Source organism: Centrocercus urophasianus, unplaced genomic scaffold (genome assembly GCF_019232065.1).
Source record: "Centrocercus urophasianus isolate 14NV4802_14NV808 unplaced genomic scaffold, USGS_Curo_1.0 seq_17, whole genome shotgun sequence".
Classification (NCBI taxonomy): Eukaryota; Metazoa; Chordata; class Aves; order Galliformes; family Phasianidae; genus Centrocercus; species Centrocercus urophasianus.
The window spans coordinates 29,808,862-29,929,737 of record NW_024884722.1 but is presented as its reverse complement, the minus strand read 5'-3'; the positions used below and the strand labels follow the sequence as shown (position 1 = coordinate 29,929,737).

General features: G+C 42.5%; 4 protein-coding genes across 4 annotated transcripts; 2 read left to right on the top strand and 2 right to left on the bottom strand.

Moving 5' to 3' along the window:
* The first annotated feature begins 7,365 nt into the window (after positions 1-7,365).
* On the top strand, positions 7,366-40,485 carry CDHR1 (cadherin related family member 1). The gene is given in 17 exon segments (XM_042818679.1): positions 7,366-7,546; positions 8,264-8,359; positions 12,784-12,929; positions 13,753-13,803; positions 15,143-15,232; positions 15,650-15,736; positions 17,138-17,254; positions 18,764-18,922; positions 20,086-20,164; positions 22,835-22,935; positions 24,104-24,307; positions 27,392-27,544; positions 29,633-29,797; positions 31,442-31,509; positions 33,910-34,138; positions 35,019-35,273; positions 39,934-40,485. Coding segments are annotated over 17 exon segments (2,613 nt in total). The 5' UTR covers positions 7,366-7,485.
* A 4,762-nt stretch (positions 40,486-45,247) lies between these two features.
* LRIT2 (leucine rich repeat, Ig-like and transmembrane domains 2) lies at positions 45,248-49,268 on the bottom strand. Its single transcript, XM_042818903.1, has 3 exons — positions 49,234-49,268; positions 48,010-48,791; positions 45,248-46,065 (listed from the first exon to the last, which is right to left on the bottom strand). Exons 2-3 carry the CDS (start codon positions 48,776-48,778, stop codon positions 45,248-45,250), a joined length of 1,587 nt encoding a protein of 528 aa, XP_042674837.1. The 5' UTR covers positions 48,779-48,791; positions 49,234-49,268.
* Positions 49,269-55,936: 6,668 nt separating this feature from the next.
* LRIT1 (leucine rich repeat, Ig-like and transmembrane domains 1) lies at positions 55,937-66,668 on the bottom strand. The gene is made up of 4 exons (XM_042818817.1): positions 66,547-66,668; positions 63,653-64,119; positions 60,010-60,315; positions 55,937-56,919 (listed from the first exon to the last, which is right to left on the bottom strand). Exons 1-4 carry the CDS (start codon positions 66,666-66,668, stop codon positions 55,937-55,939), a joined length of 1,878 nt encoding a protein of 625 aa, XP_042674751.1.
* A 14,265-nt stretch (positions 66,669-80,933) lies between these two features.
* On the top strand, positions 80,934-95,289 carry RGR (retinal G protein coupled receptor). Its single transcript, XM_042818803.1, has 7 exons — positions 80,934-81,012; positions 83,880-84,036; positions 85,429-85,550; positions 92,551-92,704; positions 93,194-93,311; positions 94,079-94,192; positions 95,146-95,289. The coding sequence occupies exons 1-7, from the start codon at positions 80,934-80,936 to the stop codon at positions 95,287-95,289; spliced, it is 888 nt and encodes a 295-aa protein (XP_042674737.1).
* The last annotated feature ends 25,587 nt before the right edge of the window (positions 95,290-120,876 follow it).

Genomic DNA, 120,876 nt, shown 5'->3' with positions numbered 1-120,876 from the left:
CTTGGGGGATGGTGGTGAAGCACTGCAACAGGTTGCTCAGAGAAGCCACAGATGCCCCAGCCCTGGAGACATTCAAGGCAAAAAATAACAAAACACTTCAAAAAAAAAAAAAAAGTGCTGCATTGTTTTCACAGGTGAAAGTCATGTTTTGAACATCTACTTAAATCCCCAGGAGATCTACACATCATTTAAAAAAAAAAAAAAAAAAAATGCTTCAAACCCCAGTAGGTATTACCCCTTTCCCAAGAAATAAAATTCCTGCACCTTAGATACCATTTGTCACAGGATGTAACGAGCACAAGGCCAAACATTACACACACAGAAGTATTTATCAGACAGGTAAATTTATTTTAAAAAACAGTAATGGCTCAGAAGCACTCACAGTGCTGAAGCAGAATATCATTCATCATTAAAAAAAAGCAGGAAATTTAAGTGTTCCCCCCCCCTCCTTCTTCTGACTAGAATTTCAAAAGCAGATTTTAGCTTTGGGCTTTTGGGGCTGCGAGGGCACAGTGCTGGCTTAAGTCCAGCTTCCCAACCACCAGCACCCCAAAGTCCTTTTGGGCAGGGCTGTGCTCAATCCTTCCGTCCCCCAGCTTGTATCCATAGTGGGAATTGCTGAACCTTGGGGGCCCATGTGCAGGAACCTGAAATTGGATTTGTTGAGGTCCTACAGAGCCCACGGCTTGAGGTTGTCTAGGACTCTCTGGATTACATGCTGTCCTTCAAACCTGTTCACAGTATTAGACAGCGTGGTGCCATCTGCAAACTTGCTGAGGGCAAGAGTGATCCCACTCTTGATGATGCTGATGAACGTATTAGAGACCGTTAGTTCCAGTACTGACCACTGAGGGACGTCACTCATCACTGACCTGCTTCCAAACATTGACTCACTTTCCTCATTCATCAAATGATCCAGCCATCAAATCCTTATCTTAGGGATTTGGAGAGAAGGAGGCTGCAGAGGACCATGTAAAAAGCCTTACCAAAATTCAGATAGTTGACATCAGCAGCTCTTCCCTGGCCCATTTACTCCATCATAGGAAAAAAAAGCCAGTAGGTTGTTCAGACAGGATCTGCACTCACTGAAGCCATGCTAGTTGTCTCGTATCACCTTCCTCTCTTCCACATGCCCTAGCACAGATTGCAGGAGAATCTGTTCCAAACTCTCCTCCAGCACAGTGGTGAGGCTGACAGATCTCTGACAAGAGCATCATAAGTTTGTCAAGGCATACTGAAGCAGTAAGGCTTCATCAGCAGTAGAAGTAACAGCGCTTGACAGATAAACAGTTTTTTGCATTCTAAAAAAAAAAAAAAAAAAAAAAGTGAAGTGCTGAAGGAAGTTAACGTTCCTGCACACCTCTCAAAGGGGCTAAGATTTAAACAAATGTGATAGAAAAAATTTCAGAGTCAGTACTTGCATGTATTAACCATATTGCTGCATCTTAGATCATGACATTTGCTTAACACGTCAAAATTGCAGAACTGTACATAAACACTAAGGAGATCATCACCTTAGCATTAAAAAGAAATAGTGACATAGTTCCAACTGGTAGTGACTTCCAGCTGCTCAGAACACCTGGACACACAACAATGCTCCATGCTTGCAGGAACCCTGCAAAAAGCAATGGCTCCAACTGAATTTCAAAGACATTAATTTCACTCTTCTCCTCAGAAAGGGGCACTGGATGTGCTTGAAAAGGCCATCCCATTTTGAGCACTGTAAGGAGCACTTTGTACAACAAGGCTATGAAAGGCAGAAAATTCACTAACAGTTCCACACAATTAAGGACAAAATTAAAGAAAATCTTTCCAAGCTGGATGACAAAAAAGCCAATAAAAATGAATAAAAAACACACCATGAATCCACTACCAGAAGATCCAATTACATAGCTAGTTATTAACTGAAAGACCTTACTTTTTTTTTTTTTTTTAAATACCTCACCATCTCAAACACATTACTCCAAACTTTAACACGTGAAAGGTAATTCTATTACATATTATCATCACAAGTTGTGTGTGACATGAAAGTCTTTTAGGATATATTCTCCCTTTCCTAAAGAGATCTCTAAACCTTAGCAAAGAGATATTTCTCTTTCCGAGAGCAAATCAGAATATATGACAGAGGCTCAACAATGAGAAAGTTACAGTATTTTAAGAACCCAGAGACAACATAATTCATTACTGTCCTGTATGCCTTCAAAAGTTTTTTTTTTTTTTTTAAAACCCACATTTAGGCTTTTTACCACAAAGCTAGGCAAGTGTATCTCAACTATAATTATCATGGAGGTTACATTCACGCAGGAGTGACGTTTTATTCTACAGCAAGCTCTTTGTGAAGAGCTAAGGTAAGACTAACATACCTCGTACCTGTCCATATACACTACAGAAGGGGATACAATACATTTAAATTAAAAAAAAAAAATTTTTTTTTGCTTGGAAGATAATACTTCAGTGCTTTCATGTTCTGAAACATTTTCATGACACGGTGCTAGTGAAGTTAATAGCTGTTGTATTATAGCTGGATTTTGTTTGGTTTTTCAACAAGCATCATTACGCTGTCACTTTCACACATTTGCCTTGTAGAAGTTGCCTTGTAGAAGTTATACTGAAATTTGAAGTGTACCTAAGTGAGAATTAAGAAGAAAAATAAATGCCAGAAAATAGACTTCTGATGTTTATGGAATTACCCTAAGGACTTGCATGAATGAGATAACTTTCCATTGAGTGGAGAAAAAAAAAAAAAAAAAAAAGACACAGAAGCATTAGAAAACCTCTCCATTTTCACAAAATGGGTTCCATGCTAGTTTGTAAGTGTTTTGGCCCTGTGATTATTTCAATTTAAAAAAAAAATACATGACAAACACTTACTGGTTTGGTGAATGAGATCCTGAGCGCTTCAAATACTCACATCTGTATTTGTATTGATAATTGCTTTGGAGCTGTGAAGAACTGCAGTACCTTACCGTGTCTGCAAACAAGATAATGGAGAACACAGAATGAAATAGGATCTAATCACAGTTCATTCTAACACAAATATAATGTCCTTCTCTCTCTGGATAGTAAACATTATCTTCACACCAAGTACAGGAAAACAGTCAGGCTCAATGTTTCCAACACAAAGTTGAATGGATAGTGATATTAAAAATACTAGCAACTCCATGTCTTTTCCCTTCCCTTCCTCCCTGGAGCGGGAATTTGGAGGAGCATTTACTCCTCCATTAGAAGGACAATATAAAGCTATTTGTCTCTAAGATTCTGGTAGCCTAGAGGTGCTGGAAATGAGAGTGCATACTTCCAACACCACTTTTCTAGAATCTTCCGACTCATTATTTTCGTATCATTTTGACCTTATACTTTCATTTGAGTACATTTAACCATGACATAAATGAGGGTCAGCTTACCATTAAAATGCCAGATAGTTTGAGCTCAGAGAGGAAAAATTCTGGAGGACTCTAGAAGTCCAGAGAGCAATTTTGTCCCTCTCCTACAGACAATCAGTCAAGCAAAAGGAGCACGCGTGGCTCATTAACACCATTTCTCAGAGAAACAGCAAGTTTCTACAGACTTGTTTGCGCACAGTCAGTCTTCAGCAAGACTTCACAAACAAGACTTAAGATTCACAGAGGAACAAACTAAGCAAGCAAAATCGTACTGTCTTCACTGTGTTGGTTGAAATTGCACTACTACGAGTACCAACCTTTTCATGCACAGAAATATCTTGACAGAAGATTCTCAGCTGACCTGGATCTCTTCTAACCTCTCCAGCACCTTGAGAAGAGTTCAGGAAAATTTAGTGGACAATAGAAGAAGATTTTGTTAGTTATAGAGATAAACTTCTGTAAACGCACATCATGCCTCTTACACAAATAATTTACAATAACAAATAAGAACTATTCTCAAGGCAGGGTGTTAAAGAACATTTGAAGAAAATAAAGAAACTTGTTAAAGAACAATTATATAAAGGTATTCAAATGATGAATATTCATTTCAGTCACCAGCACAAATAGGACAGCTCCTGTTTTCAAAAAGGCCGCAGGGTAAAACTCTGGGATATATAGAAAAGCACGTGCAAAAGAATACATTTACTTTTTAAGTCCTAAGTTACAAGGCTAATACTTAGTCTGTATAAAAGAGGGAGGAGGGCAGCCTGACAGCACTTTCTGCTGTAAAGTATCCAGATAATCTCCCTTTACTGCAGGTAGCATTTGAAGATCTGTTTGCATCCATTTCTGTTAGAGAGAAAAACATGTTTAAAAGCATCAGAAAAAGGCAGACAACATCCTTCACTGCTTCTCTAGTACACAGCAGTTCAATCCACTTTTTTCCTCTCATAGCACACTGAGTTTTAATAAATTATCCAAATAGATAAAGATTCAAGCTCTGACTCTACAAACCAGAGAGAAACTTTTTCTTGACAGGAAAACAGAATATTCAAGCTCTTACTTCTTCAGTTTCTCTCTAGAGGAATTGGTTTTAACAAAGCATTTACCCATGTGGTATTTTTTAATGAGTTACTCAAAGCTTTCTGTGGAGGAGAAGTAGAACACAAATGCAATTTGTCTCAGTAACTCACATCAGCCTACTACAAACTGAAGTTTGGTACGCTTTGATATTTGTTCAGCCTTATCATTGCCTTACGGATGAAAATAAAGTAAGCTAAACTTACCTAAAACTTAACTCCAATTTTGAATGCAAACTTATAACACAATAGAAAGCACAGCAATGACAAGAGTAGCAAAGGTCTTAAACTACAGCGAGAGAGGGCTCATCCAAGCACCGCAGCTAGAGACACAGAAACAAAAGAATCTGCTTACCATCAGAAAACCACATAGGTACATAGGGATCTCCAGCAAGATACCTTCACCTCTACTTTCAACCCTTAAATGAGGGCTGGGAAGGGGTGGATCCTGGCTCCAGCCCTTCTCGTCACTCAGGTGTATTGCGTACACCTGAGCTCTGCTGGGTTGGCCCTGCCTTCCAGCCAGGTGCTCAATCACTGCTTCAGGCCATGAATTAGCATTTCCTCTACACTATTTAATTCCTGTTTTAAACAAAAATGTGGCATAAGAAGTATTTAATGCCTGAGTTCTTGTTGTATTCAGCTTAACTCTCCTTGAAATTAAAGTCTTTATGCCTTTAATCCATAGTACTGCAAATGGAAAATAAGTGTAGTTTTAGTAAGCGAGATGCATACCTGAAATTTTTTTTAGTTATTGCTTTATCTAATAATATAACCTTGCAATACTGTGTTTGCACTCATATGGGTTTTGTGGATTTCTCTTCCACTTCGTTGATGTGTTTAATCAACCTCAATAAATGTCCTAACGCTTCTTATCTTCTTCCTACCATAAACATTATAGAACTCAAAGCTGGTAGTTCAGTTTTTTACACTCTACAGCCCAATTATCTGAAATAGAACTCCCACGAGGAAGGAGTAAAAGATTTTCCTTTCTAGTTCTTGAACTACATTTATCCAGCTTAATCTCTTGATTCTTTGTATTTGTAGATTGTTTTCTGAAGTGTATGTTTTGTTTCTCCCCGTGCCCACGGTCTAGAGCAACACAACTATGTTTTGCAAATTTAATGGTCAGATTTGTTTCCCACACGCTTTAGGTTTTGCTACATACACGTGACAACTGAAGTATATTGAATGATGTAGGCAGGACTAATGAGGCAATTGGAATTAAAGCCCACACTACATCTCTAACTCAACTATATCAAACTTCATTTTGCACTGGAAAAGCATACAGAGCTACATGTACTCTTTAGAAATCTTCACGTCAGTAAGTTTTGGGAAGGGCAAGGCAGCTGTGATATCTATCACTTTTAATGTTCTGAAGTTCTCCAAGAGAATGGCACCATCTTCTCAATGGAAAAGGTGCCTGAATTCCAGCGGATTTGTGTTAGGATGACAGCGTATGAAAGATACGAGGATAGTCATTCTTGCTTATTTTCAGCCTTTCGTATGTATTTGGATCATTTCAGAAGAACCCTCCAGATTCATGCTACTGATGTGGGGAAACACACTGAATGAGAAAGTTGAGTTAAAAAGTGAGCAATGTACATGTTACTGAGAAGAAGGGAAAAACTGCTCAGAAAAATCATTATTGCTTTTTAAATACTATCTCTGCCAACTCAGACCACCCCTGGCATTACAACATTAAGAATTACTCTTAACATCCACTCATTTCTCAGCTTGTCTCAGTTTCTGAGTGGCCACTCCCAAGCAATTAAATGCAACAGCCGCGTGAATTATGCTGCAAGTGATGGGGAAAAAAAAACGAAACAAAACGAAAAAAAGGCTTGGAAATCTGAGTCTGAATTTCCAATACTCCTGATGCCCTCCACAAAATTCATTTATGCAAATAAATAGAACACAAACAGTAAACAGCATTAACAGGAACTCATCCTTCCGCTTTTATTCTTGTGAAAGCCTGTTCTTTTACTTCAAGTTCATGCTGGTATTTGTTTTTCTCACCACAACCCAGTATTCAAAACCACACAAAAAAGAGCACATTTCCTTTCAAAACAGGCTAGTGGGATAGTAAAACAGCTTTGCTTTGGTTATTTTTCCAATGAAAATGACAAAACAAATTAAAGATCTTAAATATTATACACTTGACAGCAGAGACACTGTAGTTCAGCCAGGTTATCTGATAGCTGCAGAAACCTTCACAAAGCAGAAGAATAAATCATTTGCCTCAGGTCACGTCCAAACAGCTAACCCTCTTTGTAAGCATCCCTGACTAAAGGCATCACCACCGAGGGAGTTTCTTCCAGCAGCCAACAACTTTGTCAACAGCTTCTCACACTGGCTGCTTTTTAGCTCTATAATTAACTGGATGATAAATATAGTTTAAACTAACACAGACAGGTTTCATGTGCAGAGCATTTAATAACGGTGCCAACTCACAATTAAAAAAAAAAAGCTTTTGATTTCTATATTTTTAGTGTGCAATTTCATGTATTGTCTGCCGTCATAAATGCAGTTGTTTCCTTTAAGCCAAAAACAACAGTGTTTACTCTTTGCTGCTTATGTTAGATTTTCTTCCTTTATAGTTTGTTGTAATTTCCAAACCTGAAACAAAAAGAAACCTCTTCCGGCTCTTAGAAGCAGAGGGCTGGCTTAGGGAATTAGAGACATCAGAAAGAAAGCAACCTTCAGATTCACCTTTTCTCTGACTTTCATGTTTGGACAGCACAGCCGAACCTCTAAGAGATGCACTGCTTCCTTCAAATCTTGCCTGAGAAACGAGTCCCACAGCTCCCTGCAAAGTAATTGGTCTAATTATGTGGTAGGAAGGAGCTTCTTTAAATTCCTTAGAAATTAAGACGTGTCATCCGCTTAACATCTTAGCATCTGTTACTGCCTCTTGCACATTTCTCCACTGCATCAGCCTGAAGGACGCTTTCCTGGACATTTCAGAGAAAAACAATCAAAATCCTTGAAACAGAGAAGAAATTGTCCCCTTCTGCAGTGGGATGAAGCATGTAAGGCATTTTGTCCCCTCCTTATTTCTCAGTTTGGTGCACGTTTGTCTGGGTGAGTACAATGATCCCTTTAAATAAGAATATAGCAGGGTACAGCATAACCTTAAATCCTGTGGTAATCCTTACTGATGTGGTAATGTTGTCCTGAAATATTTTCCCTGCCAACTGCTGACCCCTGTGCAATTGTTGCCCTCTGTGCTTACATAGATTTGTTTCTGATGGGCTGTTTAGAAGCTAATGGCATCAGTAGGCACACCACTAACCTATTCTTTGTTTTTTGTTTTCTTAAATTCTGCTGTTGTCTGGCAGGAAGTAAGTAACAATTTAATTCTGGCTAATTGCTCATGCAGTAGGCATAACGTTAGGGCAGAATGTGTTCAGAGCACTGGGAGAGGTGCTGAGGCACTGGGAGCTTCAGATCTGCGTGTGCAGCTCAGTGAGACGCGTGTGGGCATTGCCAGGAGGGTTAATGTTTTGCCCAGAGCTGACTGAGACTTCTTAGAGAGGTCCTGCTGCTTGCTTTGGTTCCCTCGATGTTTTTTTACATGCTCTTCTTCTTCGTTGGCTGCAGTGTGAACACAGAGTAGCAGGTAGAAGCAAGTGTATTGAAAGTGCCCGTGCAGATAGAACCCTGAAAGTGCACTGCAGCAATGGATATGTTGTGCCCTCGTAGTATTCCCAACGGAGCTCGTGTTTACTGAGAGTCGGGTAACAGCTACGTAACTGCCAGCAATGATGTGTTTTTCTGTGCCTTCTGTTTTAATTGCAGTTCAGGCAAATTATGCCCCCTATTTCTTCGATAATGGAGCCAGGAGCACAAATGGGAACATGGCACTCCTCAGCCTTTCCGAGGACACACCAGTTGGTCAGTATGCAGACACGTATGGTTAAAGTATGGAACTGAAGCCGGTTGGTCTTTTGCTTGGCAACACGCATTTTGTCATAGGTGGTGCTAAACACTGTGGGTTTTCTTCTCAAGTTTTTGATTTACAGCAGCACATTGGAATTGCAGCTGTAATTTAAAGTGTGACATTTTGCTCCCCTTTCCTCGGTCCGTGAGTCTGCTCATAGCATCAGAGTATGGACCTTTGGGATCTTCTCATTAGTGCTGTAAATGTTGATGAGAAGAAAGCACAAAATTATCGCTGATAACTTTGTCAGCCCTGTTAAGAACAAGCTGTACATTGCAAAGTGAGAGGTGTGGTTTTCTGTGAGGAGTTACCACGTTCCTCATGTACAGCACAAATGGTAGAGCACTTTTCTGCTTAGAGTAAGAATTGCTTGGTAACAACAACAGTTTCTTTTGAAACAAGTTCAGTTTCATTTTACTGAAAATTCAAAATTTTACTGAAAATTTTACTGATGCATTCTCCGACTCTGAACATTTTATGAATGGGTTTATACAGTTCTTTTTAAACTGAAATTGCATTTTAAAAAACAGAATAGAACAAATGGATGATTAATTATCAGAATTTCCCATGGGAAAAGGATAACTTCCTATCATTTAAAAATGTTACATATATTAAATCGCTGTGATGAAGACCTCCAGGCATAACACTGAGGTTTTCTTTAGGCTTTGCTCATTTGTCTGTAAAGAAAAGCACTCGGCTAATGTCAATGGATTACCAAAGCACCCATTTACTCTTGTGCACAGAGGAGGGAGATGGCTGCACCCCGTCCCCCCCCCCCCCCTTGACAGAGCTTAGACAGTGTTGGAGACAGGGCTGATGGCAGACTGAGGGCACAGGCTTCCTAGCCATGGCCGGACACTTAGTGCCTGGGGCTTGCTCAAAAATCTCAGTTTCTGGCCCGGAGATCTAGATGCCAGCCAAGATCTACACTGGGCGTGTTTGAAGTGAGGAGGAGATGTCTGGGAGGCAGCAGCTTCTGCTCTTGTTCTTCAACCAGAGAAGCAGAGGGGGAGAAAGCAGAGCAGAACATAGAAGTGACGCACCCAGCAGATGAACGGGCAATGAGCTTGCTTATGATGCACCAGGGCTTTGCTGTAAGCTCAGCCAGACTTAGGTGGAAGCCTCAGCTGAGGGCCTACAGCAGTGTAGCAGCACATGCAGACCAAGAAGCTTAGATTTGTGTTGTGCCTTTGCCCAGAGATGCCTGGAAACCACACTAACCCTCAGCAATCAGAACAACTCTGCTGGTCGCTGGAGCAAGGCTGACCAGTGGGATTGCTTCCCTGCTCATGTAGATAGTGCCTGTAATGTGAGGTGCTTACTGGAACAAAGTGACACCCAACCCATTCCATGTGAGTGATGGCTGCCAGCCCCCACTGCTCTGCAGGCAGCGCAGCTCCCTCAGTGCGACTGGACTCTGTCCCTGGCATGCTGCTGGCCTGCAGGCCCTTAAGGAGCACCAGCTGCTCCCTGCTGAGCATTCAGCCACCTCCATGGAGATGGAAGCTGAGGGTGGCACAGTCAGAGGTGTTCCCCCTGGCAGGGCTTCAGTCTGTTCCAGAGGCAGAATTCCCTGTAGCAGTGGTGCTCCAACACAGGGACAGATGCATCTGGCTGGAGCTGCAGGCAGGCAAAGGAAAGTGTGTGTGCCCAGACAGCCGTATGGCCATGAGGAGTCAAGGTTGTGTCAGCTGCCCCATCTACAGTGCTGCTATTGCTCATGACTGATGGCTTTGGCCAAATTGTGTCTACGTTAGCTGGTCTGTATTTGCTATTAGCTTTATAAATGACTTTTTAAAAGTCAAGAGAGAAGCAACTCCCAGCACAGCACATAGTGGGAAGGCCAGAGCCAGGCCACAGCTCAGTGCGAGGACCTCGCACTGCAGGGGAACCTGGAAGAGAGAGGATTCTGGTTTCCTGTGTCCGTGTGCTGTTCTGAACATCCATATGCAGCCATCTTAGAGTTTTGATCAGGATGATCAGTGACGAAACAGGGGCACTGAGGCTTGTGTATGGCTGATTCTGTGTAGCTTCACTCAGGCTTAGTGCTGCAGAAATGCAGAGGCGGGTTGGCATTAAGTCTTCTGTGCACTCACATAAAAGTGAGACTGTAGGGAGGATGCTTTATTTGGCTGGTCCCCAGACACAGCCAGCATCTGATGGGATCAACACCACAAGCAGCTGCTTTAATCTACCTCCAGAAATGCTTTGGCTCTGCTGAGGTTATGAGCTGTGTGTTAGTTACAGTCCCCAGCATGTGCAGGTGAGGGACATGTAGTATTTCAGAGCACTAAAATGAGGTGATGGTTTGTCCATGCTGCTGCAGGAAGAAGTGCTGTAGGTACAAGAATACTCCAAGTTCAACAAAAGCACATTATCATGCTCATGTCATCTTTTACCAGGCTTTCTTTTCCCTTGTGGTATTTTATCTGCTCATAGGTAGTTGTGGACTGTCAGTTATATACCTTATGATGTCAGTTACCACAAAGAAAACAATTGGTATTTTGTATGTGACAGCTTAGAATTGCCCGTGTAACTCCAGATTCTTTTGAGAGCTGCAGATCATGAGAGTCTTTGTTGTCAGATGGGCCAGAACAGCAGCCCCTTCCAGTGGCTGATGTAAGAACCATGGCAAAAGGAATGAGCTAAAGTGGCAGCTGCAGTTTGAGCAGTCACACAGTGGGGCAAGTAGGGATGTTTGGTGCTGAGCTTGTGGCAAAGAGTTGCCTGTGTACATACAAGATGTACGTGACCCTAATTAAGGTCTTACAGCGTGTGTGAGATGCTATTTCAGGTTGTTTGCTTCATCTTACCACATTAATCCTGTAAGCCCTTGTAGCAGAACGTTGAGAAGAGACGCAAAACAAGGGATCGAAGCACCCTCATAGGGGCCCGCTTCTGAAAATCCAGGCATTCTCAGTGCTTTGGAGATTTCTGCATGCCTCTCGTCTGCTTTTCTTCTTCCCTTTTTTCCCCGTTTGCTTTTCTTCTTCCCTTTTTTCCCCATGCTCCCACATATGTGCACCCTCCCACTGAAAGCAGTTTTCAGCTGCACTTCTTTGTGCTCACAGCCCCAACTCCTCACTGCCTGCCTTTGGCTGGCCGCTTCAGATCTTTCCATCCTTCAAGCTCCCCCCATGTCTCCTGCAGCTCCTTTGCTGTTTTCTGGCATGGCCAGCTCCCCTCCCAGGTCAGCCAGGCTGCAGGTGTGAAGCAGCAGCAACAGTAATGGTTGGTGAAGAGCAGGTTTGCCATTGTGGTTTATGGTCCATGTCCTCCAGCAGCTCCTCTTGCCCTGGAGTGAGCTTGCAATCCATAGCCACCTGCGCGCTTGGTGCTGATCGCTCGTTGCCTTTCATGGTGAGGCAGGTAGAGAGCGGGTGAAGGAGCCCAGGTGGGATGGCCTGTCCATGCGTGTCCCTCTCAGTTTGTGTTCTGTACCTCTTTAAGCTGGGTATCTCAGATAAAGCTCCTCAACCACAGCAGGCTGCTATGAGGTAGAAGAAATCTACAGAAATGTGTTTTATGTGTCAGGCTCAGTTATTGATAGTCGTGAAGTGCTTCCAGTTATTTGGATGAAGATATTAATGCACAGAAGAATAACAGACATCCAAGCTTAATAAAAAATGATACGAATAAACGCTCACCATCTTATGAAAGTGTGGGTGTCATAACTCCCCCAGAAATCATCACTTCTGATAAGCAAAGCCAGTTTACTGTGAAAACTGGCACTTAGTTCTCAGATGTGTAAAAATAGAAATGACAATCTTTCTTTCCCCAGCGTGTGGAGGAAATGTATGATGAATTGATGAATTTAGAGAATTTATTCATTGGTATGCGCACAAGTGGATGTGCTAAGCGGAGAGTTTAATGAGAGAGAAGTAATGATGGGAGATAAGCAGGAAGGAAGACTTTTGCTTGTAACTCTGACAGCAAAGAAGTCTGCAAATGTCCCTGTGTCTCCAAAGCCAGGGCCTTGCCTGGTGGAAGCACTGCCTTCAGCCCAGGCTGGTTTGCGTGAGGGCCTTTTGCTGCTGCTGCCAGCAATGTCTCCCAGTCTTACAGCAGCATCGCTTCAGACGCACCTGGGTTGATAGTCAGGAATTTGTTATCTGCGTAGACACCGTGGTGCAAACAGTACAGCTGCACAGGAAAGGCCCCTAACTGAGGGAAAATGGCACTGGTGAATTCAGTTTAACCATCAGGGTAAAAGCTGACAGTCGGAACCACTGAACTGCTTACGTGCCTGTACTTTGCAGTAGGTTCAATTCGCAGAAGCTTTGCCTCATGCAGGATGGCTAAGTTCCTAGGAAGCAGGCTGGTGAAATATTCACTGCTGATGTAACCACAGAGAAGTGCTCAGTGGCCGCTTTTTCAGGTACCCACGTTTATACTCTGAATGGAACTGATCCGGAAGGAGATCCTGTGACGTACGGCCTGACCTACGAGGCTGGATCCAGGCGCTACTTTTCTGTTGATGGGAACCTTGGAAATGTGACGCTGATTGAGGAACTTGACAGAGAGGTAGTGTGCAGTGAGATGCCCTCACTCTGCTTTCGTGAAATTTCCTTGACTTTCAGTTAATCAATGTCTTTGAGGGACAGTGCCAACTTGTTTGTACCTGAGATGTGTCATTTCTAACTTTGAGATGCTATAATTCACCCATCGGGTTGTTTTCCAGTTGACTGGAACCACTGCCACTACTATCACATTTTTTAGCAGCTGAGGGCTTTCTTTTCAGCTTTTGCCAGAACAGTTTATTTTTTATTCCTATCTGCCCCCACCTGCAAAGTATCGAGAACAGTCCTTTAACAGTCAGACACGACTGAATTTCTTCAGAACTCTCTGTCATAGGGGGAGGTAGAAATTTACATAAGCGCTGTCTGAGGACACGTTTCTGATTATGTCATGCTCCTTTAACCCTTAACCACATGGGTTCAAGATGTTCCCTGCAATAATGGACTGAAGGCAACTGTATTCTGGGAGCACAGACATCACCCATTGTGTAGCCCATGCAGTAAAGACAACACAATACTCAGTAAACCTTTCAAAATACTGCACACTAAGGCAGAGTAATTTTGAACTAATAATGGAAGTATTTCTCCAAAAAGATAACTGGTGTTCCACTAGCGCTTCATAATGCAATACGAATTCCCAGAGCAGCTATCTCCCGTCCGCATCTCCAGACAGCCCGTGGAGCACTTCAGCTGAAGGCTCTGAGGGGTCTCCTTAGCCTCTGCTCTGGTTTTCTTGTATCAGTTGCTGTTTTCTTGTACCTGCTGAGATGTGCAGTTCTTTCTCCAATTAAAGCAAAACCATCTAACAAATATACGTTGCTGTTTTACAGAAAGAAGATGAGATTGAAGTTATTGTCAGTATTTCAGATGGCCTGAGTACAGTAAGTACTAATTCTACTCTAACTTTTCAAACTGCTCACCCTGCAGTTGTGCCTCCTTTCATTATATTACCTTTCAGGGACTATCTCATTTGATCAGAAAACATAATCTCATTAGAGCCTTACCTCCTGCTTCAACAGCCAGCAGTCTTCCAGTAACTCAGGTCTCGCTCCAGCCCTGTGAGGGTAACTGCAGCGTCGTGTGAGCCAAAAGCTTGATTTAGTAGGCTATGAAATAACAGCAGCTACCCCTAAAGTTTCACTGTCAGCTCAGTGGGATGCGTAACTAAGAAAGAGCTGAAGTTTTTGTTTTTGTTTTTTTTGCAAGAAGTGTAACAGGACTGGAACCAGAATTGGACATGCAAAAGCTGACTGGCCTCCACCCCCGCAGTGTTTCTCTGGTGTGACATTAAGAAGATTTGCTGAGGCCAAGGTGGTTGTCTTGTCTGCTGCTGAACACAGCTTTGATCATGTATAATCATTAAGGGCTTATATGAGGCATGAGGCACAAGCACCCAGTCCTAGTTCTACAAATTTCCTTGGCATTTTCAGTTTAAGATAAATGTTCTTGTGGGCAGGATATTAGACTGCCAGTAAGAGGACCTGGGCTTCGTCTCTGGAGGTGTCACAAAAATGTGACCCTCTAACTACCCCCAAAACCAGACAACTCTAGAGATCTTCCTCATCTCAAACAAGGGGAGTGAGATCATCCTATGTTTGGGGTGCAACTACATCCTACAGAGACAATGGCTCTCACCATTTCTGTAAACAGCTACTAAAGGGATCGCATCCACGTGCCCACTCTGGAGAAATCTGGGAAGTTCTGCTGATCAAATATATTTTGGTTCCATATTTTTTAAAAAGGCAGATTGCTCAGGATAGTCTGTTAAATATTAAAAGGGTGTATTCATACATCCAAATTCTGCGTGCTGTTGACCCGGTTGGATGTTATTGAATAAGATATTAATTAATGCAGTTGGCTGTCAGGTGCCAACTTTTACACAGTCTTTGATGAATTCCCATAAAATGCATCATGGTAGTTTGAATGCCACAAAGAAGAAAAATGACTTTTGTAAGTTAGCTCCAATCTATAACCTATGAAGTGCTTTAAGACTCCTTTTCCACTTTAGAGATACCTGGGTGTTCTCCACGCGGCTAGTTATTCTGGCTTTTGTGATTTTCTGATTTTTTTTTTTTTCTTTTATATGCTTAGTTTTGTTAGTGCAAAGACATTGTATTACAATACATCTTTTCATTACCTTTGGCCACATGTTAGTAGGAAAATCAACAGGTTCACGTAAATCAGCTCCAGTCATAATGTGTTCTTCACATTCCAATCCAGGTTTCAGAGAAAGTGAGGATCCTTGTAACAGATGCTAATGATGAGAGCCCAGAGTTCATCAATACACCTTACATAGTCCAAGTCCCAGAGGTTGGTGAAGTTTCTTTGCATACTGTATTTCAGTAGAATGTAAAGAGGAGCGAGCTGGTGTGTTTCCAGTAAAGTCACAAGATGTGGAGGACGAACTCGCAGTCTTATGGGGTTTGGCCAAAGTCAGTTCAGACTTAAGGCACGCTACTTAGTGGGTAAGTTCCACAATGTGATTTTAGAATTGGTTTCAGTGGAAATAGGGTACTCTTTTAGCAGTTTTCCCTCCTGATTATTCCAGAAAGCTTTGCTTTGCTCCAGTTTCCTCCATTTTTAATCTCTTGCCTGTTTGATTCCCTCATTCATTTATATTCTTTCTACGAACACTCCTTCTGTCTCCTTACATGCTCCATTTTCACTTCTTGTAGTTCTGCTGGTTTGCCACTTCTGTCTCACTGTAGTATCTGTTTTTGGTCACAGAACTCTCCTTCTGGCAGCAGTATCTTTAAGATTGAGGCAGTTGACAGAGACACTGGTTCTGGAGGAAGTATCACCTACTTCTTGCAGGTAAAGTATTTTCTGTACTTTTAAGACTCACCTCTCATTTAAGATTCAGAGGATTGAGCTGCTACCAGTGTCTATAGGGCCAATTCTGTAGCATGCACAAGAAAATAAACTTTGGCAAACGGATACTGTCTGCCATGAAGCAGTCAAGCACAGCCTGGCAGGCAGGCGTTGGAGCTGGGGTCTCCACTGTCACTCTGGCACATCACAGCACAGCTCCTGTTGGCCCCTTCTTTGGCTGGTTGGGAGAGCAAGTCTAATTTGTAACCCTGTGTGCAGGTGGGATATCAAAAGCACGATATAGCTTCCTTCAGAAGGAAAAGTGCATGGAAACCCTGTCTGTACTTGGATGCAGCAGGCTGGTGCAAAATTGAAACCTGTATCGCAGTATAGAGTGCTACCTGTTCTTCTGATGAAGCCAGTGCCCACTGCAACCAGCCCTCCTGGTGTTGCCCTCTGGGGAAGAACAGAAAGCTTTCATATTTGAAGCTGGACAGACGTTTGTGTGCCAAAAGGGCAACTTTTTACACAGTGCCCTTCAAATCCACTATTTCTGTAAGCATTTTCCTCCAGATGAACGGTAGTTTCCCTTATTCAAAAGGCAGTGGAATAAAAAAAAAAAAACACAAACCAATTTGTTGCAGTATGTACCTTAGATACAGTATGGAAGCAAGTTGGAATGTATTTACACAGCATTAAAGGTAATCTGGTTAAGAGCTCGGGCACACTGAGAAAGAACACCTTGTTGAAATTTAGTTTTGATTTCACCAATTATGAGCCAATTAAAATGCAATATGGGCAGGATTCAGTTTTGCACGGGGCTTTTTCCAGAAAGCCAGGAGACTCTGAAGCCAGCGACAGCTATTTTGAGCTTCCAGGTCTAGCTAATATATTTGTGTAACAGAAAGGTTACTAAATAAGTTTATTTATTAAAAATATGCTGCTGCATCCTTTCACACAATTCTTGAGTTGCTCAGAAAGAGCACTCTTGTAAAGTCTGGTGTGGGCAGGTAATGATGTCACCAAAAGGACAAAGACTGTGACAGTGACCGTAGATACAGAAAACCAAAGGTGTGCAGTTAGGGACTCTCGCCGAAAGGGGAGGGAGACATTTTTAGGCCCTTTTGAAAGTCAGATGTCTTTTATGTGTCAATTCACTATGGAAAAGATTTTGAAAACCCACATTGAAGTAACTGATTTATTCTGAATAACGAAAGGCTCATGGCTGGTTCATGAATTTTTCATAAACACACAGAGGTGAAATTCATCAGATACAGTTTGGGTGAATGATGTATCATTATTCTAGTCTTTTCCTTTAGCAGATGAAATAAAAGATTAATCCCTACGGCAATCTTGTTTCCATACCTGTAATCTTCTGCCTTTTCTCCTTTCATTTTTCTCTAGAACATCCATGCTAATAAGTTTACAATAGACCGTCACAGCGGCGTCCTGCGCATCAAATCGGGGATCACCCTGGACTACGAGAAGTCAAGAACACATTTTGTTGTCGTGGTAGCCAAGGTACAAAGCTTTCTTCTGCAAGTGGAGGAGGTGAAGGATTGTATTTGAGTAAGGCAGCTTAGGTCAAACAGAAGCATGATTTAAAAGTTTGTTGAGATAGCAGAGTCACTCCCTCTGCCACGTCTGAAGGAATGGAGGGTACCATGGAGAGGTGAGGCGGAAAGCTGGCCAGTGCCTGCTGCTGAGCAACATCTGGAGGGGGCCAGAGGCGAATTCCTCACACTGAGCTCAGGCTCCAGTGCCAGGACAGTGAGCTCCTCTGCAGCAAGTCACCCTTACACGTTGAGATTCACTCAGAAGCAAACACTGGTGTATGCAGCCCCAGCTTTGGGACGCATCAGTCCCTTTGGACTCCCCGGTGCTGCTCGGTACACAGCCATGTTACAACAGGGGCAGAGCTCTGGAAGAGTCTGGATATTTCTTTTTTCCATGTCTCCACTGTGTTGTGGCAGGATCTCACACCAATCCCACAAATGCTGCTGCAATTCTTTCCTCCCCACTGTCACTCTCAGTAGTGCAGTGCCTGTGGCATGGCTGAGGATTCATAACAGGCATTAAAAATTCAGACTCTGAAGTAAAGTCTCCCAGGATCCTGCAGAGAGCTGTCAGGCTGGTGGCCGCATGTGTGGAAGGAGAATAATTTCACTGCTACTTACAGTGGCTTTACGTTTCTTGTTTTGTGAAAAATGTATGGACTTTGTTATTTATTTATTTAGCCAGGATTCATTTGAAGAGAAATAACAGAACTTGGGTTAAATGCTGCTTTTGGGCAGTAAAGAGCAAATCTCTTCCAAAATCCAGAACTTTAAGAACAGGCACAGCAGGTGCCCAGAACAATTCACAACAGTATGGCCACTGACCTCCAGCCAGTGCTCTGAGAGTAAGGGTGTTAAAAGCTTCCAAAACCGTGAGGCATTTCTGTAGTTGGCATTGCTGTATCACCAGCACAGTGCCAATGGTGGTAAAGTCCCCAGAGATTGTTTATATACTGTGGCTGTTGCACAGCTCCTGGGTGTGTGCTGCCATGCTGTTACTTATGCCACGTAAAATCCCCTGGGAGGCTTTGGTCAACTCACGTGTTTAATTTTCCCCTGAAAATGCCCTATTTTACTACAGTTGCCTTGGTTTCATGGCAGGGTTTTATGGCCTGATAATTTTTTCCGTCTGTTTCTAGCTTTCTCCTATTCCAAAAAACAAGAAGAGCCAACAGGATAAAAAAGCCCTGAATTGTCTGTTCTCTGTGTTGTTGATAAGCAATAACGCGTGACTGCATATATGAGCACAACTACTTTAACAGAAGAACTTGCTTCTGAGATTTCGTAAGGTGTCTGCCCACTCAGAGAGGAAATGGAACAGATGGAAAAGAGAAGGGAATAGGGCAGGAGAGCTGAGTGTGCGCTGAGAGACATTAGAGATTCCTGGAACCGTGTTTGTGAATGCATGCCTGATACGGTGCGCATGATGCCGTAAATGGATTTGCCTGCATACTTCAGCAGAGGGATCTGACAGTGACTTCTTTTCCAAGATGGCAGTGGGAAGCTGAGGGGAGACAACAAAGTGTTCTCAGCCACAACAACTGTCACCATCAACGTGGAGGATGTTCAGGACACTCCTCCCATGTTCATTGGGACTCCCTACTATGGATACGTCTATGAGGATACGCTTGCAGTAAGTGCTGGTTTTGACCTGTGGAAGTGCAGTCTTTCACGTTTCAGCCAAAATAAACATGTGCTTTGGGCTGCAGCACTATCCTCTCAATATCTCATTTGGGCCAAGGTGAACCTGACACGAGTAGCGCAGGGTACTTTCTGCTCAGCTAGGCAGGAGGAAGGGCCCAGGAAATCCTCCCAGGTCCAAATGCACCAGAATACTAAGAAAGGAGGGGCATACTGAGGAGAACCACGGACGAGTTGTCCTAAAACTGTGTTTGTTGCTATGCCTATTGCTGAGGATACACCTCCTTATATATCATGGACAGCCTAAGGAATACAGAGATCTCCTGGCTGTGCCACCATCTCAGAAAATCCTACTGTCAGATCTGCTCAAAAGAGAGCGTAGAGTTTATCCAGTCAGTGTATCATGGCACTTTAGCCATACAGTAGTCTTGATGCTGGTGATACTTCCAGACACATATCATTCCCAAAGCTGCAAATTCATCAGTTTTCTTTCTACCTAAGCAGAGGCACAGTACTGAATAGGGACCAACTTTCACCCTGATACATGTTTTAATTAAAATTTTCTTCATACATAGGATAAGAAATGGTATCTACTTATGAAATACCTAACCTTAGACTATTGTCAGTGTGTTAGCACCCCATTTGCCTCGTTCTCCTCCTCAGGGGCAAATGTGTGACAGTACACAGCAGCTCAGTTCATAGGCTGTTACATTTCTGCTGGGCAGAGTAACACTTGCGTTCTTTGCAGATGTTCGGAATGTATGGAACATAGACTTATTCTGAGAGTTACACATAGGTCTTGAAATAACTATCAGGTGCACACAAATTAGTATTTACCATGGAACCAGCAACTACCACATACCATCTTGGTAGCAAACTGAAGCGATCAGGTCTCAGATTTGTTACTCCAAATCTGAAGAGAGGGACAAGAGGTTGGGCACTAGGCAAACAGGCACAGTCTCTTCGCAGAAACATTTTTCTCACTGGAAATCAATGAACCTCAGGGGGTTCCCCATGCATCATGAGCAAAAGTACCACCATTCCCTCTAAGCCTTACTGCAGAAGGACTCTGAAATTCAGTTTATTAATGCACCATTGTAATTTCATTGCTTTTTGATCTCAACACACAAACCATAATTCCCTATTTCACCCCAGGGCTCTGAGGTCCTCACTGTTGTTGCACTTGATGGAGACAGAGGAAAGCCAAACAGTATTCATTACTCCATCGTGAACGGTGAGTAGACTTGGCTTATACGAAATCTGAAGGGAAGTCAAATCTAGATGTGACATGAAATTAGAGAGAGAAGAGCCTACAGGTTAATAATGCTGTGACAAACTCACATGGAATAGCACCAAATATCTCAAACAACTCCAGGGCCATGCCTACCAAAAAGCAAGGTAAGATTCACTGAGTTTCAGTATCTGCTTCGCAGCACTGTGCTTGGAGTTGTTAGTGTAGTTGATTTGTTAAACATCAGTAGCCTGCTTGTCGCTTAAGAAAACATGAAGGGAGATGCATTCAGTGCCACTGAACATCTCTATAATTTGATCAAGGAAATGAGAAAACGCATTGAGAAACCCAGACATAGCAATAAGAGGACTGTTCTTATTAACATTTTCATTGGGGTTCATAAACTGCCAAATCTCTGGTTTCTTGGAAGAAATGATATTTACTAGTGAAAAGAATCTGTCAACCGTACTGTAAGAAAGTAGATATTATCAAAGCAGTAATGCGTTTCATTAGGTCTACTGAGGGTGTCTGTAGCCTGTCTTTCAATGGCATAAATACAAACCTTACCTGAATTGACAACTCATTAGCAGATAAAGTCAACTGCTTAGCTCCAAGCTAAATCTTTAGTTTCATTTGGTTCTTTCTTCCTTCAAAACTTCCTTCAAAACAGGACTTCCACAATAACTGGGCACCCAGACTCCCAGGACCCCACAGTTTCATGCAAAAAATGCAAAGTTCAGTTGCAGAGCTATTCAGGAAATTCTTCAGTGTGTTACATTGTTTAAAATGCAATGTCTAGAGTGGATGGAGAGGGTTGAAGTTCGGATTTTATCTTGATGTGGGATGGGATCATGCTTAATAAGTACCTTCTCCCCTGATGCAAGAGAATAGGTAGAATAGGGGTTGCAGAATAGGAAAACAGATGAAAAATGAGGAAAGGTAAAAAGAAAGGTGGAGAATGAGGAATGAGAACATAGAAGTGCTACAGAAAGAAGCTAAACAAGGGGAAAAACATTTGAAGGAAAATATGTGAAGGCAGATGAACCAGGGAAGCTGTCAAAGATACGTGTATGGTGTATGGGGCACACTAAAAAGAGCTTAGCCATTGGGTCAAGGGAGGTGATCCTCCCTCTCTACTCTGCCATGTCTGAAGTACCATGTCCAGCTCTGGTGTCCCCAGTTAAAGACAGAATACTCCTAGAGAGATTCCACACAGGGCCACAAAGATGAGGGACCTGGAACACATCCCATATAAGTGAAGGCTGAGAAAATTGGGACTCTTCTACCTGGAGAGAGAAGGCTGGGGGGATGGGGGGGAATCAGCAAATAGGAAATCATTTATGCTAAGATGTTTTTTTAATCTAGAGTGTGTAGGATAACTTTAGAAAGTACTCTAACCTTCTAAAAATGCAAAATGGAGGAACATGTGCATTGCTACGTACCCTGAGTTATCAGTTTCTCTCCCTAAAAATAGACAATGTGGTATTGTGAATTGAAACTACTATTGACTTCAGCTCCTTCTCAGTCAGGATGTGCTTTCCAGGTCAACGTATGTTAATAATTGACCCCCTAGATGTGTCAATCTGTTCAATGTTGTGTCTAATATACTTTAAAGAAGTTGCAGTTACTACAGGTATTAGCAAAATGGGACTCTATCAGATGGTTTAAAAATAAGCGTTGGAATCAAGTTAGAGAGAAATAAAAATGACTGGGCTTTCAGATGACCATCCTCTTTTCTAAAAGCCTCAAGTTCCTTCATTTTAAGGGTTTTTTCCTCACATCCTTTCAGTTGTAGGCTCTGCAACAAAGCAGAACCTGCGGAGAATCCTATGGGTGAGACTGGGGCACATAGGGTAGGATGGGTTCCCAGCTGCCGGCCGTTCCCTCTCTGAGCAGGGCAAATTCACCAAGTGGAAAAGAATCAAAGCCCTGTAACTGGTTTTCTGTTCGGAAAGATGGAAGTTACACTGCATGGACCAAAGTCAGCCTGCAGCCTCGTCCTGCCTGTGGAGCTGTCTCAACCTCTGTGAAAAGAGCCTAGGCTTTACCCTAGATTCTCCTAAGACCCCTTTCATGCTGGCACCTTGCAAGAAAATGAGTGTTGTTTAACAGATTGGGTGTTTAAAGCCAGAAGATGCTTCTCCCAAGATGCTGTTCACAGAAAGAGTGACTGTGCTTCTTTAGGATAAATTGTCAGACTTCTCACCTTAGCTGATATTAGCAAGAGCAATGTTCTTGTTGCTCTGAAGCTTAATTATGTATGCATTTGCTAATTAAAATGAGTAGTGGTTTTTGTTTCTGTTTTTGTTTTTTATCTAAACCAACATGTAAAGGCAGCAGCATAACAGAAAGGAATACCAAATGTGCAGGCCCGGTTGCTGAGGCTCAAAGGGAACCTTGCCAGCATGGGAGAGAGAAAAGCAAGGGCAGCTGCCTGTGGGGTCAGAGCTCTGCCTAGCTGCTCCTAGAAGAGGAAACTCTTGTTGGCCCTCATCTGTGCTCTTATCACACTACAAGCAGGCATAGAAATGCTTCACTTTTTAAAAATAGCCACTGATAGGAGTGGATACACATACAGACAAATATACTAACTGCACACTTCATTAAGAATATCACGCTGGTTCAAGAAACAGGAAGAACGGCACTTAACTAGACTATCTTGGTTTATTGCAGGAAGTGAAGGTTCTTTTGAAATCAGCAACACCACCGGAGCCATTTCTGTTATAAAAAGTCCAAATCAGCTCAAGAAAGAAGTGTATGAACTAAGAGTTCAGGTATGTACTGAGGGACCTGGCTGCACTCAATTTACCCTGCTACCGCCCCTTCCTGGAGGAGCCCTAGTGGGGAAATCTCCCTCTAGTTGTTGGTGTGGCTCCTTATCTCGGTGTGACCAGAGGCATTGCAATCCATACAGTGATGCATATGGGAGTTGAGAAATAATTTACAATCCCCCCCCCTAATATCTAGTCAAAGTAATGCTGTACCTTGGCTACTGCTATCAGTTCTAACTGCATCTACATCAAGATGATTATATTTCTTTCCATCCTCAGAAAAAGACAACAATCTTTTAGGGAAATCCATCACATTTTTAAGTTGCAGAGCTGTAATGCCAAATGAGTGAACAGCCTAATATTTTAAGGGGAAGACAGCAAGGGTGGTATTTTTCAGAGGGGTTCAGCAGACCAGCAACTTTGTTTCTAAGCCATTTCAGCATAAACATGCCCATTAGGGATGTGTTTTTTCTTCCAACAGTTTCTGTCCTGACATGAAAAACACCTTAAATTGAAGGAGGTGAATTTGTCTGCATGTTGCAATTGTTTAATTTAAACAGATTTTGTCTTTCAGTTAATAAAAACAGCAGCTAGATTTGCTATACAACCTATACCCAGCTTAAATGAAGTCTATCCAGATGGCAAAGCAGAATTGCAAATCAGAGAACAGAACTGTCATTTTGCTCTTTCAAATTTCACGCAGCCTGAATACCTCAAGTACATCTTACCTCTCAGAGATCCAAAGCTGCTGCCCTTCCAGAACTCTGCCAGTTAAAGACCTATGGTACTCAGCAAATGTCAAGTTCATCTTCCTTTTCCATTTCATAAATACTTTGGGCAAGCAATTATCTTGTCTGTATCAAGTTATCTGTCTTTAGAGGACTGTTTTTACCTAGGGTGAAATACGAAGCTCAAGAACAAAACAAGAATTTTTTCCATCAGAGCTGGTTGAGACTGAATTATTACCACACTTTCTAATCGTCGTGAATTCCACTGCAAAGTGGACTGAGATTTCTACAGCAACATAAGACTGTGAATGCTTGTACAAAACTGCTGTTAGGTTGATTTTTGCATGCAAAACAAGACCCAAACATGGAACTGAGGAAGGAGCCAGCTGCAGCTAAGAAGGGAATATTCCTTCATCTCTTTTCTCTCTCTTAACTTTGTCCAGGCATCAGAAGTCAGCCCAGAAGGGGATGTCTCAGCATATGCCTTTGCCATGGTGACTATAAGGGTGGTCGACCTCAACAACCATCCGCCGACATTTTATGGAGAAAGCGGTCCCCAGAACAGATTTGAACTGACCATGTACGAGCATCCCCCAGAGGGTGAAATCTTGAGAGGGCTGAAGATTACTGTCAATGATTCAGATCAGGTACGTGGAAACTGTGAGTTTTCCTGCCCTGTTTTCACAAAGATAGAAATGGACATCAGAGTGGCAAGTGTCAGGCCTTCAGTTTTTTTTTTAGAATTGAATTGTTTCACGTGCATTCCCAGAAAGCTTAGGGCAAGCAAAATACTTGCCAAGACCATTGCCACAGAGAATTTGGACTCTAAGGCATATTTAGTTTGTCATACATCATTTAGTCTGACCATTATGTCAGAGAGAAGAGCGCCGGTCCCAAATCTGCAGCCCACCTCTCGAGGACCTCTGAAATTGAATAGTCTTCATGCATTTCCTTTGTCTGTTGGTTATGTTCAGTTGCTGTCAGCATATAGTCTGGGAACATATTCCCTTTAGATAACTACTGAAGCCCCAATTGCTTTAGCAACTTTAAGTGCTTTAAGTTTCCATCCATACCTTTCATAAGCCCTCTGGAAACAATTCTGTCTGTGCCCTTACATTGTATTTATGGCAGCGTATTATCCTTCTAGAGTTTATGTTACAACCAGAGTCTGTAATTCATGCTTTGAAATATCATTCCCATTGGAGTCATATTTTTAGGTCATCTTAAAAATTATGCCAGCACCAAACTAACTGATCAAAGAAAAAAAAAGACAACTCCATCCATCTCAGCCCAATATCTAGCTGACCCCTGACACTCACAGATACTATTGTGATGGTTGCTATAGGGATCCCTAAGCTGAATACTGCAGGAAGGGCATCCACCTGAGTTAGTCTCAGAGTAGGCAGTGACAAGAGAGATTAATGCATCTGACAACTGTTTTGTCATTGGAAAGAGTGCTCTTATTCAACTGTTCTCAGTATTGTGCTGTTTTGACTGTATTGTACTCTATCAAACCCACCAGCTTCTTCCACCTCCCTCCAACTGCACTGCAGCAAGCAGATAAATGACTGCTTTCAAAGCAGCGCTGCGTCTATCTCACTATTGTCACTGAGGACGTTGCTGCAGAAGAGAAGAAACAAAACCTATCTCTTTTATTTGGAGATCAAATACATACGTATCACCTAGACCGACAAAATACTCAGGGCTGCATGTTAGACTATAAACTAAGCAGAAAATACAGCTAATAGTTCAAATTTCTCAAGAAGCTTCCTAGTACAACACAAGACATCACTCTGTAGGGATAGGATTTTGTAATGCTATCATGGGACAGAAAGCGCCATGATAATAAAAGAGTTGCTTACCTTCAGAAGGCGTCAGGTAGGTAGGGATTCCCAGTGGCAAACACTATCATCTCCATTGCCAACCCTTCAATGAGGTCTGGGAAGGGATGGATCCTGGTTCCAGACCCTCTGGCCACTCAACTGCATTGCATGCACCTGTGCTGGTCCTGCCTTCCCACAAGGTGTTCCATCACTGGTTCAGTCCCTGATTTAGTATTTCCACTACAGACTGATACTGTTTCAAGACACAGAAAGCAATGTTTTCCCCCCTGTAAAGACTTATGTCTCTAACAGCCACTGTTGTCTCTGGTGGTCCAGGTGAGAAGGAAGCCACAATCACGGCCTGCCTCAGGCCTACAGTTTGATGGAAATGCCATCTTGCAAGAACATCACACAGAAATTTCTCACCCCACTCTCTTCAGCCAGCAGACACCACTAAAGGCCTGGTGTCACCGTCCCTTCCATTGCTCCTCTGTCCTGCGGCTGTCTGCTTTGCTATGTGCAGCAGGGCTTATTCCACACAGATCTGGACTGGGCGGATAACACTGTCAAAAATCACTGAGCCTTTGAAGGGAGACAGCACTCTCCCCCACAGCACCGCGGGTTCAAGTGCAGAGGATTTCTTGTGGTCAGACATCCACCTCTCCCCACCGGCACCATTCCCTGCAGTCCGGCAGCTCTGGCTTTGCTTTGCGTGCCATAACACCTGGCAGAAGGAAGCCTGTTGTCTCCTGTGTAGCAGCAGGGGTTTCTGTAACCGGCCAACTCAGACCACTATACTTAGATCCAGGATCACTCTTGTTTCCTTGGCATCTACCATGGAATACTTTTTGTCTTGACATGGGGCAGGGCTGCAGCAGGAACTGCTTGTAACGACTCTCAGGAATAGAAAAGCAAAGTTATCCTGTTCAAAAGTTGCTATTAGAAATTCTTCATCTCAAGGTTGATTGTGGGGGCAGAAAGCAGCATCAGCTAGGCAGGGAATGCAGCTTGTTGCCCCAGTGTACTCATTTTACTACTGGAAAAAACAGTGACGTTAGAAACGTAGTTCAGTGGGCTCCCTTGTAAGGCAGAGATGTAGGAATCCCACTTCATTTTTTCTTCTCCATGTTGTAGCAGATTTTAAAGTTTGTCTGGCACTCTGGCATGCCATCGCCATCTCACACACCAGTGCTGCTAACCTAGGTATCACCACTTCTCTTCTCCTCTATTGTCTAGAAGGTTTATCTATACGCTGGGATTTGGGCTTTCCCTTCACCTGGAGCTGTCAGACATGTATCACATTTCATTCTGCTCCCAAGTGCACCAACTTCCAAAAGGCTCAGAGGCCACAACTCAGGGCCAGTTTAACCCAGTCGGTGCAAAATGTCAGGTCCGACTTCTGTTTGGAAATTGCACAATTTCACAGCTCCGTGTCATTCTGCGATGTGAGCTCTTAAACTACAGGTTGGATTTTTTGACAGGTCCATCGTCCCGGCTTGGGCGGGTCAGTCATCTCCCCTCGGCAGGGACCAGGAGAAGGCAGAACTTCCACGCCCATACACAAGCGGTGCTGTCCCTCTCTCCTGCACTATCTTGCAGCACTAGGCAGAAAGTCAAAAACTTCTTACCAAAAGATTGCTTCTCCTAGCCAGACCCACCGCAGGGTTTTTCCATTATGACTGGAAGAATAACTGAGCTTGTCAATCTATTTACAGAAAAGTTACATGTCTCGTGACCAGGGCTGAAGGGATTATATAGCTAAGCTTCTTTCCCTGGGTATGGAGAACAGAGGGCTCTCAGCAGTAAGACTGATTCTAATTTCATACAGCTTGAAGAAACAGAGCCAGCTTAAGCTGTAAGAAATGCATCATTCACCAAAAGCAATGCAGTATCTGCTTTTCTTCACAGGGAGCCAATGCTAAATTCAACCTCCGTCTTGTCGGACCCGGTGGCATTTTTCGAGTCGTTCCCCAGACGGTCCTGAATGAGGCTCAGGTTACAATAATAGTGGAAAATTCTGCTGCTATTGACTATGAAAAATTCAAGGTCTTAACCTTTAAGGTACTTGTGCTTTCTGGACCCCCTCTGCTCATGTGTCTGATATGTGTATGATGGCTGACAAATCCGAAGGGATTTATCTCCCCCGTCCACCCGGAGCTATCTGATGATTTGCCATTGACTTTATATTCCATAGAAAGGAAAATCATTTCTCCCTGTGTTTCATCAACTTCCGAAAGGCTTAATAGATCCATCTATGGGATAATTTACTCCAGACAGTACAAGCTGTTGAGTATTAAGTATCAGTGGAAATTGTGTATAGTCCAAGTCATTCCAGACTAAGCTCCAAGGATGTTATTTCTACTTCTACAGTGCTAGGTTTACAGGGTGAAATTCTAATTTCCCTGGAGCCAGAAATTCACCTGTGTAGTCAGAAGTAATTCAATTCATTATCATACTTTGAATACTGGCTGGCCGAAAACCCCATCTGACCAGAAGATAATTTCCCAAAACTGCTCACTGCCTTTGCCAAAGCGTATCTCCCCTGTGTGGCCCTTTGCAGACTGATCTGGGGCCTTCTCACCTATGTTCCAAGCCAGCCACACAAGAGCCAGCAATCATCCGAATGCTGGAAACTTTTGTTTTATTATTTTTACAGAAGAAATATCGAATGATTTTGCCAAAAACTCAGAGCCTTTGTCTAAATTCCAAATGAAGAAGGTGCAGTGGGATGATATGGTAATGATACATTTGAGCAAATGCTTTATAAAGACTTCATGGCCTTCTCCATTTCCTTGAGAAGTCAAAATTGCTTTCTATCTCGTTATAGTTGCTAACCTAGTCTAGTCATTCTACATAGACTTTAGGGTGAAACAGGCTCTTATTTCTATTTAATATGTATCCCACAGCAGCTTTGAGAAACTATTCTTTTTTTTTTTTTTAATCTTTTTTCCTATAAGCAACAATTCAGTTTCTCTGGTTTGTTATTGAACAGCAAAATGCCAGAGAGATATTAAAGCAGACTCAACAGGGAGGCACACCAAAGCACCACCCAAGGCAAAGGCCACCAGAGAAAATACATCTTCCGTTCAGAGATGGCTTTTAGATTTTCTCAGCCGTCAGGACTCCCTTCATTTTTGGCTCAGAGCACATCCCTCCTTGAGGAGAGCCCGATCCCACCATCCTGTGTCTGCAGGCACTCACATCTCCTGCACACTGGGACCAGACACAGCTGCAACTATCCTCGGTTGCCAAAATAAAAGTCTATTTTAAAGAATCTCCTGCCACTTTTAAAGTTATATCTGTCTACTTTTCTGGCACTTGTATTAATTGCTGCTATGCAGTCCTGTGAAGTAACAGTTCTAGCTTTTTTTTTTTTCTCTCTCTGCTTGTAGCACTGCATAATACATTGCAGATCAGAAATCTGACAAAAATCCCATCCCATGGGAAGTATTTGCTGGTGCACTGACAGAGCCAGACTGTGGCTGCTGAATGGAGAGGGAATGAAAATGAACTTAAACAGAAAGTCAAAGCACTAAGCTGTCAGAAGGCACATTGGGATGGGCCAGTTCTATCACCAAAGATGATTTCACTGCAGATGCTATAATTTAGTTACAGCACCACATGCATCATAAGCAGTAAGATTTTATCCGTGTGCTGACCTAGGAGGTGATTGCTCACATGCAGATTTGGTGATGCCTGACTCTACTTTTAAAAATTTATTTTGCCAAAACCCTTTGAATCATCCAAGAACATGAGTTTGCAGAGACATGGCAACAAGATCTCCTTTGAGAACATATGTGCCCTGAGGTAATTCAAGCAATCCTTCAGGTTGTAAGCCTTCAGGAATCCTGTAGCTATTTATTCCTAACCACTACACCTGTTTACACAGTAGTGACAGTTCCAAAAGATGATGCTGGTGGTCTTCTCCCCACCTACTTCAAACTCTTGCTCCAAGCCCTGCCACCTATGGGCAATGCAGCCTTCCTCCAACGCACAGGGAAGAGGAGCTCCCACAGCCCTCAGCTCAGGAGCTGCACAAAAGTGGGCAAGAGCTCCGTGGCAGTAACCCTTCTGTGCAATCAAAAGCTCAAAGCTTTCACTAGGATATAACATGTGCTTTTTAGTCATTTTCTGTTTCTTTTTCTGTAGCTTCTTGCAATAGAGGTGAACACACCAGAGAAATTCAGCTCAACAGCTGATGTAGCGATACGCCTGCTGGATACCAATGACAATGTCCCAAAGTTCTCCTCTGATTACTACATTGCCAGGATCCCCGAGAACTCTCCAGGGGGCTCAAATGTAGTTGCTGTAACTGTAAGTTTTACTCACCTGTAAATAAATGTTCTCTTTTCTAGCTATTTGCGCAGGCAGCTCGAAGGCCTTAAAAATCATAAAATCATGGAATTGTTTGAGTTGGAAGGGATCCTAAAAGGCCAGCTTGCCACATTGCTTCTGGATTCAGCTCCAGTTCCTTTCCAGAATCAACACAATAATAATAATTTTTTAAAATACTGATAAATATTTTTCAGATAGATATCAGTATTTTTAAACTGTTTTTCAGAACAAGTTTTATTTATTTTTGTTTGAATTAAAGGCCATCTGCTTTTAAGAGAAATCACATGATCACTGAGTACTAGGAAGGCTGCAGTCAAATCCGTGTCCAATGGAAATATTTGGTTATGGCTAAGTGGAATTGCATTTACTGGATTTTCTTGCTTAAGTACAAGTAAAAAGAAAACAAGATGGCTGTTTAGTGGGTATTAGTCTCCTCTTCCTGGGAAGAGTCTGGCTGCTCCATGCCTAATTAGACAGTCATTAAGGGAAGACTACGACACTAAAATGCTTAGAGCTGGGAAAGAAAGATTCCTGTAAGCATCTCCTCACAGAGGGAATAATATGCCTATAAATTTTCTTGTATCTCACATTTTCATAAAAGCAGTGTTATATGGGTGCTGTGCTGGAGTTGTGGCTGGAAGCCATTAGATGCAAGCTGTACCTCTTCAATGCAGCTGCTGGGAAACACATCCCATGTCCCAGAGCTCCTGGCTGCACGGGGATTGGCAGACAAAACAAGTCACCTTGACTCCATGCACCACTGTATTTGCAGCAAGAAAAGTAGGCAATTCCACAAGGTACATAACAACAACAAAAAAATTATGAAAAGTTTCCCAAAGAAGCAAAACTAACCATTCTGAGCCCAGGTGAAAAGGACAGCATAGCTGAAGATTCCATGTGAAGTTTGTTTTCAAGTGGCACCAACTCAGTGCTTGATCTGTATTCATAAATATATTTCACAAAGCAAGATTCGCTGGATAAGGAGAATCCTGCACGTGCAGAATGTTATACAAGAGTCCAGAACAAAGACATCATCTGATGTAGTATCTGCATTTTTAAAAGTGATTATTAAGTATAACTTGAAATAACTTGAAAGTTTTGTTATGCATTACTTTAAACTGAATCAATTAAATAAGCAGATTAAAAAAAAAAAAATCCTCTGGATAAAGTAAATTATTATGACCAGAGAATGTGCATTAATATTTAAATGATAATTGGGAAGGCTTGATAGCAGGCAATTTGTTTGTGTCATTGAGATCGACTTCGTTGCTCGTAAAGGAAGGATGCGTTAAATGTCAACAAATAGAGCCACCTAGCGTCTTGCCTCCGGCACCAGCCTGGCCAGGAGTCCGACGGCATCTTCTCTGCCTTCCTGGGAATATTTCTTTGGCATTTCTTTGTGTCAGCGGAGAACTTTTCCCTGTGTTAAAAAATAATCATCATCACCATAATTTATAAATGTCAGTTTTCGAAGAGCACAACTGTTAATGCGACTTCCCCCTAAAAATGTTCTGGGATAAGGAGGGAAAAGTCTTTTCATTGTTAAGTGACTTGTTTTTAAAGGAAAAATGAATACATTTCTTTTTGCAATTTAAGAATATGGCTGTCTCTTCTACTTTTAAGGCTACAGATCCAGACTCTGGGCTTTGGGGAGAAGTCAAGTACTCTATCTATGGAACGGGAGCAGATCTGTAAGTAAAAAAGGAAAATTAAGTGATATACAACCAGACTTAAGGCACATGTGCAAGAGAAATGAGAGATGTTGGTCTAGTTGTGAAAAGCTCACTATAGGGGGAAAAAATTCCATGCTCTCTATCCTCCCTTTCTGTGTAGCTGTACAAATAGTTGAGTTCCAACTCCTGTCAAAATGAATCAAAGAAGTCAATACTTTCAAAGATGTAAACCTGAACTTTGAAGGCCAGCTGTATTGAATGTTCAAGGCATCTTATATATTTAAACCTTATAGCCCTACATCAGGGAACAATGGAATTTGATCCTTATTTGGTGGTGTAATTATCTCTAGTTCCCTTTCCCTGCCTTTGGGAAGTAGGGGTAAGAGCATCCCAATACACTGGTTTTGCCCACACTGTTCCCATCCCAGTGATTGCTCTGGTCTGTTGGCTGGGGCTCCTAGCCTTGTCTAGCATCACCAGTCTGTCACAGATATCATTGCTGGAAGTTGCATCTCCTGAACACAGAACGTGGAAAAGAACGAACTGCTGAGGCACTCATCCCCGCAATCCATTTTTCTCCAGGCTTTATCCCCTGGAGTTAGAGCTGAACTCCTCTTGTTAGGGTAAAAGCCATTTAGAAGACATTGTCAAAATCCAAAATCCAAGATGCTAAGGGTGAACCTCTTCTGTAGCCAGAGAGGTACACATATGGGAGCACTTCCAGGACGGATTATTTTGATCCACTCAGTAAGTCCTTAAGCTAGCTGCATAAAGGCAAGCAGGCCGAGGTCATGTCATAGAGGCAGACTTCTCTGGTTTAAAATGTAACAGCTGGTGCAACAAAGCTTGTTAAGGTTTCTGACAAAGGATTTAGAAAAAGGTGTAGGTAATACTTTCTTCTGATTGGAGTTGCAGGGATGTTCAGACTCTGTTCTTACACCATCAAATGAGCACATTAGGATATCAACACTTTGTCTGTTCTTAAATATATTTTGGGTGGGTTTTTTTGTTTTGTTGTTGTTGTTTGGTTTTTTTTTGTTTGTTTGTTTTGCTTGTGCCAGGCTGGCATGGCTCTCCAAGGCTGGACTGATTTCGAGTTTTGGACCTCCAGAATCACTGAATGCACAGATTTGAGATTTTCAATTAGGAACATGTTTTTTTTTGTTGTTTTTTGTTGTTGTTGTTGTTGTTGTTTGTTTTTTGTTGTTTTTTTTTTTACAGCAGCATAAATGCAGTTATGCTGGCAGAAAAGTGATTTTTTCTTGAGTAAGAGGAATGTTGATAGCCCTTGAAGACATAATCATTACATCAGTGCTATTCCCTCCAAACTGACTTTGGTAGTGGGGCACATTGCTGCAATATCTTCACTTCTCTGTGTTTCTTTCTTCCATTAAGATGGGGATGGTGAGAGTCTCTCTACAAGGTTTCATTGGGCTGGGCATTAAGAAGGCACTCAGCACAGGCACTGACTGCTACCAAGAGTATGCACAACTCTTTCCACCACTGGGTCTAGTGTTTGTATTTAACAGATAAGTGGAAAGAATTGATGAATCCCATTTATTAAGTACTTGTTTTATAATCACTCTCAATCATACTCACATCTGTAGTACAGAAAATGTTTTGTCATTCTTTACTTTAATTAAAGGGTATGTAAAACCTTCTATTTGTTAAAAACCCTGCTGTTTGGAGCCTACATTGGCAGTCCATTTACAAATGATAGTGTGTTAGTATCTTCTCTATAAATCCAAGCTTTTGCTTGTCACTTTTGACAGTGTATCAGTAATTACAATTGTATAGAATTGAACTTGCTACAGATAAATCTGAACACCCACTTCATCCCAGTGGCAGTCTGTGGAAAAGTGATTATTTTTGGAAGAAATAATTTGGCCTGCAGTTTTGGGACTTTGAGAACAGTTATTTTTCTTACCTATTCTAAGAAGAAAAGAGCTTAAAAATGATATGCAGCAAACTTCCATTAGCTATCAAGGATACATCAATCAATCTCAATTTATTTAGAACATGATCTAATACACTGCACTTCTTATAAACTGAAGGAATAGGCAATTCCTCAATGTTTTAATGCAAAGAAATGGGGGAAGGCCAACATGGTGAGCATTTATTCAGGACAAAGTCTATAACAGAAAATGCAGCTGAAATGATGTGAGCAGTGAATAGAAAAACACCAAACACTGGTTGTTTTGTGACTTCCAGACCTAAAGACAAGCAGAATGAATGATTCAGAAACATTACTCTGGCATGAGGCTGGTGAATTATATTAATCTTTGGGGCACAGCGTGCCCCAAGTTTTTCAGTGTTTAGAACCCACCTTAACCCTAGAAGACAAATGCATACTAAGCAACCAAATAGAAAACAAACAAACAAAAAAACCCCATAAGTCTCTCAATGCTTCTTTTCCAGGTTCCTAATCCACCCATCGACGGGTATAATCTACACCCAACCCTGGGCTGTATTAGATGCTGAAGTGAACTCAAAGTATAATTTCTACGTGAAAGCAGAGGACACAGATGGGAAATACAGCTTGGCTGAAGTGTTTATCACTGTGCTAGATGTCAATGACCACTCTCCAGAATTCAATGAAAACATCCAGGAAAAGACGATGATCATCGGGTCACCAGTGAAGATAGAGGTGAGAAAGAACATAGTGTGTCACAAAACAGAGTGCTTTGGAAAAGCCCCAGCTATGCAGTTTATTGCTCAGGGATCATCATGACTAATGCCTGAAGGTTGCCTTTTCCTGAGGCTTTACTCTTCACACCCATCTGTGTGTAACAAATGCATTACAGCATGGAAAAATAGTATTTACAGACTGCTGAAAAGGAGAAATAAAATTATACAGGTAAAAGATATAGTTCTATTACAGCATTTGAACTGTTAGCTGGTGGAGAATCTTGAATTATACAGTGATCATAAGAAACCCAACTTGCTTAACATTCCTGTGATGCCACTGTGCTCTTTCCCTTCGTTTTGCAGGACTGTACATAACGATCCAGTGCAGAACAGGGGTTAAAAATAGTTGCAGTAGCAGTTCACAGGCGAAGGAGCAGAACATCCTATGTTACACCTATTTGAACTTATACAGTCAAGCCTGAATGTGCAACACCTAGCATGAGTAGAATAAAACTACAGCACAAACCTTAAGGCATCTATAAAGTGCATGGAGCTAATCCAGTTGTTCTCTATTCACTTCAACTTTTGTCCACAACACTGTGTGAGATAGTCCCTAGCAATGGACCATGTGCATTCTACAGTTTTTCCTCTTTTTTCCTCTAATCTGAAATAGATGTCATTTACAGAATGCTACATTGCTAGCACTGATGTTTTTCTCAAGTAAATATAGCGCAGCTGATGTCAGGAAAGGATAATTTGTTTCCAAGGCCAAACTTAAACAGATCAGTAATTTTACTGCATGGATATTATCAGAATTTAATGCTCAGAAACTTCCAAAGTTTTGTCGTTGGGCAAAGACACAAGCACTGTCATCTTTTTCTCTTCACTTTCCTTACCAGGCTATAGATCAAGATGCAGAAGAACCAAACAACATTGTGGATTATTCCATCATGCAAGCAGATCCAGCCAATGTGTTTGATATAGACCAAAGCACGGGGGAAATCAAGCTGAAGTCCTATATCCGTTCCCTGGACATCATCCACAACATTACAAAGAACAAAGACTGCATATGGTCATTGGTGGTGCAGGCCAAAGACCGAGGCTCCCCATCCTTCAGTACCACAGCAGTTCTGAAGATTGATATCACGGAGGAGGTAAGAAAACATTTTAGAAAAATTCTTAGGTGGGATGACTCTTGAGAGGCACCAAAGTGTAGCTATTGCTTGTTTCATTTCCAAGACATCTTTAAAAACAGTTCAGGAATTGAAATTGTCAGGAAAAAATGTTGCCTGCCACTGCTTCTTTCTTTGGTAGCTCTGTAGCACAGAACATTCCACAGACACAAATGTAGAAGGTATTTTGGTCAGAAAAACTGCGAAGGTACAAAGGTAGGAGCATAACATGATTGGGAGCTAGAATAGAATAGTTTCAGTTGAAATGGACCACAAAGATCATTGAGTCCAACTGTCTGCCATAGAACTTTGAGACTGACCCAAGCATTAAAGCATTATCAGAATGCCTCCTAAACACACAGGAAGCCTGTTTCAGTGTCTAACTACCATCTTGGCAAAGAAGTTCTTCCTAATGTCCAATTTGAGCCTCCCCCAATGCAGCTCAGAGCCATTCACATGTATCCCACACCATTAGGTAGCTGGGAGGAAATAACTCCTCCCACTCCACTTTCTCTCCTCAGAAAAAAAGTTGCAGAGAGCATTACATTCACCTGTTAACCTCCCCTTCTTCAAGTTTAACAATCCAGTGTTGCCAATTCTTATTATATGACATGCCTTCCAGTCCTCCAATTATGAGTTTCTTGCATTTGATTGTTAGGGACAGGTGAAAATTAAGGACTATAGATTCCTGAGAGTAAAAATAAATGCTGACTGCCAAATCTCTGACCTTTTGTTCACGCTCAAAAAAGGAAAATATTTTTCTCTCACAAAAAGTGACTGAAAAGTGGCTGGGGACGGAGTGAGATATGTCAGAACATTTTTGCAAATCAAAATTAGTGGTGCAGGAATAGCGAGGAGACTTTATAGATTTTTGTTAAGTATATAGAAATTTGAATATGAGTTTTGTAATTTCAGTATTATTAGCAAAGGAGTTGACTCTACAAGATAGAACACATAGGTTGACTTTCTCATTAGTCCAACTTTATCATCTACCAAGGAGCAGGCAGCGATTTATGGTGAGCAGTGCATGCTTCTGCGGTTATTATTTATTGTTACTTGCCGTGTCTTTAAGTAGGCACCAGCAAAGAGGAAATGGGCTTTAATATGGATGAGATCCACATCATTAGCCACTGGACGAGGCACAGACTGGGTAAACATACAAATCTCTTCCTACACACACCACCTTCTCTTTTTTTTTTTGGCTCAAGATGCAACCAGGTGATTTTTTTCTGTTTTCTCTGCCTCCTTTTTTTCCACTGATACTCTTTATCAGGTGGATTTATATTACACTCCTTGATTATGCTTCAGAGCTTGCTGGAAGTTAAGTTTCAGCAGAGAGCACTTCTGCTCATCAACAAGGTAAACTCTGAGTACCAAATGCGCAGGAGGAGCTCCCCATCCCTGCTCTTGGCATCAACCCACCAGGGCTGCAGCCCCAGTGTCTGTAGGGGCTGAGGTACAGGGCTGAGGGGTGTTGACGGGAGTGAGAGAGACCTACACCTCCTCTGCTGGGGGGAGATGATATATATCTGAGCTGTTTCCAGCATCTACACTTGTGGATGAAGGATATCTGGAAGAAAAGAAGGAGTATCTAGCGCTTTGGGATTAACAGTTCCTTGGATTTCTTTCTAATGTGTGAAGCAACATAAACACCTGATGTAAAGAAGGTGTCTCCTACAACAGCCCGTCTCTGCTTCCTTTCAATCCAGGCATACATATCTGGCACAAAGTGAGGGATTTGGAGATCTGGAGTACTAATCTGATGTAACATCTGTCCTCTGAAACTTCTGTACATTTCTCCACTACTTCTTTCACTGCTTGTAGTGATTTGACAAAGCACTCACAAATTTCATCTTCCACTTGAGTGATGTATTACGGCAGTGTAGAAGGCTCCTGCTCACTCCCTGTGCCCCAGACACTTCACGATTACTGCTAGCACTTGGTGAAGGAAGCTTTAGGGACACCATGTATTCTCTCTCTCTCTGACTGTTATGAATGTCCATTTCCTCCTTCTGTGCACCAGTTGAAAAAGGGTTCTTTTAGTTAGCTGTCTGGAGGTCATTTAAGTATTACTGATTTTGGATAAGAAAGATATTTTTGAGTGTATTCTCTAAGGGATTTCTTGCAGTGTTAATCACACCAAGCAATTAAACAGGCATATTTTCTGGTTAACATTTACCACTGCAATTAACACAAGGCTGCGCCCTTCAAGATAGATGCCTTGTGGTTAAGTTCAGCAGTATTGCACATCAAATTTTGCTCTTGGAACAATACAGCGATGAAAAACTCCAGAAGTCTTTTAATTTAACTGAGTTTCATTTTAGGGAAATTGGTGTTGAATAGCATCTGTTAGCCTCCTATCCTTTTTCAACAGAGTAAGAAGCACATGCTGAAAAAGCTATGCTTTTTTCACCCTTACATCACAGTAAGAGATATTCCTGCTGCCCAAGATTTTCACTGGTAGTAGCTGATCCTAAGAATGGCCTGATGGTGGATCCCACTGCCTCCTTTTTGCAGCCCTGCAAGGATATGAGGGTGTTTATTTACAGCTCTCTGGGGACTGAAGCTTAAGTCCACATTTAGACAGCTTAATCTGTGATACCTTTGGTTCTTAATAGCCTTGGCCGCTGGTTTAGACTTCTAAACATAGCTGGTGAGTCTTAGTTTTAGATGCCCCTGATTGAAAGTTTCAACAAATACCGTCTTTGAATTAATTTCCTCCTCTCCCGTACTCCGTGACCATCCCTAAAACAAGGCTAGATTTAATCTGAGGAAGAACTCAAGGGATGCTGAAAAGGTGTGAGTGAACTCCTGAGAACCAGCTGGTTGGTTTTACATACCCACCTGCTCAAGTTGACACAACCAGCTTGGGCTCTTAACAGCTTTGCCCGCTTACTTAAGCTTCTAAATATAGCCAATAAGCTGCAGTGGCTCTCATGGCTGAAAGCTAAACCACATGCTCCTCCTCTTGGGTCCTGCTTCTGGATGTGCTGCCCACTCAATCTGCTCTCAGCAACCCACGCACTATGACAGGCTTTTGAGATGCTGCCAGGTGTGTGCACACTGTGATGTCCGCCTGCTGCAAACTGCTGTGGCAGAAAAGTGAAAACCAAAGGAAAAAAGTCACAAGTTCAGTAACAGAAAGAGGCATGGACATCCTGTTTGGTTAATTCAGGTTTTGAATTGTAATCTTGTCCCAGGAGCAGAATTCTGGTTTCTCAAAACTGATATACAGCTAATTCCAGACTCCTATCCCAGTACTGTACCTGCCCACTTGTTCCCAGCTCTTTTCTGGGCTGGTTCTCATTATAGCCATCTGATGGAATTCATGTACACTGTAGCCATCTAATACAGAATGGTGAAGCCCTGACAGTCATGGGCTGCTCTGCTTTTGTATTCTAGTTAAGCTCTGTTGCTGATTAAATAATGGAAACACTCTTTGCATAGCAAAGAGTGAATGAAAGTTTCTCCCTACCTTTAAAATAAGACTGCCCATGACTTTCAATAGCATTTCCTTGCCCATTTCTCTTTAGCAATCAGAAATATTTAGGATATGGGAACAGTGGTCTCAGAGGTAGTTTATGAAAATACAGAAGTGAAGCAAAGACACGTATCTTTCTTTATTTTCCATGTTCCGTACACATTTTACCCTACTTCCCTAGTTGTATTTATAATAGGTGCTCACCTCTTTCAAGCATAACTGCATTTGGGTTGACCGTTTCTCTTATTTTTGACGTTTCCAGATCAAGTCCAGGGTAAAAACCTATATTTTAGGCCTCAAGAAGCGTCCATGGACGATATTTGGAATTTGCATGAGTGGCGTCCTTTCCACCATTTCTGTAACAATGGTGATCTCTACCATCATGTACTGGAAAAGTGTGAAAAGATCCAAGCTCCACCCGCAGGGCAAAATCCGCAAAATTATACGGGGACCGCCAAGACGCACATTGTGCTAAGCTGCAAAGTGAACTGGTCATTCATTTGTCCTTAATATGCCATATGTAGCTTATGTTTTTGCTTATTTCTTTTAAAAACAAAGCTCTTTAGTACTACTCACGTCCCCTACCTCGAAGAGTTTTGTTGTGTCTGTAAAAGAGTACTTGAAAACGGAATGCAGCACATATCTGCTTATTACTCATTTATATACTGTAATTTCATAAAACAAAGTTTTCTCGTAATCTTTTTAATGCCATATTCAGTGATAGTCCTGTAAAGTGCATCACTGTATCACCTGTGGCTGCTCTTGAAAGACCATTTTCTAATAATAAACCTATATCTGGTTTAGCACTATTATTCCTAGGAAATTAATTCTGCAGTACAGTGCAACAATACTGCTGCAGTTCCCAGAGCCAATTATTGTCTTGCTCAGTTCTTGCAAGTTAAGCAAATGCTAAGTGATACACAGGAGCCTACCCTAATCTGGCACATACTCGTGTTTGGTGGCCATCCATTTCACAGTACTGCAGCATTTGCCCAGGCTTTAAATTACCCAAAGCTGGATTGGCTCTTTGGCTCTCCCTTTTCATTAGAGACAACTTCCAATAGTGATCCCTGCTCAATACATATTTTGGACAAATGAAATTTCTAGGTTACTGTCTGTCCCACAGAGTAAGTCATGTGTTTCCTTTGTACTCTTTTACAGACTCTTCACAAAGGGCCTATGGCCGCCTTTTTGATGCAAACTAAAGATAACCCCATGAAAGCCTTAGGAGTGCTAGCTGGTGTCATGGGCATAATGGTGCTGATAACTATCATGATCTCTACTGCCATGTTCTGGCGCAATAAGCGGTCCAACAAAATCATGCCGGTAAGAAGGATCATAAAAAAGAGACAGACCCAGCCGTCCCGCACGGTGAGGATGGAGTGGCTGAAGTTCAAGAGGCCTAGTAATGCTGCGGAGAAGTTTGTCGTTGAGGACGATGCCAAGAGCCTGCAGAACGAGAACAGCAACAACAACGTCCAGGCAGCCCCCGTGCCCCCAGCCGCTCCCTTGCCCCCGCCGCCCCCCAACCTGGCCGCCAGTGGGAACACCGCAGTGTGGCGGGTGCCAACTGTGTCTGGCTCCCTCACTCCCAAGTTCATCAACAAGCAGCTGAAGAAGAGAGGTCATAGCAGTGCACACAACGCCCTGGTGTCAGAGCTCAAAATGAAGTTTGAGAAGAGAAATGCAGCTATGGGTGAGCCACACATCTAGGCCACGTCTAGGTGCTCTTGGCAGCCCTGGAGACTGTGGGTTGCGGCTGCACATGGGTATGTTACATGCTGTGGTCTTCCCCGTCTGTCAATACCCGTGAACTGAGAGCAGCTTCTCACTGTGATAGCCATCCCTCACCTTCCAGAAATATTATGTGCTGTGGAGTTGCCCCACCTGTATCAAATGTTGTGATCTGTTCCCAGTTAGGACTGCAGTTCCTTCATCCCATATCCCAGAGCTTGTTCCACCCTGCAGCTGTCTAACCAGGGTGCTCCGTATGCTCTTGCACCAACCAGAGCCTCCCAAAGTGAGCAGGTCTTTGGGCTGCCCCTGTTCCAGAGACCATTAGTCAGCACTCTGCAGATGTCACTTCTGATCAGGTCTGGTAGGTGGAGCTGAGGCATTTAAAAACCCTTCACTTCAAAACCCATAACCAGTTCAGAAGGCATTGTTCTGGCTATGGCAGCAGGGGGCAGCGTGCAGGTCTCCTTCCGCACCAGCTCACAGAACGCTGAGAGCAAGTTGTGTGCAGGTGAGACCTGTCTTCAGGCATGATGTGCAGTGCAGCAGCTGGTGGAATAATGTGCTAATGGCGACAGCACCCTTCATCCTGAGTGCAGGCTTGGAAAAGTTCTTTGTTTTCCTGCAGATTATGCTGCGTTTTGCCAGAGCACATTGGCATGATCCCTCTGCCCCAAGATTGTCAGCTAACCTGAGGATGGGAGGACAGCTGGGGCAGGATACAAGCACAAGAATTCAGTAGTAGTGCTCACCTGATACAGCCTCCTTCTGATCACATACCCAAATGAGAGGCAAGCCGGCAGGAGAAGGATGTGATTAAGGCAGTGGGGAAAATAAGGTAAAACCAAAAGAAAAATTATATCGGAAAAATAGAAACAAAGTGCTGGAAAGTCATACGTATCAGTCAGGGAAAGATAATTTGGTTCTGTATAATGCTAGCAGGGGGCTTGGAGAACAGATTTCATCATCCCTACCAGCTTGCTCCAGGGACTGGAGAGTGTAACAGGAGGTTCCATAAAACATTCTGGTTTGTACTCCCAGCATTTTGCCAGAATAATGCAACAGATAACTGGAAAGACTTTTTTTTTTTCCAGTTATGTATATATATATGTATATACATATATATGTACATATATGTATATGAAGGGCACTGGAGGCAGAGCAGATTTTTACTGGGTCTACCCTAGTTTCTATGTCACGCTTGTCTCTGAGGAGATGTTTTAAGCTGGACCTGGGAAGAAGGCAGCATGCACTGGTCTGGCCGGGGAGAAGCACCCTGTGCCCACACTCCTGCCCCTTAAGGCAGCAGCGCCAGCTGCCTTAAGCTGGCTGTCGTGGATGGACACCATGAACATTGAGATGGGGAGCAAACCCTAAGTGACAGAACACTGTATTAATCCAAGGGGGCTGTGAGGCTTCTCAAACAACTGGTTTTTTGAGTCCTTTCAGCTGGACCAGCAGCCTGGCCCGTCTGGGGCTTCTCTTCCCTCACTCCATTAGTTGATCTACTCCTTTCATTTGCACCAGGACTTCATCACCTGAGGAGCTAGCATGTTGAACAAGAAATTACCCACTTACCAGAAACAATCCCATGTTTTTTAACTTCTGTTCACTCCAGTTCGTCATACCATGTTCTTGCCACCAGTGGACTGATCCAGGAGCAGCAGAGAGGAGCCATGGTGCCCAGTGCTGCTCAGCCAGTAGGCCCAAGCTTATGAGGAGAGTACAGGGCTGGGCTTCAGGTTGTTCCTCTGCATCAGGCTCTAGAAGCACTGGGACTGCTATGCAGCGGACCTAGCTCCCAGATTGTGCTGGGGAGGCACAGCTGCTCAGGCCCCATGTAGATCAGGGACTGAAAACTGCAGAACATTAAGGAACAGCAGTTTACCTGGTTTTGTGGGGGAGCACAAAATAATATACATTCACTCATGAACGCACTTCTCTGTATCAGTCCCTGGTCTTGGGGCTGCACGAGGAGCTGTGTGAGGAACCATGTGGCTGTAAATCTCTCTAAGGAGCGCTCTAAGGACACTTTAATCTGAGTGCAATGCCTGGAGCCAGACAAAGCCACAGACCCTCAGTGGAGAGATGGATGCTCAGCAGGGAGGAGCAGCCCTTGTGGGTATCACACTACCTTTCCCACTGTGCCCTTCATCACTCCTGTGTTATCTATCCAACTTTCCCTCAGGGCCCGCTGCCCATCCCTTCTCTTGGCTTCAGGTCCTTGCATCCTGCACTATGTCTACATCCTCTGGCCATGGCCATTTGAGAAAGGGGAGACGCAGCCCCATCACAATTGCTCAGCCCTGGTCCTACGGCCACAGCCCCACATGTGCTCCTTTCTCTGGCTTGTGTCTCCTCCTGGCTCTGCAACGCTTCATGGGGCACCAAAACCTTGTGATGTATCCTGTGTTCCACTTTTTTCCCAATGTTGTGTTGAAGCCAGTATTCAACGTTCATTCTCCATGAGGAAAGCCTATAACAACCACTCAATTAAGTGAGATATAATTAAGAGAGATATAGCAGGAATTATAGGCTTATAGTCTTAGAGATTATATTTAAGAAGGAATAAAGATGTTTTATTACAATGTTGTGAGACTTTTCCAGTTACTCTGTATTTCAACTTCAGAAAATTTTTTAATAAATAACAAAAAATATCTATATTGAAAACTTCTCACAGTATGTTTCTTCTCATGGCGTGTTTTCACTGACAGAGATGCCTTCTTGTTTGTATGCTGAATGACTGGGATGACTTCCCAGGCCAGCCCCCATGGCCCCTGCTGGGCAGTTTCTGTGGGACAGCAGTGCCCCTCCTTTGGGGCACATTGGTAGAGGGGCCTGGATCTGCTGCTGAGCCAGCACTGCCCTTCCCAGCAAAGCCAGGTCAGGAGGTCCAGCCCTGCCCCTCGCTGCTCAGCACTCTGGTTTCTTTGTGATTTGTAATGACAAAAGAGCAGAAATAAAGCAGAGAACACTGCACATTCTGAAAACCAGTCATGTTTATTACATTAACTCTAAGACAAGACTAAGAAGCCCCTTCAGGTATGACAACAAAAGTCAGCATTGACAGAGCAATTCTGTGTTTAGGAGCCATGCAGGTGGAGGTGCTGCAGAGGGAAATGGGGCCTGAGTTTGAACAGCACAGAACATACACAGGGAAGCCTAGCTTTGGTCACCCAAACACAACTAGAAGCCAAATTGCCACACGCTAAAGCTCACATTAGTTTTTTGTCCCTCCAACTATAGCCAACGTCTCTATTCTGATTTGGTTTTGGCTTTTTGGTTGTTTTTTTTGTTGTTGTTGTTGTTTTCATTTTTTTGTTTGGTTGGTTGGTTTTGTTTTGTTTATTTTTGTGACAAAGTCTACAATAACCTATAGAACAAGGGCTGTGGGTCTGCCAGCCACATAATTTGTTTGTGCTGGAAATCACAAGGTCAAAAAAAAGAAGATGAGTCATGTGTCCTCAGACCCTCTCAAAAAATGCAGCTGCTCTGCAAGCCTGAGCCAGTTGCTCCCACATGCGTATTTGGGTGTTCGGGTTTTTTTGCCTCCAGCAAGAAGGCAAGTGCGGGTTGTGAAGCAGCAGGAGAGACTGGTGGTGCATCCTTGTCTGGGGTGAGGGCCTGGCTGCTGCTCAGACACTCAACAGCAGCCAAAGCCCTACAGTCATGGCCATACCCATACAGTGTTGGCAGCCAATGTCCCAATGGCAAGGGTCACTCCAAGTATCCCCATCACCTTCCCACATCACCTCCAAAGCCACTGCCACAAGCCTTCCTGGGGAAGCTGAGAGAAGTGGTGGTAAGAATTGAAAGGGAAACAGTGGTTGAGTACTTGTCCACAAAAACCAAGATGTTCATTCACCAGCTCTTGTTCTTAGTATTAAAAAATAAATAAATTCACACAACACTTGTGTAACAAAAGGCATTAGATATGCAAGTTTTTGTTATGCAAAAGCGTGGCTATGCAGGAAACTAAACTGCTCGTCTAAGACACGTTTTAGACACAAGTAAATATTCCTTCCCTCTGTATTACATACAGCATTCCCATCAGAAAACAAGTAAAACCCTGCACTGCTATCACATTACGCTGGTTCACAGGAGTAAGAAAACAACAAAGGAGAATTCAAAACAAACAAAAAAGCACTCCAAACCACACCCTCACCTTCTTACTTTTCCACTTGGCAGCCAACAGAAGTCCACACCTGGCACAGGGAGGAGCTGAAACCAACCTCCATGCCTACCACCTCCTGGGTGGGAAAAATAAAGAAATAATAATAAAAATACTTAAAAAAAAAAAATAATAATAATAAAAAAAAAAGATGTTTATGTGAAAAAGAGCAGGCAGCTCTAGCCTGTCACTGCACGTGCTTCTACTGAGCTGTAGGGTCTGTGATTTTGTTAATGTTTGTTTCTTTGCATGCCAGATTGAAGCAGTCACACCATGGCTTTAAAACATTTCTTAAGAAGCGACTGCAAAATATTTTTGCTATGTTGTTTGTTAGGTTGATTGAGTGCATCTCAGTGCATGTGTGTGTGCCAATGCATGTTGCTCTGTGGCAGTGCTGGCAGCCTGGGGTGCTGGGGTGCACGCCCCACAGTCCTGGGGCACCGAGCTCTCTGGAGATCCTGGCCGTACACCCCACCATGCTCCATGTCTGTGCCACATGGGGAAAGCCAGCAAGATAGAGGCCATTCACCAGGCCGTGCAGCCACAGATATGTTTGGGGAGGGGGCTGTGCTAATAGAGGTCAGCGCTGTTCCTGTGGGGCAACCGGGCCTTGCCGGGGCGCTCAGGCTCCTCGCGTGCTGGGGGCCGCCGGGCACCGCGGCCACCATCAGGACGGCAGAGTCCATCCTGACTGCCGCCAGGCAGGCTGTCCAGTGTGCTCTCCTTGCTGCCAGCACCTGGCTGCTTGTCCCCACGGCGGCGGCGGGGCCAGGCAGCAGGACAGCGGGCCAGGCAGCCGGGACGGGCCTCGGCGGTGCAGGCATACATGCCTGCGGGCACAGCCAATACCATGGCGCAGACGATGACAACAATGTGGATGAGCTTCTCGCGCTGCTCCAGCTGGCTGATGTCGCTGCCTGTTACAAAGACAACACACTGGCCCTTGCGGGGCGCTTGGTTGCGAACAGCCACGCAGACTTCATACTTGGTGGCGGGCAGCAGGTCGGTCACCGAATAGGTGTTGACACCGGGGCCGATATAGATGGCGTCCTTCTGCGCGGTGTCGTAGCGACCCACCAACAGCGTGTACCAGATCTCTCCCGGCTCTGCCACTGCCGCCGCTGCAAACCACTCCAGGGTGATGCCATAGACCGTCTGCTTGGCAATACGCACCTCCACATGGGCGCCTGGCTCAACTGGGGAGGCAGCGGCCCAGCCCGGCTGCGTGGCAAAGGCTGGTGAGGTACCCACATGGAGCATGATGGCCGCCGAGGCGTTGCCCAAGAAGTTGGCGGCTGTGCAGGTGTAGTTGCCTGAGTCTGCAGGCCGTACAGCTGGGATCAGCAGGTCAGAACGGACAGTCTCCTCGCTGATGGGCTGAGTGGAAACTGCAGGGCAGAAAGAAGCCAAGTCAGTGTCTTGAGTAGTGATACTGTAGCCCTGAGACCATCTCAGAACAGAGTATGGATTAGGGAGCCAAGCAGCTCCAGCCTATCCTGGGGAGAAGGGAACAGGAGTGTGGCCCTGGCAGCCAAAAGAGCCAACCAACCCAGTCCTGGGGCCGTTGGACACAGCACAGCTAGCTGGCTGAAAGAAGTGACTGGCCCGCTGCACTCAGCATTGGTGCAGCTCACCTCCAAGTACTACCTGCAGCTTAGGGCACTACAGTGCAAGAAAGATGTAATAGCATTATGTTGTGTCCAAAGTAAGGCAACGGATACTGGAAGGACTGAAATGCATGACTTCTGTGGAGCAGCTGAGGTTCTTTAGCTCGCTCAGTGTAAAGAAGAGTGTAAGGACCCTCACTGGCCTCACAAGAGGAGCAGAGAGGCACGTACTGCCCTCAGCTCTTTGGTAACAACAGGATGCGAAGTAAGGGCTTACAGCTGCATCAGAGGAGGGTCAGAGGATAGGAAAAGGCTCTCCACTGAGAAGTTGGTCAAGCACTGGAACACTCTTGAGGCAGCGGTCTCAGCGTCAAGCATTCTGGAGCTCAACAACTGTTGGGTCAAACTCTTACGTGGTTTAACTTTTAGGTGGCCCTGTGTGGAGTGACAAGATGGACTTAGTGATCTTTGTGGGTGCTTTCCAGCTCAGGATATTCAGTGAACCTACCCTGAGAGGGACATTTCACTGAGCAGACCCTAAATGTCTCATGGCGCTCTGCCCTCCATGTGTCCAGGCTGCAAGAAAGCAGGGAAGGCTCTCTAGTTCAAACATGTGCTGCGTTCCACTAGACTGGAAATTGAAAAACTCTATTCCCAAGAGGCTCTGGCCCAAAAAAGAGGCACGTGAGGCCAAGGAAGGGCAAACCTGGATGCAAAATGCAATTTTAGTAACTCTATGAACTAGCACATTATCTACACAAAAATGGGTACATTGGTAAGAAGAACCTGTGTGTTATTAATCCAGCATGTGCTCACAGAAAGATTCACAAGTGCTGCTAAAATGCTGAAATAAATCAAACATCAGACCAAGATTAAGGGTAAATGCTGCCTTACTTAGATAGCAGGATTGTTAAGGCTACACATAACCTGCACAGTGGCTGTGTGTCTTTTTAGCTTTGAACGTATGAAAATAGCAACTTGCCCTGTTGAAGGCTGGAACCAAAAATAGCTGTGAGGGAGGGCTTGTATGAGGCCAGCTGGACAGAGAGGAAGGGAAAAGGTCTCCTAGTATGAAGTCCTCAGCAAAGCAGATAAATTAGCGGGGTTTATGCAGAACAACAGCATTCATTTTGGTTATAAAGTGAGAGTGGACAGTGTCTAGTGATGTGGCTTCAAGGGTTTGTGGATTGCAGGGATATTTCCTGAGAAAATATATGGGAATAGTCTACAAGTATGTACGTGTTCACACATGTAAACACATACTTAAATATATAATTATATACAGAGAGTTATATGTATAGAGAATGTGTGTATGGAGACTATATACATACATAGACATATCTAGTCACACACACCTATATACTTATATAACTGTATATTATGCAGTATATATTATATATTTATATGCATGCCTAGATAACTGCATATTTTATACATATGCATGGCTGAGGTATTATTTATAGTTCTTATATCATTTGCCATGATGGAAAGGCTACTAATAAAAATCCACGTCATAAAATAATTGTGGAACTTGTTCCTTTCATCTTTAGCCAATTTCTCACATAAAGTGTGATAATTAAGATTGCGTGGATTCTTTTGCAACCACAATGACAGTGATGCACCGAAGAGGCAGAGAACTGGTGTGGTGACTAGATGGCCTGAAGAACTATGTCAGCAGAGTAGCAGAACATAAATAAATTAAAAAAAAATCTTTTCTCTGCTTACCATTAAATGCCCGTAGAAGTTTGAATGCGTAAGTCCACCAGACGGCCGGGGCAGGACTGGCTTGCACAAAGCAGGTCAGGGTGATGTTCAGCCCCACTGGGACTGTCAGATTGGTGTCAAGGGCTGAAGTTTGTGGCTTCATGCAGCTGTTGAGCTCCACTTCATGAAAAAACTTCCCTGCCCTGAATTTCGGGCTTGAACAAGTTAAGTAGGAATTCATCAGAATAAGAGGAGGACCAACTGACTTGATAAACTGGACAAATCCTCTCAGGCGGCAGTCACAGATCCATGGGTTGTCATGGAGGGCCAGGACAACGTTGGAAATAGCTTCGCCCTGCCCTGCCGCCCTCTGGCTTCTCTGATAGATAGGCCAGCTGTAGAAGACATCCCTGGATATGACAGTAAGCTGATTTGAGGATAGATCTAAATAGGTCAGGTTGGGCAGATAGCGGAGCGCGTGTTCTGGAAGGACATCCAGCCGGTTGTGCTTCAGGTCCAGAATTTTCAGAGCTGGGGTGTCTTGAAATGCTGTCCATGGCACCGAACTTAATTTGTTCCCTTGCAAGCGCAGCTCCTTCAGAACCGGCAGGTACTCCAGGCTCTTCATGTGCATCACCGTGATGTTGTTGAAATTGAGCCAGAGATACTCCAAGGCACTAATGTTCGCAAATGACCCACGAGGCAATTCTGTTAGGTGAGAGTTTTCTATTCTAATTTTTCTAATGTCTTGAGGAATGTTTTCAGGAATCTTCCTCAGCAGTGCAGACATGCAGAGTAAACTCCTGAGGAGGAAACAAGAAAATTCTCTAGGTCATATGCTACTTTCATGGGTAACAAATCATTTCCTTACATAGATCTGCAAGCACACGAAGAATTAACAAGTGTTGCTTCCATGGCGTGCAGAAGCAGTGTATCCATCCTTCAGTTCAGTTTTACACCATCTTTCCCACTAAGAATACTATTAAAATAATTTTTAAAAAGCATTTAAAAAAAAAAGTTACATGTGTTCATATCTACATATGACTATGTATCTCAAGGAAATAAAAGAGATCTCATAATTATATCTTCAAGATGGTAATGTGTAGTATTAGTTATAGCAAAGGCATACCATGAGGCCACTTGGTTTTGGTCCTCATCACAACAACAAATATGTATAGGAATATATATATAGAAATCTCTGAGCTTCTACAATGATGCTACAGCTAAGGTAACTAGTTCTCTTACCTTCCAAAACTGTCTTGAGAACAAGAGCATCCTGTGACACAAGATGAAAAAGAAGGGTTTATCTTGTGGAAGGCCACAAGAAGAAGAAAAATGTGATGAATAGTAGGGTCCATATTCTCCTTTAAGACAGCACTGTGCAGGGTGTTCACCAAACATGCCAACAGCCTCCAAGAAGCAAATCCTATTATCTGTAATCTTCCTTGACGCAGAAATAAATCCTGCTGGGGACCCAGGCCTAAAGAACACATGTAGTATGGTTCACAGCCCATGTCGAAGGGCTAAAAATCACCCCTGGGCTCACTCCTGGCCGCCTCTTACACAGCCATGGGGATGACAGATTTGCTTGGATGGTTATATAAAGCTCAACAGGCTCCTGAAGCTGAAAACTCTTCTGATCCCAAGTAGTTAACCAGGCCTATTTATGTTTGTTTGTTTGCTTGTTTGTTTGTTTTAAAATGAGTCTGCTTCAGTCTCCTGTATTTGAATGGCATTCATCAAGGCCAAAAACCACAATAAGGACCAGACCTCCCAGCTGTGATTTGGCAGCACGTAGTGCTGATTGTGCAAACCATCAGGCTCCAAAACCTCCTCACAGCTCATCGCAGGGTGCAATATTACACATGGTGGGCAAGAAAGCTACTCAGCTATTCTGTCACTGAAACTGAACACTAGTTCTCCAGTGAGACAACCACCTAAAAATATATATATTTTTTCCCCTCTCATTGTCTCCATTCTTACACAACGGCAATGAAAACAGCAACACAGGTATAGCCAGTCCATGGACTTCCCTGAGAAAAGACTGGTTTTAACATTCATCTACATTGTACCAAATATAAAATTTCAGTGCTATTTTAAGTTCTCGGGCTTCCCACATAAGACGTGTACCAATTGCTCTTTGGTCCCCTTGAAAAACTCAGTCTAAATAATATCATTAGAATATATATATATATTTATTTTAAAATCCAAAGCCAGCAGTTTTCAGTTCTGATTTCCAAGCAGCATTGTGTTCTCTTGGGGCCATCTAGTGTGCTTGGACTTCATTACAGCCTGCTGGATGCAGCAGCCGTCGGAAAAGAGCTTAACCTCAGTACCAATACATGTGAAGCTGGGTCACAAATCAAGATTAGCCTGAACCTACTTAACCTCCAACCTGCGGACCAGGATAGAAAAATATTTATAGCACAAAAGCTTAGAACCATACATATCTTCTGGGGCACGTGCGCTAGTGTAGCTGCTGTAAGCCTCCAGAAGACGTGGGGCTGATTCTGTAGATTTAAAATCAGCAGGCTCTTTGATTTTAAGGCTAATCAGAAAAACAAACTGATGGAGAACGTTAAGGACTGCTGCTGGGTTTTGTGACTGCTTCCAGCTCACAAGGGGCAGGCTGCAATTAGTGGGTCCATTGGGCTGCCACTGCTGTCTATGCCTGGCAGCTAACCACAGCCATATGGGCATGATATTTTTAGCAAAAATGCACATTACCTATCATGATGTCGTACTTGATGGTATTTCAACAAGTGCCCTCCAATCTAATATGTCATTAGCAAAACACAACATGAAAGAGAAAGGTGTTGGTCTAGTAGTGCAGCAGGGACAGCAGCTACTAGCTCCCACCTGACAGTGGTGGCTGCAGGGATGTCACTGAGGAGTTCTTAAAATGCAGACCTTGTAAGCCAACACAGATGCTCTTTATCCCCTATTAATATGGCTTAAGTGGCAAAGTGGTCACCAGTCATTGGGGCTTGCTGGCTGAACCAGGAGGGCTGAAGGATTCACACTGGTAGCAGCGATAAAAAGTTGTGTCACACAGTGGTCTTGGCCATGGGAACTGAAGCCTCAAAACTCCATGGGCCTACTTTGTGTAGGCATGAGCATCTAAGAAAGTGAACACAACAGGCACTTTGTGCTTGAAGTCCTGTCCTGTAGTCTGCCATGGAATTAACTCCTAATGGAACAATGTTATTATAATGCTATAGTAATAATTTTGTAATTTTACAATTTATTATAGCTGCTGATAATATTACATGGTAATAATAGTAGTAACATACCAAAAAAGAGTTGGGCATCAGGAACAAGCCTATGTGCACTGCAGAAGCAAGTAGGGAAACACTTTCAGATGAGGCAAAAAAAAAAACCACCAAAAAAACAACAAAAAACAATGTCTTAATGGCACTCATTGAGAAAAATGCTCTAGGAAATGCTCATTTCATGAGTCATCAAAGTTCAACCTCTAATACAGCTGGGTTGGGGACTGTTGATGAGAAGCTGCGGTTGTTTTCTTGGTTCCACTTCTCCCAGTCCCACCTATTTCCTATGAGGCTGAGAAGCGGCCTTTCAAGCAGAGCTGTCTGCCAGTACCACGGGCCAATGCACTGGCTGTTTTAAAGTTGATGTTTATTTGCTATTTGAGAGGCCATTTAAATATTCCCAAATAATTTCCAAAATTCCCAAGTGTGCTCAGAAGGTTCAGTATTAACCTGAGGAACTACAGAGGAATTATATATCAAAATAAGATGAATTGATGGGTAGAGAGTAACCACACTACAGGGTAGAGACTGGGAGAGGAGGAAAGAGTGTACATCCTCCAAACAGTGTTAGCCACAGCCTTTATGCTTATGCTCCCTACTGGAGTGAGATTTTGTCGCATCTTCAATTCAGCCGAGTTTATGCCTGCCTGTAAATTTAATGGCCACTTTTGTGGCAGCAGATGTCCACTCAGTTCAGCTGTTCTTTACCGTCATGTGGCATCACGATTGAAGCCAAAATGCAGAACAAACTGTCTAAAACCCAAGCTGTCAAAATAAATTTCAATAGAGATATTGTATGCTAATCCATGGGAAATAGAGTTTAAGAGATCATGCTCATTTCCAAAGCAAATGCTGAAGGGAAGCCCCTCGCATGCCTCCAGCAACAGAAAGGGATCCAAACAGTTGTCTTGAAATGATGGGCACGTGCATCTGTAAGAAATCAAGTTAAGGCCAATGCTTTACAATTAGAGGCCCTTTACCAGGGTTATCACAGCTAGAAATCCCTGCTAGGGAGGGCAAATGAGGTGAAGGCTGCAGTTAGTTATTTCAGACATGGTGCGTCTAACACCAAATGGCACAGGGCTGGAAAAGCAGCTTTTGAAAAGAGGACAGTGATGTGAAAAAGAAGAGGTAAATTCTTTCATGAATCTTCAACAGCAGCTGTACAAACCTGCAAAACTTTCCCCATTTTCTCAGTAACCCAACAACACTGACAGCATCCCTCTGGGATTCCTGACACATCACTGACCCTAGCAGGTCTCACAGTGGGCAGGCAAGGAGGCCACCAGCCCTCCAATACATTTAAATCACTGTATGGAAATGACGTGGTTATCAGCCAGGACATTATTCTGCACCTGTGGAATTTTTATGCATATGTTCCATTGAAAACATTTGCAGAGACTTTGTAGTTCAGAGCACATACTATTCTTCTTCTGGGTCTGCTCATCAGACAACCTGGGCACTTTCTGAACATGTTTGCAAAACCGTTTTTCAAAGCCTTAATCTACTTTTTTACCTTTCTTCCAATGTACTTCAACTACTTGCAGTACTCCTTTTTAATCACTTTTGTCATATTACTTCCTTTATATTCTGCTTACTTCTTTCATTCTGATAGCTGCTCTTCTCAAGAGTCTTTTGATTAAAACCAGTTTTTTCAGTGCAATTCAGAGCTATTTGGATCCATTTTTAAAACACTATCATGTTCTTTTTGACACCTTATCTTAATATTTCACTTTTGCACCAAGAAAACCAAAACATTAAAGTGAGGATAGGAGGGGGGGAGGAAGGGGAGAGCACGGAAACGGTCCTTACAGCACTTCTGTCCAAGGACTGACCCTAACCAAGTAAGAAGCTGTTCCCAGGGATGAGCTCTGAGCCATCTCTGTTTGGTGTGCAGTGACCAGAGAACATCACACACCTACACCTGATCCTGCTGAAAGAGGAAAGAGGTCCCTAACACCCATGGGTTAAAGAAACAGAAAAGTGCGATGAGGTTTTTATTTGCATTTTCACTTGCCTCATACAACTGCAGATCCCATTCACAGTTTTGAAATCTGCCAGCCATCCATTCTGCAGAAAATCAGTTTACCTGTAACAGTTTGAAATTCCACATACAGTTTAGCAAAGTATGACACCGCAGAACACAGGGCTTACACATGTTTCAATCTATTGCCTACCTTGTGTGAATAACCAGTCTGGTACAGATACTCTGGTTTTGGAGCAGCAGCTGAGCTGCTAAAGCATTTTGCATCACTTACAGGACAGTGAGAATCACCATAGGAAATAGAAATGAAAAATCACATTTATTCTACTTGGGATTGCTATTTATTCCAAGTGCAAAAATATCCAGTAGAGTCTAAAGCTTAACACATCCACAAGGAAGGCCATGGGATGACCTGTCCTTCCCATCCCCACGGGTAAGGACTGATGGGACTAACTCAACCAGTGCCTTTATCACTGTGGTTGCCCTGGAGTGGATAAGGGCTGTTCTTAGCCAGGACTAGGTGTGGCAAATTACCCTGCTCCTGCCTTCAGGCAGCTGAAAGGTAAATACATCTCACTCCCAGACGGCTGCAAACCTCACTTGTGGGAAAGCCCTTGGGCAGCAGGGCCACTCCATTCACCGCAGGAGAGCTTCAGGACAGCCTTGATTTTTCAATACTAAAAATTAGCCACCCGTGCTAGGCTGGGCTCCTTGCTGATTTCTGCACAGCCCGAAGCAACACCACTACAGATGAGGGCAGGAATTGGGTTGAGAAAAACAACAATCCTTTCAACCCATACAAAAAACTGCTACTGGAACAACATTTTTAATCCACCTTGAAGAATGACACTTGAAATCAATCCTGGGAAATATAAATGTATAAATAAATAATAGATCTATTAGGTACTACCTATTTCATCAATTGATCTATCGTGTTAAAATACATTTTGAAAAAGGTTATTTGTAAACATAAAAATCTATGCAGCAGCATGAATTGCTATATAGAGGGACTGAAAAATTCTCCCAGTGCAAGAGAAGTTCCTTCTCATGAATGTAAGGAGGACAGGGAGCCATATTAGAAACCATTGTAACGTGCTCTCTGTTACTAGCATTTATGCTGAGATCAAATGACTTGGGTTTTTTTCTGTCAGGTCAAGTAGTCTGACATCACAGAAATCCTTCAGGACAGGAAGGGCTTGCAAAATACAGAGCATTATTCCAAGTACTGAATTTTGCAAATCCACATTGTATGTACACATCCAGAATGTGAGTGGAGATCTTTCCAGGACATTTACAAGCATACGTTTCAAATCGATTCCAAAAGACTGAGGCTTCACCAGTTATCATTTCAGCTTGGTTAGTTCCCTCCCATTCAACATTTGGCAGATCCTGCAGTATTTTCTTTATATTTATTATGTACAGAAAGCCATTATATACAGTATTACAACCTAAAGGACAGGAGTGAAAAATTACACAGCTAAGTGCTTTGTGATAAGTATTCAGATCCAAATTCCTGCAGAATTGCAGGACTTAAGTAACAAATAACTGATCAGCAAACCGTGGTTAGTAGAATACGTTTAGACAAATATTAGCCTTTTTTCTTCTTTTGTTCTCAAACTTGCAAAATGTTTGAAACCCAAATACCAGCATGGAGCCTTTGCCACCATTGCTGCCACAGCAGAAGTACTGCAGCAGTGTGCCCAGTCAGCAGTACACACCTCTGCTCTACACAGAGCAAGGCTGAACCACAAGCGCTCAGCTAAGCCTTCTGATCTTCACTACCAGTTTTACCATTACAGCCAGGAGCAATGACAGGGCTGCTCTGGGAGATTTTTACAGAACTATCTAACGTAGGTTTTGCAGTACAAAACATAACAATGCCACACATAATTTGCAGAAGAGGCTACTGTATGATTTTTAAGTAGCATAGCTAATACAAATCATACTGTACTAATTACAGCACTGCTAGAAAATAACAGCTAGGTCTGATACTGAAAGGTCTGCATGGTAGTGTTTTTCAATTGTGTGATAAGAAGAACAGTGGTTAGGGTCAAAATGCCATTCTCAAACTTACTCTCTTACGTGTTCTTAGGAGTCGATTGTTTTTGTCTCAAGTCATATCTCTTTGCACATTTCTTTGAACTGAGAATATAAAACTATTGTTAGATGTACTACAAACAGTCGTATTTAGCTATCTGTTAAGTATGAATTTGCCTGTTTCACGCAAATATGTGGTGCATAAAAGGTAAGACTCTATCTTCACATTCACAGGTATTTGTACTAAAATTATCAAGTACTCCCCAATTTGTAAACCAAAGAACCATAAAAGAGCTGCAAATAAAACACTTAGCATATTTCAGAGCAGGTACTAAACAGCACTGAGCAGAGCATGCTCAAAAGTGTTGCTTAATGTCCTCACACTCAGTGTGCATGCATCATTTTATGAAAATAAGAATGGTCCAAGAGAATGAGACCGTTAGCACAGAAGATTTTGATTGAGTACAAAACATCAAACCCCAGCTGGTCAAACAACACATTCCTATAAAGTCTGGGCATCTTCTACTTTCTTGCATCCTCCTCCAGAATACGTCTGAGACACATGCATTGACACAATGGCATGCAGTGTTGGAGCACAGTCATATATACAGCCACACGCTTTCCATCTAACAAGCAATGACCAGCCTAGTAACCATCAGCAAAAGTATTCGTTTGGTTGCCCCTCTATCTTTGGTATTGCTTCGGAGTCCACACTGGATCGGGCAGAGAGGAGCCTGTTAGACTCATCGGGGGTATGTCTAGTTAAGTATTCTCCTTCCACTCCTTTCACCTTGGCCCCAGGAGAAAGACTTTCGAAGGTGACATAGGACTCCTGAATTTCCTTGGGTTTCCTCACAAAGCACTTTTTGCAGCGTCTCTTCAGTGCTCCGCAGCAGACAACCAGCGTCAGAGGAACGGCAATGACACAAGCCACACTGATGACAACCACGTTGATGAGTTTCTGGGTCCCTCCTGCACTAGCAACTTCATCTGTGGAAAATATGATGCACTGCTCCTTCCTAGGGATCAGCCCTTTCACACAGACGCACACTATGTATTTGGTCTTTGGTAGCAGCCCATAAATGCTGACCTTGGTCTTCCCTGGTTCCACATTGATCCGACGCATGTCTCTCTCTCCAAAGACAGCATAGAGGACACTGAACACTGTCGTGTTCTTCGCCAGAGGTGCCTTCCAGGCCAGGGTGACACTCTGGTCAGTATCTCCTATCACCCTGACAGATCTCACAATTCGCTCTGGCTCCTGCTGACCAGTAGGTGGGCTCACCAGTAGGTTTTGGTTGCTATCTTGTGCTCCAGCTGGGATGAGGAGATCCTCTCCTGCTCCTGCTCCAGCCCCTAGGGTAGGCATGGTGGAGGTGGTGATAACATACCTTGCCACTAACTTGTCATTGTAGGCAGCTGCCTCCATCCCGCTTGCCTTCCCACTCCACGTGCCTTTGGCGCTGGAGTTGGGGTCATCCGTGCTTTCTGAGTCCATGATGATTAGGGATATGAATGCTTCTGTTGCCCCCAGGAAATTCTTTGCTTTACAAATGTACTCTCCAGAGTCAAGGTAAGAGACTACAGGAAGGCCCAGGATAGACCAGCTCATCCCATCACTAGAGATCTCTTGGTGCACTGCAAAGAAGGAAGAATGTAGAACAGACAATTGTCACTAGAATTAATAGTGTGTTTTGTGAACTATTAGGTCTCAACAGAATATCTGCCAGAGACAGCAAAATTGTTTATTTTTGCCACCAAGTACGTTACAACATTAAAGTAATTTCAAGAAAATGACATTAACACTACAATAAAGTTACATTAGGATTCAGTCTGCTCAGAACAAATGGATGTGAAGCATTTCATGCTATTTCCCTCCATTTGACACACAACTTGCAAACTAAACAGGGAATTTTCCTCCATTAAAAAAAAAAAATTCACATATGCAGGTACAATATTTAAAGCAGCAGCAGGAGTGAGCTGTAACACAACCTAGTTGAGCACCGAATGCACTTCTCAGAGACACAGAAAATAAAAACGGTGGAGATTTTCTTCAACAATAACACATGGATTAGTCTAGAATATATGGAGCAAAGCCGAAAAACGATTTTCCTACTACTGTGAAATTAGGGCAGGTTTTTACATCAAGTCAAACATAGGGAAGTCTGATCACTTATCAAAGCAGACAGCTCCACTAAGCAACATGTATGTAGCTGAGTGCTGACTTTCTCGTTTCTTTTGCCAAGAGGCTAAACACCAGCATTTTTAAAATTTTTCTATTTAGGCAGAAAAAAAGGGAATGGGGGTAAAGCACCTTCTCCATCATTTAACCAGCCTCCTTAGGATGAGCATGTAATGCCTCTCCATTTGAAGGTAAACAAAGAAGATATTTGAAAGGCAAAGGTAAGACAGGATGAAAATTTCTCCAGCCCACATGGGTCAGGATCCAGCCTTGGCAACCAAGGCACATTTCAACAGCAATGAAATGGAATAGCAGCAAAACATACCTTTTCCATTTAATTTTTTACTGAATTGAAATACTAGGAAACAAAGCTACCAGTCTTTCTATGGCCTTTCCCATTCATGTAGACACTGAGCTATTTCTCACCCTTATGTACTCAGAACACCACTATTTCAGTGATATAACAACAACTAGGGCTGCCACTGTTGAGAAATAATGCATGTTTTCAGCCAACTTTTTACTAAAAGATGCTCAAGTCTGCTTTGACGGGGCACAAAATCCATCATTCTCAGTTGTAACTCAATGTAAACTCAACATACATTTTCAGGAAAGCATCCTCTGTTTTATTTTTTGTTGTGACTCTCTTTCAAATGTATGAGAAGTGTTCACAGCACTAGGATAGACATCATTATAAGGAGAGGCTCTGCTACAACCTGTACATCATGCACAGCAGAGGAATAGCTTGTGAAGGTCCCCCCAAAAGTTTACTTATCACAAGTGGTTCCACTGCTGAGAAGAGAAATGCTCGTTCCTCTGTATGCACTGCTATAGTAACCTTTTGTAGTTGAGACCCCACACTTTCCAATCAGGCCCAGGAGACAGTACCACCTGGGAGGGGGGTTAGAAAAAAAAATGAAGGTTCAGGTTCTGAGCTAAAACCCTAAAAAACTCAGAGCAACTGCCCTGCATATAGCAATGGTTTCTTTCGTAAATTCCCCGCACATTGAAGGACCAACTCACATTGCAATTCTGCATCCAGTCAGTCAGAATGGAAATGAAAATATGATTGTTCACAAAGGCAGAAGCTATTCAAAGACTCCCTCCCTAAGCAGGCTATGCACAGGAGAGGAAGTTGGTCACTATATCACCTAAAGAGCATTTTTCTAAGAGACCTCATCAGTCCTTCATAAGTGAACCATAGGGAGCACGGCATTTTTACTGGAGTGTTGTATTCCTCAGTGTTTCAGTGCTTTTTAAAAATTATTATTTTTAATCTATCCATGCCTTAATGTTGCATGTTTGCAATCTTCCTTCTTTACCACAGAAGATCTGAATTCCAGCTGACATCTCTCTTCCAGAGATGTTCCCTAATTATTAATAGTAGCTCACACTTACTCTTAAAGGCCCATAAAAAAGTCAGTGAGAATCCTTTTCAGTGACTGAGTAGCTAACTAAATTAACACAGTCTCTTGCTACAGCTGGACATATCTCATTTCTTCAGCTCCAACAGATTTGGAGAAAACCCTTCAAGTCACCTCACCACCAGCACAATTGTGAAACAAACCAAAAAATGATAGCATGTATTTATCTGATGATATTTACATCAACGATTTTACAGCCTACAGAAAATTTCAGTGCTATAGTGAATTACACACACTACTGTACTCCTTAAGAGCATCTCTGCCAAGAAGGACCTGGGGGTCCTGGTAGATGAAAAACATGGCAGGAGCCAGCAGTGTACGCTGGCAGCCTGGAAGGCCAACAGCATCCTGGGCTGCATCAGAAGAGGGGTGGCAGCAGGGACATGGATGTGATTGTCCCACTCTGCTCTGCCCTCACGAGGCCCCTTCTGGTATACTGTGTCTCCCAGCACAGAAAAGACAGCATTTGGATCAGGTCCAGAAAAGAGCCGTGAAGATGCTCAGAGGGCTGCAGCATCTCTGCTGTGAAGACAGGCTGAGGGAGCTGTACTTTTCCAGCCTGGCAAAGAGAAGGCTCCAGGAAGACTTCACTGTGGCCTTCCAGTACTTAAAGACAGCTTACAGACAGGAGATAAACTGACTTTGTTCATGGGTAGATAGTGATAAGGCAAGGGGCAATGGTTGTAAACTAAAAGAGAGAAGATCTAGATTAGATATCAGGAAGGAATTTTTCACTGAGAGGCTGAAAAAATGAGGCTCTGGCACAGGCTGCCCAGAGAGATTGTAGATGCCTCAGCCATGGAGGCGTTCAAGGCCAGACTGGATGATGCAACTCTGGGAGAGCTGATCTATTGCCTGAGTTAGTGGCTGGCAACTCCGCCATTGTAGAGGAGCTGGAACTAGGTGATCTCTGAGGTCCTTTCCAATGAAACCATTCTATGATTCTATAATGAGTTACAGTGAATCCTGATGTTGCACTCATTTCTTTTTTTGGGTCTTTTGTCGGTCGGAAGTTGCTACTTCCATATAAGCTTCCATATGCTTTGCAGCCCACAGAAAATAATGGTATAGGACTCACTCACCCAGTCCACACTGGGGAAAAAAAAAGCTTAAGTTTAAATGTACCTGTGCCATTTAGTGGAGCACCGTCAGCCCTTCTCCAGCTGAGCTCAGGAATGGGCACCCCCGTTGTCCCACATCGCAGTAGCACAGTGCTGCCCAGAATGGTCTTTACTTTGGCTACAGACGTATGTACAACAGGGCTTTGACACTTCCTTAGCTCAACTTGGCTGAAGAAGACTCCTGCAAGGCTGCGAGGGGTGAAGCATTTCAGCCTGGGCTCAATGAATGCTATGTTGGGAGACTGGAAATTCAGGAAATGGACCATTTCATACAGACTGCAGTCACACGCCCAAGGATTGTCTTGCAAACCTGTCAAAAGAAACCAGAGCACTCAGTCACTCCGATGGTATTTTTGTTTCTGCCAATTTTGTTTCCTGTTTTTCAGCAGAACAAACTGATTCCCAGTCTGCCCCTCAAAAAGGATATGCATGGGGATCATAGCTCTGCTGCTGTTGGCTGAGGTTGAAGTGTCTCACAATACTGGTGAGTAGCAGGAAGAAAATCGGGTTTGCTCATGTATCTCAAAACCTGGACATTAAATCACACTCATGAAGTTCAATGCAAGGTAATTTGTGCCAAGAACACGTCACTATTTATGCGTATAATCAAGCAAAACAAATAGTTTGTTATATACTTTAGAAAAAATAGTTATGGGAGTGAGTTGGTTATTTGTTTTCATTTTCCTAATAAGACATAGGCTACGAAATTCTTCTTGCCAGTGATCTTTAAAATTATTAGCCAGCTATAGGCTAACAATCAGGCCTACAGTAGGCCACACACATCCATTAGACAGCACCTGTATGAAGAATATGCACATAGGAAGAGAGATATTAAAGAAAACACTCCTGCTTCACTGTCCCAGAACATTTCTCTTTTTCTGCTTTTCTGCTCTGTCAGTGTTGCATACTGAACTCGAATTCTGAAAAAAGAAAAGATATTACCCATTAAAAATAGATTTGTGAAGATGGTACTGAAAAAGCAAAATCAGATCTGGAGCAATGCACAGGCACGAATAGAAGCTGCTGCTAAATCTGTATGTCATCTCACTCAAAAATATTCACATTTGCCTGTCCTACAAACAGTTTCTGGTCTTTAATGGCTTTAGCTAGCAGCACAGCCACTGGGGATTTTAAACTAAATCCAAGTATGCGGTTGAAGACTAAGACAGGAGCTCAGTGTACCAGACTTGTCTGCGAAGGGGCTTCACCCTCTCTTTTCAGCAGGGAGCCCAAGGACAGGGCTCAGGGCTTGGCAGCAGCCTGAAAGCAAGGAGCACCACTATCCCCTGATTCCCAGCAAGCAGAAACATCTGCCCACACAGCAGTGCTGCTACTGCTGGCCCCTGGAGCACAGCAGCAACAGTCACGCAAGCTGCGGCTTTTCAGCAAGAGCCAACACTTGGCACAAGCACAGTGTGTGCAGCACGAGGCTCCATGAGCATCAAGGGACTGCTTGAATAATTTGCTAGAGTCAGCTGGAACACAGAGCGCATCAAAAGACCCTGATGCCCCAAATGAACTGTTTTAAAAATATGGCTGAAAAAGTATCTCACTGAGACCACTGCACACCATCCTCCATAGGCTTGAAAGGGAGTCTTGGCAGGAGTGCACCACTTATTAATTAAAATATAAAAAAGGAGAATAAAGAAAGAATGAAAATTAAGATCTCAGCTGTGTTATTTTATGGCATTTTTGCTATCTTCTTACTTCTGACTTCATGTACTAGATTACAATTTATTCTAGATATTCTGGCAAAAAAAAAAACAGCTTTAACTTTTTGCATTGCCGCTTTAGTTCCTGCACAGACTCATCATAGATTAAATAATCAATAGAGCCATCCTTCATGACACTTTACATTACTAACTCTGAGATCTGCTTTTTCTCTTTCACAGGCAGGTCACATGGGCAATCTTCACACTCAGAATCTTGCAGTCTTGACACAGACTATCAGCCAGGAAGCTATTGCTGAAACCACTTTTTCTTGAAGCAACGAACAAGCAATCCCTGAAGAGGATTCACAATGATGCAGTGTAGACAAAGGAAGGGACTGAGCTAATTCTTTGCCATTCTTGGATTTTTCTGTGCTTCCACATGAAACAGTGACATGAAACATACGAAACAGCAGAACAAAATAGAGACATGCAGCTGTCTACTCTCATTTTGCTTCTGCAAAGAGTTTCTCCGTGGATGTCAGCAGAATAGGAGCTAGGAGGTGGCATGCCTGTACACCATATGAATGCTAGCACTATACTCATTTGCTCACATGAATTTTTCAGAATCTCAGAACAGGCAACCTGTGTGCAGCTGCTTATGCAAACACTCAAGTTGGCTATGAGCAGAAAAATAACCTCTTCCTGACAATACATGCAATTCCATATTGAACAGAAGAATGCTTTTACAGGCAACTTTCTTCTGAAAAATAAATAAAGAAAAGAAAACGATCTCAGCAGTGTCTCATCTTGCCACAAACAAAATGGGCAATCCCAAACACTGGGCTTGAAGAACTTGATGTCACACCTGCCAAAACAGGATGGGGAAACACGTACTCCTCGTACTCCTTTCCTAATCAAACCTTAACACCTGCTAAGAACACTAGAAGTTATTTATGTGGCAATTGGATTCTTTTTAAAGTTCAGTGTCTCTTTCCACTGACAGCTGGTTTTAAAAATTGTATCTCCCCTAAATTTATCCAGAGAACAAGAGCAGATTTTGCCAAACACTTCCCAGAGTGAGAGAAAATATTTCCGATTAGATTACCATCAAGTGCCTGAATTCACACCCGTGGTTGTAGACACAATACCTGGAGATGCACACATCCCAAAGAGCAAAGAGCCAGTGGAGCTATGTCAGTTCATAACAAATAAAGACAGCAGATGGCAACAACTCTGAAACATCATCAACCTGCTGAGGATTTGAACCAGCGTACTATGGCTAAAAGGCTAAGCAGTAATCCCATGATAAGTGTACTCAGAACCTTCTCTGAGTATATCACAATTTGGAGTAATTAAGACAGTGGTCTGTAATATATTCTCTGACACAAAAATGTACTATTGACCTGGACCATACTTCTGAGGAGCATAGAAATGCCACCAAGAAGTGGATTCTCACCCTTGGAGGCAGTGTTATATTAATGGCTCTTTGGAAACGAAGGTTTTAATTCTATGTGGAGAGATAAATGAGACTCATAAGAGGCACATACTAGGACAAACTGGCTGTTCTGACCCAGATTTTATACTCAGCAGCAGGTTTACTCCTTTTTAACTTGGACATAAGAAGAATCCATCTTTTTATTTAATGCTGCTTAAAACTCATCAACTCCATGCCAGCTGTTAGTAGGAAACACTTGAAAGATGTGGAGCTCTAAACATGCTTATATGTTCAACAAAAGTGGCAGTGCTCATATATAAAAAGCTCCTGAAGAGGAGTAACTGTTTTCCGTAAGAAAGACTCAAATCTGATAAAGGTCAGAGTGTAATAAGCTGGGTATGGAAAGGCAAGTTGGTTAAGGTGTAAGTTAATGTGCACACTTCATACAGGGCATGAAATGAGCACTGCGCAGGTCAGAGTGACCACAGCAAGTGAAAATGCTACAATGAGATCAGGATCTCTTGTCATTTTGTCTACTGCAAAATCACAGTCACTCTTACCTAGGATGATCTTGGAGTTATCATTGGGAAAGTAAGGGACTGCTTGCAGGTTGGCCCAGGTAGAAATAAGAGCCTGAGGAAGAGTCATCAGTTTGTTGCTAGAAAGGTCCAGGTACGTGATATTCTTGATGTAACGAGCAGCATCTGGAGGGATTGAGGTAAGTTCATTGTTGTGTAAATCCAGAAGCCTTAACTGTGGCATGTCAGACAAGGTTTCCCAGGGAAATGATATTAAGTCATTTCCATCTAGCCTCAGCTCCAGCAAACGACGGAGGCCCTTGAACGTGATCCCGCTGAGGCTGGCCAGGGAGTTATAAGGTAACCAGAGGTACTCCAGGTTGTGAAGTGCGTGGAAAGCTTCCCCTGGCACCCTGCGGATGGCTGTCTTCTCTATTCGAAGCTTGAATGTATCTACAGGGATGTTCACGGGGGTGAGGGTCATCTCTGGGTCATTACACAGCACCGTCCTGGTGAGAAAGAAACACAGATGCAATGCCCTTATATTTTTGAAGATATATACTTGAGACATTTTGAGAATTTTAGTACAATATTTTATCTGCCTTTCTTTTTTCAAAAGCTTCATTCTTGTCATTTCTTTCTTGCTGCTGATTTCCACATCACCTTAAGTACATTTGGCTTGCACTAATTCACACATACATACATTTATTGACAGCAGAGATTGCACTTTCCTGGAGTGGTATGAATCTGAGTCTGGCACATATTGTGTTCCTGCTTTTTTCTCTTTAGGTTCTCATGTTCCTTACGACAGACAGCAGAAGATGCTAATGCACTTTAAAATAAAAGGATCAATAAGGCAAACATTAAAGGTCGTGTAAAAAGAAGCCTTAATTGTTTGATGAAAGTTGGGGTGGGATAAAGTAATACAGACCAAATACAGCACAGGATCTCTGCTCATGAAGGAAGGAGAAGAAGGTCAACTCACTAGTAATATTCTATAGCAAGCTCTGCTTCACTTTGAAACTGGAAGGTCTGTAGGGATGCAATGGGCACTTCACCACAGAGATATACCATTTATGAGAGCAAAAGTACAGAACTAACACTTTAGAAAATGTTTTACTGAAAGCAAGGCAGATTCATGTGTCTAAATCACTCCTTTCTATTTCTAATTCCTGGAGTTCAAATCTGAAAACCCCATGCAGCGTTTTGCAGTCTTTGTATTAAAAAAAAAAAAAAAAAAAAAAAACAAAAAAAAAAAAAAAAACTGTAACTTTGTCTTTGCCAAGAGGAGAAAAAAAGGCAAGTTCTTAATAAAGTGCAAAGCCACCTCAGAAAACAGAGCACATTACATTGGCATGTCCCACTCCACATGCTAAACCAAATAACTCAAGTAATGTAATGTGATCAGTCAAGTACCATTTTCTTATCATACTGCCTGATTGATAAATAGGAAATTACAAAGCTGCCAAAACCAGACTGACATTGGCTGAAAGCAACTATTCCTCTACTGTCTGCAACAATAAATAACACGGCTGAACTGCTCAAGTAGTTTTCCTGAAGTTAAATATTATTAGAGCCTCCAATTAATTTATAACAAAAAAAAAAAAAAAAAACCCTATATATTTCTGTCATCCAGCACTTCTATGCTGGCATTAAGTCCTGGGTTGAGATTTTGTGGAAGAAAAGAAATATGTCAAATAACAAAAATTCAGAGATCATCTCTCAATAAAACATTTGGTTTTGTGTAAACATGACACAAAATATTCGCTAGCAGAGATATTATCACAGCAAAACTGTACTCTGATGCTTCTCATAGTGTCCCTAAACTATGTTGCTAAGCACTAAACAGTAAATCTACAGGATAATCTCCCTTCTACTAGTGAAAAATACAAATCTTAGTGCAGAAAAATGTGACATCATGCTCATTAAGAGAATAACGAGCATTGCTTTATTATGCATCTTACCAAAACACACTGCAGCTTTTTCCAGTCTCTATAAGGAAATTCTACCAGGAATTATGACACTTACAGAGCAATTATAGGCTCTCCTGCTATTGTGCTGCCTTTAAAAAATTCTACACTATTTGTGGCTCTGCCACCTTTCTCATTGGGACAGTTTCTGGTTTTAAAACAATGCCGCCATAAAAGAGATGAAGCAGATGCACTTGATGGTGATCCAAACACAGAGGACAGCCTTTCAGTGCTGTACCGTCATCTTGTCTAGAAAAAACACTTCTTCTAAAGGAGTTATTCAGATACTCTCTGCCAGAAACCTCCTCTACTGTGAATCAGATCTGATAAAAATGTAGTCTGTATTTCATTAGGTCAGATCGTTAATTTCTGATAACCCTTCAGAACGACTTTGTTTCTTATTGTGGTACTCCAGTGAGATCTCTGTATAATGGTGCTGCTTCCCACAGTGGATAACCTTACAGCGTTACCTGCCTTTCCAACTGAAAGTTGCCAGCCTGAGAATTGTCTTATTTTATTTTTATTGTTTACTTTTTTTATTTATCGTTATCCAGAGTCTATTACTTCGCCTAAAATCTCCAACCCAAGGATTGTTTAAGCAAGCAGAATGGATTGAAAGCTTTGATACCACAAAATAAATCAGTTTACACTTCAGAAACAGACCAACAGGACAGAATAAAACCGGTATATTCAGCATGAAGGCAAAAAGAAAAAAACATTTTAATTGTATTCCTTTTGCCATTGCCCCAGCAGTAATTATGTTGCTGTTCTCACAGAGAAGATGCCCAAACGCTTTCTCTGAAATCAGCTTACTGTGTTTTCAGAAGCTAATCCTCTGCAAATAAAGCCGGAGAGCAGAGCAACTGGAAAAATAAAAGACATGAAGCCTAGACACAACGTTTTCTTCTGAAAGCATCCTTAGAGAGAAGAAAGAAAACCCCCAGCCCCACGCAAGTATCGGCATACCTGGCTTTCGTCCCTTCGTTGAGGCTGTGGAAGGCACAGCTGCACTGCGAGGGGCACGAGGTGCCTGCCCACGGCAGCCCCCCGAGCACCAAGCAGCAGAGCAAACTCACGGTGATCCACATGGCTACCTGTGCATGGAAGGACACCTGGGCAGGAGGCAACGTGCAAGGTCTCGCCTATTGTTTTAGCCATTGACTGGTCACATCTTGTTAACTCCCTTTCGTTTTCAGCCACGCTGTGATCTTCCAGCCCTCACTGAGTCCATCAGATAAAAAGGATAGGCAGGGATTAAGGATGGGGACTTGAGTTATTTTCATGTAGGTGCTTATTGCTTCCTGGAACCGTACAGACAGCATCGCTTCACTCTGGGAGCCCCAAATCCACTCCTCAGGAAATATGTGGCTCTCGTGTGAGAAAAAAACAAACATATTTTGGGGGGACGTGCATAACTCTTATCTGACCAGGAATTAGTAATAGAGTGCTTTCTCAGAGACTTTGGAAATGCTTTTAGGAGGAAGTTTTTCACCCAGAGGGTGGTGAGGCACTGGAACAGGTTGCCCAAGGAGGCTGTGGATGCCCATCCCTGGAGGCATTCAAGGCCAGGCTGGATGTGGCTCTGGGCAGCCTGGTCTGCTGGTTGGCGACCCTGCAAAGAGCAGAGGGTTGGAACCAGATGATCATTGTGGTCCTTTTCAACCCAGGATATTCTATGACTCTATGATATGATAAAAATAGTATCTTATGCTACTGGAATGTAAGCCTCCTGCAGAATATTGAAAATACATACTGATACTGTTAAAAGCTGTTTTTTGGGTTTGGTTTGGTTTTGTTTTTTTAACTCTTAGGTGGCTTTCTCTTCAACATTTACGGAGCTCTTGGAATCACTCCTGATATTAACAAGCACTAAATAACCCAGTAAATGCACACAAGTTTCTTGTAGGCCTGCAGAACCAAGCGCTGTGCTGACACAACACAGCCTGGATAAGGTACCATCTGGGAGAGCACCACCTGAAGCAGAGCCATGACAAAGCTTCAGAAACACTGAGAAAAACTACTTTTGTTCACTCCCCTTGAAGACAATAGTTTCTCATCCATTCAAAAGGGCAGCCGTAACTGCAAAGCTGATTTGAAACAACGCATGTTTTCAGCACTCCAAAGAACTCAAATATATGAGAGAAAAGTGGAGACTATATAAGCACAAAGTAAAGCTTAAGCAGTTGCTCTTTGAGATAGGAGCAAAATTTAATTCATACAAACCAGGACATCTCATTCTTACAAGGGCTACTATTTTCTGGTGAGTGTGAAAGTATGCATACCAAATACACCCCAAATGTGAAACATTCCTTTAAAAGCAAAAATCTTTGTTGGAATTTGTAGGTGATTACATTCAGCCTCATTTGATTGTTACTCGCACACTCACCAGTACGGTTGCCTGCTTCATAATAGCTTTGGCATACCTGTGTCTTACAGAAAACATAAAGCACAGGTTAAAAAATGTTAACAGAAGTGAGGAGTGATGGAACAGAGCTGAAAAGCTAGCAATAGAGCATTAACCAGGCACAACTCATTTTTAGATGCTTTAGGAAAACGTTTTTCACGCTTCTGGAGTTCAGGATAGCCAACGTATCCAGTATTTTTATCCAGGGGAGAGTCCCAGATGCCTCACTTCAGCACAAAACAAAAGAAATTCTACCAAAATCCCAGACTTCATTAACTCAATTGGAACTCTACAGTCAGATTCTCCCAATGACATTGGGGTGTAGGATCAAATGTAGCTGGCTGAGGCAGAAATCACCTGGCATCCTACTGGCTTTTCAGCACCAGTCACTTCCCAGCTTCACTGTTCTTTAGCTAAGGTTGGAGGCAAAGAAATTACAAGCACAAAAAAGCTCCCTAAAAATTAGGCTTTGTTGGATTAATTATAGTCACATTGTACAGAAAAAAAATGCCCAAGACAGATTCTTCCATCCCCCTCTTATACCTAAATTCATATTTCTCAGGGAGAGAACTGCAGCTCTGCACCTTTTTAAAAGCACAGTTGTACCTACAACTGCCCTTCTGCAGAGTATATAAGTGTCACATCACATGAACTGTCATGATGCCAAGGAGGAAATAGGAACAATCTCATCCAAAAGACATTTTGGAGTTTTAAAGAAAAATTAAAATTCAAATTAAAACAACAACAACAAAAAAAAAAAAAAAAAAAATAGGTATTTCATCATGTAATGCTTCTGCCTGAGAGCGCTATGAGAGACAGATGTATTTTGAAGAGCTGATGTGGGCGTTATTTTTCAAAACTCCAAACTGTTTCATGCTTTCCTGCAGATAGAAAAAGCATGAAAAGCCAAAGCCAGCCATGCAGATCTCTATAGATCCTTTCTAGTCTTCAAATCTTTACAATCCCATGGAAGGAAAGCATTCATCCAATCCAATCTTGCGCAGCCAGCTCAGATCCATAACTAGACTAATCCTTGGTAGTTTTCAAGATGGCCAGGGTCTTCTAGAGCAAGTGTAACATGGATAGCCAGTTGCTGAAGCTGGTCTCTGCTCCCATTGGAAACAGGAAATATAGGTAGCATAGCTCCTCAGGTAAGCTGGGTGCAAAAGGCTACGTGGTGCAACTGCCCTTGTGTCTCCACTGCAACCTCATTGCCACCTTGCTCTCCCACTTGTTGTGGATGTGTGGATCCAGTTTTTTACTTTCTAGTATAAAGACAGAAAAGTGAAGCAACAGCATATCTGTTCTTACATGAAACTACCTGAAAGTTAGGAAGTATATTATAGCAGCAGAACAAGACACTGATCTTAAATAAGATTGCTAACTAGTTTTGGTGTATATTTGTTTTCATGCAGTGTTATTCTGACAGCGTGTTCCCCTTCACTTCTAGCTCAAAACTGCAGTCCATATGCAATACGGCTATGAGTCAGTTATCTTGCTCCACAAATAGTAAACAGCCCAAGAGACTTGTAAACTCTTCCTGCATGGAAGTGAGATGCGCAATAGGACCTCCTCTTGAGAGATGCTCAGAAAGGTGGGTCTACCAAGTAAGAAATCTCTTGCTATAAAAGATCTTTGGCAGGTGATTAATACCTAGCTTCTTGACAATTTGCAAGTAATTTGCTAATGATGTTTTAGTGGGAAAACCTAGCTAAGCAAAGCACTGACCAAGGCTGGGGAAAATTTGAGACTGAGGGTGGATTTGGCTGCATCCAGCGTCCTCTGTGGAGGGATCTGGAAAAAGCAGGGGGTTCATTCTTAAGTCCAGGAATGGAACAGGATTCAGTAGCTTCTAGACTCCCCAGAGTCCAGAAGGCAAAAGGAACTCCATTCCAAACCCTTGAGACTCAACAGGAGACTATTCTCAGTATAATGTCATCAGTTCCAAAGGCTGTCCTTGGTGTAATGCTGTCTGAATGGGTTTTCTTTCTACTTTTGTATAGTACATAATGTCTTCTATGTTATGCTCTTTATGTAATTTATAATTAAATGTTCCTTGATGCTTTAGTAAATAAACAGGTGCACCCTGCTATCTCAAATCTTATTAAACTTGTCTTGTTTATAATAAAGTTTTGTTAAATCACCATATTATATCAATAAATATATTGCTATTTCTCTCTTAAGGGTAAAGGGTATAATTCCATCTGCAACCTCTTCAGAAAAATGAAATTATGCTGGCAATTTTTTAATACGTCTCAGAGTTTCAAGATAATCTAGATGCATTTTGGGGCTAACTATCAAACAGACATTTTATGGTGCCATAGTTTTGCATAAGCTTGTTCCACAAGTAACTCTGGTAATTAATTAAGGCTTGTAGAAATCACTTACCGAGAGGATGGACAAAGGATTATTTTTCCCTATGCTATTTTCATATACTATTTCCTGTTCCTCAAAAAGAAATTCAAATATTTCATTTCTTATTTCTGAAGAGATGGAAATGTGATGCAGTGCTCGTTAAACATCCACAGTTGTTTTCTCATCAACTTCCATTAGGTCCCATTTTTAGATTTAATGATTTCTCAATTCCCTTAATAATCTCCAAGCCAAGATCAAGCTCATTTGCTTTTTTAGTGCACTCATTGGTCAACATGCCTTCCTTCCCAGATACTCCCTCACATCAATATTAGCAACATCGGCTGAAACACCTCTCTTCCCACTGAAGTTAAATTCTACTCGAAAAGGCAATCCAACATAATTAACCTCCTGTCTCTAATGTCTTCAGTGCATCAGACAAAGTGGTTTCCTTTCACTGGAGCTCTGTAATAATAACCTTGTAGATAGTAGCCAGTAACTGTATGGTAAGATTTGTTTTCACCATGCTCAATTTTGCCTCATGGCTGAAACATCTTAAATTACAACTAAATACCATGAGCAATAGAATTAAAATTAATTTATAATAAAAAAGAGAAAGAAACAAAGCATGCATTAGCAGATGCTAATGTTACGTACTTCACCAGTTTAGTTAACACAATTGACTTGCTTGTAAACAAGAGAAAGACTTCATATATACATCTCCAGTGCAAATGATGGGTTAAGTTTCAAGCCATAAATACAATCATGTTAGGCTTCACCTGATTGGTAAAAAGAGTACAATAGGCATCACCATGAGGAGTCTCCAGAAATTCATCAGGAGTTGAAGAGACTAGTGTGAGCAAGTTCTGGACACAAGGAGCTGAAAACAACCTTGGTGCCTGGAGAGCAGATTTTCCCTGGTGAATGGGATTCATAGCTGCAACAGAAGGAAGCAGGTGGTGAAGAAAGGAGAGGTGTTAGAGGAAAAAAGGAATTAAATGATCTAGTCTAACCATCAGCCCATCCCAACCGTGCTCACTAAACCAAGAAGCTCTTCCTGCTTGCATCCATGCTCCCTCTCAGAAAGATGGCAGAGTTAAAATCAAAAGTAAAATCTCACAGTGGCATTGAAATGACCCTGCCATTGTCTATTCACTTTTTCCACACAGTCCTTGTTTGTTTCAATGACCTGTATGCAGTGCAGCAGCTTTCTAGATTTTCATGGCATTTTTAAGTCTAAATTGCGTTATCTACTCCAGCTACTGTAGAGATATTCACAAATAATACTACAAAATTTAAAATTAGCATTCATTAGCTAATTCCTTTGTGGTTGCAGATGATATTATTTATATGAAACTTTTTAAAATCAATATGATATCTTTCCAATACCAAGAGTATACATTTAAAATAATAACATTTTTTTCATGGTGGACAATTATATTCCATAATGAAGATAATGAAAAATAGACCCTTCAATTTCATGGACAAAATTCTGCATTCCAAATGGTAAAAGACATTCTCTTTGCTGTTACACAGGAAGATTTTTTCACAGCTTTGAGCTAAAAAAATAACCTGGAGAATAAAACATTCTATGAAGCAGCAGGTGTCATTCAGTAGATGTGTAAGAATTCGTTTTGCATTCTCTGAGAATAGCCAGATCCCCTTCTTATGCTTGTGGTGCAAGTAAATGCAGAGCAAATGGGGTCAAAGTCTACTGTCAGTCAGTGAAGTTCAGCACAATGTAATCTTTCCTGCCTTTCAAAAATATATGGGTTTTCATTTATAAAATTTTTTTTTTTGGTTCCTAATAAGATTAACTTCTTGATATTATAGTCTCCACCTTTTTCCCTATGTAGATTTTCTGAGCACAGACATGTCTTATCAGTTGATTTAACTCAAAAGCTCAAAAGCGACACTCAAGTGACCATGCTCTTCTGAATCTTTCTTTTTTAATATGGTCACTGGACAGAATTTATTCATTTTCCTCATACGCTTAGAGAAAGATGGCATAAAGCAAATAAAACAGCATCCTTTGTCATAAAAGAAAGCTACAAGATATTTTATTATCATGATTTTGACTGAAAGGTTTTATTAGCAGGCAATATGGGCCAGACACTAAATCAATTTCATTAAGTAAATGCACCTCCAAGAAGCTTCTGGCAAGGCATATCTTGTAAAGTGGAAAATCCTTCCCACTGATGCAAGCCGGAGCACAGTAATGCATTACGTCATTCTAAATTGGATCTTGCACTTAATGCCAATGAAGACAGCTCCTCCATAGGAGGAGGAGTGAAGTCATTAATAGACCTCTGGGCTTGCTTGCTGAAGAAATAAAAGGAACATAAACAATTTTTGGCACTGGGCAATAAAACTCTACCAGTGGTATTTCTTTTATGTACGTTTGTCTTGATTGCTATAGTCAGTGCAGAACAGCAGAAAAGAGCACAGACCTAAGGGGGAACATAACTTCATACACCTTCCTCACAAACACAGCACTTGACCCATTTCTTTCTGCTCAACAGAAGCCACTTCTCAAAGCCATGTGACAGCCAGCAGTGCTTATCAAAATGAACTCTAGCAGAAAATGGAGGTGTACACTAAGCCGCTTCGCTTTCCCTCTTCACTTTGGGCTCGTGCACCCAGGCAGGTCTCACGATGACCTTCAATCTCTCAGCCCCCAGCAAGACAAGCCTGGCCCCAGGGTGGAAGAGGTGCCAGCAACTCCTGCCCCACAACCTGAAGAGAGGAGAGGGCCAGCCACCATAGCCACAGCTCCCCTACTTCTCCAAAGACTCCACAGCAGCAGGCAGATGCTTCTGGCATCAGGCATACACAACTCCAGAGCAAAATTCTCTTGGACAGACTCAAAGAGCTCCTCCACTGAGGGAAACCTCCAGATTAACCAGGCATTTCTTTCTTAAAAGCCCTTGCTGTCTTCAAAGCTATCAGTCTTGAGAACTGATGAGAAAGTAAACACATTGCATTGCCCACTAGATTGGAATTTTTTCTCCCTCAGAAGAAAATTACTATTCTCCTTTGAAGTATCACAAACATATATCACTCCACATGAGTCCACTTTGAGACTGAACATACCGTAATCATATCTGACAGACGCATTTAAAATGACTAAAATTGTGTTAAGTCTCTCCTGGTCCCTCTTCCCTAGCTTGTACCTTCATTCGTGATCACTGGTCAGGTTTCTGCAGTGTAACAAAATCCACTAACTTTGGGCTTAGTAGCCTTAACTACATGACAGACGAGGCCGTACAATAATGTTGCTGACTGTAACAATCTTTTCTAATTTGGATGTTAATAGCATTAGTCTAAGCCCTGCAGAGTCACCTCTGCTTAGGAAACGGTGCCTGTTTTATTTTGATTCTTCAGGCGTGCAAAAAGAATTAAACTTCCTGCACTGTTTATGCGGCCCCTAAATGCAGATGGAGCATAATATGTTTTACACAGCCACCCTCTGCCCTCTTTCCAGACTGATAATTGCCGGTTTTCCTACTCTGCTTGCCTTCAGCCTCAGGAATTCACAGGCTGAGTACATGCCCTTGTGGCAGCTGCAGTAAACTTGAAGCTACAAGTCTTACAAACAAGGATCAAGAAAAACAGAAAGAAGAAAAGACAAGAAGGGGAAAAAGGGAAGGAGGAAAGGGAAAAGAAAAGCTTCTGCCCTGGTGTATCTATTTTCTTAACATTATTTTTCTCAAAACGCTTCTCTCGATATAGTCAGAGATGCAGTGTACTTGCAGTGTACTTACATACATATGTATATATGCATATGCATTTGGTGGGGGTCATAACATGAGAATTAAATGGCTCTTGCAATTAAACTATCCTGATTCTTCTTGGACTAAATGCTTCATTATATACCTTTTTTTTTTCTTTCCCTAAAGATGATCACTTTACAGCTTACAATAGCAGTGTGAAATGAGAGGTGCAGCCTTCAGTGGTAACAGTAAAAAATCAGGGCATGCCTCAGGTAGCCCCTCATAGCCACAGCTGTCCTACTGACCCACAAAGGGAGAGACCATCCCAGAAGGGAATGTGCCATGCTTCAGTTCTTCTGATTTGTGTTACAATCCATCCTTCATTTGTTCAGCCCTTCAATATACATAATTGGCCCAATTTTGATGGCTTATCAAAGGAAGGGTAAGAAAGAAAGGTGAGAAGATGGAAGATGCCTAAACTGATCGGGAGCTTCCTCTAAGTTTTGACTTTCTCACCTGATACTGTCCACAGAGGCAGAAACATTAAATCTATGCATACTCATCTTCAGAAGAAATCAGTTTACTCTCAAGGATCTTTGCTTGGGCAAATGTGGCCCTACATTCCCACACAGGCCAGAAGAGACATGTGGAAGACTGATGCTCCAAGTGCAGCAGCAGGAAGTAGCACTAAGTGTGGCAGCCTGCAAGAAATGATACACAGAATAATAGAATGGCTTGGGTTGGAAGGGACCTCAAAGATCATGAATCTCCAACCCCCCCTGCCACATGCAAGGCTACCAACCTCCATATCTAATACCAGACCAGGCTGCCCAGGGCCCCATCCAATCTGGCCTTGAACACCTCCAGGAATGGGACATCCACAGCCTTTCTGAGCAGCTCTTTCAGCACCTGACCACTCTCATAGTAAAGAACTTCCCCCTGACATCCAACCTAAATCTTCCCTCACTCAACTTAAAACCATTTCCCCTTGTCCTGCCATTATCTACCCTTGCAAAGAGTTGACTCCCGTCCTGTTTGTAGGCTCCCTACAAATCATCCTTCATTGCCATCTTGATTGTTTACTCCTCAGTGCCTGTATTTTAACCTCAGTGATTCCAGGCAATTCTACAATACTAAGTAAACACATCCATTAAAGTATTAAAATTGCCATTACTTAAAGCACTAAAACAAATATAGAAGTCTTTGGCAGGTTATTGCTTACGCTGGAGGCATAAAGAAAAATAATTTGTTCCCTTTTTCTCTTGCTCCAGCTTGGTAGATTACCTGTAAAACATCCATGTAATCATGTATGGTTCTTACTTTTTCTCTATGAAAAGCAGTTTCACAGTCAAGGATTCCCCTTCACAGAGGGATACTGTTTACCAAAATGCTATTCAGAAATTGTGTTCTTCTGAAAAAAAATACCATTATCAACAGTAAAGAAAATCTAAATACGAGGGCTGGAACTATCATTCATAAATGACGTATTTTGAAAATTCCTCCCTTTTTACACTAGCTAAAAATAATAATAATTCAGCAATGTTTTCATATTAGAGATGAGAAGAAGAGCACAACTGATCCTGCAAAGATTTTGTCTTCATCATGATTAATTCAGTTCTATGAGATAGCAATAGAGTTTTTACAGGTCTCATCGCACCGTATTATAAAAGGCAAGAGCTTTGAGAAATTGCTTATTACATTGACCTTGAAGAACTGAATAACAGAAAATGAAAAAAAATGTGTTGTTTTTCCTTTAATATTTGTTTTACAGAAAAAGGAGAAGGTAACAGGTGTGATTTATAAGTATTTCTATTGATTGTCTCTAAGGTACACTAAAAAGCGCTCTCGGATAACACAAAAGGTCTTGATACCTCCACTGTAAATAATGCATATTCAGTTAGGTTTCTATAGGTGCCTTTCAGGAGAAAAAAAACAGACCTGAAGAAGGCAGGAGCTGGCAATGGCTGAACCTCACACTTCATAAGAAACAGAAAGTCCCAACATTTTTGTGATCTGGTAGAAATGATTCTCCTTAATATATATGCTGCAAGGTAGGCACTAATCCAAACTAGTGCCTGGGCTCCCTCAACAGTCTCAGAAGAGGAAGAAATGTATCCAGAGCACATTATGTCCTGCCCTGAGACAGGTGATTCCCTCTGGTAACAGCAGACTAAGTAATGATGAATCCCATGGTGTAGATACATGTCCCATACAGAAGTCAAGGAAAGCTACGCAGAATTCAGTTTTAATTTATGAGGGAATTATCAGCAGAACATCTGGAGACATTCCTACAGAGTCATTGCGGTAGAAGATTAAAACAAGCGAGATATACAAAGTTACTGTGACAGGAAAAATGAAGTGGCTTTGTCACAAATGGCCATACTGCCATACCTGGTCAGAGGCATAAACTCAGCGAGGAACAGTCCAGACAGATATGTCTTTTGTTGACACAACCAATAGTAAACAGGAGAGCTGGTGCACAAATCCTCTCTTAATACAATTAAAGCCCCTTCTGAAAGCAGAATTCCTTCTGAGAACTGGGCACTGGTCTTTGAACTATAATTCCTGAAAGAGTTATTATTCTATGTCCTGCAAGAAGGCCTGAGCTCTGCAGGGCAAGCTAAACAAATAGTATTAGGTACATCCCATACTCTGCAGAACTGCTTTCTCGTCTAAAATTCTGAAGCATACCACCATTAAGTAGGGAGTGATAGCATATTTCATTAATTTTTGAATCTATTTCAATGACCCTGCAATCGGTGCGCCAGCCTGAAGCAAAGCATTATTTATCGATGTCTAAAATGCATTTTGAAAGACGGATAAAGGGGACAAGGCAACAATTACACACGTTTTATAGCAATCATGATTGCTGTATCCAATGATTAATAAAGATATTGAAAATGATAGTGACAAAAATAATGATTAATATTCTAGTAACATTATTAATTTTCTAGTCCACATGACTATACATACATTCATCAAATATGTATTCAGTTCACTATGAATTAAGCTACCTGTCTCAAGCGGGACAATACAAACAACTGAAAAGAAAGGTGATGCTTCCCAACTCTTCAGTGATTGCCATTCCTCTAACAGCTGCCTTGCAGTGATATGCAGGGCAGCAGGCTCCAGTCATAGCCTGGCTCCAGGTAGCAGCACGGTGCAGAGACCAGGCCACAGCAATGGTGCCCATCCCCAGTGAGCATGGCCACTGGCTCGTGTTCCCCCACAACCTCCTTGGCTATTGGCTTTCACCACCATTTCTCCAGACAGCACTGCAGGGAAATTGAGTTGCAGAACATGTTCAATTGCTGGGCTGCATCAAGGAAGAAGATTGCTATGTTGCAGCAGGCGTGTCTAAGGGGCTGTCCTGTGGGCTGATCCCCTGTACTGTTTCTCCTGTGGCCCATTTACAGTCTAGGTCATTTTCCCATTCACTGCTTCCTGACCAAAACAAATGCCCTCAACTTCAACTGGAGGCCTCCAGACCATGTGTTTTTTGTTGCCCTTCCCTCAATGAGGAATATTTCCAATGAGAACAAGTTCCCACACACTTCTGTGATGTTGAGTTGGAGTCCTGTGGGGTGATACTCCTGGCCTGCTTCTGCCAGAACACTGCAGTTTTTCCATCTAAAGGTGTTTTTTAGTATAAAAACTCAAGTTTAGCATGTGGCTAAACTTGAATCAGAAGAAAGGATTAGGAAGGCAAAGGAATAATTGTACATTAATTCAGTGAAGTTCTTGCTGTGAATATAAAAAAGTATGTCAGTAATCTGCATTGATTACTCAGAGAAAATTTAATATGTGAGTGCTGCATTATCTCTGCTCTGCACCTTTTTTGTTGTGCTTGTACCAACGCATACTTTGCAAAGATTAATATGCTCCCATCAAATCCACAGAGTTTTATGAAATCCATGGAAACGTCTGGCAAGTACATATCAGATCTTTTTTCTGTGTGTTCCTAGCAAAAAGGTTAGCAGCCAGTGAACTACTCTTAAATGAGAGGGTGAAATGAAATGGATGTTTTATTGATGGAGCAAGGAGATTGCCAGGGATTCAAAATGTGAGGTTGTAAGATAACTTCAGATTGAGTGAAATATCTTCTCCCCTGACTTTTGAAACAGCAAGTAGGTATTGAAAGAGTTCGTAAGGTAGAAAAGGATTGCTAAACAACTTCATAGTTTAAGAAGCGAATAAATGCCTTTAATAAACCTGGAATCCTTTGCATGTTTTCACTGACTTTACAGCATAATGATATGAGGCTTCATCTTACATAAAAAAGAGGGAAAGATGATTAACACAGCGTCTTTTGATTCTATCAAAATCTTTAATTAATTCCCCTCCTCTTTCCTTGAACTAATTGAACTTAGCAGTCATATTGGACCATACAACATCCTATCCTATCCTATCCTAGTGAATTATTAGAAAGTGAGCTTAACTCAGCATCAAAATACCTATTGAGAGCCTGATCCATACAGTTTCTTTTGATACCAACTGCACTTGAATCAGATGCTGAGCCAGCCACAACTGGAAAGTTTGCCAGTGAGTGACTAGCATTATTTGACTAAGCATTTATTGCCAGTGAGCGACTGGCATTATTTGACTGATGAAAATAGCAAGGTTTAGATACAGAAAATATTTAAGATACTTGAAGAAAAGCAGCTGATAGTTTCCCAGTATTCACTCTACTAAAGATCTGCTAATTGCAAAATGGGTTGAGGCAGTAACCCACTTTGCTGGGAAAAAAATGTTCGGAATGAGCAAAGTCTGTATCACAGACTTCAGTACACAGCACAAAAAATACTAGAGGTATAAGACACTTGGGAGGTTTACTTGGCAATGACGGTGAGGTAACTGACAGCCCTCATGAAGGCAATTCACAGAATACCCATGTCTTTCATCCCTATTCTGGAAGAGCTGCACAGCTTCATGCTGACAAGCATTACAATGAGCCATCTATCTTCAAAACCATCACACGAAGAAGATTTACAGCACATTCACAAAATCTAGCACTAATTTTTTGCAAGAATGTACAATGGATGACTGTTAAAGAACAGGCCTTGATCAGTCATTTGCCATACTAGGAGGCGAGGTTATCTTCCAACAAGACACCTAGATGAATGAAAGATAAACATAATATTGGATTTATGTGGTGAAACACAATTTTGTTCTGTTTAAATCAACTAGCTTGACAAATACCTTGCCCTCCTGAATCCTGCTTCAAAATCCAAGAGCACATCCAACAAGGCAATTATCAACATCAAAAACAGTGAAGTCACAAAACACAGCCAAATGTTTTCATAAGTCTTGAAGCTCTGATTACTACGCCTGCACATCACCACTTGTATGTAAGCACAGGTTTCAGGAAAACTGTAAAACATCATTTTACCACAGGCTTCAACCAAGACCTGTGACTGTGAATGCACCTCCACAGTGTAGCCAGAAGAGTCATATATAAGCCCTAGCCATACCTGGGTCAGAAGCTCTCTGCCTGGAGTCTCAGTCAACCAGAAGCCAGGCCAGCACAGTGCAGGACAGAAGCTGGGGTAAGTCAACGTCCTTTGTGGTTCAGATTCCTTTTTGCTCCCATTTCAGAGAGGGATTATGCAGATAAAGAATATTATTCATCAAAATGGAAACTACCATGGTAGTGACACCTTGTTAATCGAGGGGAGGGTAAGTAGGTAGAAAAGAAACAGATATTCTGAGCCAGGAAAGAGTGAAGAAAAATTAAGCAAGTGAACCTAGAAAGTAAAGTAAAAAAAGTAAAGTGCCCTTAAAAAGAAAACACCTCATTTAATAGTGGTTGTAGTTATTGCTGCTCTAAATGTAGATTAAAAATGGAGAACTATGGACAAGTTGTTCGCTTTTAATGAACAGGCACTGAAAACAACTCAACAGTTGGATAGGAAAAATTTTCTAGTCTCTCAGACTCTGAAAGTTGTTAGCTTCCATTCTCCCATATCCAAGAAAATTCCCAGGATTACTTCATTGGTAGTAAAAGAAACAGAAGGAAAATAGTTGACCCAGCTGGTATGTGGTAAAGACTTGCACTCATCTCAGAAAAACTGTGTGATTTGCTCCTAAGGGCTGGCAGATAAGATTCTGGTAAAGGAGCACGATGCACATAGTCCAAAGCCTGACTACATCAGGACCCCAAGCCTCAAATAACTCAGAAAGCAAAATAAGGTCATTTATTTGAGCATTCACCACTGGACAACTTATATACATCTTTGTATGCCTTGGACCTCAGTGCAATAATTAGCACGTTTTCCTTTATTCAAACTGTGCCAGTTTGCACCTTAATCTAAGCCTCATTTACTAAAGGGAGAGATGTTAATGTGCATAACAGTCACTGCCAGAAAAACAGACTGCCCATTTTCTAAAAAAGGTGTGAGAAGATGATCTATATGTTGAAAAATTTCTCAGTTCCTGCTTTTTCCCTAATTACCAACTCAATGAGTGCCCCTTTGTTTTTCAGGTCACTTTCCAATTATATATTACATGTTTCTTTCGTTCCACAACCTTTAATTCTTTTTCAGTGTTGCAGAATTAACTGGACAGGGTTCTTAATCTTGTCTCTACAATGAACTTGTTGTAATTGCAATGAATGCTTTCATTTTGCTGGCGTCTGAAATACGATTTGCAGGAGAAGGAGGGGTGCGGGTTGATGCTAGTCCCATCGTTAACAACATTCTTGCAGGGATTGTAGTGGTGGGAGTAAAAACCCCAAAGCTTTTATATAATAATGAGCATGTGTCTGCACGTGGACTACTCCTTTAAGAAGCCTTGGGCTGGTGGATGAAAGGGGACGCAGGGAAAAGGCAGCCCCACAGACATAGCAGAGGGCAGAGGTTAAATCTGTTGGCATTTTTATCACAAGAATGGTCACTTCACATCCTCTCCCTGAAGGCTTCACTGAAATAGAGGTGTTTGCCATCGGCACAGCCCTACTGGTAGAAGGTAAGCTCAGTTTGGGAACTCAGCAACAAATAATTAAGATTTTTGCCTCTGTTATTCCTGGAGTGGTGGATGGGAACTGAAGCAAATAGCAGCACTTGCAATGCACTGGCCCAGACCTGTGCTGGTTACTGTGTTTGCATTATCAGTGCTTCTGGTGGGCTGCCAGTTGTTTGCAGTGAAGACCTGCTCTGCATGCACAGCCTTACTGTGGTAGGGAAGTACTTTCCACTTAGATTTCTTATCAAGAATCTGGGATGCGAGAATATGCTGTTGACTTTTAAAGGCAATTTCATCTTCCTCAGGGGAAGGATGTTGAAATGACTGATGATCCCTCAATAAAATCGGGCTGCTTGTTTTGTTGGCTATATTTGTGATAGCTATTTTATAATCAAAAATGATAAATCCAAAATAGCCTGTAAACTGCTGCGTATATCCAAATTGCACTAGTGTCGTGGAAATTAATGGTTGCTGGGTAAAAGTAACAAACAGAAATGAATGAGCATGAGGTTCAAAAACTTTCATGGCATTAAGAAGTAAAATCTGAAGTAGGAGGGACTATACTCATTTAACGAAGCCAGTATGGGCTTTTCTTAAGATGTTCCACCTAGATAAGAGATGAACAGAACTGTCAGTTTGCATGTACCTGGCAGATAGAGAAGGACAATATGGCAGCTGGGAACACATCAGTGTGAGTCACTGGCCTCTGTTCGTAGCTGAATCCAGTCAGGGCCTGGGCCCCACTCCTGCATTTTGCTGCCCAGCCAGGAATACGGGGATCCTGGGGTCAAGCAACAGAGGAGAAGACATACAGATGAGCAGAATGGGACAAATGGTCATCAGCACACTCAATGCATGTGCAGCATGGCAGAGGGAAGGATGCTCACCTTCTATTTGCAGGCAAGCTGAGCCGGAATGCAGCATCACATCTGCCTGCAAAGGAAAGCTGGAAGAGCTGTGCCAGAAATTCTTCCTTGGAAAAAGAGAGAAGGAAAAGCTTCTGCTACTGACCCAGGAGTCAGTTGCTGATTAAACACAGAATTAAGAGCCATACCCGGCCAACAGCAATCAGGGCCTGATAGTTCCATGCATAAATTTGCCCTTCATTCCTGAGGAATGAGAAGCAACAGGAGAACAAGGATGCTGATGTGTGCTGGCACAGGCTGACAGACAGGCTCTTGTTAGGGTCTGGTCCCGGCAGCCCTGCCAGCCCCTACCTGGCACCCACAGGACAGGGACCTGCAGTTGCTCAAGCCCAAGCACAATACTCACTGGCAACCTGCACTTACAGCTAGGAACAGTCTGGCACATTTACGTTTCACTAAAGACAAATGGCCATATGACTGCTTAATATTTTCTACAGGGTTTTAGGGTGAACATGCCCAGTGGGTTCACAGTAACACTTTATCTTTGCCATCTGACTATGAAGACTGAATAATTAAACATGAATTTACCTTCCCAGAGACTTTGAGAGAAAAGTGATGAAGATTTTTTTGCTGCACCTTGTATGTGCCATTTGCAAAATGGGCAAATAGTGCCGAGAAACAGGAAAACTTTGCATTCACTTTTACTAATTGGACAGATCATCTGCTTTAAGAATAAAAACTCAAAGGTATGTGATGCTGGCCTTTAAGAAAGCAGCGCGAGGTGAAGCCTAAAACGTCCATAAAAAGAGGGGAAAAGACAAAGCTGATATAGTAATAGCTCTTCAGCACTAGTGTAAATATGATCCCAAAAAACCTCCCATAAAGGCTTGAGCACACTTGGGAGGGTTGGCAGCAGTGCTACCCTGCAGGTGGGAGGTAAGCTGGCAGGGAAGAAATAAAACCTCACATGGCTCCAAATATTTCTCCTGGAAATATTGCGTTATCTGTTGTGTAATGAAAGACTCTCATCAGCTGTTACTATGGTTATGCCATCAGCCATTAATGTAATTAAAGCAGGAGCAGGATTTCTGACTACACAAAATTATCCATCTTATGTAACTGCAGAATTAAGACAATGAGCACAAGTAATAACGCTACTTTAGAGAATTAAGGGATATGGATTTTTTTCTGCGCTACATTATTTCTCCTTCCAAGAAGAACACAAATTAGAAAGACATACTGCCTCTCGTCTAACTGAGCCTTAGAGAAGAGATGTTGAGTCAGAGACTCATCAGAGCTAAAATAATTCAGGCCATCTTGAAAAGGACATCAAAGGACAAAGTTTGAGTTTAAAGCAGTGAAGGATGGGGTTCAGGGCAGCACAGCCAAGTGAGTAGCTGGGGTTTCTTAAGAGCTCCTCTCTGACAACAAACATTAACTTATTTTTTTAAATCTATCAGTGACTGCTTTTTATAATAAGATTATTCCTTTCCATGTATAGTCTATTGATGAAGGGCAGTAATAAGATTGAGCTGGTGTGATTCAAGCACCCTCTAGGTTAACCCTAGGCAGAATCCCAAAGGCTGACAAGGGACTTCTGTGCTGAAACACAAAAGCGTGTAACAATCTACATTAAACATGACCCATTTCCCTGCCACAGCCAGGTCTGGAGATGCGTGTGCCAGCAGTGTGTGCTGGCTGAGGGTCCCTGTGCAGCTGCCTCCTCTGCAGCTCCCTCCCTCTGACCCATGTATTCCTGGATGGAGCCTGACAATCAGGTTTCTCCATTAAAGCAAAGCATGGAATTGCAAATAAAATTGAAGCATTTCTTCTCCGCATGAGCAGACACATCTCCAATGAGGATTGAAGCAGTAGCTTCAGCTGTCACCTGTGACTGAACGTCCATAACTTGCAAGCAAATTGCAAGCCCTTTGGATATATTTACTGTCCTCGTAGACATTTTCCATTTCCAGTTGAGTCACATCAAACTGTTCTGGTTTTCAGCCCTGCTTGGTTTCTGTCTGAATGGCTTGACCATTATTTCATTCCGAAAAATCAAAGAACTCCGAACACCCAGCAACCTGCTGGTTCTCAGCATCGCACTGGCTGACTGCGGGATATGCATCAATGCATTCATTGCTGCCTTTTCCAGCTTCCTCAGGTATGTGCTCCCTACTTCTACCAGGCAAGTAAAAAAGCAGACTTTACCACAGCCTTGTTAAAGAAACCATTTAACCAGAGAACTTTACCGGTAGTTATAACAGAAACTAACTGAACAGTGAAATAGTCTTACATTTGACTGAACATCCAGACGGACCTCAAATTTATCTGCAAGTCTCTCCACTGTTTATAATGAACTTTTTGACTAAATTTCTTCTGGAAATCTGTGGAAAATGAAAATACAGAACAGTTCACAGGGAGCTCAAATCAGTTATGAAATTTGATTTTCCACATTCTCATGTCAATCATTCAGTCACGACAGAAACTATATCAAGCATTTTTGTCAGTAATTGCAACCAACAAATCATAAGCGCACCTTACTAACGAAAGAATAGACCCCATAAAGCAGCTGATTAATAATTCCACTTAACAAGTGTATTTTTAAACTGTGGAAATAGTAGAGAACACAAAAGCATTTCAAGCTGGAGTGTGACAATCTGATTTCCTTCTAGTAGAAATAAAAATATTTTTTCCAATTAACAAGTCAACAATAAGCTCTAGCAAGGAGCTGCTTTGCCTTGTGTATAGATTATTCTTGTCTGGGACAATTAAGTGGCACCGAAGTCAATAGAGATGCCTTTTCTGAACTGAAACTGAAAAGCTAAGGTTAATATATCTAAATGTGCTTGGTTTTAATCCTTGCAGAAGTTTCCTAGTCTCTGAAGAGCTTGGCTGTCTCTTTCCAAAAGGACTTGCAGGAGCCTTCTGCTGAATTACACTGGTGTACAAATTGTATGAGAAAAGAGATTTCTGAAGATTTCTACCTTGCAGGCATCTCTATAAGCCTAAGAGTCAGGTTAGATTAAAGCAGAAAGAAAAAAAAGCCATGAATGATCAGAACACTCATGCCAGAAGGTGACATTTACATGAGACCATTTCATGTTTCTTCATATTCTGTCTGCAAAAAATGTTTGGAAGCCTCAGCCTAACTGGAGTGTTTATAGTTATTGTGAGCTTCTGCTCTGCGTTGAACAGAGAGTTGACCTTCACAAGTTGACCAGTTTCTACGCCCACTGAGTGCAAAATGTTGCACTTATGGATAACTGGATGAAATGTAAATTTCAAACTAAAACAAATACCTTTCCAACACGTAAATGCAGGGTTATATTTTCTTCTCTATATTCAGGGTAAAAATAACTGCTGTAGTACACCAGAAACCACAGAAAGGCAAATACAGATAAACACCTACAAGAGACCACAGTCAACTCCTCCACGGCATTTCTCAGACTTGAAAATGGGAGGAGATCATTTTCTCCCCTCCAATAATGCAACTTCTAAACGTGTCTTCACTTGTTCCAATAATTTTCTTAACACCCTGGTTGTTTGTTGACAGGTACTGGCCCTATGGCTCCGAGGGCTGTCAGATTCATGGATTCCAAGGTTTCTTGACAGCACTAGCCAGCATTAGCTCCAGCGCAGCAGTTGCCTGGGACCGGTATCATCACTACTGTACAAGTAAGGCTCTAACTAAACTACCAGTTTTACCTGTATCATGTTAAAAACCAGCTTGTTTAGATTTCAGAGAAGCCAAGCAGGCACATACTTATTCTTCTGTGTATCTTTTATGTATAAAGGAATTCTGTCTACAAGGGACACCTTTCCACTAACCAACCACTAACCAGACACTTTCAGGAACATTTCGCTCTTCCAGGTCACATCTAAATACCAACTCTCTTGTCATGCTTTCACTTCCTCCGTAACTAACCATCAGGGTCCCAAACAAAATCCAGCACCTCAGAGAGAAATCTATGCACCTTGGGCTTCCATCCAACACCCTGTTTTGTACCAAACAGAGCTTCATGCCCATGCAGAGTTTACTAATTACAGAAAGTCAGTGTAGCTACAGAGCTGGCTCTGAACAAACAGCAACTGGCACAAAGCCCACAGCAAAGGCACGATGGGGCAAACAGCACAGCAACCCAATTGCACAGTGCACAGGAACTATGGGGCATGAGCTTCTTCTGGGTTTGTGCTGCATTCCAGACCCCTTTACAAAGGCTGAAATGCACTGCATTTGTCACCAAGCAAAGAATAAATAATCTGCAAATTTTGGTAAAAGCAAAGTCAAGTCATTCAGGAGGAATGTTATTTTCCTTCTCTTAGTGAAGGATGTTTTTTGTTTTTCTTAACAATGTAGTTGTTAACTATCTCTGACACTCTAGAGCTGGAGTTTATGGAAATCTAATATTAGACAGGGAGGCTGACACAGGAAAATAAATTTGCCTTTTTTGCACACTTATGAAAGCATCATTTTGAGTTAGATGAAAAATGAGGCTTTACAGGAATGTCAGATGTATGGATTTACAGAGATAGGCACAGTCTTTTGTCACTGAACTATCTCCCAAACATTGGTGGTGTTGGATTTGTGAGAGAAAAATTCTGCTGAATAATGGTGCTGAGATGGTTCGGTGTCCACAGAGACCATTGAATTTGTGCTAGCACACCAGCTGTGCTCCAGCCATGACTGCAGTTAGGGAGAACTGGGAAATTAGCGTATGTTCTTAGCATGGAAGTCAGGAAACACAAGTATGTGCATTATCGTCTGCTGTAAAGCAAACCAGAGCAATCTTGTGAGCACTGGCACCAACAAATCTTGCTTTCTTATGCATATAGCACTCAGGGATGATGCTCGCCTTTGTCCACTAAGATAGACTTGTGGTGGCTGCTCCAGGGGCCTCACCTCCCCCAGACACCAACCATCACAGTAAATGCATCAGCTTGGTACCTGCTAGTCTGCACTCTCTCATTTTGTTCTAGTCAGTCAGTATTTCAGAAGTTAGTAAGAAAAGGCAGAGACGAAGCAGAGGGTGTGCAATGTTTTCATCTGGAAAAGGGAAAGAAATGTGACATTAAACACAAACTTCTTCTGAAAGCAAATTCTAACACTCTGTAATGCCAGGAACGCCCCAGCCCCTGCTATTTGGCCACTCCAGCAGTGGTGTGGGAGCTCTGCCAGCTGGGAGAAATGACAGAGAGCCTCCATGCAGGCCTGCAGCTTCCCTCTCTCCTACTGCAGCTGGGTGCCTTCCAGACAAATGAGGAGCCTGGAGTACCCCCACATAAGCACACCATTCCCAAAAACACTGTGTCCTCTTGTCAGCACTAATAGAAAATGGCAGCCCTCCTTTCCTTGTGCTAAAGCACAGGATGTCCAGATCACTCCATATAAAATGTCCTAAATCAAAGTTTAAAAGCTGGCCAGGGAAGAGACTGCTGAGTTGTAGCACTTCAATGCCACCTTTAACATTCATACAGCCATTCCGGCACAGCCTCTATATGATCAGAACAGAGAGTGTTAAAACAAACCCAGAGCACATAGTGAACATGGCTGACTGGGTGATATGATTGAGGGCACAAAGGTTGCCAAATTTTTGTTCTGAAACTTTTGTCAAGAACTCATCTCAGGCAAAGAAATGGCATTTTTTCACATCCAGACAAAGGCCCCCAATAATGTAGGCTGCAAGCTGCATCCATACCAACACCCCCTGGACAATAAAATGCATTTGGAGCGAGAAGAGTGGCATCTGTACATTATGAGAGAGAAAAACAAGCGTATCTTTGGGAAGATATTTTACTCTCTGCAACATTGACTTTAATGCTTTAGTGCCGTGCACTCCTCCAGCCAAGAGCACTGTACATTAAGGGCACAGACAGATATACCCTAAGGGCACAAACTTCTTCACTTTGCTCAAATAGTTATGTACTGATGACCAAACAGCTGCTGTTACTGGGCATTTTGAACCAAAAAAAGCAAAACAAGAACAGGTGTTCTTAAGAGCTCATTCTCTTTGGCTGTTCCAGTAAAACCAGCCAGTTCCCAGTTTCATCTATCACATGCTGAGCATGAGAATGATTAAATCTTATTTCATAGGCCTGACATACCAAGCCTACAGGCTATGCTGTGTTCTCAATCCATATATTAAACCCCTGTTGACACTCACGCGGGTTGCATGCCTGTACAGAAGGTACAAAGCACCTTTGGCTAAAAAATAATGCTATCAACCTTTTATCTTCATCTTGGGAACTAATACTCTTCCCAGATTCACTTACACCATCCTTCATGTTTTTATGTCCTAAGAGTTTCCAAGAACACTTCTATTACAGCATTCCTCAAGCAGACACTCAATTATCAAGAATCAATTTTTTTGAGGAAGAACATACTGATGAGAACATGAGAGCTTACGATGATGAGGAGGAAAAATAAACAGACCTTCCATCCATTCTGGATGCTAATAACACGAATCAAAACATCCTGATGATTTCACACTAGCGTTTAAGAATTAGGGGGAAAAGGAAAGTCTGAAGTGATTTGTCAGTGCTTTTCTCAGTAATACAACAGAAAAGAACAAAATCAGTGGGGATTTCACAGCAACATTCAATTAGAACAAGTAGGGCTGCAGAGTTTGTATCTAATCCTTAATGTACAAAGAAATCTGGGTTGTGATATCAGTTTGGGAAGATTAGTAAACTACCATTTGCTCCAATTGCAGCTGTCAGCTCAGCCAGATTAGGGGCAAGTCCTCACCTCCTGTTACATTGCGGCAGCCACCCTGTCACACGCTCTCCATCTAGTCATGCTCCTCCATCCGTTTGCAAGATGAAACACCAGTCTTTATACAGCTCTTGCATTTTTACTGAAGCAGGATGTAATTACCAAGATGGCTTTATGGTCATAGAAGACTGCAGGAAAAAAAAAAAAGGAATAAAAATATCCCATTTCTTAGGTTATTTTAAAGAGCATTTTTTCCTAATGGCTTTTTTTTTTTTTTTTTTTTTTTTTTTTTCTATGCACAACAGAAGCCATTACATAGTGCAGTTTTCTTATCCCTACAAAAATATGGATATTGTGTTCTCCAGTCTCTGCTACTTTTCCCACTGCACCGGTGCCTATTTTATTTCGGACTGATATACATCATTCTCAACAAGACAATTCCAGATATTATTTGTCTTTGACAAACTTTACCAATTTTAATTGATATGTGCCATTCGTAAGCCTGGGATGAGCTGGACTGTTCTGGAATATTTCAGCTATTATAACACTTTGTCCCTTCCACTTTAGAAAATCCTGTTGACCTTTAGTTTGACAAATTCCTTTTGAATATCAGCCTGAAATCCAGTTGAAAGGTAGCCACTGTGTCAGAGATATATTTTTTGCTCTTTCTGTGAAAATCAGCTTAATATTTAGCCAATTTATAAATCTTCCAGAGATCTAAATTCATAAACGTTTCCACAGATAACAGTTTACAATTGCACCACTAAAGACTAGCTAGCATTATTAGAAGTGTTAAGATTCCATGCTCTATCTAGTGCTTTCTAAAATAAAAGCTTCAGACATTATAATTTTAGTACTCTTTTAACAATTTAGTTTTGTTTGTGATCATGAACTCATTCTATTCCAAAGTAATCTTACAGAAGACCTATAAAATTCCCCATGTTCACGTCTCTCTGTTTGAAAAGGAGAAGTTTCCCTCTTTCTCTTTGAGGGGCCAGAGCACAGGAGTGATTAGGCTTAATGAGACCAGACTGCCAGCACTGGGCTCTAATTAAGAAGAATTTCTTTGAGCGTATGCTGAACTCCATATATACACATCTAACTGAATTAGGACCTACATGGCTATTATGCTAAGTTACACCAGTCCACAGAAGGCATTTAAGGTGAAGCAATAGCCTGCTCGGTATGACAGCAACTGAACTGCTTTCAGCTTGTTGATGCACTTTCGCCTCTGAGAGGACGTTATGGCCATGTGCATTGAGGGCTGTTCTTTCAGCAATCTTGCTTTTTTTCCTGAGTTTCCAGCAAAGCATACTACCAAAAACTGAAACAATTTGTTTAACATCCCTTGGGGCCAGAGGAAAGACATGCAACTGGCACCAGGACTGGCAGCCGACGTAGCAGCAGCTGGCAGGCGAGAGCTTCCCCTGCTGTTCTGTGCACAATGACAGCACGTGCAACTTGCAGCACCCCACACATCCGTGCATGCAGCTGGATCACTCACCCCCATCAGTGCAGATACTCATGAGCTGCCTTCAGTATTTTACCAATACTGCTCAAGTGGCAAATTTCATCCATGCAAAGATCTTTTTCTTACATGCAGAGATCTGTGATCCATCCATCTTCATATCGTAGTAGTCTGCAAAATTAAAGGATGGAGAGCAAAGAAAGCAAAGTTTCTGCTGCAAGATATCATGAAAAACAATTGCTATCAACTACTTTATAGGAAAAATGAACAAACAAAAAAGAACAAGCAACGTTTAGTTTGTGTGATGTTTTGTTTGCTTGTTTGGTTCTTTTTCCAGATTATCAGGAGAACTTACCATTTACAAAACTATATTCCCAAAACAATAATGCTACTTTTGTCATGAGTGTGGTGTAAAAGAAATACAATTTAGATCTAGGTTTCACTGCAGCTGCTCTTGGTAATGCCTTTTTAAAACATGCTAGAATGTATAAAAGACAAAGCAAACCTGACAGCTTGTGTAATAAGCTGCGTCCTGATTGAATTTCGAGTTACAATTGCTTAAAGCCAAGCTACAAGAAGGATGAATCTGTAGAACACAAATGGAAATGGAAGCTCTGGATCAGTAACAACACTAACATGCTTTCTTGAACATATACCTGGGAAGGATGCAGCTCTGAACAGATATAATATATGCTACATTGCTGCTTTGAATTGGAAGGTTAAGAATAATTACAGTAATTTCTAACAAGCTTGGCTCAAATTTCTAGTCCTTAAATCACAAGGTATTCCTTTTTTTTTCTCCCCCATTGATGTAATCTATAGCTATATTAATGTCAGTATAACTATAAATGATTTGAGCCTTTGTAGCTGAAGTACATTGTCTTTGTGGGAATCATACAAAAGACAGGTATTAATCATTATTAATCATCAATAATAATTATAACAAAGAATGTCTAAAATGACTAAAAACATCAATGGATTTTTTGCTACCTACCATATTAAAACAAAGTATTTAATAAAAATGATTTATTTTTCCCTTAGTATTTGAATTGCAACGTGTACCCCTTTGTTTCCCAGAACTCATTTTTGAACATTTGCAGCAAACAATTTCTTCAAGCCATTCAAACTCTTCCCTCAAGAACTACTGAAAGATGAGAATCATAGAATCGCCATTCCTATGAATTGGGAATTTCACTGACACACCTTACTACTATCCTTCCTTAAACCAAAGGAGGGCAGCACAATCCAAAATAGCTACTGTGGAGTTTGTGGTCCTTCCTGAGGCATCAATCCTTATGGTATTCAGCAGCCTTCAGCAGGCAACCCTGGCAGGCCCTTCACCCATAAGTCTGCCCTGTACACCTGGTAGGAGGGCTCACCTGCTCACGTCCCACCTCCAGTCCCTCACCTTCTCAATAAAGGTCAGAGTTGCCCTGAATCCTGCTGACCTGCTGGCGTGATGCCACTGTCAAGAGCAAAGGAGAAGACTGCTTCCCAGGCTGAGTGAAAATTGCATCATTACTTCCCTCTAATGGGAGATTTGATTAGAAAGGAGTAGTGGGCAAAGTAGTACAGCTGGCGTCATGGGCAATTCAGTCCAGGCATGATTGTGGACGTCAGCCCTGGTAACCAAATTATCCAGGCCTCCTTACATGCAGGCAGCGTGACTAACACAATGTTCTGCTCAGCAGGGAAGCCTGCCTGCCTTCTCCGTGAAGAAATGCTTCCTGCACCTTATAAAGCTCCCAGTCTTTTATTTCATTCATTTACTTATTCTAGTGGTGCCTTATGGAACTAGATGAGATAGGCACAAGTGAGTGTTTCTATTATAAAATTAGAAAGAAAAAAAATAATGACCTTGAGCTTCTCATTTCCTGTTGTAGGCAAAGCAACGATCTTAAGGGCAAAGTAATTTGACTAGTAGTATTTTAGAACAGGATCTGTTGTCAAGTTAAGTGCATATATTCATATATATGCCAATAACTATCATTTTTAGAACAATGTACGCTGAATAGCCACGTGTCCACCCCTCAGGTCCAGGCAGGAAGGAAGCATCAGGTTCACAGTCACAGCCCTGAGCTGACCCACACCCTGCAGCAGAGCTCTAGTTCTTAAAGCACTATTTATTGTGTTGCCTCATGCCTTCTGCTCTTTGCCTCCCCTGAGTCTTCAAACACATTCCCAAAACACAAGAATATAGCTTGTTAACAGCAGCTGTATCTCAAGCACGGTACAAAGCTGAGCAGCAATATAGCATTTGGGTAAGGCATGTTGAAAAAGTACTGTTTGTTATTCCTGAAGTCAAAAACTTCCCTCAGCTTTTACGCAAGATAGATATTGCTGGACTTTGGTCAGCTTCAAGCTACAGAACACAGAACTGCTTGTTTCTGCCTCAGGCCTGGAGGCCAGGACTCTTTGCTCTGACCACACAGCCCAAGAGCTTTGCCCAGAGATTTTGTGCCAGGCATGCAGATCTCCTTATTCTTTTCCTGCAGGGAGCAAGCTGCAGTGGAGCACGGCCATCTCCATGATGGTGTTTGCGTGGCTGTTTGCTGCCTTCTGGGCCACGATGCCCTTGCTGGGCTGGGGGGAGTATGACTATGAGCCCCTCCGAACCTGCTGCACCCTGGACTACAGCAAAGGGGACAGGTGAGGATGAGCCCAACTGCCATGGGAGAGCAGAGCCCAGCTGTCACCTACCTACTGTGGTGCTGGGACAAGATATGCACAGCCCAAGGCTGCCTCCTGTACACAGGGATGGCCAAAGCCAGCTTCCTCCACAGGAAAAGCTGGCGCTGGGATTTCTGCCACTCCCTTGCTCATTAGTCATATGCTGCATCTTTTGGGGGTTTAGGACTTGAAACACTTTATGGTACTTCTTTATGCAGTCTAGCCCTGATGTCCTAATAAGGATGCCTGGGGTTAGCAACCAAACGCCTGCTGTGACTGTCTGCAATACTGTCCATCCCACATGCAACAGCACAACATAACTTTAGAAAATGTTAAGCCTAAAAGCAAGCTAACAAAAGTGGTTTGGGCAATTTTTAAAAAACAGATTAATTAATAAATGCAGAAAGTTTACAGAGATGCACAAAAGAGAAATTAACCACCTCTTTTTTCCCTCCTCACCCTCTCCAGAAACTATATCACATTCCTTTTTGCCCTGTCCATTTTCAATTTCATGATCCCGGGCTTCATCATGATGACAGCCTATCAGTCCATACACCAGAAGTTCAAGAAAAGCGGGCACTATAAGGTAAGGAAGCTTCCTCTTCCCCTGCAACTGCCTTGCCAAAATAGGGCTGCATCCAGCAGGGTGAAAGCCTTCAGAAATCCAGTTTCTTCTACAGAGGCTTTGGCTCAGCTCCTTCTGAACTATCTCAGAAACTGTCAGGCAGACTGGTCTGTAGCAATCCGGAATACATACGGATGTATGCCCTCTCCATATTTCTCAAACAAATGTTGGTTTTCACTATTATGAATCTTTTCTTTCCAGTGAGTTTTTGCAATAGCTTGTAATTTTTCCTATACCACTTCATAGCAATGAAGTTGAAGCAAAGTAATTACAATGCTGAAAATTTGTAATCTAAGTGTGAAAATACCACCTCCCTATTCATCAATATTTGTGATGCTTTCAGAGTTTGCCTGCCTTCGAGAAGTCTGCCAAAAATCACTTCATCTGTTTTCAGAAGCATGCATTGCCCTTCCCCTTTGCAGTATTACTGACTGCACGCAGCACATACACTGATGTCACAGGCCAAGCTCAAGGTGCTTCATCTCCTCTGCCCAGGAAGGACTGTTCACCCCAGCCCCACATCAGGTGCAGGGCTTCAGGCTCACTGTGCAGGCAGCACTCAGCACAAAGGGGGCTGTGTTCACATGCCTCCAACACTGACGGCTACGGCACTCTGCTGGGCAGTGCTCTCCTGCTAGTGGGCATGGCCTCAAGGATTTTTCCTATCTGCCTGTTGCAGTGTGAGGTTGTGAGACAAAAACAAAGACTGTGTTGCTCTTGTTTTTCAGTTTAACACTGGCTTACCTTTGAAGACGCTGGTCATTTGCTGGGGTCCCTACTGCCTTCTATGTTTCTACGCAGCAGTTGAAAACGTGATGTTCATTTCACCAAAATACCGAATGGTATGTCTGTGGCACCTGGAGGAACTCTCACACATTCCTTTCACATTCTCCCCTCCATTCCCAAGGAAAAATTCCAACCTGAACACTAACAGTCCTATTTGATATAACATCTGTTACGAGTAGATTGCTCACATGAAACCGCCTATTCGTCTACCATTTTTAAGGCAAAATAGTTTAGCACAGCAATACAGCAGACATTATAACTACTGCTTAGATCAAGCTGAATTTGAGGATTATGCTTTTTGTTGTGTGTTTTTCTTCAGTAATCAGTGCAGAACCGCAGCCTGCACTGCTTCGTGGTAGTGGGTGTGGAGGCGATGTGTTGATGATCTCAGTGGTCTTTTCCAACCCAAATGATTCTGTGGTTTGGAGAAGCATTTTGTGTCCTGTCCACAGTGAAGTACCACCTCAAAGTTTTCAGTTTTGAAGAGACTGCTTGTCCCATTCGTTTTCCCTCATCCTCCTCTCCTAAGAGAGGCTGAAACTCTTGAAGTTACAACATTTCGTTTTTCATATGAGCCTCAGTTCTGAGGTGCCTCCAGGACTCACTGATATTACAACGTGCCTCTCAGCTTCCATTCATTCATCAGCCCACTTTCAGATCAGTAAAAGCGTTACTGTATGTAGGTACTTAGCGTCCTACAAAGTATGTTAGCAATACTAGCCCGCTTACTCATACAAAGGTCTCCATGGCATACCCTCCACACCTCATGTTCAAGCTCTGCTGAAATATCCTAGTTTTGGGTGATGCTGATCTAACTTTCCTTTCCTGGAGATTGTCCTTTCCTAACTAAGAGGCCTCAGCTGAACAAATTGCTTTCATCTTTCTCATCATTCCAGAGTAGCAAGCTGCTGCCATCGGGGAAAGGTATTTGATTGACAGAGGGAAACAGCCCAGACTAAAATCAGCCCACTGGCTCATCGGCACATTTTTCTATCGTGTCTCCCTACAGATTCCTGCCATTATTGCCAAGACGGTGCCAACCGTGGACAGCTTTGTGTATGCCTTGGGCAATGAGAACTACAGAGGAGGAATATGGCAGTTCCTCACAGGACAGAAGATTGAGAAAGCAGAGGTTGATAACAAAACTAAGTAACCCATTACAACATCAAGCCACATTAATGCAGGTACACCAGTGAAAGCAGCGCAGTAGAGGAAGACATGTACACTGTGGTATGTACATGCAAAGGTGATTCCACGTTGAAAAGGCTGTGCACTGACTACAAGCAATGAAAGAAAGCCCCATGGATTACTGTTGAAACCATCATGAGCTGCTTGTCAAACAAGCTGCCACAAACCTGTCTTGATTGTCATCAGTCTCATTTTATATGTCACTGCAAATAAACTGTACGCTGGAAAACATTTTTTTTTTCTCCTGATAGTCTAACATAAAAGCTCAGCAAATTAACTGAAGTAGGGTATTCATTTACACAGTGAAGCCTCCCCAAACCAAACTGCAGTTTGTCCATACAGTGATGCTTGAACTACTAGAAGATTAGAGAATCCAGAATTATGCCACATGTCTGTATTAATAGCTTATCCATCTGAACAATGCATTTTCTATGCACTCAAAATGAGAGTTTCCAAACTTCCATAATGAATCTGCCATCCTAATTCCATTAAAACATGTTAGTGGACATTTTGCTCCAGTAAGGCATATTAGCTTGGCTCCCATTCAGATGAATTAGTGTGACATTCAGCTGTGTCGCACACTAAGCTGCATCAGATTTTGCAGTTGCTGCTTACCAGGACAATCAACAATCCCACAGTCCATCATCAAAACATTCATATTTTATCAAACACTGAGCAAAACTAAGGGGAGGTATGGATCAGATTGACAGAGCAGTAAATACTGTTATGACAAGATTATTCAGAATAGTCACATACTCGGTTGACAGCTAAGACCTGTATCTCTGGTACGCATAATATTAAACGAGCAGATGACAAAATACGGTCACAAAGATTAAGATTAAATATGCATCTATACTGACAGACTCTGAATGTGTAATTATCTCTTTCTCAGGAGAAAGACCTATGCAGGTCTTGAAATAATCTTGTCAGCAGGGTCATACTGATAAATCCCAGCAGAATGCTAAAAACCACTAGAAATGAATAGGAAACAAAAAAAGACACAACCTCACATTACTTGAAAGCCACTCTGCTCAGATTTGTTGGAAAAGATGCACAGTTTGGGTCATTTCAACTCACAGAGGGAACAGAAAAGCTAGAAAAGGGCTACAGATGTGATCAAATGTAAGAGGATCCCCCATACAATGGATGAGATAGGGGAGAGGGCTGGCTTAGAGGACGTAGCTGGTGATGAGCATACTCCTACAAGAGAGCAAAGGAAATGACGTTGCTCATATATTGGATCATAGATAATCCAACTCTCTAGAGAGGAAAGAAAAGGATGGAAATATAAGCTTCCAGGAACAAGGCACCAAGGTAAAAAATCCTTTTCTAGATGTAAACCAGTTCTCAACATTAATTCATCAGAATTAAGCAGAACTGTCTGAAGACCACTAATAAATGCCCCAACCAGCATCCTGTTCCCTTCAAAAAAGTGTCTGAAAGCAAGCCACAGTACATCAAGAAGTCTCACGCAGACTTCCAATTGACTACACATTAATTCTTACAGCCTTCACCACAGCAGTGCCTCCCTGGTAGTCTCCAGCACTCTGGTCACCCCGATCCTGACGATAAGAAACAGTTATTATCCTGAAGAAGCCTATCACATCAAGGTCCAATTCATTACTAAACCACTCTACTCTTCTTATTACTGACAGCCTGCTTCTGCTAAATTTGCTCCTTTGAGTCAGACGAGTCAGTGTTTTGATGCTCTGGTGAGAAACAGACTTCTTTAGAAGAAGTAGAAAACATTTTTCCTTCTTACCACTAGCAGAAACAGCATAATTTCTTCAGGTTTTCTTACAGCACAGAAAGCTTCACCTTAAATAGCAACTCTTACAGTTCTATTTTCAAATCCTATTAGACTCCCACAACTCCAAATGAAGTTTCTGTGTACTCAATAACACTGCAAATCAACGTCTTGCTGACTCAGCTTTCCTGCACTACCCATGTTACAGCCACCCTACAGTTCAATAAAAGGGAGTTGAGTTTTTCTGCAGCACACATTCTTCATGCGCTCTCTATACTTTCCGATGTATACTTCCTAGCACCTCTTATACATCCGATCAGGGCATTAAAAACTGGTTTAGAAACTCGGTCAGAGGAAGAATTTGCACTGTTCCTAGCCTACCATCATCTCTCTTTGGAATTCATTAATGTGAAGCAGGGGAGTGAGTTATTTTTGTCAGGCTGAGGAAAAAGAACTGCCAAATGCCTAAATACGCATTCAGCACTCAGCTGCTAGTGACTGGTTTGTTTCAAGCAGCTTCGTTATGGGGATTAAAAATATAGTGTAGGATTCCAATGATATGATGACAGAAAGTATTAGTCAAGTATTTACCCTTCCCATTGTGTCTCACTAAAGTTTCTGTTCACATTTCATCCACAGAGATGGCTGAGCGGAGGCTCACAGCCCAGCCTGTGCTACTGAGAGTTTGCACTTCAGAGGCAAACTGCAAAATATAGTTGGTAACATGGACATCATGTACATATTCACAGTTAGAGATTATCCATCAGAAGATTATCATCAAGTTCTGTATGAACTACCACAGGAAGAACACAATCAACAATCAGAATGTACTTTGTTACAGGCATTCTCTGCAGAGAGAACTGGGGCATGGGTATGTTGCATCAAGATAAAATAAAATCATGATATCCTCAGTAGTGAACACACACATCCTATTTTTGGTGTTGTATGGAAATTTGCTAGTGTACCATAATATCTTCTATAATACTAGAAGAAAAAAAAAAAAAAAGAATTTAAACATTTTTTAGGAGATCTGAATTGGATACAAGTTTGAAAGACTGTTAAGATTGTACACGCAAGGCTTCTATGTTTTTTGATGAGTTTGGAGTTTTTTTGTTTGAATGGTTTTTAAGTTTAAACATATTAACACATCTTTGGATTACCATAGGCAGGATTTTTTTTTCTTGTGAAAGTCACATGTTAAATTTTTAAAATCAGGCTTCGTCCAGACTATGACATCAGATTATAGATCTGTCAGAAGAGGAGGGCTGGAGTTAACTGAATTCACTGTGCTGAGCTGCAGAATTTCCTTATTTCAAAAGAAGGAAAGCTTATTTTAAAGAAAAGACTGAAATGATGGAAATGATGATTTATTTACTTATGAAAATGAAAAGAGAAAATGGCATATTTGGAAGCAGAGAGCAAACTTTCAGGTCTTAACAGCAACAGCGATAAGTTTTTGATGAATTTCACCACTGAGCAGTGAAAAATCATATCCTGCAGACAACAGCTGGAGAGCTCTAACTGCTGCACAAGTCTCTATGAGTTTGGTTTGCTGTTTGGGGAATAGCAAGATAACAGATATTTTCCTTCACGGTGTTCAATGATTTGTGTCAACTGCTCTGAGATGGGGGGCATGCTGTCACTACGCAAGGAGATACTACAGCATCATTCTTCATTTCTCTCCCTGAAAGAATGACCCATCATTAAAATACAGGTAGCTTCACAGGTGAATCGTGTTACATCAGATGAGAGGTCATGGGGCTGAAAAGCACCTATACGAGCAAAGATGCTATAAACTACAGATGGAAAAGGAAAAATGATATCAAATAAACAGAGAAGGCACAAAATCAATGCTTTGAGGGCAGTATCTGTCAGCTCCCTCACTATTCAAAGTCAGTTGGAATCTCAAAGCTAATTGACACTTAGTAGTTAAACTTCCAACCCAGCAACACATTGACTGGCAGCACATCCCAAATCTCTTGCTGAAACAGCACCTTTAATGCATGGATCTAACATATTCCTCAGAGAGCAATGCAAGCTTCCATTCACTGAAAAGGTCTCATCTTTCTTGAAACAGATTAAAAAAATTTTAATGGGTAACACAGATTGAAAAATCTTAATGAGGTAACACAGTGAACTGATTTACTGAGTCTCTTACAAAGAGACACTTGACATGCATTATGTCCAGTGCCTGGAGGATAGCCCCCAGGGCCATACATAAGTTCTCCCCTAACAGTGGGAACACATGAAATAAGGAAAACCATCTTAGACTTTAACACTGAAAGGAATATGTTTAGATTGTACTTTTCCTCTCACATTTCCCTACTGACACCACCCATACCTTATGCATAAAAAAATAACGTTGTGCCAATAGGGTAGAAAATGAGCACAAGCAGCCTAGGATGGACTGCACCTGCCTACAAAGGAAAGAAGTCTGGATCATGATCTTTGCTTCCAGGACAAAAATGCAAAGGCTCACATATTGCTAATGAAGAATGGAGGATTAGTAAAACACTACAAACTTCACATCCTATGGGATTAGCACAGAACAAAGTCTATAGATTATAAAGTAGGCCATTGAGAGATCCTAATATACAGTTGTGGGAAAGCACCACTGAACAAGGGCATTTTTATGCTGGAGAGACTTGATATTTTCCATACTACAGCTGAGATAAAAGTCTGTGAAGTAGTAAACTAAGAAATAGGTGGGTTGTAATTGCAGGATGACCTGAGTCACCAGGGTAAATGGTCATAACATAAATAAATGTAGGTAAGCTCAAGTGTTCAAGATCGAAGAACAGCTGTCAGTTATATTTACACAATGGAAGAATTTGCTTTGAAAAACAGGGCTCAGGAAAGGATTTAGGGGTCGTTATAGATAATCGCCTCACTGTAATCTGTCTGGGCAATGCTATAGCAAAAAGGACTAATGAGATTCTTGAATTAAAAAAAAAAAAGAAAAAAAGAGAGAGAGACAAATAATGACAGATTCTACCATCTCTGCATACTGCTGCCAAGACCCCTACCAGGTTACTGAATCTTGTTCTGGTGTCTGCATTTTAAAGAGGATTTGAAGATGTTGGACTGAGTTCAAGTGAGTGTCACAAATGAATTCTCTGGCTTTAACAAATAAGCCCAAGCCTTCTGACATGATGGTTAAGGAGCTCAACATATGCAGCTCATTGAAGAGAAAGTGTAGACAGTGTTACATACACAGTCGTCACACTGTGCACATAATTGCACTCTGGGAAGATGGAAATGAGGAGCTTCCCAAACCAAACGAGAAACATCCAGTGAATAAAAGTTGAAGGTGGACAAAATCAACCTTGAAATAAGAGAAACAATTCCAGCAGTATTTAAAACAGGAGCACTAGCGAAACCATCATCACCTGCAGAGTTGTTTATATAGGGAGCTCTAAAAACACCTTCATGTATATAAAAATATCTTCAATATCTACCTGTAATGCTCATCCTTCCTACTTCTCTTTCCTCACAAACATCTTGTTTCCTCGGCTGTTGGTCAAGTAGAACTGCCTCCACTGTGTTCCAAGTGCTTGCAACATTTCCGTGATGGATAAAATGATGCTACATGGGTTGCAACTGGCAAGGATGCAGAGATAAAGTTGTGGAGATGGCCTCATGCATGGGGGAAGCACTGATTTAAGGAAAGGACTGCTGTTAGACAACTAAGGATTCATCCACCATTGCTCTTCTCGACAAGAAAAACAAAGCAAAAAATCTCTTTATACTGTGTTTGTTTGCACATACACATCCACCTTGTGGTTCCAGAAACAACAGGCATCCTAATTGCTTCCTTTTTAAACAAACTCAATTGCTATATACAGGAGATTGGGCTAAATGATTTTACAGCCCCTAAAGTTGTTTCTCATTCCTGTACTATCCCAAGCATGTGTTTCCTCTTCCTTTCACAGACAATGGAGCAGATTAAAAAAAAAAAAAAAAAAAAAAAATGTTACTCATTTGGGATGAAGTTTTAACGTGGTGCTCCCTTGGAGTGAATGCAGTGTGTTACAGCTGGCACGAAGGTACAAGTGATAAGAAGAAATGTTGTCAATTGAGCAAAATTGCTTGTTTAGGAAATCTAGCTTCTTCCCACTTATGCTGGTCTGATAGAGGCAGTCAGCTCTGATTTTCAGCTAGGATTCTAATGGCTAGCATTTGAGAGACCATGATCAGTTCCTAAGATAGGGCTAAGCAATTGCCACAGGAGCAGGGCAGCCATTAGCAACTCTATTTTGGCAGATAAGCATAAGAAATAAGTAAATTGCAGTATGGAACTCAAGTGATGGAAAAGAAACAAACTGGGAGGTCTGTTCAAGGCAAGGTGACCGTACTGTGACCCAAGGGCAGAAGTGAAGGTGCAGAGGTGCAGTTTGCACTTGTTTCTCACATCCTGGGCTGGACTTGCTTGTCACTGTCCTTTTGGAAGGAACACAGAGGAGGCAGTTAAGTAATGCCTCCAGCTATCAAATAATAATGGCATGGAATCTGATCAAACTTCAAGCAGCAGAAGAAAAATAACCTCTGACAATGCATCTTGGTTGTTCCATCAAGGGTGTAACTGAAGTGTCTTGTCTGACTTTATTAGAATGATATATGTGGAAATAGCATTTGGAATCACATGCTTTGGTTAAAGCCTTGATTGTAAAGTTCTAAGCAGGTGTGAGGCCCAATTAAAAATACTAATTCTACAAAATTTAATCCACCTTCACTGTTTCTCTTCAACGTGACTCTCGTTAGCTCCCTAAAATTAGATTCCTAATCTCAGATTGGCACCCCATTCTCTGCCACTCAAGCATCACAAACACTGAGAAGATTATGGCCACTTATGTAGTATCTATTTTCTTGCAATTTTTTTAAGCACCATAAATGCTAAATCTAGCATCAGCTTAAATGGACTTTAACCTGAAGTTGACTTCTGTTAACTACACAGGAGCAGCCATTTAAGAAAGAAGTTAGAAACATTGCTAGGCTTCAAAAAAGATGTACTAAGATACTCAGTACATATAATCAGATCACCTCAACAGCAGTGAATTCGCTAGCAGCTTTTTAGACTTTCATGACAGTCTAACAGCTTACATGTGCAGATTTGGTTACAGCATTCAGCATGCAAACACTAACCCAAGAAGTGAACAAGAATCTGGGGCGGCTTATGCAGCTCCTTTATCCTAGCTACATTTGCAAATGGCTTAAACCAAACATGAAAGCCTTTTTTTGTGAATCAAACTCCCACTAGCATTTCCAGGACAGCCCTTAGGATTCTCACAAGCAAAACAGATATGCCCCATAGCGAGGGAAGTCCATCATTAAGTCATCTTTAGTCACTAGAGAAAAGAGGTAAAACCATAGAATGAAAAAATGCAAAGTGGGAAGCCCAGCTTGCACTTGGCAATTGCTTCAGAAAAAAATATGCCCCCAGCATCCAAGTATGGATCTCATAAAGGGCTTTCAGAGAGCAGAGGTCACCCACGTTTGGTCAGAAAAGCTTACATGTAGCCCCAAGGAATCAGCGCCAGCTCCCATAGAATCTAGACAGTTTTACAGCCAGGGTACATCCTGCCTGATGAGGCCAAAACTCACTCCGTGGATCTTAACACAGACTTTTATAGGTTACATACTTCCTCATTAACCTATATGTTCCATTCCTGCCTCCAAATCAATGCTTATCCTGGGCCAGCTACTCTTTTTCCATCCACCACTTAGGTCACATTTCCTAACAGCAAAGGAGTCTCAATAACCCAATCATTCCAGAGTGAACAGCCATCATGCGAAACATCCTTAAACATCCTTATGGGTTCGTGTCAAAAGTTTAGTACTGAATTTAATGAGGCTGCAAGTTTCTCCATGTCTTACTTTGCTCTTTTCAGGTACCACATGGAGAGAAGGGAAATCCATTCTCTGCAAGTCTGGCATTTTCTCCTACTCCAGGGAGAAAATGACTGCCAAACCCTACCCTGGCACGGGAAATGTCATAGAAATGCAAATTAGAACACATCTGATTGTGTCTGCCTGTCCATTTTGCTTCAGCTTGTTGGGAACAATTAAACAGATGCCTGAAGCTGAGCAGTAAAATGAGTAGTGGGAGCTCTTCCCACAGTTTTCCTCCCTCACTTGGAGGGCTGCCACACTCACAGATTGGGATACTCACAAATGTTCATTACCGAGAAACGCTCATCTGTTAAACACAGATTGGAAAGAGAGGGCTGGTCAAAGCAGAAATAATCAATCAGAAAAAAATCCTTGTGATCTGCCACAACCACTGCTGTGGCACTTCATGATCTTCTTTTCAAGAAGTTATTAAATTCAGCCAAATAAACACACCAGAAAAGAAAAAAGGTCTTTAGTCTCTGTATCAAAGTAGAATCCAAGTGGCTGTAAGCAAGAAATCAAGAGCCTGCAGTAATGAAAAAGACCCTTGCGCTTCTTCTAATGCATGCTTATGTTTTCCTTAAATAAACATCAGGTTTTTCTCAGTTTCATAGTAGGGAGAGTAAGTTTTCAGCTGCTCCTGATACAAAACCAAAGAGCGAGAAAATATCAGCTGAGACTGAGCTGAGTAAATAAGCTTCGGGTATTTGTTCCGGGCTTGTGACTCTAGCAACCTCTGACTCGGATCAAATTCCCTATAGTAGATAGCAGACAAACATCCCAGGTAAGTTACCTGCTTCAGAAGTAGTCCTCTGGGTTCCCCAAGGTAGGCTCTTCGGAATAAAATGTTAGTTTAGATTCATTCTGCAGAACTTTTAAAACAGCTGATATCATTAAAGAGATTAGCAAACAAAGAAATTATCTGTGCTCTCATTTTCTTACAAAACACAGGTTACTGTAATCTCCTTAGGCCCTACAACAGGCACAGCTGTAATAAATATGAAATACTATATCACACTAGATGAAAGATGCTCCAAAGGTTTTACTCTCTCCCTTTATTTTCTTTCTTTCTTTAAATAAGACAGACTTTACCATATCTACAGGTTCTGTGTTTTACTTCATGGACATCCAGAAGTAATTCCACATACAAAGATTACCTACAACCTTCTGAAATTGGAGGAAAGAGATCAGCAATACACTGCAAGAAGAGACAGTCCCTGTAATCCTAAAGAAGTTACATATATTCTAGGATAGAAGACAATATCACTGTTTGCAGCATGGGCAGGAATTGTTTGCAGTAGCTGCTTCATAACCAAATTGAAGAAGCAGAGACATCTCATAAGCTATGCCCAGGAGAAGCTCCTAAGCCACATCAGTGTAAGGGAACAAGCAATTATTTTGTTTCTACAGTGGAAGTTTGCCATTCTCATGTTCTTTGGTAATGATAAAAAAGGACTAATTAAAGAGATTGAGATGGAGTTTCACATCCATTCTGGTTAGCTTTCGTTATTTCTATGTTCCCAGAAAGGTGTGTGCAGGCAGTGAACTGTGATAAACTAGTGAAGAGTCCACTTCTTGACAAATCAAACTGTTTCCCCAGTAGACCATTTCTAGCAAGAGATAAGAGATGGAGAAAGGGCAACCCCTGCACCACTTGCAGAGGGAAAGCATCTGATGGCCTGAGCACACGTTGGTCCATTTAATGCAGTGACCTGCCTCCATTTACTGAATTGATGTAGCATATGAAAGTTTACTCAGTATATTTAAACTAATGACTGGCTAAAGCAGCTTACGCGACTTTTTAATCTAGCTTTTCCATGTAGTCATTTGTAGAATGGTTGTTGGAAAGAGAAACAGACAAGAAATTGGGGCAAAAAAAAAAAAATAAAATAAAAAGTACTGACAGATACTGAAAACGTGGCCATAGCACATGAAATCACTTGCAGTTACATAGACAAATTTGTGGCTCACAGATAACCTTCCTGACAACGGAGCATTCCTACAGACCCTGACTAGAGGCATACAAACACTCCCTGTGAGCAGATTGCAGATGAGACCTGAACAGGCTGCGTGCCATAAGAAAATAAAGTTGATCTCTTACAAAACACCAAGATCCATTGATCTGTTATTAAATACATTTGTATTACATTATTTTCTTTTTCAAGGTCTTCCATACCTTCCTGTAGTGATAAGGCCATACCACACTAGAAATATATCAGTGCAAAACCATATTTAAACCTAACATGTCAGATGACCACGTTGTTTCAGCTGTGACAGAAAGAGGTCATCAAAGCACAGAAACAGTAACCACTGCATGTACTGCTCCTAAAACCTCACACTGAACTTCTGGTGACTACCCAGCTTTTGGGCTGCAGGCTCACTTATCTACCATGTTGCAAAAGCATAGGCAACACAGGACAGCGTCCAGATACCATATGTAACCCATAACTTATTCACAGGTCCTTTTTCAGATCCTGTAAAATACAAATGATACACTAAAATGACATGAAAGTCATCACCTATGCCTGGTGTTCAGATACTGATATTTCCTTACCGGCAGTGGCACAGACACTGCTTCAAAAATCCGAGATAAAAACCCAAAGTGAGATGTTCTCCTTGGAAGGGATAGGCACTTCCCATCCCACAGACATCTCCATCTGCATGCGTGCCCTCGGGGCTGCAGCCAGGGCTGCTGTCACAGTCACAGCCCCTCTGAGCGACCCACTGTGTGCCAACAGCCAAGCAGCAGAGCATCATCAGGGCATAGAGCCTGTGATCCAAGATAAAAAATACAGGACAGCGAGCCAGGAAGGGATACATAACACAAACACAATTACATTTCCTGGGTAACAAGCCCTGTCTTCAGTCTCCTGGAGAAAACTACATATATTCTGTCAGTATGACTTTAAAGGTGAAGAGTCAGTTCCCATCGCATGTTACAGCAGGAAAAGAAAAAAAAAAAAGCAAAAAATCACCTTCGGGTACTCTCATCCTGGGAATAACAAAGCTAGCTTTGCCTGTCAGACACTGTGGACTGAGAAGCAGATGCAGGCAGCTCACCTCTGTACAAAGCCACCCTTGCTCAGGGGTACCCAAAGGTCTGTATTCCCTCCCAGCATCTCATAGCCACAGCAGCACCAGACTGCTGCAGTAGCTTTGTAAATTAAAGAAGAAAATGGTACGATCTCCTTGAAGTACAATACCTACCAGGCAGTGGATTTCTGGGTGATTATCACATGCTTCAGGTTTCATCTAGACTTTAATCACCCAAGAAGTGTGATAATCTCCAAAATACATGCCCTGGGGTGGCTTATCACAAGCAGAAAATTACAGTAACCCATGAACATCGAGTTAAGCCACCCACACATTTGTCATGGCTCTGGCATGGATCCAATCACCACATGCCCTTAGCTGGGATAAGTGCAGGAAATAGCTCTCCTACTTTGCCACCACTAAACTCAAAGGTGTGCACCACAGGGTCAGCTCCAAGCACGCCGCCGTGTCAGGGATGTGCTGGCTAGATGGAAAGGATATTCAGTACAGTGCCTCCACACACAGAAAAGATGTCATGCTGGAAAGAGCTGCCAAAAGTAGGCTGCCAGCTCAAGACATGGAGGTGCATTTCAGATTGTTGCCATGAAAGAGCAGAAGGGTGTAACACCCTTGCAGCCCCCTATTTGTCAGAGGAGCCTAGGTATGGCTCAGCTTCTGATTTGTCTCAGACTTACAGGACAGAGCTGCCTGTGGGAACTTGCAGGGAGTTCGCTTGAGGTCTCCTAGTGCCAAGAGCCACAAGCAGCACAGCTCACTGCAGCTTAATCAGCTCTAAGCAGCCCAGACAGAGCAGCTGCTGTTTGCTTTGTGTGCTTGCATAAATGCTGCAGATTTCACTGTGAAATCTGGGTTCAACAAACTGGGAGCAAATAAAGACAGCTGACAATGATATCCAAACATCTGAGCAGACTGCCCTTTAGAGGAAACCAGCTCTGCCAGAAAGAAGTTTGGTTTTTTTTCTAAGAAAGTTGAGTTTTTATGATTCAAATATCTCCAATGATCATACAATACTGTATATCCATCCTCAGAGAGGAAATCCTTATGATGATCCTCAAGAACGCTTAGAAAATACAAAAATAAGGCTTCCCCATATAAAATTCCTGAAGTAAATAACTTTAAGAGAATTCCTATATGAGGAAGAAGCGAAACAAAGCAAACGTGCTTGAAAGAAGTAAATGTTTAATCAAGCACAAAGATAACCATATTAGTCAAGAAATGAAATATTATGACAAAAAGTCTGCCTGGTATTTGTTAACTCCTTTCAAGTAATTCTACCACTACTATCGCCCTATACAGCATCTACCCAGACTATTTTACAATTATTAATAACTTATTATCAGAAAAACTTGTAGCTGTCATCACAACTTCAGAGGTATAGCAGAAGCTGGTCTTTCTGTGTAGAATAAGTGCAAGCATACGTATGCCAAGAACAATTTGTTAGAGCAGTAAATTAGTGCTCATCAGAGAGTGAAGTTTCTGTAGCAAACAGCCAAAATGCAAGAGGAAATATTAAACAAGGGAGCTCTGCCAACCTTTGGGTAGAATTTGTTTCTTGATGTGATGTGTAAGCAAGTTTTTTCTTGCTTATGAAAAGAAAATCTTAATATGCAAAAGGTGGCATCAAAGCTTTGTGATGAGGAATGAAAAAGCAGCAGCTGCTCCATAGCCCAACTATGGAAATAAAATATGTTTCCACACCAAAAAAAGAGACATGGAAATGCTGTGCTGTCAGTAACAATAAAATACTAACTAGTAAATAGAAGAGAGTTATAGTAAATAGAAGGAACCCCATTCCCTGCCAGGCTGCATCTCATATAGCAACTGGCATATGTGCAAAGGGAAATTAAATTCTATCAAATAACGCTTCTCCATCTGCTTACACTAGGCATCTCCTATGCTCTCGCCCTCCTTTGCTGTCAAAGACTTCCCAAATGCAAGGCAGTGGATAACCAGATCTGGGGCTGAAAAGAAAAGGCTTTTTCTCCTCTCAATACGCGATACCTTTGCACCCCCTACCGGGGAAAGAGTCACGAGCAAAGAAGATCATGAAGATGTTCCCCCCCACAGCGCCCATCGCACTGCCGGTAATTGCATCTCATCTTCGATATTTTGTATCCTTTAACCTTGTGATATCAAATTGATTCCAGTCATGATCTCTATTGACTTTAATCACAGCCAGCGAACAGTTTATACACGGGATTAATAAGCAATACGGGAAGCTCATGTCACTTCCTTCTTTTCTGATGGCACTATTCTAAGGTCACTCAATTATCCCATCCCTTGAGGAAGGAAGTCTCCTTTGCTGGATATAAAGGCCATCTCAATATTTTTTTAAAAATAGCAAAAAGTAGTAAACGTTAAGTAGTGATGAATCATTCAACAACATTCTGGGAGGACAAATATGTACTTGCTTACAGAAGACTGGGCCCTCCCTCTGGAGACACAGAAATCACGGCAGCACACTGCCCACAGTGAGGGCAGGGAGCCTTTTATGTAACCTCGGCTCTCTCCCTTCAAGGTTTTTTGCAGCAGATCACAGTGTGGTCATTTTGCTCTCATCAGTGTTATTTCTCCGTTTAAATGCAAGGGAAAACTTCCACGTTACTCAGTATAAGTATTAATATCTAAATATTCGAGAAAGTTATTAAAGAAATTAGACAGTGGCAGTTGATCAAGATAGTAATAAATTCATTTTTTTAAGGAGCATCTCTGCTGTTACATTCGCAACCAGAAGGTGGCATTAAATTGCCACAAACCTGCTCTGAGAGCCCTGAACTGAGCTGCCTACCAGAACCTGACAGGGAAGAGTCCTGGGTGCTTTGTGCAGCTGCAGATCCAGCCGGTAAGCTGCCACTGCACTCAGCTCCCTGCAATTACAGCAGTACAGCTAACACTTCACTCATCGGCAGCAAAATGCTTCATTCTTCCCTCCTGTCTGTTTCCCATGTACCACCGACATCCAACACATCTGCCCTGGCTTTTCCAGAAGACTACAAGCTGCAGCTCCCCACATTCAGTCCCAGTAGACTTTGGCTCCCAGCTGCAGCCTGAGAACACTTTGCACACGCACACACACACACACACACACACACACACACACAAATATAGGCAGATGAGGTGTGAAGAGAAAGACAGGCACTGTAAGTTTGCAGTCAGTGGGTAATCCAACATTTGCCAGGCTCTGCACCTCCCCTGGAACACCCACTGGCCCAAAAGCCTGAATCAAAGTGCTGGACAACAACTGCAAAGCTCCACCGGGGGCAGAAGCAGGGGCTGAATCCTTTTTTTTTCCCCCTCTCACCAAACCCCACGGGACAGGTTTTACCATTAGTCTGGATACACACATAGTTCTGTCTTACATCAGCAGAGCAATACCCCAAAAACTCAGGGCAGCTTCAGAGGAATAGGTTGCCATGATCATCACCACTTACATTATCTCCAATGAAAAGGCAAAACTAGAGCAATCAAGGACTTGCCTGAATCCTCCGTGGGTTTCCAGCAAATCCAAGGGCCAGACTGCTGCCTTGCCGCTCCCACACCGTTTCATATTACTTTATGGATGCATTCATATTCATTAACTTGGCAGAAGGTTCTCCAATTTTTTTAGAGAAGTCATCTCAGCTACCTCCAGTCTACAATCCAGAGCCCTGAGTATGCTGGACAGCATCACAGGTACACAAGCTTATGTTGAAATCATCTCCCAGATGGCTGAAGTTTCAAGGGAAAGAAAACACAGGCACGCACACCTGCACACCGACACAAAAGAAAACCTTGGAGCCTTGAAAGCTTCCTCCACGTGGTTCAGTTGAGCAGGAGGCTTGATTCCCTCCTGCCCTGCTCCAGATCTGCCCTGCTTGCATCAGTCCCGAGAACGATATGCACTCCTGAGCAGTGGGATGCCATGAGGCATGCACCACTCCAGCTGTCTGTCACACACAAAGAGCTCTCCCGTGACATAAAAAGAGGAAAGGTTAAAGAAAAGCTAGGAATCACTTAGCAACATTTGCCCCTATATTGTGCACAAAGTGAATGGCAGGATGCAAAGCAGCATCAAAGACATGCATCCTAGTCACCTGAGCTCAGTGCAATTGTAGGATTCCCAAGCAGACTAATTTTATTAATAAGTACAATAGAAGGAAAAAAAGAAGTAAGCAGTAAGTTGCAAAGCTGAAGTATCAACATGCAGAACTTTTCAAGACTGATGCAAGGTAAGACTTGACTCAATTCTGATCATTCCCATGTAAACACACAGGGATACTCCAGCAAGCAAGAGCCCAGGCATTAACATCTTTCTTTATTTAAAGAGTAAATAGAAAGACTATCAATAAGTCTTGTCATAAGGATAAAGCTCATTTGTAGTTTTGCTTGAGAAAGAAAGAAAAATGTATATTTCCCTATCTCTCAATCAAGTAATTCAGAGAGATTTGTGAGCTCTTGGAGTTCATTGTTGTGCTGAAGAGAAGGAATGTCTCTCACGATAGATATTCAGAGAAAAGTTTACCAGTGCCCATGTGTGCATGCAGAGGAAAAGAAGAGAAATGAAACTTCATTTTGGAAGAAGCCTTGCCATTAGAGTTGCAAGCCATCTGTATCTATACAGCTGCCTGACAGCCTGCAGCAGGTCTGTATGTCCTTCACCTGGGTGGTGAAAGCACCAAGAGAAGGCAGAACAAACATGGTAGCATGGCACAAGCAGGTTGGGTCAAGAGGTCAAGAGCCATTCTGGACTCATAGTATAAACATAGGGTGGGGGAGAATACAGGAGCCCTACTACTGCTGCCTGAGAAAATTGAAGGAAGGAGTGAGCAGGCGACAGCAGGCAGCCCCAAACAAAAGCACAGCAATGCTCAGTGTGTAGCACGTGAGTCTAGTGAAAGATTGAGTACCCAAAGCGACTGAAGAAAATGCAAACGGAGCTCCCAGAGGGGAACCATATTTCAGCAGGTCACGAGCAAGCCAATAATGATTTCCACATCATTTGTATGTGTGCTAAACATACTTGGCATTACTTCAGAGACTGGGGTCAGAAGTTCAATGAATATAGATTTTTGCTGAAGGCATTGTGCTCACAGAGGCATCTGGATCCCTGCTAGGGGAGGGTCAGAGCCAGGTTTGCACTAACCCTTAATCTCTGCCCTGTCCTGGTAGGGTTTTCCAGTTGAGATCCATTACACAACAGCACGCAATACTTAAACAGCTTTCCAGCCAGCAAAATACACCCACATTTCAATCCTCATTAGCAGAACTTAATTCTTTAAATGTAAATGGCACTCTGAGAATCAGCCGCAAAACCTCATCTTGCATGTTACTTCACTGCCAGGAGACTCCAAAACAAACGCAAAGCAGGTAAAGTGGGGTTACCATTCATTTTGTTATCTCACAGTAGCATTTCCATAGTAGCAATACCCTGGGACAGCAAAAACCTTCCTTTGCTCCAGATCCTCTTCAGCACATCTTTCAAAAATGTCCTTATCTACAGTAGACAGACAAATTCACTCATACGTATAAGAGAGAGTGCAGGACAGACGGTTTCCCTGCCATCCATCAGGTAAAGTTAAGTAATTACAGAAGAGCAAACTTGAGCACTAACACTAGCCAGTGCCCAAAGCACTTGTGCACCAAGTAGATTCCACCTCAAGTTACTTTCTACAGGAAGCTTTAAGCCAGCTTCATTATTGGGGTGAGGCACAGCCGATGCACCCTTAGATGATTCATTGCCTGGTTCCCTGTTATGTGTCAGCTCTGAGCTGACTTGCATTGACCCAAGAGAAGCACTTAGCAAAGAAGGGTCTGCCAGCTGATCACTTAGTTTCTTGGCAACACTGATAACATTTTAACCTCACTCTTCAGGTTTTGGTGGCTTCATAATACCAATACCACACATTCTGACATACATAGTGGAGTTCCCACAGACACCTCTCACCCTCACAGGAGCAGTCCCTGCATAACTCCTCACTGCTCTGATAGCATGCAGCTGTTCCTGCTTTGGGGTAGGCTGGAACAAAGGTAACTTAAAAATACGAGCTTCTGTCTGAGGAAGATAACAGAGCTGCAGCAAAAGCCACAACCACAGTGTTGTGGGAGCCCCTTTGCATCATCCATTGATCTCTTGGCTTTCTTGCCTTTGTTTGAAACATACCCACACAACAGAGGATCTGATGACTCACTGCGTTTCAGTATATAGTTCAATTTCCTTTACATCAAATCAACAGGAAAGGAGAAAGGTTTCTGTCATCACCAGCTGCGTTACTCTGACAGCACTTTCCAGTCTATGAGTAGTCTCTCTGAAGTTTGCCAGTGAAACACAGGATTTATCTTCCAGAGAAACCTCAAGCAAACTCAGGGGAAAAGGACTGGAGGATTCCATTAACTCGCACAGGCTTGGCTGAACCGGTTTCAAGTAATAAGTATTGGCTGGGGAAGACAGGAATCCATTTTTTAAGGACTCCTGTGCAATTCCCTTGAACTTCAGTAAGAGCTTGCACTGCACACTCTAAGGATATAAGCCCAATAAACACATTGTCACTTCAACTTTTCATACGTCGAGAGAAAAAGTAACAAAAGAAAACAAACTTCTTCTCTTTTCATAAAGAAGAATTACATTTCCCATGGCAACCACTGCAATATAAATCTAAAAGCGAGTTTCTGATTTCCATTGGTAACCATTTGTACTGCTTGATTTAGGCAACACACTAAAGCATTAGAAAAATATTGCAAGACAACCTTCTTGAGTCACTGAATAAGAAGAAAAGCTTGCCTAAACAGTATTAAATCACTACAATCAATTGCATCCTGTTGCTTATGCTCCAATTCCACTGGCTGGAAAGGTACAAGCTGACTTCTTTACACACTCACAAACTCATTCACACAAAACTGTTTTCCATCTCAGAGCAACAAAGATTAATAACAAAAATAACTAAACCTTATCAGCCTTCAAGCATTTCAGGGCCCAGGAGCACCAGAGCCAGATCCTCAGGAAACACATTAGGTTCCTCATGAGAGAAATTGGCTGCCAGCACTGCCACAGCACCTGGTCATTACACTCCAGCAACAGATTATCCCATGGTATCGATCTCTCTGCTCTGGGTTAATTCTTTTAATTGTCCCAGCACATCTTTTCCCATTAGGCTGATGTAACTTGTTTAAGCACATGCAGATTGATTTACGACAGCAGTAGGGACATTAATCAGATGCCTTTTCTCTAGTTAATGTACAGATGGTAAGAGATGCAGGACAATGGTCTCCTGCATGGGGGCTGCAGCCTTTTGCCTTGAAATCAAAAGGAGCCTCACAGCAAGAGCAGACTTACACCACAGCAAGAGGAGATGGCTTCCACCTGTGTTGTGGGTAAGGCAAGGTCACTGCCTCCTGCTCTTCATTCTCAAGTACTATCTTCTTTAAATACAGCTGCAATCAAGGAAATGGAAAGTGTCTTTTTAAGTTCACTGTTAGGAGCTTACACACACTGAAATCCTAAAACCTCCTCGGGAGGCAAAGTGTTCCTATTTGTCCCTGTTTAGAAGAGTCTTCCTTCAAAGCATCTATTCAACATCTTTCAGCTTACTGCTGTGTGTTCCCTGCATTTCCCTTCCACTGCAGTAATGTCCATAGTGCAGAAGCCTGCTCAAAACAGCCTTCTTTTCCATACAAACAGTTCAGGTCAACACGTAGTACATAATATTCAGGCAGTGTGTAGATGGTAGAAAAACATGTATTACCAATATGAGTGGGAACTGATATCACAGAATGGCCAGGGTTGGAAGGGACCTCAAGGATCATGAATCTCCAACCCCCTGCCACATTCAGGGCCAAAAACCTCCACATTTAATACCAGACCAGGCTGCCCAGGGCCCCATCCAACCTGGCCTTCAACACCTCCAGGGACGGGGCATCCACAGCCTCTCTGGGCAGCTGTTTCAGCACCCCACCACTCTCATTAGTGAAGAACTTCTCCCCGTATTCAACCTAAATCTTCCCTCCTTCAACTTCAAACCATTTCCCCTTGTCCTGCTGTTATCTACCCTTTCAAAGAGTTGATTCCCTCCTGTTTGTAGGCTCACCTTAGGTATTGAAAGGCTGCAATGAGATCACCCCGCAGCCTTTGTTTTTCCAGGCTGAACAAGCTCAGCTCCCTCAGCCTGTATATAAAGATTAGAAAACTTTTAGGGGATCCTACAGATCTGAGGTACTTTTCATTCTATTGCTTTGTCTAACATTAAGTCAATTAGATATATTCACAAAGAAAGATGTTCACGTAGGTGCCACCATCTCACTGAAACTCAAAGAAAACTTGACCCTTACCACGCTTTGGGAGGAAGAAAAGAAAAAACACACATATCCACTTCACCAAACTGCTGGGGAAAATACAAATTCTGATTCTGACTAACCTACATAACCACACTGTTTGTGATTACAGCCAGGACACCAGCAGGCCCATCACGTTTTGACAGCAAATCCCATGCATTTTCCCACCAGCTACAGGGCTCAGAGAAAGAGTTCTCTCAGCACATCCTCCCGGGTATGCTTCCCACTGCCCTGTCCTGCATGGCTAGCAGCCAGCTTTCGCTTTCCTCGGATCTGCAAATTCTCCAGGCAGCTTTTGGAACAGCTTCTAAGCACAAACTTACTGGATGAGCCGACAAATCTCAGTGCTTCTTAAGAGTTTTATTCCATTTATTGACCTAGCCTCCTTCAATTCAGAGGGAAAGGAGAAAGTGAGATACTTATCTAATAATTTTAGTAGAGGCAACCCTCATGCTGAGAGCAACTCACAACATTTTCAAACAAAATAACTGAGACAATTGTAAGAGTACCCTCAGAAGAATCATAAGCAGAGACCAAAAAACAAAAATAGTTATCTGATGTATTATTAATCATGGATTATCCTTTCAGCTCCACTCCAAAATATCTAAGGCTGCTTTGATAGATCTGAAAGCAGCAGCAGGAGCCACTGCCCTTTGTACCTCACCAACAGCCCCCTGCTGACAAGGGACGTGTGGGCCATATGCTGCTCTGAAGTAGCACTGACAACAGAAGGCTCAGCAGATACTCCAGGTGACAAAAGCACAGTGAAATCACTGCCTTTACTTTTCTGCCTCCACCTGTGGATTACTTCAGACCTCACTCCAACAGAAGCTCCAAGACAGCACTCACGTGTTCCATCCCAGCAGTTGCCTAAGCCCATCCCCCTCAGCCTGATGCCTCCCACTGACTTTATCTATGCTGTGAAAATGAGCATTTTTCCTCTTGTACTCAAGTGATTTCTATACTTTGAAATATCACAGACATTCAAAATGTTAAAGCAAAGAATGAAAGCTTCTTGTGAATGTAACCCCTTGTGAACAAAAGAATGCAATGGGAATAGATGGGCAAGAGCAGTAATAAATTCTACCCCACAGCCTCACCTAGCAAGCCTATAGTCTAGGCACAAGAATAAGTATCTTAGGCATAATGTAATAATTCTAGGTGTATCTTCCCTGAATTTTCTATATCATCCAGAAAAGTAGGAGCCACGGCAGTGTTGTTTGTCTCCAGACACCAACGCCTCTTTCATACTTCACTCAGAATTGTCTCCTTTGTGATAATTTTGTAGTAAGTAAGTCATTATGAAATTACCAGATGCCAGAGCTTTCTTTAACAGACAGTGGAATTTCACTTGGATATTATGAAGATACAATCCGATTTGCATCCTGTCACTGGAATATGTCACATATATTCTGCAAACATGTTTTTATTTCTCTGAGAAGAGATTTGCCTCCGTGTTTAAGTAAAGCATTCACATGCAATTCTTCTGCTTGGGATGATGCTGATCCCTTTACAGATTACCAAACCAAAACACTTGAGAGGTTATTTGAAATATCCTTCTTCTGTGGCCAATGTGACAAAAGTGCCCAGCATGATGGAAACCCACACTTAAACTGTCAGCAAATCAGATTGCCAATCTGACACCGCTTTGAGAGCAACAGAAACTATTTCTGAGCGTATGGAAGATGTGTTTCCTGCTGTCTTAGCTCTGAGAGACAATTAAGCAACAGGGAGCTAATGAGGAACTTGATTTGGGCTGCAGCAAAGCCCCAGAATGTGAGCAGACATGAGCAGCTAATGGGGAAACACAATAAGGATCAGCTCACTGCAAAATCAGAGGCTTGCAGGTACAAACTTGAATGTTTTTCAAACGAATAGCTTTTACATCTGTAAGGTTGAAAACGTTGGGTGACTTTGGAGAAAAAATATATATACTTTTCTGGTTTGTTCCAAAACACTTGGACAGGAGCAAAGAAAGACATAGGCAAACAAAAATGATGCCAAAGTACCACAAAGAGAAGCACTTGGAAGAGCAGCATCTTCCAGACTTTACAGCTGCTTCTTGCATCTCACGGACAGATACCAGTGCAGCATTTGTAGTCCTTGCTGAGTCTCTGACTGACAAAGCAAATGTCTGAAGGATAAAAAGAAGAGACAAGGATGGATTAAGGTGATACATAAAGCAGACGCAGGCATAGCAGGAGGAAAGCAGGAAAAGAAATTTCAGACTGAACATTAGGAGACTACTCAAACCATGAATTTTATTGGACAGCAAATTATTCTCTGAGGGGGGAAGTCGAAATTCCATTGGCTCAGCCATTTAGAAGTAGAGGTATGCCCTGCAATTTCAGGGTTGGAAGACACTACAATATAACAGCTATCTTTTAACTCTAACTTCACAGCTGTCTATTACAACTAACAAGAACATCGAGTATTGCTAGAGCTGCCATAAGCCTGGGCATAAACCCTTGAATTACTTTCTGTCTTCTCTTTCTCATCCATTTTTCTGTCTCTCTCTAAGCATTATTGCCAAGGAGTGAAGCAGCATGAAGTATGGGTGAAACATAAAAACAAAACAGATCATTTACCATTCCTTAAAAAAAAAAAAAAGGGTAAGGGCAACCATTTTTAAAAAGAAGCTTTGCTTATTAAACACAGCTTTTACAGAAATGGATGGGCACATTTCATGTACAGTCCCCATCCCTCATCACTTCTGTACCACACAAGAAGATTTGACTTCAGGAATGAATTACAACAGGCCTGGCCTTCCCAGAGAGCTGCAGCTGAGAGCTCGAACCAAGAACCCCACTGGTGGAAAGGGCTGTAGCTCGTACCCATGGTGCTGCCAACCAGACCTGGCAAGCAGGACCAAACCCTGCCTGGCCTCGCCTCTGTGCCACCCCACTGGCACTGCCAGCCATGGGATCTTCCAACATCTGCCAGGACTCTTTCCTCTGCTCATGAAAGCTCCCGTGTGTTCTTGGCTCCTGTGCCTGCACCTGTGTGCCTGTCTGCCTTGGGAAAGAAGATTTCAGTGCTTAGCAGGATGGGCAGGAAGCTTGGCTGCCACTGATATACAGCAACACCAAAACAACCAACATTTTCTCAGTAATTCCACTTATGCAATAATTTATTAGTTTCTAACAGCCTCACCATTTCTTGCACAAAAATGCATTTGAAATGAAGCTCCTGAAAATGGGCTTAACCTTCTTTCTTCTTCCTTTTCCCCTACTGCACTGTTAAAGCTTTTAACATTCTTGTCAAAGTGGGTGAGCCTCTCCTACTTGACAGGATCAGATCAGCAGGCCTTTTGATCAGAAATGATGTAGAAAAGAAACACATAATTGGTTTAGCACTAAGTGCTAAAAACTCTTGCCGTACCCTGAAGAGGACAAGCAGTTTATTGCAGATATGAAGTACTTGGGCTATTAAGAAAATTAATATTTTGCAGACACAAGGAACTCTAACTCTCTGAGTCATTGTATTTGGACTCCTCGTGTCAGAAAGTTTTTCTCCTGTGGAAGGAAGACTTTTAAGGACATCCAATTAACTTAAGTCTGTTCCTGACAGCAGAGTGCGTCACTGCAGTTGGTGCTTCTCTCTGTCTCTCATTCCCTATCTCTGTAAAATCACCCCAAAACAAACAGTCATCCCAAAGCATGAGGACTTTCCATTCAATAGAGACAAGCAGGCACAGATTGTATACAGCCATATTTTTTTTCTGTTAAGTTACTCAGATATTTATTTTGATGTTTGGAGGAAAAAACCTTTTCCAAAATTCCCTACATAGGTAGATGTTACTTCTAAAAATAAAGCGAGTGTTAGAAAGGGGACCATCTGGTCTTTGCAAACCCACTCTCCTTTGTGTCCAACTAATTGATACCATCATCAGAGGGGTAGGCTTATACACTTACATGTGTGCTACATATTTTTCTGCTGCTTCTGAAATGACAAAGATCCTAAACATAATTTCCATTCCTGGGTCCTGAGCCTTTCTCGAGCAGGAGAATAAATTCCCATGCATGGTAAAGTTGCCATCATGGCCTGCATTTTCCTCCATCCACAGCCTCTACAACAAAGAAAGTAGTAAGAAATTCCAGAGTAGTAACCAGACCTAAAATCTTTATACAGACCGAAAATATTCTCTTTCTCCTTGACATTAAAATTGACTTTCCAAAACTGCATGTTCTGCAACCAAAGACAAATGAAGTACATCACCTCCTCCACATTCCTCCTCTCAGACCAAATAAGTTACATCTTCTGGGCTTTAAGACAGAAGCACACAATTTTATAAGTCACCTCGTCTCACCCTGTAGTTCCACCCCAAATAGAAGTTTCTAAGCCAAACACCAGGGAGAAGGTCTTTTTTAACTTTTTAACTTTTTTAACTTTTAATTTACTGTGGGTTCATCAACTTTTGACCACAGCTAAAGGTCCATTTTCTCCCCATTAGTTCTGTCTAGTCAAAGAAGTTCACGTAGCGATGACGCATCTCTTGTAGATAAGGGTATCCACTGATTTGATTTACTAAGCAGGCTAAATTTATTATGCAACATTTTACAAGCATAATTCTGCTTTCCCTTGATGGAAATAAATTCGATATCAGCTCCCCTGAGACAGGAGAACCAGTCCCTTTATTATCCAGACATGACCCCCAGAGCTGGATTCCATTTTAGAGACGGGAAATAGCCATATCTCTGATTAAAAGGGAAAGTTTAATCAAATAAAGTGCCTCATCAAGCAAGAGCCAAGATTCCAATACTCCTGACTGCAGCACAGCAATGATCCAAAGTCATACCTGCCCCCAGCCCATTACAGCTTACTGTAAACGTGACATCCATTCCAAACAGGAGGCACATCTTTCAAGAGCTTCCCTGTTATCCCAGGAGCTGCTCCTCTTGTGACTCGCAGAGACAAGTTCTCAGGCTGCTCCCCAGGCTCTGCTCAAGGAACTTGAGGAGGACAGGCTTCTGCTGCTTGAGCACTTTTTGTGCAGCTAGGTCAGTTTCATGAGTAGTGAGTAGTCTTGAGCTATGCTGCCACATGCAGCCCTATCCTCCAGGTCAGTACCCTTCTCAGTAAGACCCTTCATTCTCTCAGGGATGTTTACACTCTGAAGCAGGCACTGGGAGCAGCAGGACACTGGCTTCTTTGGAGTCCCAGCTTGAGAGCCCTGTCCTTACTGCCAGTGGTGCATTCCTGTACTTCTACACTGGGCAATAAACTAATAACAATGATATCTTGAAGAACTATCAAAAGTGCTTTAAGCCTCTGCTTCTGTGTAAGTACAATCAGATCTGTATGCTACTCCATACAGAGATCCATCTTAATGTCTCGTTGGTCATCCAGACAGTTTTCTTGCAACAGAGCAAGATACAGCAACTGACAGATAAATCACCTCCCTTTCAGTGGTGCAAGCCCAGCTACGCAAGCAAATGAAGGCGCCTGAACTCCTCAACCACTCGTCCAAGAGACCCGGTGATTTCACACCGACCTTTGCAGACACCCTCCTTGGATCAGCCCACGTGTCATTTCTGCTGCAGGAGCACCAACGTTTACCCTCTGCTTTATGGCAAGAGCATCTTCCTAACACCGCAGCATTTGCGCCACGCGGGGCCGCTTGCTCCGCAGGGCTTCCAGCTGCAGCACTGCCCAGACAAACACGACAAGTATGTTATGCCTCCACGGCTGAGGTTTTCGCTCTGGTATTTGTCTGAGTGCCACACGCACGCAGGAGGATGGTGACTGCTTTGCTCTCTGCTTTCCAATCCAGCTTCAGTGGCCCCCGAGGAGGGAGCGCTGGCACCCCCGGGGAAGGGCAAGGGTCAGCCCGGCCTCTCATGGCCCCGCTCCCCGTTACAGACCGCTCCTCCGAGCCCCGCCGCAGCGAGGGAGTCAGAGCGGGCAGCTCGTGAGGGCAGCTCTCGGTTAGACGGCAGCAGCCGGTCCCTCCTCTCCGCGTCCCCTGAGGCAGCCGGGGAGGGCTAGCAGTTCCCCGGGGACCTGGCTGGGTCGGAGCGGCTTCTGGGGCTCGCACCGCACGCGGCCATGCCGTCTAATCGCCGCGGCGCCAGGGCACGGGAGCTCCGCCCGAAGCTGCGGCGGCCGACCGTCGGGCCCGGCCCTCCGCCCCTCCGCCGCCCGTGCCCCGAGGGAAGGGACGAGCAAGGGCTGCGGAAGGCTGCCAGAGCAGCGGGGCCGCGCGCCGTCGAGGCGGCGAAAGCTGCCGCCGAGCCCCCGCCTCGTCTCCGGAGCCGCCTCCTCGCTGCGCCCTCGGCAGCCCTCGGGCGCGCGGCTCCCGCAGCCCCCTTCCCGTGGCCGGGCAGCGCCGCCGGAGCCGCTCTGCGGGGCGGGGCGCGGAGGGCGGGCGGGGAGCGGAGGGGGGGGCGCGGGGCCGGCGTGGCGGCGGCGGGGGCGGGTGGGGTTTCCGTGCGCGGCGCTTATTAGTGTGGTGATGGAGGGCCGGCCCCTCGGAGCCGCCTCGCAGCGGCGGCGCGGGCTGGCGGCGGCCGCCGGGAGGTGAGCGGCGGCGGCTCGGGCGGCGGAGGCGGCGGGGCC

Excerpts from the sequence above, each read along its gene's own strand:
- LRIT2 (XM_042818903.1), bottom strand. The coding sequence starts at position 48,778 with ATGTCTGCACTGCTGAGGAAGATTCCTGAAAACATTCCTCAAGACATT. Across the intron at positions 46,066-48,009 it reads ACTTCTACGGGCATTTAATG|TTTCCACTCAGCCCATCAGC; the intron begins GTAAGCAGAGAA and ends TCTGCCCTGCAG.
- LRIT1 (XM_042818817.1), bottom strand. The coding sequence starts at position 66,668 with ATGTGGATCACCGTGAGTTTGCTCTGCTGCTTGGTGCTCGGGGGGCTG. Across the intron at positions 64,120-66,546 it reads AACGAAGGGACGAAAGCCAG|GACGGTGCTGTGTAATGACC; the intron begins GTATGCCGATAC and ends CTTTCTCACCAG. Across the intron at positions 56,920-60,009 it reads TGCTCCACTAAATGGCACAG|TGCACCAAGAGATCTCTAGT; the intron begins GTACATTTAAAC and ends CCTTCTTTGCAG.
- RGR (XM_042818803.1), top strand. The coding sequence starts at position 80,934 with ATGGTCACTTCACATCCTCTCCCTGAAGGCTTCACTGAAATAGAGGTG. Across the intron at positions 84,037-85,428 it reads GCCTTTTCCAGCTTCCTCAG|GTACTGGCCCTATGGCTCCG; the intron begins GTATGTGCTCCC and ends GTTTGTTGACAG. Across the intron at positions 93,312-94,078 it reads AGAAAAGCGGGCACTATAAG|TTTAACACTGGCTTACCTTT; the intron begins GTAAGGAAGCTT and ends CTTGTTTTTCAG.